This window comes from Scylla paramamosain, chromosome 30 (genome assembly GCF_035594125.1).
Source record: "Scylla paramamosain isolate STU-SP2022 chromosome 30, ASM3559412v1, whole genome shotgun sequence".
Lineage (NCBI taxonomy): Eukaryota > Metazoa > Arthropoda > Malacostraca > Decapoda > Portunidae > Scylla > Scylla paramamosain.
The window spans coordinates 4,901,867-5,046,045 of NC_087180.1; positions in this window are offsets into that span (position 1 = coordinate 4,901,867).

Sequence of the window (144,179 nt, forward strand, 5' to 3'; positions counted from 1 at the left end):
CATTTTTCGTAATATCCACTTAAAATTCATGTTTTTGGTAATGTTATTTTGTTTCTCCATAAAGGGTGTTTTGCATGCATTTTAGCGTTTTGTTATGTAAGGAGTTAAAAACACTTAAAGGCATGTTTTTGGTAAAAGTTGGTTTTATTCCCATGTAATGTGATTGTTCTGGTTTTTAGTGCTTTGTTGCATTATCACGCTCTAAAACACTCAAAAGATACTTTTCTAGTAATGTCATTTTTTCCCACATAAAACTAGTTTTGCTTGTAATTTCGGATTTTCGTAACTAAGAATGTGAAAAACACTCAAAATATTCACATTTGGTAAGATAGTTCTGTTTCTCAATTAAAAGTCTTATTCATGAGTTTCAGCATTTTGGAATGTAAGAAATTTCTTTATATACACGAGTTTTGCGATTTTTGCCTTGTGGTTCTTGTGAAACTATAAAAAACTCATTATACACGTTTTTCGTAATGTCCTTTTGCTTCCCAATATAGAGTGCTTTTCATCCATTTTCGTGTTTTTTGTAGGTAACAATTACAAAAACACTCAAAATATACCTTTTTGGTAATGTTATTCTATTTCTTCATTTTGGTTGGTTTGGATCCGTTTTAGCTTTTTCTACGTAAAACACCGAAAAGACACGTTTTCAGTAATTGTGTTTTGGATTCCCATATAGATTGACTTCCTTGGGTTTTATCGTGTTGGTTCCTAACATGCTGAAAAACACTCATAGGACAGTTTTCTGGCAGAGAGATTTAATTTCCCCATATAGGTGGCTTTGCATGCACTTTAGGAGTTTGGTACATAACATAAATTTAACTTTTTTGATAATGTTCTTATTTCATATAATTTCCTGAACTTTGCCCGATTTTTGGCAGCTCGTTTCCTGTGAATATGAATAAGAATAAAAAAAAAAAATCGTATTTTTTATTTATTTATTTTTTCTCAATAGAGTGTAATTTGTGGCTTTTACCTTTTTAGCACTTAATGAAACTATAAACAATCATAATACACGTTTCTCGTAATGTCGTTTCGTTTCCCAAAAATAGGGTTCTTTGCATGTATTTAAGCATTTTTATTGGTAACATGATAAAAAAACACTCAAAATACATGTTTTTGGTAATGTTATTTTGTTTCACCGTAAAGTGTATTTTGCATGCGTTTTAATGTTTTGATATATAAGGAGATCAAAAACACTTCAAGGCAAGTTCTTATTAAAAATTGGTTTCCAATGTAATGTGATTGCCCTGCTTTTTAGTGCTCTATTGCCTAACACGCTCAAAAACACTCAAAAGACATTTTTCTGGTAATGTCATTTTTTTCCCACATGAAGCTGGTTTCGCATGCAATTTGGGGTTTTGGTAACTAAGAATGTGAAAAGCACTCAAAATACACACATTTAGTAAGATTGTTCTGTTTCTCAATTAAGAGTGTTGTTCATGAGTTTCAGCATTTTGGTATCTACCAAACTTCTTCATATACACTAGTTTTTGCATTTTTTGCCTTGTGGTTCTTTTGAACTATAAAACACTCATTATACACTTTTCTTGCAATGTCCTTTTGTTTCCCATTAGAGAGTGCTTTGCATCAATTTTCGTGTTTTTTATAGGGAACAAGCTCAAAAACACTCAAAATATACCTTTTTGGTAATGTTTTTCTATTTCTTTATATTGCTTTGTTTGCATCCGTTTTAGCGTTTATCCACGTAAAACACTGAGAAGACACGTTTTCAGTAATTTTGTTTTGAATTCCCATATAGATTGTTCCTTATTATTTATTGTTTTGGTGCCTAACATGCTGAATAACACTCAAAAGAGAGATTTCTGATAAGGTCGTTTAATTTCCTCATATAGGAGGCTTTGCATGCACTTTAGGGTTTGGTACATAACAGTCTGAAAAAAAAGCTAAAAAATATTTTTTTTGAAAATATTATTTTATCATAATTATAATTGTCATGAATTTTCCCAAAAATTTGGCATCTCGGTACCTATGAAGATAAATAAAAAAAATATAAAAAAAATCCTATTTTTTTATTTTTTATTTATTTATTTTTTTTTTCTCAATAAAGAGTGTTATTTGTGTGATTTACCTTTTTGGTACTTAAGGAACTTAAAAACACTCATAATACACGTTTCTCGTAATGTCCTTTTGTTACTAAACATAAGGTTCTTTGCATGTATTTAAGCGTTTTTATAGATAACATGATAAAAAAGACTCAAAATACAAGGTTTTGGTAATGTTATTCTGTTTCTCCATAAAGTGTGTTTTGCAAGCGTTTCAGCAGTTTTGTATATAAGGAGCTCAAAAACACTTCAAGGCAAGTTCTTGGTAAAAAATGGTTTTATTACAATGTAATGTGATTGCCCTGCTTTTGAGTGCTTTATTACCTATCACGTTGAAAAACACTCAAAAGACAATTTTCTGGTAAAGTCATTTTTTTCCCTACAAAGCTATTTTCGCATGTAATTTGGGTTTTCTGGTAACTAAGAATGTGAAAAGCACTCAAAATACACGCATTTAGTAAGGTTGTTCTGTTTCTCAATTAAGAGTGTTATTCATGAGTTTCAGCACTTTGGTATATAGTAAATCACTCCATATATACGAGTTTTTGCGTTGTTTGCTTCGTGGTTCTTTTGAACTATAAAACACTCATTATACACTTTTCTTGCAATGTTCTTTTGTTTCCCAATATAGAGTGCTTTGCATCAATTTTATTGTTTTTGTAAGTAAAAAGCTCAAAAACACTCAAAATATACCTATTTGGTAACGTTTTTCTATTTCTTGATATTTGTTGGTTTGCATCCGTTTTAACATTTTTCTATGTAAAACACTGAGAAGACACGTTTTCAGTAACTTTGTTTTGAATTCCCATATAGAGTGAGTTCCTTATTATTTATGGTTTTGGTGCCTAACATGCAAAAAAACATACAACACAAATTTCTGGTAAGGTCGTTTAATTTCCTCATATTGGAGGCTTTGTATGCACTTTAGGGTTTCGTACATAACAGTCCGAAAAAAAAAACCTTAAATTAACTTTTTTGATAATATTGTTTTATCATATGATTGTCCTGAATTTTCCCAGAATTTTGGCATCTCGGTACCTATGGAAATGAATAACAAAAAAAAAAAATATATTTTTTATTTTATTTTTTATTTTCTATTTTCTAAATAAAGAATGTTATTTGTGGGTTTTAGCTTTTTGGTACTTAAGGAAATTATAAAAACACTCATAATACACGTTTTTTCGTAATGTCCTTTTGTTTCTCAAACATAATGTTCTTTGCATGTACTTAAGCGTTTTTATAGATAACATGATCAAAAACATTCAAAATACATGTTTTTGGTAATGTTATTCTGTTTCTCCATAAAGTTTGTTTTGTATGCGTTTTAGCGGTTTGGTATATAAGGGGTTAAAAAACACTTAAAGGCAAATTCTTTGTAAAAGTTGGTTTTATTCCAATGTAATGTGATTGTTCTGCTTTTAAGTGCTTTGTTGCATATCACGCTCAAAAAAAAAACTCAAAAGACACTTTTCTTGTAATGTCATTTTTTTTCCCACATGAAGCTAGTTTCGCATGTAATTTGGCATTTTCGTAACTAAGAATGTGAAAAAACACTCAAAATACACAGTTTGGTAAGGTAGTTCTGTTTATCGATTAAAAGTGTTAATCATGCATTTCATCATTTTGGTATGTAAAAATTTCTCTATATACACGAGATTTTGCGTTTATTGGCTTGTGGTTCTTTCAAAACTATAAAACACTCATTATACACGTTTCTCGTAATGTCCTTTTGTTTCCTAATATAGAGTGCTTTACATCCATTTTTTGCATTTTTTGTAGGTAACAAGCTCAAAAACATTCAAAATATATCTTTTTGGTAATGTTATTCCATTTCTTCATATAGGATGGTTTGCATATGCTTTAGCGTTTTTCTACGTAAAACACTGAAAAGATGCGTTTTCAGTAATTTTGTTTTGGATTCACATATTGACTGATTTTCATATTATTTATCGCATTGGTGCCTAACATGCTGAAAAACACTGAAAAGACAGGTTTCTGGTAAAGTCGTTTAACTTCCCTATATAGGTGGCTTTGCATGCACTTTAGGTTTATGTACATAACAATCAGAAAAAAAAACTATAATTAACTTTCATGATAATGTTCTTTTTTCCAAATAAATTCCCTGAATTTTGGCAGAATTTTGGCAATTCGGTACCTATGAAGATGCAAAAAAAAAAAAATAAATAAATAAATAAATAAAATAAAAATTTCCCATTTTTTAATTTTTTTGTTTATTATTATTTTTTCTAAAAAGGGTTATTTGTGGGTTTTAGCTTTTTGGTACTGAAGGAACTTTAAAAAAACACTCATAATACACGTTTCTCGTAATGTCTTTTCGTTTTCCAAACACAAGGTTCTTTGCATGTATTTAAGTGTTTTTATAGATAACATGATTTAAAAACACTCAAAATACATGTATTTGGTAATGTTATTCTGTTTTTCCATAAAATGTATTTTGCATGCGTTTTAGCGTTTTGGTATGTAAGGAGCTCAAAAACACTGAAAAGACATGCAAAGCCTCCCATATGAGGTAATTAAAGACCTTACCAGAAATCTGTGTTTTGAGTGTTTTTTAGCATGTTAGGCACCAAAACGATAAATAATAAGGAACTCACTCTATTTGGGAATCCAAAAGAAAATTACTGAAAACGTGTCTTCTCGGTGTTTTACGTAGAAAAAACGTTAAAACTGATACAAACCAACCAATATCAAGAAGCAGAAAAACATTATAAAAAATGTGTATTTTGAGTGTTTTTGAGCTTGTTACCTACAAAAAAAAAAAAACATGAAAATGGATACAAAGCACTGTATATTGGGAAACAAAGGGACATTGCGAGAAAAGTGTATAATGAAGGTTTTATAGTTCAAAAAAAAAACAAAAGGCAAAAAAAACGCAAAAACTCGTGTATATGGAGAAGTTTCCTAGTTACTGAAATGCTGAAACTCATGAATTACACTCTTAATTGAGAAACAGCAACCTTACTAAATGCGTGTAAAAATACTAAAAAGCATGTTCTTCGTAAAAGTTGGTTTTATTCCCATGTAAGGTGATTGCCCTGCTTTTTAGTGCATTATTGCCTAACAAGCTCAAAAACACTCAAAAACACTTTTCTGGAAATGTGATTTTTTTCCCTTATAATGCTAGTTTCGCATGGAATTTGGGTTTTGGTAAATAAGAATGTAAGAAAACACTCAAAATACACGTATTTAGTAAGGTTGCTCTGTTTCTTGATTAAGAGTGTTATTCATGAGTTTTAGCATTTTGGTATCTTAGAAGCTTCTCCATACACTCGAGTTTTTGCGTTTTTTTCCTTGTGATTCTGGTGAAACCATAAAACACTCATTATACACATTTCTCGTTATATCCTTTTTTTTTTTCCTTATATAGAGTGTTTTGCATCCTTTTTTGCGTTTTTTTTTTTATGTAACAAGCTTAAAAACAAAAAAAATGTACTTTTTTGGTAATGTTATTCTATTTCTTCATATTGGTTGGTTTGCATCCATTTTAGCGTTTTTCTACGTAAATCTTTTAAAAGACACGTTTTCAGTAATTTTGTTTTGGATTTCCATATAGAGTGACTTTCATATTATTTATCGTTTTGGTGCCTAACATGCAGAAAAACACTCAAAAGACAGGTTTCTTGTAAAGTCGTTAAATTTCATCAGATAGGTGGCTTTCCATACACTTTATGGTTTGGAACATAACTCCGAAAAAAAAGGTAAAATTAACTTTTTCCATAATGTTTTTTCCACATAATTTCCTTGAATTTTGTTAGAATTTTGGCATGTTGGTACCTATGAACATCAATAACAAAAAAAATGCTATTTTTTTTATTTATTTTTTCTCTATAAAGAGTGTTATTTGTAGGTTTTAACTTTTTGGTACTTAAGGAACTCAAAATCTTTCATAATACACATTTCTCGTAATGTCCTTTCGTTTCCCAAATATGGGGATCTTTGCATGTTTTTAAGCGTTTTTATAGGTAACATAATAAAAAACACTCAAAACACTTATTTTTGGTATTGTTATTCTGCTTCTCCATAAAGGAGTGTTTTGCATGCGTTTTAGCGATTTGATATGTAAGGAGCTGAAAAACACTTGAAATCAAGTTTTTTTTGTAAAAGTTGGTTTTATTCAAGTGTAATATGATTGCCCTGCTTTTTAGTGCTTTATTGCTTAACACGCTCAAAAACACTGAAAAAATACTTCTGGTAATGTCATTTTTTTTCCCACATAAAGCTAGTTTCGCATGCTATTTAGGGTTTAGCGAAGAATGTGAAAAAACACTCAAAATACACGCATTTGGTAATGTTTTTCTGTTTCTCAATTGAGATTGTTATTCATGAGTTTCAGCATTTTGGTATCTAAGAAACTTCTTTATATACACGACATTATCGTTTTGGTAAATAACAAGCTCAAAAACACTCTTAATAAACTTTTCTGTTATTTAAAAATATCGGGTAATTTGCATGTATTTTGGCGTTTTGGTACCTTTCAAGCTCGAAAACACTCAAAACACCCGTTTTTGATAATGTTCTGTTCTTTCATAAAGATTGTTTTGGAGCGTTTTAGAGATTTGGTACGTAATAAGCTCAAAAACACACAAAAGACACGTTTTTGATAATGTTTTATTTTCCCATGTATAGTGTTTTCCATTCTTATCAGCGTTTTGATGTAAAAAAAAAAAAAAACACCCAAATGACACGTTTCTGGTAAAATTGTTTTATTACCCCAAATAGGATATTTCGCATGCATTTTGTCGTTTTTGTACCTAACAAGATGGAAAACGCTTAAAACACACAAGTTCGTAATGTTATTCTACTTGCCCATGAATGGCGTTTTGCATGCATTTTAACGTTTTAGTACGTAAGCAGAAAAAATAAAACATTCAAAAGAATGTTCTTTATTTTTCACATATAGCGTGCTTTGCATGCACTTAAGCGTATTGGTACCTAACAAGAACAAAAACACTCATAATATTTTTTTTTTCTAATAAATTTGTTCTGTTTCTTCATGTTGGCTACTTTGTATGCATTTTGGCGTTTTAGTACCTAACATAGGGGAAAACACTCATAATACACGTGTTTGGTAATGTTCTGTTTCCTCGATAGGGTGATTTGTATGCATTTTGGAGTTTTATTATCTAACATTGCGAAAAAAAAACTCATAATACACGTTTTGGTAACGTTGTTCTGTTTCTTTATATAGAATGTTATTCATATATTTTTGAGTTTTGGTGAAAATCTCATAATGCACTTCTCTGTTAATATCGTTTCGTTTCCTAATATCGGGTAATATGCATGTATTTTGGTGTTTTCCGATCTAAAAAAGCTGAAAAACATTCAATACAAATGTTGTTTCTCCATAAAAATGTTATTTTCCACTCGTTTGAGCGTTTTGGTACGTAAGAAGCTAAAAAAAAAAAAAATTCAGCGATATGGTGCTTAATATACCCCAAAACAACCCATATGACAATTTTCTGGTAATGTCGTTCCGTTACTGCATCGAGGGTTCTTTGCATGTATTCTGGCATTTTGGTACTTATGAAGCTCAAAAACACTCAAAATACATGTTTTGGCAATGTTGTCCTGTTTCTCCATTACACGTTATTTCGTATGCGTTTTAACGTGTTTGTACATAAGAAATAGAAAACATTTTTTTTTTTTTTTTCCCATATAGGGTGCTTTGCTTGCAGTTTGTCATTTTGGTACCTAACAAGCTCCAAAATTTTCATAACACACGATATTGGTAATGTTGTTCTGTTTCTTCATTTAGGGTTCTTTGTATGTATTTTGTCGTTTTGGTACTAGTAAAACGGTAAAACGCATGGAAAACAATGTGTGTGGAAAAAAAAAAATACCAACAATGTGTATTATCAGCGTATTAAGAAGTAAAACGCCAAAATGCATGCAGAGCGCCCTATATGAAGTAACGAAACGACATTTCCAAAAACGTGTCATTTATTTATTTTTTTTTTTAGGGTATTAGGCACCAAAACGCTAAAAAGAAAAAAAAAATGGAAAATACCCTATATAGGAAAACGAAACAACAACAAAAACGTGTCCTTTGTGTGCTCTTGAGCTTCTTACGTACCAAAACAACAATTTATGAAAAAAACAACAATATTAGCAAAAAAACGTGTGTTTGAGTGTTTTTGAGCTTGTTAGATAACTAATCGCCAAAATGCATGCAAAGTTTCAGATATGGAGAAAAGAAAAGATATTAACGCTGTTTTTCAGCTTCTTACGTAGCGAAACGCTAAAACACGTAAATAGCATTCTATATGAAGAAACAGAACATCATTACGAAAAACGTGTTTTATGGGTGCTTTTCCCCATGTTAGGGACCAAAACGCCAAAATACATATAAAGCACCCTATGTGAAGAAACAGAACGACATGATCACAAACATGTATTATGAATATTTTTGTGTTTGTTAGTTATCAAAACGCCAAAGTACATGCAAAGCATCCTATAGAAGAAGAGAGAGAAAAAAAAAACATTACCAAAAACATATCTTTTGAGTGTTTTTCAGCTTTGTACGCACCGAAACTGTAAAAGTGATGCAAAACGCACTTTACTGAGAAATAGAACATTAACAAAAACGTGTGTTTTAAGTGTTTTTAAGTTAGTTAGGTACCAAATCGACAGAATGCATGTAGAATACCTTGTCTGGAGTAATTAAAAGATAGTACCTGCAACGTGCCATTTGGGAATTTTCGAGCAAATTAGGCAACAAAAAACTAAAAAGCATGGAAATAGCTCTATATGAGAAAAGAAAACAACATTGTCAAAAACGTTTCTTTTTAGTGTTTTTGAGCGTACAAAACGCCAAAATGTGAGCAAAGAAACATTTATGGGAAACTTTAGCAAAAAATTCTTATTTCAGTGTCTTTTAACTTGTTAGGTACTAGACCCCATATTGCATGCAAAGAACCCTATTTAAGGAAACGAAACGATATTAACAGAAACGTGTATTATGAGTGTTTTTATTTTTATTTTTTTATGTACCAAAACGCTAAAACACGTGAATATTACTCTATATGAGAGAGAAAAAAAAAACATTAACAAAACCAGTAGCAAAACCACTAGAAACTTGTCATTTAGGTGTTTTGAGCGTATTAGGCAGCAAAACGCTAAAAAAGCAAGGAAAACACCCTATATGGGAAAACAAGATAACATTAACAAAATCGAGTGTTTTTGAGCTTCTTACGTACCAAAACGATAAAAGGCGTCCAAAACAATATTAGCAAAAACGTATGTTCTGAGATTTTTTTTTAGCTTGTTAGGTAACAAAACTCCAAAATGTATGCAAATTACCCTATATAGGTAAAAGAAACGATATTAACATAAAGGTGTATTATGTCTTTTTCAGCTTCATAGATACAAAAGTCTAAAACACGTGAATAATACTATATTTGCAGAAACAAAACAACATTACCAAAAGCGTACTTTATGAGTTTTTTTACCCATGATAGGTACCAAAACTCCTAAAAGCATAGTGAACACCATACATAAAAAAAAAAAAAAAAATAGACCAACATTACGAAAAACTTGTATGCTGAGTGTTTTTGAGCTTGTTAGATACAAAAACACCAAAGTGCATGCAAGACAACCTGTATAGGAAAAGCAATCAATATTAACAAAAACTTGTCTTATGAGTGTTTTTTCAGTTTCTTATGTACTAAAATTCTAAAACGCATGAAAAACACCCTTTATGGAGAAAGAGGACAACATTACTATTAACGCGTGTTTTAAGAGTTTTCCCGATCATTAGCTACCAAAACGCCAAAATGCAGACAGCACGCTATTTGATGTAAAGAAATTATATTACCGGAAACGTGTCATTTGAGTGTTTTGACCATATTAGAAACCTACCCCACAAAAAAAAAAAAAAAAAAAAAAAAGAACATGGAAAACACTCTATATAGGATAAAAAAATATATAACATCTAAAACGTGTCTTTTGAATGTTTTTGAGCTTCTTACGTACCGAATTTCTAAAAAAGCGTGCAAAACATCCTTTATGGTGAAATAGAACATTACCAAAAATGTGCGTTTTGAGTGTTTTTGAGCTTGTTGGGTACGAAAACGCCAAAATGCACACAAATTAACGGACATTGAGAAACGAAAAGTTATTAAGAAAAATATTATTATGAGTGTTTTTCAACATCTTATGTACGAAAACACTAAAACACGTGAATATCACTCTATATGGAGAAAAAAGCATTAACCAAACAAATGGGTTTTTTCCTCATGTTAGGTACGACAATCTATACAGAATACCATATATAAAAAACAGAATAACATTACCAAAAACGTATATTATAAGTGTTTTTGAGCTTCTTAGGTAACGAAATACTGAAACACGTGATTAGCACATCCATTTAGGCGTTTTGGTTTCTAAAAAGCTGGAAAACGCTTAAATCATACGTTTTTTGGTAATGTCTCCCGATAAAGGCTATTGTGCACGCGTTTTAGCATTATGGAACATAAGAAGCTCAAAAACACTCAAAAGACACCATTTTGATAATGTTGTTTTGATTTTTATATAGAGTGTCTTCCATGCTCTTTAGAGTTTTGGTGCCTAACGCTGAAAAGCCCCAAAATAACATTTTTTCTGGGAATGTCGTCTCTTTACCCTATAGAGGGTGAAATGGATGAATTTTTTGCGTATTGGTACGTAATAAGCTGAAAACATTCAAAATACACGTTTTTGGCAATATTATTCTGTTTCTCCATGAAGTTTCTTTTCTATGCATTATAGTGTTTTCGTACGTAAAAAGCTGAAAACAATCAAAAGACACGTTTTTGTTTGTTTCTCCAGTATAGCTTACTTTGCATGCACTTTGGCGTTTTCGAAAACACTACTAATACATGTTTTTGTACCCTAAATGAGGAAAGGAAACGCGATTTCCAGAAAAGTGCCTTTTGAATGTTTATTGGCGTGCTAGGCACCAAAACGCTAAAAAGCATGGAAAGCACCCTATAAAGGAAAACAAAACAGCTTAACCAAAAACGTCTGTTTTCAGTGTTTTTGAGTTTCTTACCTACCGAAACGATAAATCGCATGAAAAAAAAAAAAAAAAACATGGAGAAATAATATTATCAAAAACAAATATTTCGAGTGTTTTTGAGTTAGTTAAGTAGAAAAACGCCAAAATGCATATATAGTATCTTAAATGGGAAAATGAAAAGACGTTACTAAAATGTGTACTATTGATGTTTTTTTTTTAACTTATTAGGTACGAAGTCGCTAAAATGCATGAATAACACTCTATATGAAATAACATTACCAAAAACGTATATTTTAAGTGTTTTCACATTGTTATGAACGAAAACGCCATAATGCATGTAAAGCCCCCCTATTTGGGGAAAGGAAACGAGATTTCAGAAACGTGTCTAAAATGTGTTCTTCAGCGTGTTAGGCACAAAAATGTTAAAAAGCATACAAATCACCTGATATGGGAATACAAAACAACATTAAGAAAACGTTTCTTTTGAGTGTCCTACGTACCAAAACGATAAAAAAAAAAACAGAAAACATCCTTTATGGAGAAACAGAATAACATTACCAAAAACAAGTATTTTTAATGTTTTATGAGATTGTTACGTAAAAAAACGCCTAAATGAATCGAAAATACCCTATATGGGAAAAATCAAAAGACATTACGAGAAACGTGTATTTTGAGTGTTTTTGACCTTCTTAGTATCAAAAGGGTAAAACGCATGAATAACGCTCTATATGGAGAAAAAGAACAATATTGCCAAAACAAAAACGTGCATTTTGAGTGTTATGACATTGTTAGTTACCAAAAAGCCAAAATGCATGCAAAGACCCATATATAGATATATGATACGACATTAAAAGCGCATGAAAATACCCTATATGGAGAAACAGAATACATTTACCAAAAACGTGTATTTTGAGTGTCTTTGAGCTTATTATGTACAAAATCGCCTATCATCGAACAAAACACCCTTTATATGGAAATGAAAGGACATTACGAGAAACGTTTGTTATGTTTTTTTTTTAATACTCTCTTAAGTACCAAATCAGTAAAAAGCTTCAATAGTGCTCTGAAGAAAAAGAACAAACTTACCAAAAACGTGTATTTCTTTTACATTGATAATTGCCAAAATGCCAACATGAATGTAAAGCAACCTATATGAAGAAATGAAACGAAATCACTAGAAACTTGTCTTTTGTTATTTTTTGAGCGTGTTAGGCACCAAATCAGTAAGAAGCAACGAAATCACCCTATAGGGGAATACAAAACTAGTAAAACGTCTCTTTAGAGTGTTTTTTAGGTTCTTACGTACTAAAATGTCAAAATACATGCAAACACCCTGTTAGGTACCAAAGCACCAAAAAGAGCCTCTATGAGGAAATGAAAGGACATGACAAAAAACGTGTATTATAAGTATTTTTTTTTTTTCAGCTTCTTAGGTACAAAAACGCTAAAATAAATGAGAAGCACACTGTATGGAGAAAGAGAAAAACATTACCAAAATCGTGTAATTTGAATGTTTTTTTTTTTTTCACATTGTCAGGTAGCAAAATACCATAATGCTTGCTCGCTATACGAGAAAATTAAACAACAATGTAAGAAATGTGTTTTTATGTGTTTTTCAGCGCGTTAGGCACGAAAACGCTAAATAGCATGGAAAGCATTTTATATAGAAATGCAAAATAACATTACTAAAAGCATGTCTTTTAAGTGTTTTAAACTTTTTACGTTCCAAAATGCTAAAACACGTGCAACAAACACGAATAACCCTACCAAATAGAAAAATCTTACCAAAAACGTGTATTTTGAGTCTTTTTCAGTCTGTTACGTACATCAACTTAAAAATGCATATAAAGCACCCTGTATGTGGAAACGATAGGACATTACGAGAAACGTGCATTATCAGTGTTTTAAGTCTCTTAGGTACCAAACACTAAACCGCCTGAATGAAAATTGAATATATCCTACATCTCTTAATGGAGAAACAAAACATCACCAAAAATGTGTTTTTTAGTGTTTTTTTTTTTTTTACCTTGTTATGTACCAAAACGTCAAAAAACATACGAAGCATCCTTTATGGGGAAATAGAAAGACATTAGGAGAAACAAGTTTTGTTAGTGTTTTTGAGCTTCCTAATGCCAAAACGCTAAAACGCATGAATAGCACCCTATATAGAGAAAAGGAACAACATTAGCTAAAACCTTTATTTTGAGCGTTTTTCACATTATGTAGCAAAACATCATAATGCATGCAGATCCCTATATGAAGAAGCAAAACTATATTACAGGAAACGTGTCTTTTGAGTGTTTACTTGAGTGTTAGGAATCAAAATGCTAAAAAGCATTGAAAGCACCCTATTTGGCAATATAAATAACATTACCAAGAAAGTATCTTTAGAGTATTTTTGACGTCCTTACGTCCAAAATCGCTGAAACGCATGCAAAACAATCTTTATGGAGAAATAAAATAACATTACCAAAAACTTGTATTTTGATTATTTTTGTGCTTAAGTACAAAAATGCCAAATTACACGCAAAGCATCCTATATGGAGAAAACAAAGGACATTACGAGAAAAGTGTATTATGAGAGATTTTGAGCTTTTTAGGTACCAAGACTCAAAAACACATGATTAGCACTTTATATGGAAAAACAACTCTACCGAAAACTTTTACTTAAACTCTTTTTCATATTGTTAAGTACCAAAAGACAAAATGCATTGGAAGCCCACGAAACGACATTATCATCAACGTGGCTTTTCAGTGTTTTTCAACGTGTTAGACACCAGAACGCTAAAAAGCATGGAAAGCACTCTATAAAAGAATACAAAACAGCATTACTAAAAACGTGTTTTATAGGTTCTTATGTACAGAAACGCTAAAACCCATGCAAAACACCCTTTATGGAGAAGCGAAATAAATATTTCGTTGATAAATTACATTCAGGACAGTTAGGGAACATCCCTTACAGAAGAAAAAGATCGCAGAAGAATGATCCTAAATGGATGACTGAGGTTAAAACACTACATAGGGCGAAGGAGAAGTATACATGAGATTAAAGACAGGGGAAGTGGTTTTAAGGCCATAATATAATGAATTAGAAAAGTCAGGAGTTTAATAAGGATAGCTAAAAATAGTTATGAATTAAAGGTAGCCAGCCAAGCGAAGATGGACCTGAAAGGATTTTATCAGGCATATAAGACGAAGAATAGAGAAACAATAGTTCCTTAAAGACAGCAGAATGGGACCTGATTAGTTGTTGAGAGGAGATTAGTAAAATTGTGAGCGAGTATTTTTTAATTGTCTTTGCCCAGGAAAACATGCAGGATTTGCCGAATATTGAGAAGATATTTAGAGTAGAAGAGGATGAGAAGCTGACAGATATTACCATAACTAAAAGAGATAGTGGAACAGGAGATAGATAAGTTGAAAAGTTCAAGTCACCAGGACCAGATGAAATATATTCCACAGTATTTAAGGAAAGGAAAAAGGTTATAAGTAATCTGTTAGTTTCTGTCCTTAGGAAATCACTTTAGTCATGTGAGGTATCGGTAATTTGGAGGCAGGCGAATATAGTACCTACCTTTAAGAAAGGAGATAAAACTTTAACGTCTAACCTGTCAGCTTAACTTCTGTTGAATGTAAAATAATGGAGTCAATAATAGCGAAGAACATTTAAGAGCATTTAGACAAACATAACTTGATAACTCAGTTACAGCACGGCTTCTGGAATGGGGAGTCTTACCTGAGAAACTTGGTAAGTTTATACAGTAAGGTTTACAAGGTGGCAGATAATGGTGATAGTTATGGCATCCTATATCAGGACTTTAGTAAAGCGTTTGACAAGGTACCCCATCAGAGGCTACTGAGAAATGTTAGGGGGCACGAGAGAGATGAGGTGTTTAGATTGGATAAGGTCATGGCTAAGCGTCAGGCGACAGAGTGTTGTAATAAACGGCTCTAAATCGGAGTGGGGTCAAGTAATTAGTGTGGTGACAAAGGGATTATTAGTATTAGGGCCGATGTTGTTTGTAATATATGTCAATGGCTTGGATATTGGAATTAATAGTGTTGTTAGTAAATTTGCGGATGACACGAGAATATGTAGATTAATTAGGTCAGAATCGCATACCATCGCCTTGCAGGCAGATTTGAATAGGTTGAACGAATAGACGGACAGATGGCAAATGCAGTTTAATGTCAACAAATGCAAAGCACTTACCGTAAGTAGAAGAAACCCACACAGTAGTTACACAATGAACAACCAAGTTCTGGTAGGTTCAGGGTAAGTAAAAGATTTGAGATTTAAGGTTATATCTAAACTCCGTCTAAGAAAACAATAGAAAGAGGCCAGAAACAAAGCAAATAGTGTATTATGATTCATTTTCAGGAGTGCTAAAAGTAGAACTCCCGAAGTAATATTAAAGTTACATTTGGCGCTGGTCAGACTTCATCTAGACTACGCTGTCCAATTCTGGTCACCACATCACAGGAAGGATAAAGGTCTATTAGAATCAGTACAAAGGAAAATGACTAAAAGGATACAGGGGATGAAGAGTATTCCTTACGAAGCGATATTCAAGCTATTAAATTTACATTCTTTAAAGAGACGTAGGTTATGAGTGGACCTAATAGAAGTCTTTTAGTGGTATATGGGTTATGATAAAGGGAACATAAGGAAAATTCTTAGAATCTATAAATATGATAGAACAAGAAAAACGGGTTGAAGCCAGAAAACTTGATGTTCAAAAAGGAGACAGGAAGGAATTGGTTTTCAAATAGAGTAGTAGATGATTGGAACGGACGTAGTAATCAAGCTGTTAGTGCTGAGGCATTTGGGAACAGTAAGAGAAAATTACACATTTATGGATATGGATGATAGGTGGAAATAGGTAGGCATATTTCATACAAGTACTGCCACTTGTAGGCATGATGCCTTCTTGCAGATTTACTTATTTCTTATGTTCTTATGATCTTATTACCAAAAGCGTGTATTTTCAGTGTTTTTCAGCTATTACGTGAAAAAAAAAAATGACAAAATGCATGTAAAGCACCCTATATGAAGAAAAAGAGTGGCATTACGAGAAACGTGCATTATGAGTGTTTTTGAGATTCTTAGCTTTATATGGAAAAAAAAAAATGACATTACCAGAAGAGTGTCTTTTGAGTGTTTTTGAGCGTGTTAGGCAATAAAGCACTAAAAAGCAGGGCAATCACATTACATGGGAATAAAACCAAATTTTACCAAGAACTTGCCTTTAAGTGTTTTTGAGCTCCTTACATATTGAAACGCTAAAACGCATGCAAAACACCCTTTATGGAGAAATAGAAAAACATTTCCAAAAACATGTATTTTGAGTGTTTTTGATCATGTTACCTATAAAAACGCTTAAATACATGCAAAGAACCCTATATTTGGGAAACGAAAGGACATTATGAGAAACGTGTATTATGAGTGTTTTTAAGTTCCTTGAGTACCAAAAAGCTAAAACCCACAAATAACACTCTTTATAGAGAAGAAAATAAATAAAAAAAATAGCATTTTTTTTGTTTATTTATTATTCATCTTCATAGGTATCAAAATGCCAAAATTCTGGCAAAATTCAAGGAAATTATTTGAAAAAAAGAACATTATCAAAAAAGTTAATTTTAGCTTTTTTTCCGGACTCTTATGTACCAAACCCTAAAGTGCATGCAAAGCCACCTATATATGTAAATTAAACGACTTGATAAGAAACCTGTCTTTTGAGTGTTTTTTAGCATGTTAGGCACCAAAACGATAAATACCATTGAAGTCACTCAATAAGGGAATCCAAAACAAAATTACTGAAAACATGTCTTCTCAGTGTTTTACGTAGAAAAACGCTAAAACGGATGCAAACCAACAAATATGAAGAAATAGAATATTACCAAAAAGGTATATTTTGAGTGTTTTTAATCTTGTTACCTACAAAAAACGCGAAAAAGGATGCAAAGCACTCTATATTGGGAAAGAATAGGACATTACGAGAAACGTGAATAATGAGTGTTTCATAGTTTCACAAGAACCGCAAGGCAAAAAGCGCAAAAAACTCGTGTATATGGAGAAGTTTCTTAGTTACCAAAACGCTGGTACTCATGAATAACACTCTTAAATGAGAAACATAACAACCTTACGAAATGCGTGTATTTTGAGTGTTTTTCACATTCTTATTTACCAAAACCCCAAATTGCATGCAAAACTAGCTTTATGTTGCTATGAAATGACATTACCAGAAAAGTGACTTTGGGTGTTTTTGAGCGTGTTAGGCAATAAAGCACTAAAAAGCAGGGCAATAACATTACATGGGAATGAAACCAACTTTTTACCAAGAACTTGCCTTTAAGTTTTTTGAGCTCCTTACATAACAAAACGTTAAAACGATGCAAAACACCCTTTATGGAGAATTAGAATAACATTACCAAAAACATGTATTTTGAGAGTTTTTGATCATGTTAACTATAAAAACGCGAAAATACATGCAAAGAACCCTATGTTTGGGAAACGAAAGGACATTACGAGAAACGTGTATTATGAGTGTTTTTAAGTTCCTTAAGAACCCAAAAACTAAAACCCACAAATAACACTCTTTATAAAGAAAAAAATAAAAATAAAAAAATGGCAATTTTTTTATTTATTTTTTTTATTCATCTTCATATGTACCGAGATGCCAAAATTCTGGGAAAATTCTGGGAAATTATGTGATAAAAGAATTTTATCAAAAAAGTTAATTTAAGCTTTTTTTCCGAAATGTTATGTACCAAACTCTAAAGTGAATACAAAGCCACCTGCATGAGGATATTAAACGACTTTACGAGAAACCTTACTTTTTAGTGTTTTTCAGTATGTTAGGCACCAAAACGATAATAACATGGAAGTCACTCAATATGGGAATCCAAAACAAAATTACTGAAAACGTGTCTTTTCAGTGGTTTACGTAGAAAAACGCTAAAAAGGATGCAAACCAACCAACATGAAGAAATAGAATAACATTACCAAAAATGTATACTTTGAATGTTTTTGAGCTTGTTACCTAAAAAAAATGCAAAAATGGATGCAAAGTATTGCAAAACAAAAGGTTATTCTGAGAAACGTGTATAATGAGTGTTTTATAGTTCCACAAGAACCAAAAGGCAAAAAACACGAAAACTCGTGTACCTAGAGAAGTTTCTTAGTTACCAAAATGATGAAACTCATGAATAACACTTTTAATTGAGAAACAGAATTACCTTACAAAATGTGTGTATTTTGAGTGTTTTTCACATTCTTAGTTACGAAAATCCCAAATTACATGCGAAACTAGCTTTATGTGGGAAATAAATGACATTACCAGAAACGTGTATTTTGCGTGTTTTTGAGCGTTATATGCAACAAAGCACTAAAAAGAAGAACAATCACATTACATTGGAATAAAACCAAATTTTACGAATAATAAAAAAAAAAAAAAACAAGCTTACCAAATGAGTGTATTTTGGGTGTTTTTCACATTCTTAGTTACCAAAACCCCAAATTGCATGCAAAATATTGTGGGATAAAAATGTGGGGAAAAAATGACATTGAGTGTCTTTGAGCGTGTTAGGAAATATACCACTAAAAAGCAGGGCAATCACATTACATAGGGATAAAACCAAATTTTACCAAGAACTTCCCTTTAAGATTTTTGAGCTCCTTACATACAAAAACGCTAAAACGCATGCAAAACACCCTTTATGGAGAAACAGAATAACATTACCAAAAACACGTATTTTGAGCGTTTTTCAAACATGTTACCTATAAAAACACTTAAATACATATTTAGGAAACGAAAAAAAAACATTACGAGAAACGTGTATTATAAGTGTTTTTAAGTTTCTTAAGTACCAAATACGAGTAGCTAAAAGCCACAAATAACACTCTTTATAGAGAAAAAAAATATAAATAAATAAATAAAAAAATAGCAATTATTTTTTATTTTTTTTTGCTTTTCATATTCATAGGTACTGAGATGCCGAAAATCTGGCAAAATTCAGGGAAATTATGTGGTAAAAAAGAACATTATCAAAAAAGTTTATTTTAGATTTTTTTTTTTCGACTGTTATGTACCAAACCCTAAAGTGCATCCAAAGCCACCTATATGAGGAAATTACACGACTTTACCAGAAACCTTTCTTTTGAGTGTTTTCGTTTTTAGCATGTTAGGCATCAAAAGGATAAATAATATAGAAGTCACTCAATATGGGAATGCAAAACAAAATTACTGAAAACATGTCTTTTCCGTGTTTTACGTAGAAAAACGCTAAAACGGATGCAAACCAACCAATATGAAGAAATAGAATAACATTACCAGAAACGTATATTTTGAGTGCTTTTGAGCCTGTTAACCACAAAAAAGAAACGCGAAAATGGATGCAAAGCACTCTATATTGGGAAACAAAAGGACATTACGAGAAACGTCTATAATGAGTGTTTTATGGTTTCACAAGAACCACAAGGCAAAAAACGCAAAAACTCGTATATATGGATAAGTTTCTTAGATACCAAAATGCTGAAACTCATGTATAATGAGTGTCCTATTATTTTCGTGCAAAATAACTTGTGGTTCACAAGAACCACAAGGCAAAAAACGCAAAAATTCGTGTATATGAAGAAGTTTCTTAGATACCAAAATGCTGAAACTCATGAATAACACTCTTAATTGAGAAACAGAACAACCTTACTATATGCGTGTATTTTGAGAGCTTTTCACATTTTTAGTTACCAAAACCCCAAATTGCATGTGAAACCAGATTTATGTGGGAAAAAATGACATTACCAGAAAAGTGTCTTTTGAGTGTTTTTGAACGTGATAGGATATAAAGCACTAAAAAGCAGGGGAATCACATTAAATTCGAATAAAACCAATTTTTACCAAGAACTTGCCTTTAAGTGTTTTTGAGCTCCTTATATACAAAAACGCTAAAACGCCTGCAAAACACACTTTATGGAGAAACAGAATAACATTACCAAAAACATGCATTTTGAGTGTTTTTGATCATGTTATCTATAAAAACGCCTAAATACATAGAAAGAACCTTATGTTTGGGAAACGAAAGTACATTACGAGAAACGTGTATTATGAATGTTTTTAAGTTCCTTAAGTACCAAAAAGCTGAAATCCACAAATAACACTCTTTATTTAGAAAAAAATAAATAAATAAATAAAAAAAATAGAATTTTTTTTTTCTCATTCATCTTCATAGGTACCGAGATGACAAAAATCTGGGAAAATTCAGGGCAATTATATGATAAAAGAATGTCATCAAAAAAGTTGATTTTAGCTTTTTTTTTTTTCGGACTGTTATGTACCAAACCCTAAAGAGCATGCAAAGCCTCCTATATGAGGAAATTGAATGACTTTACCAGAAATCTGTCTTTTGAGTGTTTTTCAGCATGTTAGGCACCAAAACGATAAATAATAATGAACTCACTTAATATGGGAATCCAAAACAAAATTACTTAAAACGTGTCTTCTCAGTATTTTACGTAGATAAACGCTAAAACGGATGCAAACCAACCAATATCAAGAAATAGAAAAACATTACCAAAAAGGTACATTTTGAGTGTTTTTGAGCTTTTTTACTACAAAAAAAAACGCGAAGATTGATGCAAAGTACTCTATAATGGGAAAGAAAGGAACATTGCGAGAAAAGTGTATAATGAGTGTTTTTTTTAGTTCAAAAGAACCACAAGGCAAAAAACGCAAAAACTCGTGTATATGGAGAAGTTTCCTAGATACCAAAATGCTGAAACTCATGAATAACACTCTTAATTGAGAAACAGAACAACCTTACTAAATGCGTGTATTTTGAGTGCTATTCACATTATTAGTTACCCAAAACCCAAATTGATTGCGAAACCAGCTTTATGTGGTAAAAAAAAATGACATTTTCAGAAAGGTGTTTATTGAGTGTTTTTAGTGTGATTGGCAGTAAAGAACTAAAAAGAAGGGCAATCACATTACATGGGAATAAAACCAATGTTTACGAAGAATTTGCCTTTAAGTGTTTTTGAGCTCCTTATATACCAAAACGCTAAAACGCATGCAAAACGCACTTTATAGAGAAACAGAATAACATTACCAAAAACATGTATTTTGAGTGTTTTTAATAATGTTACCAATAAAACGCTTAAATACATGCTAAGAACCCTATTTGTGGGAAACGGATATTACGAGAAACGTGTATTATGAGTGTTTTTAAATTCATTAAGTAGCAAAAAAGCTAAAAGCCACAAATAACCCTCTATTGAGAAAAAATAAATAAATAAATAAAAAAAATGCGATATTTTTTTTTCTTTCTTATTCATCTTCACAGGTACCGAGATGCCAAAATTCGGGCAAAATTCATTAAATTTTGTGAAATAAGAACATTATCAAAAAAGTTAATTTTAGCTTTTTTTTCGACTGTTATGTAGCAAACCCTAAAGTGCATGCAAAACCTTCTATATGGGGAAATCAAACGTCTTTGCCAGAAAAGTGTCTTATGAGTGTTTTTCAGCATGTTAGGCACCAAAACGATAAATAACATGGAAGTCACTCTATATGGGAATCCAAAACAAAATTACTGAAAACGTGTCTTTTCGGTGTTTTACGTAGAAAAACGCTAAAACGAATGCAAACCAACCAATATGAAAAAAAAATAGAATAACATTACCAAAAAGGTATATTTTGAGTGTTTTTGAGGTTGTTACCTACAAAAAAGGTGAAAATGGATGCAAAGCACTCCCTATTGGGAAAGAAAAGGACATTACGAGAAACGTGTATAATGAGTATCTTATTATTTTCGAGCAAAAAAACTTGTGGTTCACAAGAACCACAAGGCAAAAAACGCAAAAACTCGTGTATATAAAGAAGTTTGTTAGATACCAAAATGCTGAAAATCATGAATAACAATCTTAATTGAGAAACAGAACAACCTAACCAAAAGCGTGTATTTTCAATGTTTTTCACATTCTTAGCAAAATCCCAAATAACATGCGAAACTAGCTTTATGTGGGGAAAAAATGACATTACCAGAAGTGTCTTTTGAGTGTTTTTGAGCGTGTTAGGCAATAAAGCACTAAAAAGCAGGGCAATCACAATACATGGGATTAAAACCATTTTTGACCAAGAACTTGCCATTATGTGTTTTTGAGCTCCTTACATACCAAAACGCTAACACGCATGCAAAACACTCCTTTATGGAGAAGCAGAAAAACATTATCAAAAACATGTGTTTTAAGTGTTTTTGATCATGTTACCTATAAAAACGCTTAAATACATGCAAAGAACCCGATCTTTGGGAAACGAAAGGACATTACGAGAAACGTGTATTATGACTGTTTTTAAGTTCCTTAAGTACCAAAACGTTAAAACCCACAAATAACACTCTTTAAGGAGAAAAAATAAATAAATAAATAAAATATAGCATTTTTTTTTTGTATTGATTTTCATAAAACCGAGATGCCAAAATTCTGCCAAAATTCAGGGAAATTATGTGGAAAAAAGAACATTATCAAAAATGTTAATTATAGCTTTTTTTTCGGATTGTTATTTACCAAACCATCAAGTGCATGCAAAGCCACCTATATGAGGAAATTAAACGACTTTACCAGAAACCTGTCTTTTCAGTGTTTTTCAGCATGTTAGGCACCAAACCGATAAATAATATGGAAGTCAGTCTATATGTGAATCCAAAACAAAATTACTGAAAACGTGTCTTTTCAGTGTTTTACGTAGAAAAAACGCTAAAACGGATGCAAAGCAACGAATATGAAGAAATAGAATAATATTACCAAAAAGTGTTTTTGAGCTTTTTACCTACAAAAAACGCGAAAATGGATGTAAAACCACTCTATATTGGGAAGCAAAAGAACATTTAGATAAACGTGTATAATGACTGTTTTATAGTTTCACAAGAACAACAAGACAAAAAACGAAAAAACTCGTGTATATAGAGAAGTTTCTTACATACCAAAATGGTAAAACAAATGAATAACACTTTTAATTGAGAAAAAACTACCTTACCAAATGTGTGTATTTTGAGAGTTTTCCACAATCTTATTACGAAAATCCCAAATTACATGCGAAACTAGCTTTAGGTGGGAAAAAAATGACATTATCAGAAAAGTTTCTTTTGAGCGTGATATGCAACAAAGCACAGAAAAGCAGAATAATCACATTATATAGGAATAAAACCAACTTTTACGAACAACTTTCTTTTAAGTGTTTTTAACTCCTTACATACCAAAACGCTAAAACGCATGCAAAACACCCTTTATTGAGAAACAGAATAACATTACCAAAAACATGTATTTTGAGTGTTTTTGATCATGGTACCTATAAAAACGCTTAAATACATGCAAAAAACCCTATGTCTGTGAAGCGAAAGGACATTACGAAAATCGTGTATTATGATTGTTTTTAAGTTCCTTAAGTACCAAAAAATTAAAACCCACAAATAGAGAAAAAATAAATTACTAAAAAAATAGAATATTTTTTTTGTTATTCATCTACATAGGTATGAAGATGCCAAAATTCAGGCAAAATTCAGGGAAATTATTTAAAAAAAAAACATTATAAAAAATTTTTTTAGCTTTTTTCCGGAATTATGTACTAAACCCAGAAATGCATGCAAAGCCACCTATATGGGGAAATTACACGACTTTACCAGAAATCTGTCTTTTGAGTTTTTTTTCAGCAATTTCAACAATATTACTGAAAACCTGTCTTTTTAGTAGTTTAAGAAGAAAAACGCTAAATCGGATGCAAACCAACCGATATGAAGAAATAGAATAACATTAACAAAAAGATATATTTTGAGTGTTTTTCAGCTTGTTACCTACAAAAAATGCGAAAATGGATGGAAAGCACTCTATATTGGGAAACAAAAGAACATTACGAGAAACGTATATAATGAGTGTTTTATAGTTTCACACGAACCACAAGGCAAAAAACGCAAAAACGCGTGTATATAGAGAAGTTTTATACATACCAAAATGCTAAAATGCATGAATAACACATTTAATTGAGGAAGAGAACTACCTTACCAAAATGTGTGTATTTTGAGTGTTTTCACATTCTTAGTTACGAAATTACGAAATTACGAAATCCGAAATTACATGCGAAACTAGCTTTATGTGGGGAAAAAAAATGATATTACCAGAAAAGTGTCTTTTGAGTGTTTTTGAGCGTGTTAGGCAATAAAACACTAAAAAGCAGGGCAATCACATTACATGGGAATAAAACCAACTTTTACGAAGAACTTGCCTTTTAGTGTTTTTGACACGCATTTAGTAAGGTTGTTCTAATTCTCAATTAAGAGTGTTATTCACGAGTTTCAGCATTTTGGTATCTAGGAAACTTCTCCATATTCACAAGTTTTTGTGTTTTTTTCCTTGTGGTTTTCTTGAACTATAAAACATTCATTATACATTTTTCTCGCAATGTCCCTTTGTTTCCCAATATAGAGTGCTTTGTATCAATTTTTGCGTTATTTTTTTTTTTGTAGGTAACAAGCTCAAAAACACTCAAAATATACATTTTTGGTAATGTTTTCCTGCTTCTTGATATTGGTTGGTTTGCATCAGTTTTAGCGTTTTTCTACGTAAAACACTGAGAAGACACGTTTTCAGTAATTTTCTTTTGGATTCCCACATAGAGTGAGTTCCTTATTATTTATCGTTTTGGTGCCTAACATGCTGAAAAACACTCAAAACACAGATTTTCTTGTGAGGTCTTTAATTTCCTCATATGCGAGGCCTTGCATGTCTTTTGAGTGTTTTTGAGCGTGTTACGCAATAAAGCACTAAAAGGAAGGGCAATCACATTACATGGGAATAAAACCAAATTTTACCAAGAACTTGCCTTTAAGTGTTTTGAGCTCCTTACATACCAAAACGCTAAAACGCCTGCAAAATACATTTTATGGAGAAACAGAATAACATGTATTTTGAATGTTTTTGATCATGTTATCTATAGAAACGCTTAAATACATGCAAAGAACCTTATGTTTGGGAAACGAAATTACATTCCGAGAAACGTGTATTATGAGTGTTTTTTTTAAGTTCTTTCAGTACCTAAAAACTAAAACCGCAAATAACACTTTTTATTTAGAAAAAAAAAATAATAAAAAAAAGAAGTGATTTTTTTTTTATTCATCCTTATAGGTACCGTGATGCAAATATTCTGCCAAAATTCAGGGAATTTATGTGGAAAAAAGAATATTACCAAAAAAGTTAATTATAGCTTCTTTTTCGGATTATTATGTTTCAAACCCTAAAGTGCATGCAAAGCCACTTATATAGGGAAGTTAAACGACTGTACCAGAAACCTGTCTTTTCAATGTTTTTCAGCATGTTAGGCACCAAAATGATAAATAATATGGAAGTCAGTCAATATGTGAATCCAAAACAAAATTACTGAAAACGTGTCTTTTCAGTGTTTTACGTAGAAAAACGCTAAAGCAGATGCAAACCAACCTACTCGTATATGATGAAATAGAATAACATTAACAAAAATATATATTTTGAGTGTTTTTGATCTTGTTACCTACAAAAAAATGCAATTACCAAAAACATATATTTTGAGTGTTTTTGATCATGTTATCTATAAAAACGCTTAAATACATGCAAAGAACCTTATGTTTTCTAAACGAAAGGACATTACGAGAAATGTGTATTATAGGTGTTTTTAAGTTCCTGAAGTACCAAAAAGTTAAAATCCACACATAACAGTCTTTATTTAGAAAAAAAAGTACGAAAATAAAAAAATAGGTTTTTTTTTTTTTGTTATTCATCTTCATAGGTACCTTGATGCCAAATTCTGGAAAAATTCAGGGCTATTATATGATAAGAGAAAATTATAAAAAAAGTTAGCTTTTTTTCGTATTGTTATGTACCAAACCCTTAAGTGCATCCAAAGACTCCTATATGAGGAAATTAAACGACCTTACAAGAAATCTGTTTTTTGAGTGTTTTTCAGCATGTTAGGCACCAAAACGATAAATAATAAGGAACCCACTCTATATGAAAATCTAAAACAAAATTGCTGAAAACATGTCTTTTCAGTGTTTTACGTAGAAAAACACTAAAACGGATGCAAACCAACCAATATCAAGAAATAGAAAAACATTACCAAAAATTTTGAGTGTTTTTGTGCTTGTTACCTACAAAAAACGCGAAAATTGATGCAAAGCACTCTATATTAGAAAACAAAAGGACTTTGCAAGAAAAGTGTATAATGAGTTTTTTTTATAGTTCAAAAGAACCAAAAGGCAAAAAACGCAAAAACTCGTGTATATGGAGAAGGCTCCTAGATACCAAAATGCTGAAACTCATGAATAACACACTTAATTGAAAAACAGAATAACCTTACTAAATGCGTGCATTTTGAGTGCTTTTCACATTCTTAGTTACCAAAACCCCAAATTCCATGCGAAACCATCTTTATGTGAGAAAAAAAATGACATTACCAGAAAAGTGTCTTTTAAGTCTTTTTAAGCGTGATAGGCAATAAAGCACTAAAAAGCAGGGCAATTCTATTACATTGGAATAACACAAATTTATACCAAAAACTTGCCTTTAAGTGTTTTTGAGCTCATGTACGAAACCGATAAAACGAATGCAAAACAATTTTATGGAGAAACAGAATAACATTACCAAAAACATGTATTTTTAGTGTTTTTGATCATGTTTTCTATAAAAACGCTTAAATACATGCAAAGAACATTATGTTTTGGAAACAAAAGGACATTACGAGAAACGTGTATTATGAATGTTTTTTTTAAGTTCCTTAAGTACCAAAAAGCTAAAACCAACAAATAACACTTTATTTAGAAAATAAAAAATAAAAAAAAATTAAAAAATAGGAATTTTTTTTTTTGTTATTCATCTTCATAGGTACCGAAATGCCAAAATTCTGGGAAAAATCAGGGCAACCATATGATAAAAGAATATTATGAAAAAAGTTAATTTCAGCTTTTTTTTCGGTCTCATATGTACCAAACCCTAAAGTGCATGCAAAGCCTCCTATTTGAGGAAATTAAACGACCTTTCCAGAAATCTGTGTTTTGAGTGTTTTTTAGCATGTTAGGCACCAAAACGATAAATAATAAGGAACTCACTCTATATGGGAATCCAAAACAAAGTTACTGAAAACGTGTCTTTTCAGAGTTTTACGTAGAAAAACGCTAAAACGGATGCAAAGCAACCAATATCAAAAAATAGAAAAATGTTACTAAAAAGGTATATTTTGAGTGTTTTTGAGCTTGTTACCAACAAAAAACGCGAAAATTGATGCAAAACACTCTATATTGGGAAACAAAAGGACATTGCAAGAAAAGTGTATAATGAGTGTTTTATAGTTCAAAAGAACCAAAAGGCAAAAAACGCAAAATCTCGTGTATATGGAGAGGTTTCCTAGATACAAAAATGCTAAAACTCATGTATAACACTCCTAATTGATCAACAGAACAACCTTAATAAATGCGTGTATTTTGAGTGCTTTTCACATTCTTAGTTACCAAAACCCCAAATTGCATGCGAAAATAGATTGTGGAAAAAAAAAAAGACTTTACCAGAAAAGTGTCTTTTGAGTGTTTTTGAGTCATAGGCAATAAAGCACTAAAAAGGAGGGAAATCACATTACATTGGAGTAAAACGAATTTTTACCAAAAACTTGCCTTTAAGTGTTTTTCAGCTCCTTATATACCAAAACACTAAAATGCATGCAAAACACACTTTATGGTGAAACAGAATAACATTACCAAAAACATGTATTGTGAGTGTTTTTGATAATGTTACCAATAAAAACGCTTAAATACATGCAAAGAACACTATTTTTGGGAAACGGCTAAAAGCCAGAAATAACACTCTTTATTGAGAAACAATAAATAAATAAAAAATAATACGATATTTTTTTTCTTTCTTATTCTTCTTCACAGGTATTGATATGCCAAAATTCGGGCAAAATTCAGGAAATTATGTGATATAAGAACTTTATCAAAAAAGTTAAATTTAGCTTTTTTTTTCGATCTGTTATGTACGAAACCCCTAAAGTGCATGCAAAGCCACCTATAAGGGGAAATTAAACGTGTTTGCTAGAAAACGGTCTTATGAGTGCTTTTCAGCATGTTAGGAACCAACACGATAAATAACATGGAAGTCAATCTTTATGGGAATCCAAAACAAAATTACTAAAAACGTGTCTTTTCGGTGTTTTACGTAGAAAAACGCTAAAACAGATGCAAACCAACCATTATGAAGAAATAAGATAACATTACCAGAAAGGTATATTTTGAGTGTTTTTGAAATTGTTACCTACAAAAAACGCGAAAATGGATGGAAAGCACTCTATATTAGGAAGCAAAAAGGACATTACGAGAAACGTGTATAATGAGTGTTTTATAGTTTAACAAGAACTACAAGGCAAAAAACGCAAAAACTCGTGTATATAGAGAAGTTTCTTACATTCTAAAAGGCTGAAACTCTGGAACAACAATCTTAATTGAGAAACAGAACAATCTTACTAAATGCGTGTATTTTGAGTGTTTATCACATTCTTAGTTACCAAAACCCCAAATTACATGCGAAACCAGCTTTATGTGGGAAAAAAACTGACTACTAGAAAAATGTCTTTTGAGTGTTTTTGAGCGTGTTAGGCAATAAACCACTAAAAAGTAGGGCAAACACATTACATTGAAATAAAACTAATTTTTAACAAGAACTTGCATTTAAGTGATTTTGAGCTACTTATATACCAAAACACTAAAACGCATGCAAAATACACTTTATGGTGAAACAGAAGAACATTACCAAAAACATGTATTTTGAGTGTTTTTTATTATGTTACCAATAAAAACGCTTAAATACATGCAACTAACCCTATTTTTGGGAAACGAAAGGATATTACGAGAAACGTGTATTATTAATGTTTTTTAAGTTCCTTTCGTACCAAAAAAGCTAAAACCCACAAATAACACTCTGTAGAGAAATTTTTTTTTTCATCTTTATAGGTACTAAGATGCCAAAATTCTGGCAATATTCTTTGGGAATCGAAAACAAAATTACTGAAAACGTGTCTTTTCGGTGTTTTACGTAGAAAAACGCTAAAACAGATGAAAACCAACCAATATGAAGAAATAGAATAACATTACCAAAGAGGTATATTTTGAGTGTTTTTGAGCTTGTTACCTACAAAAAACGCGAAAATTGATGCAAAGCATCAATCAAAGAAAAGGACATTACGAGAAACAAGTATAATGAGTGTCTTATTATTTTCGGGCAAAAAACGCAAAAATTCGTGTATATAAAGAAGTTTCTTAGATACCAAAATGCTGAAACTCATGAATAACAATCTTAATTGAGAAACAGAACAACATTACCAAATGCGTGTATTTTGAGTGTTTTTTTTCACATTCTTTGCAAAACACTAAATAGTATCCGAAACTAGCTTTATGTGGGAAAAAAAATGACATTATCAAAAGTATCTTTTCAGTGTTTTTGAGCGTGTTAGGCAATAAAGCAATAAAAAGATGGGCAATCATAATACATAAAACCAACTTTTACCAAGAACTTGCCTTGAAGTGTTTTTCAGCTCCTTACATACCAAATCGCTAAACGCATACAAAACACTCCTTTATGGAGAAGCAGAATAACAATACCAAAAACAAGTGTTTTGAGTGTTTTTATCATGTTACCTATAAAAACGAGAAATGTGTATTATGAATGTTTTTAAGTTCCTTAAGTACCAAAACGTTAAAACCTACAAATAACACTCTTTATAGAGGAAAAATAAATAAAAAAATAGAATTTTTAGTTTTTTGGTATTGATGTTCATAGGTACCAACATGCCAAAATTCTGCCAAAATTCAAGGAAATTATGTGGAAAAAAACATTATGGAAAAAGTTAATTTTACCTTATTTTTCGGAGTTATATTCCAAACCATAAAGTGTATGCAAAGCCACCTATCTGATGAAATTTAACAAATTTAAAAGAAACCTGTCTTTTGAGTGTTTTTCTGCATGTTAGGCACCAAAACGATAAATAATATGTAAGTCACTCTATATGGAAATCCAAAACAAAATTACTGAAAACGTGTCTTTTAAAAGATTTACGTAGAAAAACGCTAAAAGGGATGCAAACCAACCAATATGAAGAAATAGAATAACATTACCAAAAAAGTATATTTTGTGTGTTTTTAAGCTTGTTACATAAAAAAAACGCGAAAATGGATGCAAAGCACTCTATATAAGGAAAAAAAAAGGACATAACGAGAAACGTGTATAATGAGTGTCTCATAGTTTCACATGCAAAGGCAAAAAACGCAAAAAAACTCGACTGTATGGAGAAGTTTCTAAGATACCAAAATGCTAAAACACATGAATAACACTCTTAATCAACAAACAGAGACATCTTACTAAATCCGTGTATTTTGAGTGTTTTTCTTTACATTCTTAGTTACCAAAACCACAAATTCCATGCGAAACTAGCTTTATGTGGAAAAAAATGGCATTACCGGAAAAGTGTCTTTGAGTGTTTTTGAGCGTGTTAGGCAATAAAGCACTAAAAGGCAGGGCAATCACATTACATGGGAATAAAACCAACTTTTACGAAGAACTTCTTTTAGTGTTTTTGACACGCATTTAGTAAGGTTGTTCTGTTTCTCAATTAAGAGTGTTCTTCATGAATTTCAGCATTTTGGTATCTAGGAAACTTCTCCATATACACGAGTTTTTGCATTTTTTGCATTGTGGTTTTTTTGAACTATAAAACATTCATTATACACTTTTCTCGCAATGTCCCTTTGTTTCCCAATATAGAGTGCTTTGTATCAATTTTTGAGCTTTTTTTTGTAGGTAACAAGCTCAAAAACACTCAAAATATACATTTTTGGTAATGTTTTTCTGCTTCTTGATATTGGTTGGTTTGCATCAGTTTTAGCGTTTTTTCTATGTAAAACACTGAGGAGACGCGTTTTCAGTATTTTTCTTTTGGATTCCCACATAAAGTGAGTTCCTTATTATTTATCGTTTTAATGCCTAACATGCTGAAAAACACTCAAAAGAAAGATTTCTGGTGAGGTCTTTAATTTCCTCATATGCGAGGCCTTGCATGTCTTTTGAATGTTTTTTGAGTGTGTTACGCAATAAAACACTAAAATTAAGGGCAATCACATTACATGGGAATAAAACCAAATTTTACCAAGAACTTGCCTTTAAGTGTTTTTGAGCTCCTTACATACCAAAACGCTAAAAAGCATGCAAAATACATTTTATAGAGAAAGAAAATAATATTACCAAATACATGTATTTTGAATGCTTTTGATCATGATATCTATAAAAACGCTTAAATACATGCAAAGAACCTTATGTTTGGGAAACGAAAGGACATTACGAGAAACATGTATTATGAGTGTTTTTTTTCAAGTTCTTTCAGTAACTAAAAACTAAAACCCCAAATGACACTCTTTATTTAGAAAAAAATAATAAAAAAAAACGACTTTACTAGAAACCTGTCTTTTCAGTGTTTTTCAGCATGTTAGGCACAAAAACGATAACTAATATGGAAGTCAGTCAATATGTGAATCCAAAACAAGATTACTGAAAACGTGTCTTTTCAGTGTTTTACGTAGAAAAATGTTAAAGCGGATGCAAACCAACCTATATGATGAAATAGAATAACATTACCAAAAAGATATATTTTTAGAGTTTTTGAGCTTGTTACCTAGAAAAAAAATGCAAAAATGGATGTAAAGCACTCTATATTAGGAAATAAAGGGACATTACGAGAAACGTGTATAATGAGTGTTTTATAGTTTTAAAAGAACCACAAGGCAATAAACACAAAAACTCGTGTATACAGAGAAATTTCTTACATACCGAAATGATAAAATGCATGAATAACACTTTTAATCGATAAACAGAGCTACCTTACCAAATTGTGTGTTTTGAGTGTTTTTCACATTCTTAGTTACGAAAATGCCAAATTACATGCGAAACTACCTTCATATGGGAAAAAAAATGACATTACCAATAAAGTGTTTTTTTAGTGTTTTTGAGCGCAATATGCAACAAAGCACTAAAAAGCAGAACAATCACATTACATGGGAATAAAACCAACTTTACGAAGAACTTGCCTTTAAGTGATTTTTAACTCCTTACATACCAAATCGCTAAAACGCAAGCAAAACACCCTTTATGGAGAAACAGAATAACATTACCAAAAACATGTATTTTGAGTGTTTTTGATCATATAACTTATATAAACGCTTAAATACATGTAAAGAACCCTATGTTTGTATAACAAAACGACATAACGAAAATCGCGTATTATGAGTGTTTTTAAGTTCCTTAAGTACCAAAAAGCTAAAACCTACAAATAACACTCTTCATAGAGAGAAAATTTTTTTTTTATTTTTTATTCATCTTCATAGGTACCGAGATGCCAAAATTCTGCCAAAATTCATGGAAATTTTGTAAAAAAAAACATTATAAAAAAATAATTTTAGCTTTTTTCTGGAGTTATGTAGAAATCCTCAAGTGCATGCAAATCCACCTATATGGGGAAATTACACGAATTTACCAGAAACCTGTCTTTTGAGTGTTTTTTCAGCAATTTCAACAATATTACTGAAAATTTGTCTTTTCAGTGATTTACGTAGAAAAACGCAAAAACGGATGTAAACCAACTAATGTGAAGAAATAAAATAAAAAGATATATTTTGATGTGTTTTTCAGCTTGTTACCTTCAAAAAAATGCAAAAACGGATGGAAAGCACTTTATATTGGCAAAGAGAAGGACATTAAGAGAAACGTGTATGAGTGTTTTATAGTTTGACAAGAACCACAAGGTAAAAAACTCAAAAACTCGTGTACATAAAGAAGTTTCTTACATACCAAAAAGCTGAAACTCATGAATAACAATTTTAATTTTGAAACAGAAATACCTTACCAAATGTGTGTATTAGACAAGTTTCTTACATACCAAAATGCTGAAACTCATGAGTAATACTTTTACTTAAGAAATAGAAAAACCTTACTAAATGCCTGTTTTGAGTTTTTTTCACATTCTTAGTTACCAAAACCCCAAATTCCATGCAAAACTAGCTTTATGTGGAAAAAGAAAAGTGTCTTTTGAGTGTTTTTGAGCGTGTTAGGCAATAAAGCAATAAAAAGCAGGGCAATCACATTACATGGAACTAAAAACAACTTTTACCAAAAACTTGCTTTAAGTGTTTTTTGAGCTCATTACATACCAAAACGCTAAAACGCATGCAAAACATCTTTTATGGAGAAACAGAATAAAATTACCAAAAACATATATTTTGAGTGTTTTTGATAATTTTATCTATAAAAACGTTTAAATACATACAAAGAACCTTATGTTTTCGAAACGAAAGAACATTACGAGAAATGTGTATTATAGGTGTTTTTAAGTTCCTGAAGTACCAAAAGGTTAAAACTCACAAATAACAGTCTTTATTTAGAAAAAAAAAGTACGAAAATAAAAATATTAGATTTTTTTTTTTTGTTATTCATCTTCATAGGTACCGAGATGCCAAATTCTATTATATGATAAGAGAAAATTATCAAAAAAGTTAATTTTAGCCTTTTTTTCGGACTGTTATGTACCAAACCCTAAAGTGCATCCAGACTCTTATATGAAGAAATTAAATGACCTTACCAGAAATCTGTTTTTTTTTTTATGTTTTTCAGCATCTTAGGCACCAAAACGATAAATAATAAGGAACTCATTGTATATGAGAATCCAAAACAAAATTGCTGAAAACGTGTCTTTTCAGTGTTTTACGTAGAAAAACGCTAAAACGGATGCAAACCAACCAATATCAAGAAATAGAGAAACATTACCAAAAAGGTATATTTTGAGTGTTTTTGACCTTGTTACCTACAAAAAACGCGAAAATTGATGCAAAGCACTCTATATTAGAAAACAAAAGGACTTTGCAAGAAAAGTGTATAATAAGTTTTTTATAGTTCAAAAGAACCAAAAGGCAAAAAACAAAAAAACTCGTGTATATGGAGAAGGCTCCAAGATACCAAAATGCTGAAACTCATGAATTAATTGAGAAACAGAACAACCTTACTAAATGCGTGTATTTTGAGTGCTTTTCACATTCCTAGTTACCAAAACCCCAAATTGCATGCGAAACCACTTTTATGTGAGAAAAAATGACTTTACCAGAAAAGTTTCTTTTAAGTGTTTTTGAGTGTGGTAGGCAATAAAGCACTAAAAAGCAGGGCAATCATATTACATTGGAATAAGACCAATTTATACCAAAAACTTGCCTTTAAGAGTTTTTTAAGCTCCTTATATACAAAACTGCTAAAACGCATGGAAAACACACTTTATGGAGAAACAGAATAACATTACCAAAAACATGTATATTAAGTGTTTTTGATCATGTTATTTATAAAAACGCTTAAATACATGCAAAGAACATTATGTTGGGGAAACAAAAGGACATTACGAAAGACGTGTATTATGAGTGTTTTTTTAAGTTCCTTAAGTACCAAAAAGCTAAAACTCTCAAATAACACTATTTAGAAAATAAAAAATAAAAAACAAAAAAATAGCAATTTTTTTTTTTTTTTTGTTATTCATTTTCATAGGTAACGAGATGCCAATTTTCTGGGAAAATTCAGGGCAATCATATGATAAAACAATATTATCAAAAAAGTTAATTTCAGCTTTTTTTTTTCGAACTGTTATATTCCAAACCCTTAAGTGCATGCAAAGCCTCCTATATTAGGAAATTAAACGACCTTACCAGAAATCTGTGTTTTGAGTGTTTTTTTAGCATATTAGGCACCAAAACGATAAATAATAAGGATTTCACTCTATATGGGAATCCAAAACAAAGTTACTGAAAACGTGTCTTTTACGTAGAAAAACGCTAAAACAAATGCAAAGCAACCAATATCAAGAAATAGAAAAACGTTACAAAAAAGGTATATTTTGAGTGTTTTTGAGCTTGTTACCTACAAAAAACGCGAAAATTGATGCAAAGCAATCTATATTGGGAAACAAAAGGACATTGCAAGAAAAGTGTATAATGAGTGTTTTATAGTTCAAAAGAACCACAAGGCAAAAAATGCAAAATCTCGTGTATATGGAGAGGTTTTCTAGATACCAAAATGCTAAAACTTAATTGAGAAAACAGAACAACCTTACTAAATGCGTGTATTTTGAGTGTTTTTAACATTCTTAGTTACCAAAACGCCAAATTGCATGCGAAAAAAAAAGACTTTACCAGAAAAATGTCTTTTATATGTTTTGAGCGTGATAGGCAATAAAGCACTAAAAAGGAGGGCAATCACATTACATTGGAGTAAAACGAATTTTTACCAGGAACTTGCCTTTAAGTGTTTTTCAGCTCCTTATATACCAAAACACTAAAATGCATGCAAAACACACATTATGGTGAAACAGAATAGCATTACCAAAAACATGTATTTTGAATGTTTTTGATCATGTTACCAATAAAAACGCTTAAATACATGCAAAGAACAATATTTTTGGGAAACGAAAGGAAATTACGAGAAACGTGTATTATGAGTGTTTTTAAGTTCATTAATTACCAAAAAGCTAAAAGCCACAAATAACACTCTTTATTGAGAAACAATAAATAAATAAAGAAATTCAATATTTTGTTTTTCTTTCTTATTCATCTTCAGAGGTATCGATATGCCAAAATTCGGGCAAAATTCAGGAAATTATGTGATATAAGAACATTATCAAAAAAGTTTAATTTAGCTTTTTTTTCAGACTGTTATGTACCAAACCTCTAAAGTGCATGCAAAGCCACCTATAAGGGGAAATTAAACGTGTTTGCCAGAAAATGGTCTTATATGTGTTTTTCAGCATCTTACGAACCAACACGATAAATAACATGGAAGCCAATCTTTATGGGAATCCAAAAGAAAATTACTAAAAACGTAACTTATCGGTGTTTTACGTAGAAAAACGCTAAAACTTATGCAAACCAACCATTATGAAGAAATAAAATAACATTACCAAAAAGGTATATTTTGAGTGTTTTTGAAATTGTTACAAAAAACGCAAAAATGGATGGAAAGCACTCTATATTGGGAAGCAAATGGACATTACGAGAAACGTATATAATGAGTGTTTTATAGTTTCACAAGAACAACAAGGTAAAAAACACAAAAACTCGTGAATATAGAGAAATTTCTTATGTTCTAAAATGCTGGAAACTCTTAATTGAGAAACAGAACAATCTTACTAAATGCGTGTATTTTGAGTGCTTTTCACATTCCTAGTTACCAAAACCCCAAATTGCATGCGAAACCAGCTTTATGTGGGAAAAAAATGACATCATCAGAAAAATGTCTTTTGAGTGTTTTAGAGCGTGTTAGGCAATAAAGCACAGGGCAAACACATTACATTGGAATAAAACCAATTTTAACAAGAACTTGCTTTTAAGTGTTTTGAGCTCCTTATATACCAAAACACTAAAACGCATACAAAATACACTTGATGGTGAAACAGAAGAACATTACCAAAAACATGTATTTTGAGTGTTTTTGATCATGTTACCAATAAAAATGCAATAAAATATATGCAAATAACCCAATTTTTGGGAAATGAAAGGACATTACGAGAAACGTGTATTATTAATGTTTTAAGTTCCTTAAGTACCAAAAAAGCTAAAACCAACAAATAACACTTTATAGAGAAAAAAAAGAAAATAATAATTATTTTTTTTTTGTTATTCATCTTCATAGGTACTAATATGCCAAAATTCTGGCAATATTGTTTGGGAATCGAAAACAAAATTACTGAAAACGTGTCTTTTCGGTGTTTTACGTAGAAAACGCTAAAACAGATGAAAACCAACCAATATAAAAATAGAATAACATTACGAAAGAGATATGTTTTGAGTGTTTTTGAGCTTGTTGCCTACAAAAAACGCGAAAATTCATGCAAAGCACTTCCTATTGGGAAAGAAAAGGACATTACGAGAAACAAGTATAATGAGTGCCTTATCATTTTCAGGCGAAAAACGCAAAAACTTGTGTATATAAAGAAGTTTCTTAGATACCAAAATGCTGAAACTCATGAATCTTAATTGAGAAACAGAACAACATTACCAAATGCGTGTATTTTGAGTGTTTTTTTCACATTCTTCGCAAAACCCTAAATAGCATGCGAAACTAGCTTTATGTTAGAAAAAAATGACATTACCAGAAGTATCTTTTCAGTGTTTTTCAGGGCGTTAGGCAATAAAGCACTAAAAAGCAGGGCAATCATATTACATTGGAATAAAACCAACTTTTACCAAGAACTTGCCTTGAAGTGTTTTTCGGCTCCTTACATACCAAATCGCTGAAACGCATGCAAAACACTCCTTTATGGAGAAGCAGAATAACAATACCAAAAACAAGTGTTTTGAGTGTTTTTTATCATGTTACCTATAAAAACGTTTAAATACATGCAAAGATCTCCATATTTGGGAAACGAAGGGACATTACGAGAAATGTGTATTATGAATGTTTTTAAGTTCCTTAAGTACCAAAACGTTATAACCTACAAGTAACACTCTTTATAGAGAAAAAAAAAAAAAAAAAAAAAAATCATTTTTATTTTTTTTATTATTGATGTTCATAGGTACCAACATGCCAAAATTCTAAAAGAAAAACATTACTAGTGTATATGAAGAAGTTTCGTAGATACCAAAATGCTGAAACTCATGAAAAACACTCTTAATTGAGAAACAGAACAATCTTACTAAATGTGTGTATTTTGAGTGCTTTTCATATTCTTAGGTACTAAAACCCCAAATTGCATGCGAAACCAGCTTCATGTGGGAAAAAAATGACATTACCAGAAAAATGTCTTTTGAGTGTTTTTGAGCGTGTTAGGCAATAAAGTACTAAAAAGAAGGGCAATCACATTACATTGGAATAAAACCAATTTTTAATAACAACCTGCCTTTTAGTGTTTTTGAGCTCCTTATATACCAAAACATTAAAACGCATGCAAAATACACTTTATGGTAAAACAGAATAACATTACCAAAAACATGTATTTTGAGTGTTTTTGATCATGTTACCAATAAAAACGATTAAATATATGCAAAGAACCCTATTTTTGGGAAACGAAACGACATTACGAGAAACGTGTATTATGAGTGTTTATCAGTTCATTAAGTACGAAAAAGCTAAACGCCACAAATTACACTCTTTATTGAGAAAAAAAAAATAAAAAAAAAATACGATATTTTTTTTTTCATTCTTATTCATATTCACATGTAACGAGGTGCCAAAATTCGGGCAAAGTTCAGGAAATTATATGAAATAAGAACATTATCAAAAAAGTTAAATTTAGTTTTTTCCGGACTGTTATGTACCATACCCGTTAAGTGTATGCAAAGCCACCAATATGGGGAAATCAAACCTCTTTGCCAGAAAACTGTCTTATGTGTGTTTTTCAGATGTTAGGAACCAACATGATAAAACCCAAGAAAGTCAGTCTATAAGGGAATCCAAAACACAATTATTGAAAACGTGACTTTTTGGTGTTTTACGTAGAAAAACGCTAAAACGGATGCAAACCAACCAAAACGGAGAAATAGAATAACATTACCAAAAAGGTATATTTTGAGTGTTTTTGTAATTGTTACCTACAAAAAACGCGAAAATGGATGGAAAGCACTCTATATTGGGAAGCAAAAGGACATTACGAAAAACGTGTATAATAAGTGTTTTATAGTTTCACAAGAACCAAAAGACAAAAATCGAAAAAACTTGTGTATATAAAGAAGTTTCTTACCTTCCAAAATGCTGAAACTCATGAATAAGACTTTTAATTGAGAAACAGAACTATCTTACCAAATGTGAATATTTTGAGGGTTTTTCACATTCTTAGTTACGAAAATCCGAAATTACAAGCAAAACTAGTTTTATGTGGGAAAAAATGACATTACCAGAAAAGTGTCTTTTGAGTGTTTTAGGGCGTGATATGCAACAAAGCACTAAAAAGCAGAACAATCACATTACATGGGAATAAAACCAACTTTTACCAAAAACATTCCTTTAATTGTTTTTAACTCCTTACATAACAAAACGCTAAAATGCATGCAAAACACCCTTTATGGAGAAACAAAATAACATTACCAAAAACATGAATTTTAAGTGGATATTACGAAAATTGTGTATTATGAGAGCTTTTAGGTTCCTTAAGTACCAGAAAGCTAAAACACACAAATAACACTCTTTATAGAGAAAAAAATATACAATACAATTTTTTTTTTTTTATTATTCATCTTCATAGGTACCGAGATGCCAAAATTCTTGCAAAATTCAGGGAAATTAGGTAAAGAAAAAAAATTATTAAAAAAATTATTTTAGCTTTTTTCCGGACTTATGTACCAAACCCTTAAGTGCATGCAAAGCCACCTATATGGGAAAATTACACGACTTTTTGAAACCTCTACCAGAAGCAATTTCAACAATATTACTGAAAACGAGTCAACGAGCTTGCGTGTATATGGAGAAGTTTCCTAGATACCAAAATGCTGAAAATCATGAATAACACTCTTAATTGAGAAACAGAACTACTTTACTAAATGCGTGTATTTTGAGTGCTTTTCACATTCTTAGTTACCAAAATCCCAAATTGCATGCGAAACCAGCTTTATGTGGGAAAAAAATGACATTACCAGAAAAGTGTCTTTTGAGTGTTTTTGAGCGTGATAGGCAATATAGCACTAAAAAGTAGGGGAATCACTTTACATGGCAATAAAATAAATTTTTACGAAGAACTTACCTTTAAGTGTTTTGAGCTCCTTATATAACAAAACGCTAAAACGCATGCAAAACACACTTTACGGAGAAAGAGAATAACATTACCAAAACCATATATTTTGAGTTGTTTTCATCATGTTACCAATAAAAACGCAAAAATACATGCAAAGAAACCTGTTTTTGGGAAACGAAAGGACATTACGAGAAACGTGTATTATGAGTGTTTTTAAGATCATTATTTACCAAAAAGCTAAAAGCCACAAATGACACTCTTTATTAAGAAAAAATAAATAAATAAACAAAAAATACGATATTTTTTTCTTTCTTTTTCATCTTCACAGGTACCGAGATTGCAAAATTTGGGCAAAATTCAGGAAATTATGAGTCAATTATCAAAAAAGTTAATTTTAGCTTTTTTTATCGAACTGTTATTTACCAAACCCTAAAGTGCATGCAAAGCCACCTATATGGGGATATTAAACGTCTTTGCCAGAAAACTGTCTTATGAGTGTTTTTCAGCTTGTTAGGCACCTTAATGGTAAATAACATCCAAGTCACTCTATATAGGAATCTAAAACAAAATTACTGAAAACGTGTCTTTTCGGTGTTTTACTTAGAAAAATGCTAAAACGGATGCAAATAACGAATAAAAAGAAATAAAATAACATTACCAAAAAGGTACATTTTGAGTGTTTTTGAACTGTTACCTACAAAAAACGCGAAAATAGATGCAAAACACTCCCTATTGGGAAACAAAAGGACATTACGAGAAACGTGTATAATGAGTGTATTATTATTTTTGAGCAAACGAACTTGTGGTTCACAAGAACCACAAGACAAAAAACGCAAAAACTCGTGTATATAAAGAAGTTTCTTAGATACCGAAATGCTGAAACTCATGAATAACAATATTATTTGAGAAACAGAACAACATTACCAAATGCGTGTATTTTGAGTGTTATTCACATTCTTAGCAAAACCCTAAATAGCACGCGAAACTATGTTGGAAAAAATGACATTACCAGAAGTGTCTTTTGAGTGTTTTTGAGCGTGTTAGGCAATAAATCACAAAAAAATCTCATTACATATGAATAAAACCAACTTTTACAAAGAACTTGCCTTGAAGTGTTTTTGACCTCCTTACAAACGAAAACGCTAAAACGCATGCAAAAAACTCCTTTATGGAGATGCAGAATAACATTAGTAAAAACGTGTTTTAAGTGTTTTTTGATCATGTTACCTATAAAAAACGTTTAAATACATGCAAAGAACCCTATGTTTGGGAAACGAAAGGACATTACGAGAAACATGTATTAGGACCGTTTTTAAGTTCCTTAAGTACCAAAACGTTAAAAGCCACAATTAACACTCTTTATAGAGAAAAAAATATATAAATTGAAAAAATAGCATTTTTTTTATATTGATTTTCATAGGTACCAAGATGTCAAAATTCTGCCGAAATTAAGGGAATTTATGTGGAAAAAAGAACATTATCAAAAAAGTTAATTACAGCTCTTTTTCGGATTTTTATATACCAAACTCTAAAGTGCATGCCACCTATATAAGGAAGTTAAACGACTTTACCAGAAACCTGTCTTTTCAGTGTTTTTCAGCATGTTAGGCACCAAAACGATAAATAATATGAAAGTCAGTCAATATGTGAATCCAAAACAAAATTACTGAAAACGTGTCTTCTCAGTGTTTTACGTAGAAAAACGCTGAAACAGATGCAAACCAACAAATATGAAGAAATAGAATAACATTACCAAAATTGTTTTTGAGCTTTTTACCTACAAAACACGCACAAATGGATGGAAAGCACTCGATATTGTAAAGGAAAAGGACATTACGAGAAACGTGTATAATGAGTGTTTTATAGTTTCACAAGAACCACAAGTCAAAAAACGCAAAAACTCGTGTATATAGAGAAGTTTCTTACATACCAAACGCTAAAACTCATGAATAACACTTTTAATTGAAAAACAGAACTACCTTACCAAATGTGTGTATTTTGAGTGTTTTTCCCATTCTTAGTTACGAAAATCCCAAATTACATGCGAAACTAGCTTTATGTGGGGAAAAAATGACATTACCAGAAAAGTGTCTTTTGAGTGTTTTTGAGCGTTATATGCAAAAAAGCAGAATAATCACATTACATTGAATAAAACCAAATTTTAGGAAGAACTTGCCTTTAAGTGTTTTTTAACTCCTTACATACCAAAACGCTAAACGCTTGCAAAACGACCTTTATGGAGAAACAGAATAACATTACCAAAAACGTATTTTGAGTGTTTTTGATCATGTTACCTATAAAATCGCTTAAATACATGCACAGAACCCAATGTTTGTGAAACGAAAGGACATTACGAGAAACGTGTATTATGCGTGTTTTTAAGTTCCATAAGTACCAAAAAGCTAAAACCTCTTTACAGAGAAAAAATAAATAAAGAAATAATTAAAAATAGGATCTTTTTTTTTATTTTTCTTTATAGGTACTGAGATGCCAACATTCTAGAAAAATTCAGGGAAATTATGTGTAAAAAGAAAATTAACAAAAAAGTTAATTTTTTGCTTTTTTTCGGACTGTTATGTACCAAACCATGAAGTGTATGCAAAGCCAACTATATGGGGAAATTAAACGACTTTACGAGGAACCTGTGTTTCTAGTGTTGTTCAGCATGTTAGTCACCAAAACAATAAATAATATTGAAGTCATTCTATGTGGAAATCCAAAGCAAAATTATTTTAAACGTGTCTTTTTCGTGTTTTACATAGAAAAACGCTGAAACGGATGCAAACCAACCAATATGAAGAAATAGAATAAGATTACCAAAAAGGTATAATTTGAGTGTTTTTTTTAGCTTTTTACTTACAAAAAATACGAAAATGGATGCAAAGCTCGCTGTATTGATTAACAAAAAGACATTACAAGAAACGTGTATAATGAGTGTTTTATAGATTCTCAAGAATCACAAGGGAAAAAACGCAAAAACTCATATATATGGACAAGTTTCTTAGATACCAACATGCTGAAACTCATGAATAACACTCTTAATTGAGAAACAGAACAACCTTACCAAATGCGTGTATTTTGGGTGTTTTTCACATTCTTAGCTACCAAAACCCCAAATTTTATGTGAAAGTAGCTTTATGTGGGAAAAAAATGACATTACCAGAAAAGTGTCTTTTAAGTGTTTTTTTTTTTTTTTTTTAGCATGATAGGCAATAAAGCACTAAAAAGCAGGGCAATCACATTACATGGGAATAAAACTAACTTTTTTGAGCTCCTTATATACAAAAACGCTAAAACGAATGCAAAACACTCTTTATGGAGAAACAGAATAATATTACCAAAAACATGTGTTTTGAGTGTTTTTGATCATGTTATCTATAAAAACGCTTAAATACATGCAAAGAACCTTATGTCTGGGAAATTACAGGACATTTCGAGAAACATGTATTGCGAGTGTTTTTAAGTTCTTTAAGTACCATTTAGCTAAAACCCATAAATAACACTGTTTATAGAAAAAAATAAATAAAATCAATAAAAAGATAGGAATTGATCATTTTTTTTGTTATTCATCTTCATAGGTACCAAGATGCCAAAATTCTGGCAAAATTCAGGAAAATTGTGAAAAAAGAATATTATGAAAAAAATTTAATTTTTGCTTTTTTTTCGGACTGTTATGTACCAAACCCTAAAGTGCATGCAAAGCATCCTATATGGGGAAATAAACGACTTTACCAGAAACCTGTCTTTTGAGTGTTTTTCAGCATGTTAGGCACCAAAACGATATATAATATGGAAGTCACTCAATATGGGAATCCATCACAAAATTACTGAAAAAGTGTCTTTTCAGTGTTTTACGTAGAAAAACGCTAAAACGGTTGCAAACCAACGAATATGAGGAAATAGAATAACATTACCAAAAAAGGTATATTTTCAATGTTTTTGAGCTTCTTACCTACAAAAAAAAACAAAAATGGATAGAAAGCACTCTATATTGAGATACAAAAGGACATTACGAGAAACTTGTAAAATTAGTATTTTATAGTTGCACAAGAACCACAAGGCAAAAAACGCAAAAACTCGTCTATATGGATAATTTTCTTAGATACCAAAATACTGAAATTCAGGAATAATACTCTTAATTGAGAATACAGAACAACCTTACGATATGCGTGTATTTTGACTGTTTTTCACATTCTTAGTTACCAAAATCCCAAATTGCATGCAAAACTAGCTTTATGTGGTAAAAAAATGACATTACCAGAAAAGTGTCTTTTGAGTGTTTTTGAGCGTGTTAGGCAATAAAGCACTAAAAAGGAGGGCAATCACATTACATGGGAATAAAACCATCTTTTACCAAGAACTTGCTTTGTAGTGTTTTTGAGCTCCTTATATACCAAAACGCTAAAACGCATGCAAAAAACCCTTTATGAAGAAACAGATTAACATAACCAAAAACATGTATTTTGAGTGTTTTTGATCATGTTACCTCTAAAAACGCTTAAATACATGCAAAGAACCCTATGTCTGGGAAACGAAAGGAAATTACGAGAAACGTGTATTATGAGTTTTTTTTTAAGTTCCATAAGTACCAAAAAGCTAAAACCTCTTCAGTAAATAAATAAATAGGATTTGTTTTTTGTTATTCTTTTTCGTAGGTACCGAGATCCCAAAATTCTGGCAAAATTCTGGGAAATTATATGAAAAAAGAACATTATCAAAAAAGTTAATTTTAGCTTTTTTTTTCGGACTGTTATGCACAAAACACTAAAGTGCATGCATAGCCACCTATATGGGGAAATTAAATGACTTTACGAGAAACCTGTGTTTCTAGTGTTTTCAGCATGTTAGTCACCAAAACAATAAATAATATGGAAGTCATTCTATATGGGAATCCAAAACAAATTACTGAAAATGTGTCTTTTCGGTGTTTTAAGTAGAAAAATGCTAAAACATATGCAAACCAACCAACAAGAAAAAATAGAATAAGATTAACAAAAAGATATATTTTGAGTATTTTTGAGCTTTTTACAAAAAACGCGAAAATGGATGGAAAGCTCTCTATATTGGTTAACAAAAGGACATTATGAGAAACGTGTACTCATGAATAACATTCCTAATTGAGAAACAGAACAACCTTACTAAATGCGTGTATTTTGAGAGCTTTTCACATTCTTAGTTACTAAAACCCCAAATTGCATGCGAAACCAGCTTTATATGAGAAAAAAAATAAAAATTACCAGAAAAATATCTTTTGAGTGTTTTTGACCTGATAGGCAATAAAGCACTAAAAAGGAGGGCAATCAAATTATATTTGAATAAAACAAATTTTTATCAAGAACTTCTCTGTAAGTGTTTTTGAGCTCCTTATATACTAAACCGCTAAAACGCATGCAAAACAAACTTTATGGAGAAACAGAATATAATTACCATAAACATTTATTTTCAGTGTTTTTGATCATGTTATCTATAAAAACGCTTAAATACATGCAAAGAACCTTATATTTGGGAAGCCAAAGGACATTACGAGAAACGTATATTATGAGTGTCTTTTTTAAGTTTGTTAAGTGCCAAAAACCTAAAACCCACTTTTTATTTAGAAAAAATAAATAAATAAAAAAATAAAAAATTAGGAATTTTTTTTTTTTGTCATTCATCTTCATAGGTACCGAAATGCCAAAATTCTGGGAAAATTCAAGGCAAATATATGATAAAAAATATTATCAAAAGAGTTGATTTTAGCTTTTTTTTCGGAGTGTTATGTACCAAACCCTAAAATGCATGCAAAGCCTCCTATATGAGGAAATTAAACGACCTTTCCAGAAATCTGTCTTTTGAAAGTTTTTCAGCATGTTGGCACGAAAATGATAAATAATAAGGAACTGACTCTATATGGGAATCCAAACCAAAATTACTGAAAACGTGTCTTCCCAGTGTTTTACGTAGAAAAATGCTAAAATGGATGTAAACCAACCAATATCAGGAAATAGAAAAAAACATTACCAAAAAGGTATATTTTGAGTGTTTTTGAGCTTGTTAGCTACATGTTAAATACATGCAAAGAACCCTATGTTTGTGAAACGAAAGGACATTACGAAAATCGTGTATTATGGGTATTTTTAAGTTCCTTAAGTATTAAAAATCTAAAACCCACAAATTTTCTCTTTATAGAGAAAAAAAAATTATTTAAAAAAAATAATATTTTTTTAGTTTTTGTTATTCATCTTCATAGGTACCGAGATGCCAAAATTCTGAGAAAATTCAGGGAAATTATGTGAAAAAAACATAAAAAAAAATAATTTTAGCTTTTTCCGGAGTTATGTACGAAACCCGGAAGTGCATGCAAAGCCACCTATATATGGAAATACACGACTTTACAAGAAACGTGTCTTTGGGTGTTTTCAGCAATTTCAACAATATTACTGAAAACATGTCTTTTCAGTTTTAGCGTAGGACGCTAAAACGGGTGCAAACCAACCAATATGAAAAAATAGAATAACATTACAAAAAAGTTGAGTGTTTTTGAGCTTGTTACCTACAAAAACGCAAAAATCAATGCAAAGCAGTCTATATTGGGAAACAAAAGGATATTACAAGAGAATTGTATAATGAATGTTTTAATAGTTTTTAAGAACCATAAGGCAAAAAACGCAAAAACTCGTATATATGGAGAAGTTTCTTAGATACCAAAATGCTAAAACTCATGAATAACACTCTTAATTGAGAAACATAACAATCATAGAAAATGAGTGTATTTTGAGTGTTTTTTTTTCACATTATTAGTGGTCCAACCCCAAATTACATGCGAAACTGTGGAAAAAAAAATGAAATTAGTAGAAAAGTGTCTTTTTAGTGTTTTCAGCGTGTTAGGCATTAAAGCACCAAAAAGCAGGGCAATCACATTACATGGGAATATAACCAACTTTTATCAAGAACTTGCCTTTAAGTTTTTTTTAAGCTCCTTACATACCAAAACGCTAAAACCCATGCAAAACATCCTTTATGGAAAAACTAAATAACATTATCAAAAACATGTATTATGAGTGTTTTTGAGCTTATTACCAATAAAAACGCTTTAATACATGCAAAGAACCCTATGTTTGGGAATGAAAGGACATTACGAGGAATGTGTATTATGAGTGTTTATAAGTTCCTTAAGTACCAAAAAGCTAAAACCCACAAATAACACTCTCTATAGAGAAAAATAAATAAATAAATAAATAAATAGCATTCTTTTTTATTGATCTTCATAGGTACCGAGATGCCAAAATTCTGGCAAAATTCAGGAAAATTACTTTAAAAAAGAATATTATTAAAAAGGTTAATTTTAGCTTTTTTTCGGACTGTTATGTACCAAACCCTAAAGATTATGCAAACCCACCTATATGGGGAAATTAAACGACTTTACAATAAACCTGTCTTTTGAGTGTTTTTCAGCATATTAGGCATCAAAACGACAAATAACATGGAAGTCACTCTATATGGGAATCCAAAACAAAATTACTGAAAACGTGTCTTTTCTGTGTTTTACGTAGAAAAACGCTAAAACGAATGCAAATCAACCAATATCATCAAATAGAATAATATTACCAAAAAGGTATTTTTTTTTGTGTTTTGAACGAAAATGGATGCAAATCTCTCTATATTGGGAAACAAAAGGACATTACGAGAAACGTTTATAATGAGTGTTTTATAGTTTCACAAGAACCACAAGACAAAACAAGCAAAAACTCGTGTATATGAAGATGTTTCTTAGATACCAAATTTTGAAATTCATCAATAACACTCTTAATTGAGAAACAAAACAACCTTACCAAATACGTGTATTTTGAGTGTTTTTCACATTCTTAGCTACCAAAACCCGAAATTACATGCGAAACTAGCTTTATGTATGAAATAAACGACATTACCAGAAAAAAAGTCTTTTGAGTGTGTTTGAGTGTGTTTGAGCGTGTTAAACAATAAAGCACAAAAAAACAGGGCAATGACATTACATGGGAATAAAACGAACATTTACCAAGAACTTGTTTTTAAGTGTTTTTCAGCTCCTTACATACCAAAACGGTAAAATGCATGCAAAACACCCTTTATGGAGAAACAAAATAAAATTACGAAAAACATGAAATTTTTTTAGTGTTTTTTATCTGTTACGTATAAAAACGCTTAAATACATGCAAAGAACCCTATCTTTGGGAAACGAAAGGGTATTACGAGAAACGTGTATTTTCACTATTTTTAAGTTCCTTAAGTACCAAAACGTTAAAACCCACAAATAACACTCTTTAAAGAGAAAAAAAATAAAAAAATAAATAAATAAATAGCATTCTTTTTTATTGATTTACCGAGATGCCAAAATTCTGCCAAAATTCAGGAAATTTATATGGAAAAAGGAACATTATCAAAAAAGTTAATTATAGCTTTTTTTCGGATTGTTATTTACAAAACCTTAAAGTGCATGCAAAGCCACCTATATGAGGAAATTAAACGACTTTACCAGAAACCTGTCTTTTCAGTGTTTTTCAGCATGTTAGGCACCAAACCGATAAATAATATGGAAGTCAGTCAATATGTGAATCCAAAACAAAATTACTGAAAACGTGTCTTTTTAGTGTTTTACGTAGAAAAAACGCTAAAGCGGATGCAAACCAACGTATATGAAGAAATAAAATAACATTACCAAAAAGATATATTTTGAGTGTTTTTGACCGTGTTACCTACAAAAAAAATGCAAAAATGGATGTAAGGCACTGTATATTAGGAAACAAAGGGACATTAAGAGAAACGTGTATAATGAGTGTTTTATAGTTTTAAAAGAACCACAAGGCAAAATTCAGGGAAATTATGTGGAAAAAAGAACATTATCGAAAAAGTTAATTTTACCTTTTTTTTCGGAGTTATGTACCAAATCATAAAGTGTAGGCAAAACCATCTATTTGGGAAAATTTAACGACTTTACAAGAAACCTGTCTTTTGAGTGTTTTTCCGCATGTTAGGAACCAAAACGATAGATAATATGAAAGTCACTCTATATGGAAATCCAAAACAAAATTACTGAAAAGTGTCTTTTAAAATATTTACGTAGAAAAACGCTAAAACGGATGCAAACCAACCAATATGAAAAAAAAAATAAAATAATATTACCAGAAAAGAATATTTTGTGTTTTTGAGCTTGTTACATGAAAAAAAAAACGCAAAAATGGATGCAAAGCACTGTATATTAGGGAAAAAAAGGACATAACGAGAAACATGTATAAAGAGTGTTTTATAGTTTCACCAGAATCACAAGGCAAAAAACGCAAAAACTCGTCTGTGTGGAGAAGTTTCTAAGATACCAAAATGCTGAAACTCATGAATAACACTCTTAATCAAGAAACAGAGCAACCTTACGAAATGCGTGTATTTTGAGTGTTTTTTTACATTCTTAGTTACCAAAACCCCTAATTCCATGCGAAACTAGCTTTATGTGGGAAAAAAATGACATTACCAGAAAGGTGTCTTTGAGTGTTTTTGAACGTGTTAGGCAATAAAGCACTAAAAAGCAGGGCAATCACATTACATTGGAATAAAACCAACTTTTACGAAGAACTTGCCTTTTAGTGTTTTTGACACACATTGAGTAAGGTTGTTCTGTTTCTCAATTTAAGAGTGTTATTCATGAGTTTCAGCATTTTGGTATCTAGGAAACTTCTCCATATACACGAGTTTTTGCGTTTTTTCTCTTGTGTTTTTTTTTTGAACTATAAAACATTCATTATACAATTTTCTCGCAATGTCCCTTTGTTATCCAATAGATAGTGCTTTGTATTAATTTTTGCGTTTTTTTTTTGTAGGTAACAAGCTCATAAACAATCAAAATATACATTTTTGGTAATGATTTTCTGCTTCTTGATATTGGTTGGTTTGCATCAGTTTTAGCGTTTTTCTACGTAAAACACTGAGAAGACACGTTTTCAGCAATTTTCTTTTGTATTCCCACATAGAGTGAGTTCCTTATTATTGATCGTTTTGGTGCCTAACATGCTGAGAAACACTCAAAAGACAGATTTCTGGTACATGATTTCTCGTACATACCAAAACGCTAAAACGCAGGCAAAATACATTTTATGGTGAAACAGAATAATATTACCAAATACATGTATTTTGAGTGTTTTTGATCATGTTATCTATAAAAACGCTTAAATTCATGCAAAGAACCTTATGTTTGGGAAACGAAAGGACATTACGAGAAACGTGTATTATGAGTGTTTTTTTTAAGTTCCTTCATAGCTAAAAGCTAAAACCCACAAATAACAATGTTTATTTAGAAAAAAAAATAAACAAAAAAATAAAAAATAGGATTTTTTTTTTGTTATTCATCCTTATAGGTACCGAGATGCCCAAATTCTGCCGAAATTCAGAGAATTTATGTGGAAAAAAGAACATTACCCAAAAAGTTAATTATAGCTTTTTTTTCGGATTGTTATGTACCAAACCCTAAAGAGCATGTAAAGCCACCTATATAGGGAAGTTAAACGACTTTACAAGAAACCTATCTTTTTAGTGTTTTTCAGCATGTTAGGCACCAAAACGATAAATAATATGGAAGTCAATCAATATGTGAATCCAAAACAAAATTACTGAAAACGTGTCTTTTCATTGTTTACGTAGAAAAACGCTAGAGCGGATGCAAACCAACCTATATGAAGAAATAGAATAACATTACCAAAAAGATATATTTTGAGTGTTTTTGAGCTTGTTACCTAGAAAATAATGCAAAAATGGATGTCAAGCACTCTATAATAGGAAACAAAAGGACATTACAAGAAACGTGTATAATGAGTGTTTTATAGTTTTAAAAGAACCACAAGGCAATAAACGCAAAAACTCGTGTATATAGATAAATTTCTTACATACCGAAATGATGAAATGCATGAATAACACTTTTAATCGATAAGCAGAACTACCTTACCAAATTATGTATTTTGAGTGTTTTTCACATTCTTAGTTACGAAAATGCCAAATTACATGGGAAAGTAGCTTCATGTGGGAAAAAAAAAATGACATTACCAAAAAAGTGTCTTTTTAGTGTTCTTGAGCGTGATATGCAACAAAGCAATAAAAAGCAGAACACTCACATTACATGGGAATAAAACCAACTTTTACGAAGAACTTGCCTTTAAGTGTTTTTTTAACTCCTTACATACCAAATCGCTAAAACGCATGCAAAACACCCTTTATGGAGAAACAGAATAACATTACCAAAAACATGTATTTTGAGTGTTTTTGATCATGTAACCTATAAAAACGCTTAAATACATGTAAAGAACCCTATGTTTCTATAACAGAAGGATATTACGAAAATCGTGTATTATGAGTGGTTTTTAAGTTCCCTAAGTACCAAAAAGCTAAAACCCACAAATAACACTCTTTATAATGAGAAATGTTTTTTTTTGTTATTCATCTTCATACGTACCGAGATGCCAAAATTCTGGCAAAATTCATGGAAATTTTGTAAAAAAATTCATTATAAAAAAAAATAGTTTTAGCTTTTTTCTGGAGTTATGTACAAACCCTGAGGAGCATGCAAAGCCACCTATATGGGGAAATTCCACGACTTTATCATAAACCTGTCTTTTGAGTGTTTTTCAGCAATTTCAACAATATTACTGAAAACGTGTCTTTTCAGTGATTTACTTAGTAAAACGCTAAAACGGATGTAAACCAACCAATATGAGGAAATAGAATAACATTACCAAAAACATATTTTTATGTGTTTTTGAGCTTGTTACCTACAAAAATGCAAAAATGGATGGAAAGCACTTTATATTGGCAAAGAAAAGGACATTACGAGAAACGTGTATGAGTCTTTTATAGTTTGACAAGAACCACAAGGTAAAAAACTCAAAAACTCGTTTACATAAAGAAGTTTCTTACATACCAAAAGCTAAAACTCATGAATAACACTTTTAATTTTGAAACAGAAATACCTTACCAAATGTGTGTATTAGAAAAGTTTCTTACATATCAAAATGCTGAAACTCATGAATAACACTTTTAATTAAGAAATAGAACTACCTTACTAAATGCCTGTGTTTTGAGTTTTTATCACATTCTAAGTTACCAAAACCCCAAATTCCATGAAAAAGTAGCTTTATGTGGGAAAAAAAAAATGATATTACAAGAAAAGTGTCTTTTGAGTGTTTTTGAGCGTGTTAGGCAATAAAACACTAAAAAGCAGGGCAATCACATTACATGGGAATAAAAATAACTTTTACCAAGAACTTGCCTTTAAGTGTTTTTGAGCTCATTACATACCAAAACGCTAAAACGCATGCAAAACACCTTTTATGGAGAAACAGAATCAAATTACCAAAAACATATATTTTGAGTGTTTTTGATCATTTTATCTATAAAAACGCTTTAAATACATGCAAAGAATCTTATGTTTGCGAAACGAAAGAACATTACGAGAAATGAGTATTATAAGTGTTTTTAAGTTCCTTAAGTACCAAAAAGATAAACCCACAAATAACACTCTCTATTTAGAAAAAAAAGTAAGAAAATAAAAAAATAGGATTCTTTTTTTTTTTTGTTATTCATCTTCATAGGTACCGAGATGCCAAAATTCTGGGAAAATTCAGGGTTATTATATGATAAAAGAAAATTATCAAAAAAATTAATTTTAGCTTTTTTATTCGGACTGTTATGTACCAAACCGTAAAGTGCATCCAAAGACTCCTATATGAGAAAATTAAACGACCTTACCAGAAATCTGTTTTTTGAGTGTTTTTCAGCATGTTAGGCACCAAAACGATAAATAATAAGGAACTCACTCTATATGAGAATCCAAAACAAAATTGCTGAAAACGTGTTTTTTCAGTGTTTTACGTAGAAAACGCTAAAACGGATGCAAACCAACCAATATAAAGAAATAGAAAAACGTTACCAAAAAGGAATATTTTGAGTGTTTTTGAGGTTGTTACCTACAAAAAAAAACGGAAAAAATTGATGCAAAGCACTCTATATTAGAAAACAAAAGGACTTTTCAAGAAAAGTGTATAATGAGATTTTTATAGTTCAAAAGAACCAAAAGGCAAAAAACACAAAAACTCATGTATATGGAGAAGGTTCCTAGATACCAAAATGCTGAAACTCATGAATAACACTCTTAATTGAGAAAAAGAACAACCTTACCTAATGCGTGTATTTTGAGTGCTTTTCACATTCTTAGTTACCAAAACCACAAATTGCATGCTAAACCACCTTTATGTTAGAAAAAAATGACATTACCAGAAAAGTGTCTTTTAAGTGTTTTTGAGCTTGATAGGCAATAAAGCACTTAAAAGCAGAACAATGATATTACATATTACATATTACAGACTTCATCAAGACTACGCTGTCATATTCTGGTCACCACATCACAGGAAGGATAAAGGTATATTAGAATCAGTACAAAGGAGAATGACTAAAAGGATACAGGGGTTGAGGAGTATTACTTACGAAGCGATATTCAAGCTGTTAAATTTACATTCTTTAGAGAGACGTAGGTTAAGAGTTGGAGCTGATAGAAGTCTTTAAGTGGTACATGGGTTATAACAAAGGGAACATAAGGAAAATTCTTAGAATCTGTAACCATGATAGAACAAGAAAAACGGGTTCAAGCCTGAAAACTTGATGTTCAAAAAGGAGACAGGAAGGAATTGGTTCTCAAATAGAGTAGTAGATGATTGGAACGGACGTATTAATCAAGTTGTTAGTGCTGAGGGATTTGGGAACTGTAAGAAAAAATTACACATTGGGATGATAGGTGGAAATAGGTAGGCATATTTCATACAAGTACTGCCACGTGTAGGCCTGATGCTTTCTTGCAGATTTACTTATTTCTTATGTTCTTATTAACAAAAGTGTGTATTTTCAAGTGTTTTTTTTCAGCTATTACGTGAAAAAAAATGCCAAAATGCAGGCAAAGCACCCCATATGAGGAAAAAAAGGGATATTACGAGAAACTTGCATTATGAGAGATTTTGAGATTCTTAGATACCAAAACACTAAAACTCATGAATAACACTCTTAATTGAGAAACAGAACAACCTTATCAAATGCGTGTATTTTGAGTGTTTTTCACATTCTTGGTTACCAAAACCCCAAATTTCATACAAAAATAGCTTTATATGGGAAAAAAAAATGACATTACCTTAAAAGTGTCTTTTGAGTGTTTTTGAACGTGTTAGGCAATAAAGCACTAAAAAGAAGGGCAATCACATTACATGTGAATAAAACCAACTTTTACCAAGAACTTGCCTCTAAGTGTTTTTGAGCTCCTTACATACCAAAACGCTAAAACGCATGTAAAACATCCTTTATGGAGAAACAGAAAAACATTACCAAAAACATGTATTTTGAGTGTTTTTTTTCTCATGTAACCTTCAATATTACTTCGGGTGTTCTACTTTTAGCATTCCTGAAAATGAATCATAATACACTATTTGCTTTGTTTCTGGCCTCTGCATTGCTTTCTTTGACGGAGTTCAGAGCTAACTTTATATCTCAAATCTTTTTTTTACCCTGAACCTACCAGAACTTGGTTGTTCATTGTGTAACTACCGTTTGGGTTTCTTCTACTTACGCTAAGTGCTTTGCATTTGTTGATATTAAACTGCATTTACCATTTGTCTGTCCATTCGTTCATCCTATCCAAATCTGCCTGCAAGGAGATGGCACGCGATTCTGACCTAATTAATCTACATATTCTCGTGTCTTACGCACATTTACTAACAACACTAATAATTCCACTATCCAAGTCATTGACATATAATACAAACTGCAAAAACTGATGAAAAACACTCTATATTAGGAAACAAAAGAACATTACGAAAAACGTGTATAATGAGTGTTTTATAGTTTCACAAGAACCACAAGGCAATAAACGCAAAAACTCGTGTATATAGAGAAGTTTCTTACATACCAAAATGATGAAATGCATGAATAACACTTTTAATCTAGAAACAGAACTACCCTACCAAATTGTGTATTTTGAGAGTTTTTCATATTCTTAGTTACGAAATTGCCAAATTACATGCAAAACTAGCTTTATGTGGGAAAAAAATGACATTATCAGAAAAATGTCTTTTGAGTGTTTCTGAGCGTGATATACAACAAAGCACTAAAAAGCAGAACAATCACATTACTTGGGAATAAAACCAACTTTTACGAAGAACTTGCCTTTAAGTGTTTTTTATCTCCTTACATACCAAAACGCTAAAACGCATGTAAAACATACTTTATGGAGAAACAGAATAACATTACCAAAAATATGTATTTTCAGTGTTTTTGACCATGTTACCTATAAAAACGCTTTAATACATGTAAAGAAACCTATGTTTGTATAATAAAAAGACATTACGAAAATCGTGTATTATGAGTGTTTTTAAGTTCCTTAAGTACCAAAAAGCTAAAACTCACAAATAACACTTTATAGAGAAAAAAAAAATTTTGTTATTCATCTTCATAGGTACCGAGATACCAAAATTATGGAAAAATTCAGGGAAATTTTATAAAAGAAATCATTATAAAAAAAAATAATTTTAGCTTTTTTCCGGAGTTATGTACCAATCCCTGAAGTTCAGGCAAAGCCACCTATATGGAGAAATTACTCGACTTTACCAGAAACCTGTCTTTTGAGTGTTTTTTTCAGCAATTTCAACAATATTACTGAAAACGTCTCTTTTCAGTGATTTACGTAGAAAAACACAGAAACAGATGCAAAACAACCAATATGAAGAAATAGAATAACATTACCAAAATTATATACGAGTATTTTGATGTGTTTTTGGCTTGTTACCTACAAAAAAATGCGAAAATGGATGAAATGCACTCTATATTAGGAAAGAAAAGGACATTACGAGAAACGTGTATAATGAGTGTTTTATAGTTTCACAAGAACCACAAGGCAAAAAAACTCAAAAACTTGTGTACATAAAAAAGTTTCTTACATACTAAAATGCTAAAACTCATGAATAACACTTTTAATTGAGAAACAGAACTACCTTACCAAATGTGTGTATTAGAGAATTTTGTTCCATACCAAAATGCTGAAACTCATGAATAACACTTTTAATTAAGAAACAGAACGACCTTACAAAATGCCTGTATTTTGAGTGTTTTTCACATTCTTAGTTACCAAAACCCCAAATTCCATGCGAAACTAGCTTTATGTGTGAAAAAAATAATATTACCAGAAAATATCTTTCGAGTGCTTTTGAGCGTGTTAGGCAATAAACCACTAAAAAGAAGGGCAATCATGGGAATAAAACCAACTTTTACCAAGAACTTGCCTTTAGGTGTTTTTGAGGTCATTACATACCAAAATGCTAAAAAGCATGCAAAACACCTTTTATGGACAAACAGAATAACATTACCAAAAACATGTATTTTGAGTGTTTTTGATCATGTTATCTATAAAAACGCTTAAATACATGCAAAGAACCTTATGTTTGGGAAACTAAAAGACATTAAGAGAAATATGTATTATGAGTGTTTTTTAGTTCCTTAAGTACCAAAAAGCTGAAACCCACAAATAACACTCTTTATTTATAAAAATAAATAAATAAAAAATAAAAAAATAAGATTTTTTTTTTTTACTTATTTTTCTTCATAGGTACCGAGATGCTAAAAATCTGGGAAAATTCCGGGCTATTATATGATACAAGAAAGTTATCAAAAAAGTTAATTTTATTTTTTTTTTCGGACTGTTATATACCAAACCCTAAAGTGCATGCAAAGCCTCCTATATGAAAAAAATAAACGACCTTAAAAAGAAATCTGTCTTTTAAGTGTTTTTCAGAATGTTAGGCCCCAAAACGATAAATAAATAAGGAACTCACTCTATATGGGAATCCAAAACAAAATTACTGAAAACATGTCTTCTCAGTGTTTTATTTAGAAAAAACGCTAAAACGGATGCAAACCAACCAATATAAAAAAATTGAAAAAACATTATCAAAAAGGTATTTTTTGAGTGTTTTTCAGCTTGTTACCTACAAAAAAAAAAACGCGAAAACTGATGCGAAGCACTCTATATTAAGAAATAAAAGGACATTGCAAGAAAAGTGTATAATGAGTATTTTATAGTTCAAAAGAACCAAAAGGCAAAAAAACGCAAAAACTTGTGGATATGGAGAAGCTTCCTCGATACCAAAATGCTGAAACTCATAAATAACATTCCTAATTGAGAAACAGAACAACCTTACTAAATGCGTGTATTTTGAGAGCATTTCACATTCTTAGTTACCAAAACCCCAAATTGCATGGGAAACCAACTTTATGTGAGAGAAAAATGACATTACCAGAAAAATGTCTTTGAGTGTTTTTCAGCCTGATAGGCAATAAAGCACTAAAAAGGCAGAGCAATCACATTACATTTGAATAAAACGAATTTTTATCAAGAACTTGCCTTTAAGTGTTTTTTAGCTCCTTATATACTAAACCGCTCAAACGCATGCAAAACAAATTTTATGGAGAAAAAGAATAAAATTACCAAAAACATGTATTTTGAGTGTTTTTGATCATGTTATCTATAAAAACGCTTAAATACAAGCAAAGAACCTTAAGTTTGGGAAACAAAAGGACATTACGAGAAACGTATATTATGAGTGTTTTTTTAAGTTTAAGTACCAAAAACCTAAAACCCAATCTTTATTAAAAAAAATAAGATAAAATAAAAAATAAAAAGTAGGATCTTTTTTTTGTTATTTATCTTCATAGTACCAAAAAGCTAAAACCCTCAAATAACACAATTTTTTTTTTTTAAATAGAAATTTTTTTTTTCATCTTCATAGGTACCGAGATGCCAAAATTCTGGAAAAATTCAGGAAAATTATATGAACAAAAGAATATTATCAAAAAAAGTTAATTTTAGCTTTTTTTTCGGACTGCTATGTACCAAACCCTAAAGTACATGCAAAGCCTCCATATGAGGAAATTAAACTACCTTACCAGAAATCTGTGTTTTGCGTGTTTTTCAGCATGTTAGGCACCAAAACGATAAATAATAAGGAACTCACTCTATATGGGAATCCAAAACAAAATTAGTGAAAATGTATCTTCTCAGTGTTTTACGTAGAAAAACGCAAAAACTCATGTATATAAATAAGTTTTTTAGATACCAAAATGCTGAAACTCGTGAATAACGATCTTAATTGAGAAACAGAACAACCTTAGCAAATGCCTGTATTTTGTGTGTTTTTCATATTCCTAGTTAGCAATACCCAAAATAGCATGCGAAACTAGCTTTATGAGGGAAAAAAATGACATTACCAGAAGTGTATTTTAATTGTTTTTTTTTTTTTAACGTGTTAGGCAATGGAGTACTAAAAAGCAGGGTAATCACATTACATGGGAATAAAACCAAATTTTACCAAGAACTTGCCAATATGTGTTTTTGAGCTCCTTACATACCAAACCGCTAAAACGCATGGAAATCAAGCTTTATGGAGAAACAGAATAACATTACCAAAAACATGTATTTTGAGTGTTTTTTATAATGTTATCTATAAAAACGCTTTAATACTTGCAAAGAACCTTATGTTTGGGAAACGTAAGGACATTACGGAGAAACGTTTACTATGAGTGTTTTTAAGCTTCTTAACTACCAAAAACCTAAAACCCACAAATAACACTCGTTATTAAAAAAAATAAATAAAATAAAAAATAAAAATAAATAAATAAAATGATTTACTTTTTTTTTTGTTTTGTTGTTCACCTTCATAGGTACCGAGATGCCAAAATTCTGGGAAAAATTAGGGCAATTATATGAAAAGAAAATATTATCAAAAAAGTTGATGTTAGCTTTTTTCGGACTGTTATGTACCAAACACTAGAGTGCATGCAAAGGCTCCCATATGAGGAAATTAAACGACCTTACCAGAAATCTGTGTTTTGAGTGTTTTTCAGCATGTTAGGCACCAAAACGATAAATAATGATTAACTCACTATATATGGCAAACCAAAACAAAATTACTGAAAACGTGTCTTCTCAGTGTTTTACGTAGAAAAACGCTAAAACGGATACAAACCAACCAATATCAAGAAGTAGAAGAACATTACCAAAAAGGTAGATTTTGAGTGTTTTTTGAGCTTGTTACCTACAAAAAAACGCGAAAATTGATACAAAGCACTCTATATTGGAAAACAAAGGGACATTGCGAGAAAAGTGTATAATGAATGTTTTATAGTTTAAAAGAACCACAAGGGAAAAAACGCAAAAACACGTGTATATGGAGAAGTTTCCTAGATACCGAAATGCTGAAACTCATGAATAACACTCTTAATTGAGAAACAGAACAACTTTACTAAATGCGTGCATTTGAGTGCTTTTCACATTCTAAGTTACCAAAAACCCAAATTTCATGCAAAACCAGCTTTATGTGGGAAAAAAAATGACATTACCAGAAAAGTGTCTTTTGAGTGTTTTTGAGTGTGATAGGCAAGAAAGCACTAAAAAGCAGGAGAATCACTTTACATGGCAATAGAATAAATTTTTACAAAGAAATTGCCTTTAAGTGTTTTGAGCTCCTTATATACCAAAACGCTAAAACGAATGCAAAACACACTTTATGGAGAAAGAGGATAACATTACCAAAAACATATATTTTGAGTGTTTTTGATCATGTTACCAATAAAAACGCTTAAATACATGCAAAGAACCCTATTTTTTTTGGAAACGAAAGGACATTACGAGAAACGTGTATTATGAGTGTTTTTAGGATCATTATTTACCAAAAAGCTAAAAGCCACAAATAACACTCTTTATTGAGAAAAAAATAAATAAATAAATGAAAAAAATACAATATTTTTTTTCTTTCTTTTTAGTCTTCACAGGTACCGAGATGCCAAAATTTCGGCAAAATTTAGTTTTTTGACATTTCATTAACTTTTTTGATAACTTTCTTGTATCATATAATAGCCCGGAATTTTCCCAGAATTTTAGCATCTCGGTACCTATGAAGAAAAATAACAAAAAAAAAATCCTATTTTCTTATTTTTTATTTATTTATTTTTATAAATAAAGAGTGTTTTTTGTGGGTTTTAGCTTTTTGGTACTTAAGGAACTAAAAAACACTCATAATACATATTTCCCTTAATGTCTTTTAGTTTCCCAAACATAAGGTTCTTTGCATGTATTTAAGCGTTTTTATAGATAACATGATCAAAAACACTCAAAATACATGTTTTTGGTAATGTTATTCTGTTTGTCCATAAAAGGTGTTTTGCATGCTTTTTAGCGTTTTGGTATGTAATGACCTCAAAAACACCTAAAGGCAAGTTCTTGGTAAAAGTTGGTTTCATTCCCATGTAATGTGATTGCCCTGCTTTTTAGTGGTTTATTGCCTAACACGCTCAAAAACACTCGAAAGATATTTTCTGGTAATATTATTTTTTTCACACATAAAGCTAGTTTCGCATGGAATTTGGGGTTTTGGTAACTAAGAATGTGAAAAACACTCAAAGTACAGGCATTTTGTAAGGTCGTTCTGTTTCTTAATTAAAAGTGTTATTCAAGAGTTTCAGCATTTTGGTATGGAACAAACTTCTCTAATACACACATTTGAGTTTTAGCATTTTGGTATGTAAGAAACTTTTTTATGTACACAAGTTTTTGAGTTTTTTTGCCTTGTGGTTCTTGTGAAACTATAAAACACTCGTTATACACGTTTCTCGTAATGTTCTTTTCTTTCCTAATATAGAGTGCGTTTCATCCATTTTCGCATTTTTTTTTGTAGGTAACAAGCTAAAAACACATCAAAATATATAATTTTGGTAATGTTATTCTATTTCTTCATATTGGTTGTTTTGCATCTGTTTTTGCGTTTTTCTACGTAAATCACTGAAAAGAGACGTTTTCAGTAATATTGTTGAAATTGCTGAAAAAATTACTCAAAAGACAGGTTTCTGGTAAAGTCGAGTAATTTCTCCATATAGGTGGCTTTGCCTGAACTTCAGGGATTGGTACATAACTCCGGAAAAAAGCTAAAATTATTTTTTTTTATAATGATTTCTTTTACAAAATTTCCCTGAATTTTTCCATAATTTTGGTATCTCGGTACCTATGAAGATGAATAACAAAATTTTTTTTTTCTCTATAAAGTGTTATTTGTGAGTTTTAGCTTTTTGGTACTTAAGGAACTTAAAAACACTCATAATACACGATTTTCGTAATGTCTTTTTATTATACAAACATAGGTTTCTTTACATGTATTAAAGCGTTTTTATAGGTAACATGGTCAAAAACACTGAAAATACATATTTTTGGTAATGTTATTCTGTTTCTCCATAAAGTATGATTTACATGCGTTTTAGCGTTTTGGTATGTAAGGAGATAAAAAACACTTAAAGGCAAGTTCTTCGTAAAAGTTGGTTTTATTCCCAAGTAATGTGATTGTTCTGCTTTGTTGTATATCACGCTCAAAAACACTCAAAAGACATTTTTCTGATAATGTCATTTTTTTCCCACATAAAGCTAGTTTTGCATGTAATTTGGCAATTTCGTAACTAAGAATATGAAAAACTCTCAAAATACACAATTTGGTAGGGTAGTTCTGTTTCTAGATTAAAAGTGTTATTCATGCATTTCATCATTTTGATATGTAAGAAACTTCTCTATATACACGAGTTTTTGCGTTTATTGCCTTGTGGTTCTTGTGAAACTATAAAACACTCATTATACACGTTTTTCGTAATGTTCTTTTGTTTCCTAATATAGAGTGTTTTCCATCAGTTTTTGCAGTTTGTATTATATGTCAATGACTTGGATAGTGGAATTAGTAGTGTTGTTAGTAAATGTGCGTATGACACGAGAATATGTAGATTAATTAGGTCAGAATCGCGTGCCATCGCCTTGCAGGCAGATTTGGATAGGATGAACGAATGGACAGACAAATGGCAAATGCAGTTTAATATCAACAAATGCAAAGCACTTAGCGTAAGTAGAAGAAACCCAAACAGTAGTTACACAATGAACAACCAAGTTCTGGTAGGTTCAGGGTAAGAAAAAGATTTGAGATATAAAGTTAGCTCTGAACTCCGTCTAAGAAAGAAATGCAGAGGCCAGAAACAAAGCAAATAGTGTATTATGATTCATTTTCAGGAATGCTAAAAGTAGAACACCCGAAGTAATATTGAAGGTTACATGATAAAAAAAACACTCAAAATACATGTTTTTGGTAATGTTTTTCTGTTTCTCCATAAAGGATGTTTTACATGCGTTTTAGCGTTTTGGTATGTAAGGAGCTCAAAAACACTTAGAGGCAAGTTCTTGGTAAAAGTTGGTTTTATTCACATGTAATGTGATTGCCCTTCTTTTTAGTGCTTTATTGCCTAACACGTTCAAAAACACTCAAAAGACACTTTTAAGGTAATGTCTTTTTTTTTCCCATATAAAGCTATTTTTGCATGAAATTTGGGGTTTTGGTAACCAAGAATGTGAAAAACACTCAAAATACACGCATTTGATAAGGTTGTTCTGTTTCTCAATTAAGAGTGTTATTCATGAGTTTTAGTGTTTTGGTATCTAAGAATCTCAAAATCTCTCATAATGCAAGTTTCTCGTAATATCCCTTTTTTTCCTCATATGGGGTGCTTTGCCTGCATTTTGGCATTTTTTTCACGTAATAGCTGAAAAAAAACACTTGAAAATACACACTTTTGGTAATAAGAACATAAGAAATAAGTAAATCTGCAAGAAAGCATCAGGCCTACACGTGGCAGTACTTGTATGAAATATGCCTACCTATTTCCACCTATCATCCCAATGTGTAATTTTTTCTTACAGTTCCCAAATCCCTCAGCACTAACAACTTGATTAATACGTCCGTTCCAATCATCTACTACTCTATTTGAGAACCAATTCCTTCCTGTCTCCTTTTTGAACATCAAGTTTTCAGGCTTGAACCCGTTTTTCTTGTTCTATCATGGTTACAGATTCTAAGAATTTTCCTTATGTTCCCTTTGTTATAACCCATGTACCACTTAAAGACTTCTATCAGCTCCAACTCTTAACCTACGTCTCTCTAAAGAATGTAAATTTAACAGCTTGAATATCGCTTCGTAAGGAATACTCCTCAACCCCTGTATCCTTTTAGTCATTCTCCTTTGTACTGATTCTAATATACCTTTATCCTTCCTGTGATGTGGTGACCAGAATTGGACAGCGTAGTCTTGATGAAGTCTGTAATATGTAATATGTAATATGATTGTTCTGCTTTTAAGTGCTTTATTGCCTATCAAGCTCAAAAACACTTAAAAGACACTTTTCTGGTAATGTCATTTTTTTCTAACATAAAGGTGGTTTCACATGCAATTTGTGGTTTTGGTAACTAAGAATGTGAAAAGCACTCAAAATACACGCATTAGGTAAGGTTGTTCTTTTTCTCAATTAAGAGTGTTATTCATGAGTTTCAGCATTTTGGTATCTAGGAACCTTCTCCATATACATGAGTTTTTGTGTTTTTTGCCTTTTGGTTCTTTTGAGCTATAAAAATCTCATTATACACTTTTCTTGAAAAGTCCTTTTGTTTTCTAATATAGAGTGCTTTGCATCAATTTTTTCCGTTTTTTTTGTAGGTAACAACCTCAAAAACACTCAAAATATTCCTTTTTGGTAACGTTTTTCTATTTCTTTATATTGGTTGGTTTGCATCCGTTTTAGCGTTTTTCTACGTAAAACACTGAAAAAACACGTTTTCAGCAATTTTGTTTTGGATTCTCATATAGAGTGAGTTCCTTATTATTTATCGTTTTGGTGCCTAACATGCCGAAAAACATTCAAAAAACAGATTTCTGGTAAGGTCGTTTAATTTTCTCATATAGGAGTCTTTGGATGCACTCTACGGTTTGGTACATAACAGTCCGAATAAAAAAGCTAAAATTAATTTTTTTGATAATTTTCTTTTATCATATAATAACCCTGAAATTTCCCAGAATTTTGGCATCTCGGTACCTATGAAGATGAATAACAAAAAAAAAAAAAAGAATCCTATTTTTTTATATTCTTACTTTTTTTTTTTCTAAATAGAGTGTTATTTGTGGGTTTATCTTTTTGGTACTTAAGGAACTTAAAAACACTTATAATACACATTTCTCGTAATGTTCTTTCGTTTCGCAAACATAAGATTCTTTGTATTTAAAAGCGTTTTTGTATTTGTATTTAAAGCGTTTTTATAGATAAAATGATCAAAAACACTCAAAATATATGATTTTGGTAATTTGATTCTGTTTCTCCATAAAAGGTGTTTTGCATGCGTTTTAGCGTTTTGGTATGTAATGAGCTCAAAAACACTTAAAGGCAAGTTCTTGGTAAAAGTTATTTTTATTCCCATGTAATGTGATTGCCCTGCTTTTTAGTGTTTTATTGCCTAACACGCTCAAAAACACTCAAAAGACTCTTTTCTGGTAATATCATTTTTTTTCCCACATAAAGCTAGTTTTTCATGGAATTTGGGGTTTTGGTAACTAAGAATGTGAAAAAAACTCAAAACACAGGCATTTGGTAAGGTATTTCTGTTTCAAAATTAAAAGTGTTATTCATGAGTTTTAGCTTTTGGTATGTAAGAAACTTCTTTATGTAAACGAGTTTTTGAGTTTTTTACCTTGTGGTTCTTGTCAAACTATAAAAGACTCATACACGTTTCTCGTAATGTCCTTTTCTTTGCCAATATAAAGTGCTTTCCATCCATTTTATAGAGAAAAAAAATATAAATAAATAAATAAAAAAATAGCAATTATTTTTTTTTTTTTTTGCTTTTCATATTCATAGGTACTGAGATGTCGAAAGTCTGGCAAAATTCAGGGAAATTATGTGGTAAAAAAAAACATTATCAAAAAAGTTAATTTCAGATTTTTTTTTTTTCGACTGTTATGTACCAAACCCTAAAGTGCATCCAAAGCCACCTATATGAGGAAATTACACGACTTTACCAGAAACCTTTCTTTTGAGTGTTTTCGTTTTTAGCATGTTAGGCATCAAAAGGATAAATAATATAGTAGTCACTCAATATGGGAATGCAAAACAAAATTACTGAAAACATGTCTTTTCCGTGTTTTACGTAGAAAAACGCTAAAACGGATGCAAACCAACCAATATGAAGAAATAGAATAACATTACCAGAAACGTATATTTTGAGTGCTTTTGAGCCTGTTAACCACAAAAAAGAAACGCGAAAATGGATGCAAAGCACTCTATATTGGGAAACAAAAGGACATTACGAGAAACGTCTATAATGAGTGTTTTATGGTTTCACAGGAACCACAAGGCAAAAAACGCAAAAACTCGTATATATGGATAAGTTTCTTAGATACCAAAATGCTGAAACTCATGTATAATGAGTGTCCTATTATTTTCGTGCAAAAGAACTTGTGGTTCACAAGAACCACAAGGCAAAAAACGCAAAAACTCGTGTATATAAAGAAGTTTCTTAGATACCAAAATGCTGAAACTCATGAATAACACTCTTAATTGAGAAACAGAACAACCTTACTATATGCGTGTATTTTGAGAGCTTTTCACATTTTTAGTTACCAAAACCCCAAATTGCATGTGAAACCAGATTTATGTGGGAAAAAATGACATTACCAGAAAAGTGTCTTTTGAGTGTTTTTGAACGTGATAGAATATAAAGCACTAAAAAGCAGGGGAATCACATTAAATTCGAATAAAACCAATTTTTACCAAGAACTTGCCTTTAAGTGTTTTTGAGCTCCTTATATACAAAAACGCTAAAACGCCTGCAAAACACACTTTATGGAGAAACAGAATAACATTACCAAAAACATGTATTTTGAGTGTTTTTGATCATGTTATCTATAAAAACGCCTAAATACATAGAAAGAACCTTATGTTTGGGAAACGAAAGTACATTACGAGAAACGTGTATTATGAATGTTTTTAAGTTCCTTAAGTACCAAAAAGCTGAAATCCACAAATAACACTCTTTATTTAGAAAAAAAATAAATAAATAAATAAAAAAATATATAATTTTTTTTTTCTTATTCATCTTCATAGGTACCGAGATGACAAAAATCTGGGAAAATTCAGGGCAATTATATGATAAAAGAATGTTATCAAAAAAGTTGATTTTAGCTTTTTTTTCGGACTGTTATGTACCAAACCCTAAAGAGCATGCAAAGCCTCCTATATGAGGAAATTGAATGACTTTACCAGAAATCTGTCTTTTGAATGTTTTTCAGCATGTTAGGCACAAAAACGATAAATAATAATGAACTCACTTAACATGGGAATCCAAAACAAAATTACTTAAAACGTGTCTTCTCAGTATTTTACGTAGATAAACGCTAAAACGGATGCAAACCAACCAATATCAAGAAATAGAAAAACATTACCAAAAAGGTACATTTTGAGTGTTTTTGAGCTTTTTTACAAAAAAAAAAACGCGAAGATTGATGCAAAGTACTCTATAATGGGAAAGAAAGGAACATTGCGAGAAAAGTGTATAATGAGTGTTTTTTTAGTTCAAAAGAACCACAAGGCAAAAAACGCAAAAACTCGTGTATATGGAGAAGTTTCCTAGATACCAAAATGCTGAAACTCATGAATAACACTCTTAATTGAGAAACAGAACAACCTTACTAAATGCGTGTATTTTGAGTGCTATTCACATTATTAGTTACCCAAAACCCAAATTGATTGCGAAACCAGCTTTATGTGGTAAAAAAAAATGACATTTTCAGAAAGGTGTTTATTGAGTGTTTTTAGTGTGATTGGCAGTAAAGAACTAAAAAGAAGGGCAATCACATTACATGGGAATAAAACCAATGTTTACGAAGAATTTGCCTTTAAGTGTTTTTGAGCTCCTTATATACCAAAACGCTAAAATGCATGCAAAACGCACTTTATAGAGAAACAGAATAACATTACCAAAAACATGTATTTTGAGTGTTTTTAATAATGTTACCAATAAAACGCTTAAATACATGCTAAGAACCCTATTTGTGGGAAACGGATATTACGAGAAACGTGTATTATGAGTGTTTTTAAATTCATTAATTAGCAAAAAAGCTAAAAGCCACAAATAACCCTCTATTGAGAAAAAATAAATAAATAAATAAAAAAAATGCGATATTTTTTTTTCTTTCTTATTCATCTTCACAGGTACCGAGATGCCAAAATACGGGCAAAATTCATTAAATTTTGTGAAATAAGAACATTATCAAAAAAGTTAATTTTAGCTTTTTTTTTCGACTGTTATGTAGCAAACCCTAAAGTCCATGCAAAACCTTCTATATGGAGAAATCAAACGTCTTTGCCAGAAAAGTGTCTTATGAGTGTTTTTCAGCATGTTAGGCACCAAAACGATAAATAACATGGAAGTCACTCTATATGGGAATCCAAAACAAAATTACTGAAAACGTGTCTTTTCGGTGTTTTACGTAGAAAAACGCTAAAACGAATGCAAACCAACCAATATGAAAAAAAAATAGAATAACATTACCAAAAAGGTATATTTTGAGTGTTTTTGAGGTTGTTACCTACAAAAAAGGTGAAAATGGATGCAAAGCACTCCCTATTGGGAAAGAAAAGGACATTACGAGAAACGTGTATAATGAGTATCTTATTATTTTCGAGCAAAAGAACTTGTGGTTCACAAGAACCACAAGACAAAAAACGCAAAAACTCGTGTATATAAAGAAGTTTGTTAGATACCAAAATGCTGAAAATCATGAATAACAATCTTAATTGAGAAACAGAACAACCTAACCAAAAGCGTGTATTTTCAATGTTTTTCACATTCTTAGCAAAATCCCAAATAGCATGCGAAACTAGCTTTATGTGGGGAAAAAATGACATTACCAGAAGTGTCTTTTGAGTGTTTTTGAGCGTGTTAGGCAATAAAGCACTAAAAAGCAGGGCAATCACATTACATGGGATTAAAACCATTTTTGACCAAGAACTTGCCATTATGTGTTTTTGAGCTCCTTACATACCAAAACGCCAACACGCATACAAAACACTCCTTTATGGAGAAGCAGAAAAACATTATCAAAAACATGTGTTTTAAGTGTTTTTGATCATGTTACCTATAAAAACGCTTAAATACATGCAAAGAACCCGATCTTTGGGAAACGAAAGGACATTACGAGAAACGTGTATTATGACTGTTTTTAAGTTCCTTAAGTACCAAAACGTTAAAACCCACAAATAACATTCTTTAAGGAGAAAAAATAAATAAATAAATAAAAAATAGCATTTTTTTTTGTATTGATTTTCATAAAACCGAGATGCCAAAATTCTGCCAAATTCAGGGAATTTATGTGGAAAAAAGAACATTATCAAAAACGTTAATTATAGCTTTTTTTTTCAAATTGTTATTTACCAAACCATCAAGTGCATGCAAAGCCACCTATATGAGGAAATTAAACGACTTTACCAGAAACCTGTCTTTTCAGTGTTTTTCAGCATGTTAGGCACCAAACCGATAAATAATATGGAAGTCAGTCTATATGTGAATCCAAAACAAAATTACTGAAAACGTGTCTTTTCAGTGTTTTACGTAGAAAAAACGCTAAAACGGATGCAAAGCAACGAATATGAAGAAATAGAATAATACTACCAAAAAGTGTTTTTTGAGCTTTTTACCTACAAAAAACGCGAAAATGGATGTAAAAGCACTCTATATTGGGAAGCAAAAGAACATTTAGATAAACGTGTATAATGACTGTTTTATAGTTTCACAAGAACAACAAGACAAAAAACGAAAAAAACTCGTGTATATAGAGAAGTTTCTTACATACCAAAATGGTAAAACAAATGAATAACACTTTTAATTGAGAAAAAACTACCTTACCAAATGTGTGTATTTTGAGTGTTTTCCACAATCTTATTACGAAAATCCCAAATTACATGCGAAACTAGCTTTAGGTGGGAAAAAAATGACATTATCAGAAAAGTGTCTTTTGAGCGTGATATGCAACAAAGCACAAAAAAGCGGAATAATCACATTATATAGGAATAAAACCAACTTTTACGAACAACTTTCTTTTAAGTGTTTTTAACTCCTTACATACCAAAACGCTAAAACGCATGCAAAACACCCTTTATTGAGAAACAGAATAACATTACCAAAAACATGTATTTTGAGTGTTTTTGATCATGGTACCTAAAAAAACGCTTAAATACATGCAAAAAACCCTATGTCTGTGAAGCGAAAGGACATTACGAAAATCGTGTATTATGATTGTACCTTAAGTACCAAAAAATTAAAACCCACAAATAGAGAAAAAATAAATTACTAAAAAAATAGAAAATTTTTTTTGTTATTCATCTACATAGGTATGAAGATGCCAAAATTCAGGCAAAATTCAGGGAAATTATGTAAAAAAAAACATTATAAAAAATTTTTTTAGCTTTTTCCGGAATTATGTACCAAACCCAGAAATGCATGCAAAGCCACCTATATGGGGAAATTACACGACTTTACCAGAAATCTGTCTTTTGAGTTTTTTTTCAGCAATTTCAACAATATTACTGAAAACCTGTCTTTTTAGTAATTTAAGAAGAAAAACGCTAAATCGGATGCAAACCAACCAATATGAAGAAATAGAATAACATTAACAAAAAGATATATTTTGAGTGTTTTTCAGCTTGTTACCTACAAAAAATGCGAAAATGAATGGAAAGCACTCTATATTGGGAAACAAAAGAACATTACGAGAAACGTATATAATGAGTGTTTTATAGTTTCACACGAACCACAAGGCAAAAAACGCAAAAACGCGTGTATATAGTGAAGTTTTATACATACCAAAATGCTAAAATGCATGAATAACACATTTAATTGAGGAACAGAACTACCTTACCAAAATGTGTGTATTTTGAGTGTTTTCACATTCTTAGTTACGAAATTGCGAAATTATGAAATCCAAAATTACATGCGAAACTAGCTTTATGTGGGAAAGAAAAAAAAAATGATATAACCAGAAAAGTGTCTTTTGAGTGTTTTTGAGCGTGTTAGGCAATAAAACACTAAAAAGCAGGGCAATCACATTACATGGGAATAAAACCAACTTTTACTTGCCTTTTAGTGTTTTTGACACGCATTTAGTAAGGTTGTTCTAATTCTCAATTAAGAGTGTTATTCACGAGTTTCAGCATTTTGGTATCTAGGAAACTTCTCCATATTCACAAGTTTTTGCGTTTTTTTCCTTGTGGTTTTCTTGAACTATAAAACATTCATTATACACTTTTCTCGCAATGTCCCTTTGTTTCCCAATATAGAGTGCTTTGTATCAATTTTTGCGTTTTTTTTTTTGTAGGTAACAAGCTCAAAAACACTCAAAATATACATTTTTGGTAATGTTTTCCTGCTTCTTGATATTGGTTGGTTTGCATCAGTTTTAGCGTTTTTCTACGTAAAACACTGAGAAAACACGTTTTCAGTCATTTTCGTTTGGATTCCCACATAGAGTGATTTCCTTATTATTTATCGTTTTGGTGCCTAACATGCTGAAAAACACTCAAAAGACAGATTTTCTGGTGAGGTCTTTAATTTCCTCATATGCGAGGCCTTGCATGTCTTTTGAGTGTTTTTGAGCGTGTTACGCAATAAAGCACTAAAAGGAAGGGCAATCACATTACATGGGAATAAAACCAAATTTTACCAAGAACTTGCCTTTAAGTGTTTTCAGCTCCTTACATACCAAAACGCTAAAACGCATGCAAAATACATTTTATGGAGAAACAGAATAATATTACCAAATACATGTATTTTGAATGTTTTTGATCATGTTATCTATAGAAACGCTTAAATACATGCAAAGAACCTTATGTTTGGGAAACGAAAGGACATTCCGAGAAACGTGTATTATGAGTGTTTTTTTTTAAGTTCTTTCAGTACCTAAAAACTAAAACCGCAAATAACACTATTTAGAAAAAAATAATAATAAACAAAAAAAAAAGAAGTGATTTTTTTTTATTCATCCTTATAGGTACCGTGATGCAAATATTCTGCCAAAATTCAGGGAATTTATGTGGAAAAAAGAATATTACCAAAAAAGTTAATTATAGCTTCTTTTTCAGATTATTATGTTTCAAACCCTAAAGTGCATGCAAAGCCACTTATATAGGGAAGTTAAACGACTGTACCAGAAACCTGTCTTTTCAATGTTTTTCAGCATGTTAGGCACCAAAATGATAAATAATATGGAAGTCAGTCAATATGTGAATCCAAAACAAAATTACTGAAAACGTGTCTTTTCAGTGTTTTACGTAGAAAAACGCTAAACCAGATGCAAACCAACCTATATGATGAAATAGAATAACATTAACAAAAAGATATATTTTGAGTGTTTTTGATCTTGTTACCTACAAAAAAATGCAAAAATTGATGTAAAGCACTCTATATTAGGAAACAAAAGGACATTACGAGAAACGTGTATAATGAGTGTTTTATAGTTTTAAAAGAACCACAAGGCAATGAACGCAAAACTCGTCTATAAAGAAAAATTTCTTACATACCGAAATGATGAAATGTATGAATAACACTTTTAATCGATAAACATTATCAAATTGTGTATTTTGAGTGTTTTTCACATTCTTAGTTACGAAAATGCCAAATTACATGCGAAACTACCTTCATGTGGGAAAAAAAATGACATTACCAAAAAAGTGTCTTTTTAGTGTTTTTGAGCGCAATATGCAACAAAGCAATAAAAAGCAGAACAATCACATTACATGGGAATTAAACTAACTCCTTACTCCTTAACTTAACTCCTTACATACCAAATCACTAAAACGCTTGCAAAACACCCTTTATGGAGAAACAAAATAACATTACAAAAAAACATGTATTTTGAGTGTTTTTGATCAAGTAACCTATATAAACGCTTAAATGTAAAGAAACCTATGTTTGTATAACAAAAGGACATTACAAAAATCGTGTATTATGAGTGTTTTTAAGTTCCTTAAGTACCAAAAAGCTAAAACCCACAAATAACACTCTTTATAGAGAGAAAAAAAAATTTTCTTTTGTTATTCATCTTCATAGGTACCGAGATGCCAAAATTCTGGCAAAATTCATGGAAATTTTGTAAAAAAAAATAATTTTAGCTTTTTTCTGGAGTTATTTACAAATCCTGAAGTGCATGCAAATCCACCTATATGGGGAAATTACAAGACTTTACCAGAAACATGTCTTTTGAGTGTTTTTCAGCAATTTCAACAATATTACTGAAAACGTGTCTTTTCAGTGATTTACGTAGAAAAACGCTAAAACGGAACAACCAATATGAACCAATATAAAGAAATAGAATAACATTACCAAAATTATATATTTTGATGTGTTTTTGAGCTTGTTACCTTCAAAAAATGTAAAAATGGATGGAAAGCACTTAATACTGGCAAAGAAAAGGACATTACGAGAAACGTGTATGAGTGTTTTATAGTTTGACAAGAACCACAAGGTAAAAAACTCTAAAACTCGTGTATATAAAAAAGTTTCTTACATACCAAAAAAGATGAAACTCATGAATAACAATTTTAATTTTGAAACAGAAATACCTTACCAAATGTGTGTATTAGACAAGTTTCTTACATACCAAAATGCTGAAACTCATGAATAACACTTTTAATTAAGAAATAGAACTACCTTACTAAATGCCTGTGTTTTGAGTTTTTATCACATTCTTAGTTACCAAAACCCCAAATTCCATGAAAAACTAGCTTTATGTGGGAAAAAAAAAATGATATTACCAGAAAAGTGTCTTTTGAGTGTTTTTGAGCGTGTTAGGCAATAAAGCACTAAAAAGCAGGGCAATCACATTACATGGGACTAAAAACAACTTTTAACAAAAACTTACCTTTAAGTGTTTTTGAGCTCATTACATACCAAAACGCTAAAACGCATGCAAAACACCTTTCATGGAGAAACAGAATAAAATTACCAAAAACATATATTTTGAATGTTTTTGATCATGTTATCTATAAAAACGCTTAAATACATGCAAAGAACCTTATGTTTTCTAAACGAAAGGACATTACGAGAAATGTGTATTATAGGTGTTTTTAAGTTCCTGAAGTACCAAAAAGTTAAAACCCACACATAACACTCTTTATTTAGAAAAAAAGTACGAAAATAAAAAAATAGGTTTTTTTTTGTTATTCATCTCCATAGGTACCTTGATGCCAAATTCTGGAAAAATTCAGGGCTATTATATGGTAAGAGAAAATTATAAAAAAAGTTAGCTTTTTTTCGGATTGTTATGTACCAAACCCTTAAGTGCATCCAAAGACTCCTATATGAGGAAATTAAACGACCTTACAAGAAATCTGTTTTTTGAGTGTTTTTCAGGATGTTAGGCACCAAAACGATAAATAATAAGGAACCCACTCTATATGAAAATCTAAAACAAAATTGCTGAAAATATGTCTTTTCAGTGTTTTACGTAGAAAAACACTAAAACGGATGCAAACCAACCAATATGAAGAAATAGAAAAACATTACCAAAAATTTTGAGTGTTTTTGTGCTTGTTACCTACAAAAAACGCGAAAATTGATGCAAAGCACTCTATATTAGAAAACAAAAGGACTTTGCAAGAAAAGTGTATAATGAGTTTTTTTATAGTTCAAAAGAACCAAAAGGCAAAAAACACAAAAACGCGTGTATATGGAGAAGGTTCCTAGATACCAAAATCCTGAAACTCATGAATAACACACTTAATTGAAAAACAGAATAACCTTACTAAATGCGTGCATTTTGAGTGCTTTTCACATTCTTAGTTACCAAAACCCCAAATTGCATGCGAAACCATCTTTATGTGAGAAAAAAAATGACATTACCAGAAAAGTGTCTTTTAAGTGTTTTTAAGCGTGATAGGCAATAAAGCATTAAAAAGCAGGGCAATTCTATTACATTGGAATAACACAAATTTATACCAAAAACTTGCCTTTAAGTTTTTTTTGAGCTCATATACGAAACCGATAAAACGAATGCAAAACAATTTTATGGAGAAACAGAATAACATTACCAAAAACATGTATTTTTAGTGTTTTTGATCATGTTTTCTATAAAAACGCTTAAATACATGCAAAGAACATTATGTTTTGGAAACAAAAGGACATTACGAGAAACGTGTATTATGAATGTTTTTTTTTTAAGTTCCTTAAGTACCAAAAAGCTAAAACCAACAAATAACACTTTATTTAGAAAATAAAAAATAAAAAAAATAAAAAAATAGGAATTTTTTTTTTTTTGTTATTCATCTTCATAGGTACCGAAATGCCAAAATTCTGGGAAAAATCAGGGCAACCATATGATAAAAGAATATTATGAAAAAAGTTAATTTCAGCCTTTTTTTCGGTCTCATATGTACCAAACCCTAAAGTGCATGCAAAGCCTCCTATATTATGAAATTAAACGACCTTTCCAGAAATCTGTGTTTTGAGTGTTTTTTTAGCATGTTAGGCACCAAAACGATAAATAATAAGGAACTCACTCTATATGGGAATCCAAAACAAAGTTACTGAAAACGTGTCTTTTCAGAGTTTTACGTAGAAAAACGCTAAAACGGATGCAAAGCAACCAATATAAAAAAATAGAAAAAACGTTACTAAAAAGGTATATTTTGAGTGTTTTTGAGCTTGTTACCAAAAAAAACGCGAAAATTGATGCAAAACACTCTATATTGGGAAACAAAAGGACATTGCAAGAAAAGTGTATAATGAGTGTTTTATAGTTCAAAAGAACCAAAAAAAAAAAAAAAAAACGCAAAATCTCGTGTATATGGAGAGGTTTCCTAGATACAAAAATGCTAAAACTCATGTATAATATTCCTAATTGATCAACAGAACAACCTTAATAAATGCGTGTATTTTGAGTGCTTTTCACATTCTTAGTTACCAAAACCCCAAATTGCATGCGAAAATAGATTGTGGAAAAAAAAATGACTTTACCAGAAAAGTGTCTTTTGAGTGTTTTTGAGAGTCATAGGCAATAAAGCACTAAAAAGGAGGGAAATCACATTACATTGGAGTAAAACGAATTTTTACCAAAAACTTGCCTTTAAGTGTTTTTCAGCTTCTTATATACCAAAACACTAAAATGCATGCAAAACAAACTTTATGGTGAAACAGAATAACATTACCAAAAACATGTATTGTGAGTGTTTTTGATAATGTTACCAATAAAAACGCTTAAATACATGCAAAGAACACTATTTTTGGGAAACGAAAGGAGTTTACGAGAAACGTGTATTATGAGAATTTTTAAATTCATTAATTACCAAAAAGCTAAAAGCCAGAAATAACACTCTTTATTGAGAAACGATAAATAAATAAAAAATAATACGATATTTTTTTTCTTTCTTATTCTTCTTCACAGGTATCGATATGCCAAAATTCGGGCAAAATTCAGAAAATTATGTGATATAAGAACTTTATCAAAAAAGTTAAATTTAGCTTTTTTTTCGATCTGTTATGTACGAAACCCCTAAAGTGCATGCAAAGCCACCTATAAGGGGAAATTAAACGTGTTTGCCAGAAAACGGTCTTATGACTGCTTTTCAGCATCTTAGGAACCAACACGATAAATAACATGGAAGTCAATCTTTATGGGAATCCAAAAGAAAATTACTTAAAACGTGTCTTTTCGGTGTTTTACGTAGAAAAACGCTAAAACAGATGCAAACCAACCATTATGAAAAAATAAGATAACATTACCAGAAAGGTATATTTTGAGTGTTTTTGAAATTGTTACCTACAAAAAACGCGAAAATGGATGGAAAGCACTCTATATTAGGAAGCAAAAAGGACATTACGAGAAACGTGTATAATGAGTGTTTTATAGTTTAACAAGAACTACAAGGCAAAAAACGCAAAAACTCGTGTATATAGAGAAGTTTCTGACATTCTAAAAGGCTGAAAATCTTGAACAACACTCTTAATTGAGAAACAGAACAATCTTACTAAATGCGTGTATTTTGAGTGTTTATCACATTCTTAGTTACCAAAACCCCAAATTACATGCGAAACCAGCTTTATGTGGGAAAAAAACTGACTACCAGAAAATGTCTTTTGAGTGTTTTTGAGCGTGTTAGGCAATAAACCACTAAAAAGTAGGGCAAACACATTACATTGAAATAAAACTAATTTTTAACAAGAACATGCATTTAAATGATTTTGAGCTACTTATATACCAAAACACTAAAACGCATGCAAAATACACTTTATGGTGAAACAGAAGAACATTACCAAAAACATGTATTTTGAGTGTTTTTGATCATGTTACCAATAAAAACGCTTAAATACATGCAACTAACCCTATTTTTGGGAAACAAAAGGATATTACGAGAAACGTGTATTATTAATGTTTTTTAAGTTCCTTACGTACCAAAAAAGCTTAAACCCACAAATAACACTCTGTAGAGAAATTTTTTTTTTTCATCTTTATAGGTACTAAGATGCCAAAATTCTGGCAATATTCTTTGGGAATCGAAAACAAAATTACTGAAAACGTGTCTTTTCGGTGTTTTACGTAGAAAAATGCTAAAACAGACGAAAACCAACCAATATGAAGAAATAGAATAACATTACCAAAGAGGTATATTTTGAGTGTTTTTGAGCTTGTTACCTACAAAAAATCGCGAAAATTGATGCAAAGCATCAATTTTCCCTATTGGGAAAGAAAAGGACATTACGAGAAACAAGTATAATGAGTGTCTTATTATTTTCGGGCAAAAAACGCAAAAATTCGTGTATATAAAGAAGTTTCTTAGATACCAAAATGCTGAAACTCATGAATAACAATCTTAATTGAGAAACAGAACAACATTACCAAATGCGTTTATTTTGAGTGTTTTTTTTTTTCACATTCTTTGCAAAACACTAAATAGTATGCGAAACTAGCTTTATGTAGGAAAAAAATGGTATTACCAAAAGTATCTTTTCAGTGTTTTTGAGCGTGTTAGGCAATAAAGCAATAAAGAGCTGGGCAATCATAATACATAAAACCAACTTTTGCGAAGAACTTGCCTTGAAGTGTTTTTCAGCTCCTTACATACCAAATCGCTAAACGCATGCAAAACACTCCTTTATGGAGAAGCAGAATAACAATACCAAAAACAAGTGTTTTGAGTGTTTTTATCATGTTACCTATAAAAACGCTTGAATACATGCAAAGATCCCTATATTTGGGAAACGAAAGGACATTTCGAGAAATGTGTATTATGAATGTTTTTAAGTTCCTTAAGTACCAAAACGTTAAAACCTACAAATAACACTCTTTATAGAGGAAAAATAAATAAAAAAAAATAGCATTTTTAGTTTTTTTGGTATTGATGTTCATAGGTACCAACATGCCAAAATTCTGCCAAAATTCAAGGAAATTATGTGGAAAAAAACATTATGGAAAAAGTTAATTTTATCTTTTTTTTCGGAGTTATATTCCAAACCATAAAGTGTATGCAAAGCCACCTATCTGATGAAATTTAACAAATTTACAAGAAACCTGTCTTTTGAGTGTTTTTCTGCATGTTAGGCACCAAAACGATAAATAATATGTAAGTCACTCTATATGGAAATCCAAAACAAAATTACTGAAAACGTGTCTTTTAAAAGATTTACGTAGAAAAACGCTAAAAGGGATGCAAACCAACCAATATAAAGAAATAGAATAACATTACCAAAAAAGTATATTTTGTGTGTTTTTAAGCTTGTTACATAAAAAAAACGCGAAAATGGATGCAAAGCACTCTATATAAGGAAAAAAAAGGACATAACGAGAAACGTGTATAATGAGTGTCTCATAGTTTCACATGCAAAGGCAAAAAACGCAAAAAAACTCGACTGTATGGAGAAGTTTCTAAGATACCAAAATGCTAAAACACATGAATAACACTCTTAATCAAGAAACAGAGACATCTTACTAAATGCGTGTATTTTGAGTGTTTTTCTTTACATTCTTAGTTACCAAAACCACAAATTCCATGCGAAACTAGCTTTATGTGGAAAAAAATAGCATTACCGGCAAAGTGTCTTTGAGTGTTTTTGAGCGTGTTAGGCAATAAAGCACTAAAAGGCAGGGCAATCACATTACATGGGAATAAAACCAACTTTTACGAAGAACTTCTTTTAGTGTTTTTGAAACGCATTTAGTAAGGTTGTTCTGTTTCTCAATTAAGAGTGTTCTTCATGAATTTCAGTATTTTGGTATCTAGGAAACTTCTCCATATACACGAGTTTTTGCGTTTTTTGCCTTGTGTTTTTTTTCAACTATAAAACATTCATTATACACTTTTCTCGCAATGTCCCTTTATTTCCCAATATAGAGTGCTTTGTATCAATTTTTGCGCTTTTTTTTTGTAGGTAACAAGCTCAAAAACACTCAAAATATACATTTTTGGTAATGTTTTTCTGCTTCTTGATATTGGTTGGTTTGCATCAGTTTTAGCGTTTTTTCTATGTAAAACACTGAGAAGACGCGTTTTCAGTATTTTTCTTTTGGATTCCCACATAAAGTGAGTTCCTTATTATTTATCGTTTTAATGCCTAACATGCTGAAAAACACTCAAAAGAAAGATTTCTGGTGAGGTCTTTAATTTCCTCATATGCGAGGCCTTGCGTGTCTTTTGAATGTTTTTTGAGAGTGTTACGCAATAAAACACTAAAAGGAAGGGCAATCACATTACATGGGAATAAAACCAAATTTTACCAAGAACTTGCCTTTAAGTGTTTTTGAGCTCCTTACATACCAAAACGCTAAAAAGCATGCAAAAGACATTTTATGGAAAAAGAAAATAATATTACCAAATACATGTATTTTGAATGCTTTTGATCATGATATCTATAAAAACGCTTAAATACATGCAAAGAACCTGATGTTTGGGAAACGAAAGGACATTACGAGAAACATGTATTATGAGTGTTTTTTTCAAGTTCTTTCAGTAACTAAAAACTAAAACCCCAAATAACATCTTTATTTAGAAAAAAATAATAAAAAAAATGACTTTACCAGAAACCTGTCTTTTCAGTGTTTTTTAGCAGTTAGGCACAAAAACGATAACTAATATGGAAGTCAGTCAATATGTGAATCCAAAACAAGATTACTGAAAACGTGTCTTTTCAGTGTTTTACGTAGAAAAAATGTTAAAACGGATGCAAACCAACCTATATGATGAAATAAAATAACATTACCAAAAAGATATATTTTGAGAGTTTTTGAGCTTGTTACCTAGAAAAAAAATGCAAAAATGGATGTAAAGCACTCTATATTAGGAAATAAAAGGACATTACGAGAAACGTGTATAATGAGTGTTTTATAGTTTTAAAAGAACCACAAGGCAATAAACACAAAAACTCGTGTATACAGAGAAATTTCTTACATACCAAAATGATGAAATGCATGAATAACACTTTTAATCGATAAACAGAGCTACCTTACCAAATTGTGTGTTTTGAGTGTTTTTCACATTCTTAGTTACGAAAATGCCAAATTACATGCGAAACTACCTTCATATGGGAAAAAAAATGACATTACCAAAAAAGTGTCTTTTTAGTGTTTTTTGAGCGCAATATGCAACAAAGCACTAAAAAGCAGAACAATCACATTACATGGGAATAAAACCAACTTTACGAAGAACTTGCCTTTAAGTGATTTTTAACTCCTTACCTACCAAATCGCTAAAACGCAAGCAAAACACCCTTTATGGAGAAACAGAATAACATTACCAAAAACATGTATTTTGAGTGTTTTTGATCATATAACTTATATAAACGCTTAAATACATGTAAAGAACCCTATGTTTGTATAACAAAACGACATAACGAAAATCGCGTATTATGAGTGTTTTTAAGTTCCTTAAGTACCAAAAAGCTAAAACCTACAAATAACACTCTTCATAGGGAGAAAATTTTTTTTTTTTTTTTTTTCATCTTCATAGGTACCGAGATGCCAAAATTCTGGCAAAATTCATGGAAATTTTGTAAAAAAAAAAACATTATAATAAACGACATAACGAAAATCGCGTATTATGAGTGTTTTTAAGTTCCTTAAGTACCAAAAAGCTAAAACCTACAAATAACACTCTTCATAGAGAGAAATTTTTTTTTCTTTTTTTTTTTTTTTATTCATCTTCATAGGTACCGAGATGCCAAAATTCTGGCAAAATTCATGGAGTTTTTGTAAAAAAAAACATTATAAAAAAATAATTTTAGCTTTTTTCTGGAGTTATGTACAAATCCTGAAGTGCATGCAAATCCACCTATATGGGGAAATTACACGAATTTACCAGAAACCTGTCTTTTGAGTGTTTTTCAGCAATTTCAACAATATTACTGAGAACTTGTCTTTTCAGTGATTTACGTAGAAAAACGCAAAAACGGATGTAAACCAACTAATGTGAAGAAATAGAATAAAAAGATATATTTTGATGTGTTTTTCAGCTTGTTACCTTCAAAAAAAATGCAAAAACGGATGGAAAGCACTTTATATTGGCAAAGAGAAGGACATTAAGAGAAACGTGTATGAGTGTTTTATAGTTTGACAAGAACCACAAGGTAAAAAACTCAAAAACTCGTGTACATAAAGAAGTTTCTTACATACCAAAAAGCTGAAACTCATGAATAACAATTTTAATTTTGAAACAGAAATACCTTACCAAATGTGTGTATTAGACAAGTTTCTTACATACCAAAATGCTGAAACTCATGAGTAATACTTTTACTTAAGAAATAGAACAACCTTACTAAATGCCTGTTTTGAGTTTTTTTTCACATTCTTACTTACCAAAACCCCAAATTCCATGCAAAACTAGCTTTATGTGGAAAAAGAAAAGTGTCTTTTGAGTGTTTTTGAGCGTGTTAGGCAATAAAGCAATAAAAAGCAGGGCAATCACATTACATGGGACTAAAAACAACTTTTACCAAAAACTTGCTTCAAGTGTTTTTTGAGCTCATTACATACCAAAACGCTAAAACGCATGCAAAACACCTTTTATGGAGAAACAGAATAAAATTACCAAAAACATATATTTTATAAAAAATTTTATAAAAACGCTTAAATACATACAAAGAACCTTATGTTTTCGAAACGAAAGAACATTACGAGAAATGTGTATTATAGGTGTTTTTAAGTTAGGTTAGGTTAGGTTAGTACCAAAAGGTTAAAACTCACAAATAACAGTCTTTATTTAGAAAAAAAGTACGAAAATAAAAATATTGGATTTTTTTTTTTTTTTGTTATTCATCTTCATAGGTACCGAGATGCCAAATTCTGGGAAAATTCATGGCTATTATATGATAAGAGAAAATTATCAAAAAAGTTAATTTTAGCCTTTTTTTTCGGACTGTTAGTAGCAAACCCTAAAGTGCATCCAAAGACTCTTATATGAAGAAATTAAATGACCTTACCAAAAATCTGTTTTTTTTTTTTGTTTTTCAGCATCTTAGGCACCAAAACGATAAATAATAAGGAACTCATTGTATATGAGAATCCAAAACAAAATTGCTGAAAACGTGTCTTTTCAGTGTTTTACGTAGAAAAACGCTAAAACGGATGCAAACCAACCAATATCAATAGAAAAACATTACCAAAAAGGTATATTTTGAGTGTTTTTGACCTTGTTACCTAAAAAAAAACGCGAAAATTGATGCAAAGCACTCTATATTAGAAAACAAAAGGACTTTGCAAGAAAAGTGTATAATAAGTTTTTTATAGTTCAAAAGAACCAAAAGGCAAAAAACAAAAAAACTCGTGTATATGGAGAAGGTTCCAAGATACCAAAATGCTGAAACTCATGAATTAATTGAGAAACAGAACAACCTTACTAAATGCGTGTATTTTGAGTGCTTTTCACATTCCTAGTTACCAAAACCCCAAATTGCATGCGAAACCACTTTTATGTAAGAAAAAATGACTTTACCAGAAAAGTTTCTTTTAAGTGTTTTTGAGTGTTGTAGGCAATAAAGCACTAAAAAGCAGGGCAATCATATTACATTGGAATAAGACCAATTTATACCAAAAACTTGCCTTTAAGTGTTTTTTAAGCTCCTTATATACAAAACTGCTAAAACGCATGGAAAACACACTTTATGGAGAAACAGAATAACATTACCAAAAACATGTATTTTAAGTGTTTTTGATCATGTTATTTATAAAAACGCTTATATACATGCAAAGAACATTATGTTGGGGAAACAAAAGGACATTACGAAAGACGTGTATTATGAGTGTTTTTTTAAGTTCCTTAAGTACCAAAAAGCTAAAACTCTCAAATAACACTATTTAGAAAATAAAAAATAAAAAACAAAAAAATAGCAATTTTTTTTTTTTTTTTTGTTATTCATTTTCATAGGTACCGCGATGCCAATTTTCTGGGAAAATTCAGGGCAATCATATGATAAAACAATATTATCAAAAAAGTTAATTTCAGCTTTTTTTTTTCGAACTGTTATATACCAAACCCTTAAGTGCATGCAAAGCCTCCTATATTAGGAAATCAAACGACCTTACCAGAAATCTGTGTTTTGAGTGTTTTTAGCATATTAGGCACCAAAACGATAAATAATAAGGATTTCACTCTATATGGGAATCCAAAACAAAGTTACTGAAAACTTCTCACTGTTTTACGTAGAAAAACGCTAAAACAAATGCAAAGCAACCAATATCAAAAAATAGAAAAACGTTACAAAAAAGGTATATTTTGAGTGTTTTTGAGCTTGTTACCTACAAAAAACGCGAAAATTGATGCAAAGCAATCTATATTGGGAAACAAAAGGACATTGCAAGAAAAGTGTATAATGAGTGTTTTATAGTTCAAAAGAACCACAAGGCAAAAAATGCAAAATCTCGTGTATATGGAGAGGTTTTCTAGATACCAAAATGCTAAAACTTAATTGAGAAAACAGAACAACCTTACTAAATGCGTATATTTTGAGTGTTTTTAACATTCTTAGTTACCAAAACGCCAAATTGCATGCGAAAAAAAAAGACTTTACCAGAAAAGTGTCTTTTATGTGTTTTTGAGCGTGATAGGCAATAAAGCGCTAAAAAGGAGGGCAATCACATTACATTGGAGTAAAACGAATTTTTACCAGGAACTTGCCTTTAAGTGTTTTTCAGCTCCTTATATACCAAAACACTAAAATGCATGCAAAACACACATTATGGTGAAACAGAATAGCATTACCAAAAACATGTATTTTGAATGTTTTTGATCATGTTACCAATAAAAACGCTTAAATACATGCAAAGAACAATATTTTTGGGAAACGAAAGGAAATTGCGAGAAACGTGTATTATGAGTGTTTTTAAGTTCATTAATTACCAAAAAGCTAAAAGCCACAAATAACACTCTTTATTGAGAAACAATAAATAAATAAAGAAATACAATATTTTGTTTTTCTTTCTTATTCATTCTCAGAGGTATCGATATGCCAAAATTCGGGCAAAATTCAGGAAATTATGTGATATAAGAACATTATCAAAAAAGTTTAATTTAGCTTTTTTTTCAGACTGTTATGTACCAAACCTCTAAAGTGCATGCAAAGCCACCTATAAGGGGAAATTAAACGTGTTTGCCAGAAAATGGTCTTATATGTGTTTTTCAGCATCTTAGGAACCAACACGATAAATAACATGGAAGCCAATCTTTATGGGAATCCAAAAGAAAATTACTAAAAACGTAACTTTTCGGTGTTTTACGTAGAAAAACGCTAAAACTTATGCAAACCAAAAAGGTATATTTTGAGTGTTTTTGAAATTGTTACAAAAAACGCAAAAATGGATGGAAAGCACTCTATATTGGGAAGCAAATGGACATTATAGTTTCACAAGAACAACAAGGCAAAAAACACAAAAACTCGTGTATATAGAGAAATTTCTTACATTCTAAAATGCTGGAAGCTCTTAATTGAGAAACAGAACAATCTTACTAAATGCGTGTATTTTGAGTGCTTTTCACATTCCTAGTTACCAAAACCCCAAATTGCATGCGAAACAAGCTTTATGTGGGAAAAAAATGACATTATCAGAAAAATGTCTTTTGAGTGTTTTAGAGCGTGTTAGGCAATAAAGCACAGGGCAAACACATTACATTGGAATAAAACCAATTTTAACAAGAACTTGCTTTTAAGTGTTTTGAGCTCCTTATATACCAAAACACTAAAAGGCATACAAAATACACTTGATGGTGAAACAGAAGAACATTACCAAAAACATGAATTTTGAGTGTTTTTGATCATGTTACCAATAAAAATGCAAAAAAATATATGCAAATAACCCAATTTTTGGGAAATGAAAGGACATTACGAGAAACGTGTATTATTAATGTTTTAAGTTCCTTAAGTACCAAAAAAGCTAAAACTAACAAATAACACTTTATAGAGAAAATTTTTTTTTTTTTTTTTTTTGTTATTCATCTTCATAGGTACTAATATGCCAAAATTCTGGCAATATTGTTTGGGAATCGAAAACAAAATTACTGAAAACGTGTCTTTTCGGTGTTTTACGTAGAAAAACGCTAAAACAGATGAAAACCAATCAATATAAAAATAGAATAACATTACGAAAGAGATATGTTTTGAGTGTTTTTGAGCTTGTTGCCTACAAAAAACGCGAAAATTCATGCAAAGCACTTCCTATTGGGAAAGAAAAGGACATTACGAGAAACAAGTTTAATGAGTGCCTTATCATTTTCAGGCAAAAAACGCAAAAACTTGTGTATATAAAGAAGTTTCTTAGATACCAAAATGCTGAAACTCATGAATAACAATCTTAATTGAGAAACAGAACAACATTACCAAATGCGTGTATTTTGAGTGTTTTTTTTTTCACATTCTTCGCAAAACCCTAAATAGCATGCGAAACTAGCTTTATGTTAGAAAAAAATGACATTACCAGAAGTATCTTTTCAGTGTTTTTCAGGGCGTTAGGCAATAAAGCACTAAAAAGCAGGGCAATCATATTACATTGGAATAAAACCAACTTTTTCCAAGAACTTGGCTTGAAGTGTTTTTCAGCTCCTTACATACCAAATCGCTGAAACGCATGCAAAACACTCCTTTATGGAAAAGCAGAATAACAATACCAAAAACAAGTGTTTTGAGTGTTTTTTATCATGTTATCTATAAAAACGTTTAAATACATGCAAAGATCTCCATATTTGGGAAACGAAGGGACATTACGAGAAATGTGTATTATGAATGTTTTTAAGTTCCTTAAGTACCAAAACGTTAAAACCTACAAGTAACACTCTATATAGAGAAAAAATAAATAAAAAAAATAGCATTTTTATTTTTTTTATTATTGATGTTCATAGGTACCAATATGCCAAAATTCTAAAAGAAAAACATTACTAGTGTATATGAAGAAGTTTCGTAGATACCAAAATGCTGAAACTCATGAACAACACTCTTAATTGAGAAACAGAACAATCTTACTAAATGTGTGTATTTTGAGTGCTTTTCATATTCTTAGGTACTAAAATCCCAAATTGCATGCAAAACCAGCTTCATGTGGGAAAAAAATGACATTACCAGTAAAATGTCTTTTGAGTGTTTTTGAGCGTGTTAGGCAATAAAGTACTAAAAAGAAGGGCAATCACATTACATTGGAATAAAACCAATTTTTAATAACAACCTGCCTTTAAGTGTTTTTGAGCTCCTTATATACCAAAACATTAAAACGCATGCAAAATACACTTTATGGTAAAACAGAATAACATTACCAAAAACATGTATTTTGAGTGTTTTTGATCATGTTACCAATAAAAACGCTTAAATATATGCAAAGAACCCTATTTTTGGGAAACGAAACGACATTACGAGAAACGTGTATTATGAGTGTTTATAAGTTCATTAAGTACAAAAAAGCTAAACGCCACAAATTACACTCTTTATTGAGAAAAAATAAATAAAAAAAAATACGATATTTTTTTTTTCATTCTTATTCATATTCACAGGTAACGAGGTGCCAAAATTCGGGCAAAGTTTAGGAAATTATATGAAATAAGAACATTATCAAAAAAGTTAAATTTAGTTTTTTTCCGGACTGTTATGTACCAAACCCGTTAAGTGCATGCAAACCCGTTAAGTGCATGCAAATATGGGGAAATCAAACCTCTTTGCCAGAAAACTGTCTTATGTGTGTTTTTCAGATGTTAGGAACCAACATGATAAAACCCAAGAAAGTCAGTCTATATGGGAATCCAAAACACAATTATTGAAAACGTGACTTTTTGGTGTTTTACGTAGAAAAACGCTAAAACGGATGCAAACCAACCAAAACGGAGAAATAGAATAACATTACCAAAAAGGTATATTTTGAGTGTTTTTGTAATTGTTACCTACAAAAAACGCGAAAATGGATGGAAAGCACTCTATATTGGGAAGCAAAAGGACATTACGAAAAACGAGTATAATAAGTGTTTTATATAGTTTCACAAGAACCAAAAGACAAAAAACGAAAAAACTTGTGTATATAAAGAAGTTTCTTACATTCCAAAATGCTGAAACTCATGAATAACACTTTTAATTGAGAAACAGAACTATCTTACCAAATGTGAATATTTTGAGTGTTTTTCACATTCTTAGTTACGAAAATCCGAAATTACAAGCAAAACTAGTTTTATGTGGGAAAAAATGACATTACCAGAAAAGTGTCTTTTGAGTGTTTTAGGGCGTGATATGCAACAAAGCACTAAAAAGCAGAACAATCACATTACATGGGAATAAAACCAACTTTTACCAAAAACATTCCTTTAATTGTTTTTAACTCCTTACATAACAAAACGCTAAAATGCATGCAAAACACCCTTTATGGAGAAACAAAATAACATTACCAAAAACATGAATTTTAAGTGGATATTACGAAAATTGTGTATTATGAGAGCTTTTAGGTTCTTTAAGTACCAAAAAGCTAAAACACACAAATAACACTCTTTATAGAGAAAAAAATATACAATACAATTTTTTTTTTTTATTATTCATCTTCATAGGTACCGAGATGCCAAAATTCTGGCAAAATTCAGGGAAATTAGGTAAAGAAAAAAAAAATTATTAAAAAAATCCTTTTAGCTTTTTTTCCGGACTTATGTACCAAACGGGTGGACTGATTGTTTTCGATTTTTTTAGTCTGAACGTTTTCGACAGACTAACATGTTTAAGAATGAATATTTTCGACAATGATTTGGCAACTTAGACTGATTATTTTCGATGGTTCTGCAATATATTTTTCAATCATGATTATTTTCGACACATTAAAAACATTGGTTGGAATGTTTTCGAAACTAAATAAACTTCACTATGAATGTTTCCGACAGTAAAAAAATATTGAACTGAATGTTTTCGACACTAAGAAATGGTAAATTCTGAATGTTTTCGACACTGGATAAAATGAACTGTCACATCACGTCACGTTTAGACTTAAACAAAAGACTATAAAAACTAACCTAACCTAACCTAACCTAACCTAACCTAACCTAACAAGATAATAATCAAAGAAGGTCTAAAATGGCTGAATGAAGTGTCGAAAATATTCCAAAAAATATTGATTTAGGTCAATGATGTGTCGAAAATAATCCAAACTGTAAATAGCTAGGTAATTGTTGTGTCGAAAATAATCCAAAACGGACACTAAATGTGTAAGAGTTGTGTCGAAAACAGTCCAAAAAAACATAAAATGGGTTGTCGAAAATAATACTTCTTGGCAAGAATCGAAAACATTGAGTTTAGATTACTTTTGTAGAAAATCGAAAACATTCAGACTAAAAAAATCGAAAATAATCAGCGACCTCGTACCAAACCCTGAAGTGCATGCAAATCCACCTATATGGGAAAATTACACGACTTTTTGAAACCTCTAACAGAAGCAATTTCAACAATATTACTGAAAACGAGTCAACGAGCTTGCGTGTATATGGAGAAGTTTCCTAGATATCTAAATGCTGAAAATCATGAATAACACTCTTAATTGAGAAACAGAACTACTTTACTAAATGCGTGTATTTTGAGTGCTTTTCACATTCTTAGTTACCAAAATCCCAAATTGCATGCGAAACCAGCTTTATGTGGGAAAAAAATAACATTACCAGAAAAGTGTCTTTTGAGTGTTTTTGAGCGTGATAGGCAATATAGCACTAAAAAGTAGGGGAATCACTTTACATTGCAATAAAATAAATTTTTACCAAGAACTTACCTTTAAGTGTTTTGAGCTTCTTATATAACAAAACGCTAAAACGCATGCAAAACACACTTTACGGAGAAAGAGAATAACATTACCAAAACCATATATTTTGAGTTGTTTTCATCATGTTACCAATAAAAACGCATAAATACATGCAAAGAACCCTGTTTTTGGGAAACGAAAGGACATTACGAGAAACGTGTATTATGAGTGTTTTTAAGATCATTATTTACCAAAAAGCTAAAAGCCACAAATGACACTCTTTATTAAGAAAAAAAATAAATAAATAAACAAAAAATACGATATTTTTTTCTTTCTTTTTCATCTTCACATGTACCGAGATTGCAAAATTTGGGCAAAATTCAGGAAATTATGAGTCAATTATCAAAAAAGTTAATCTTAGCTTTTTTTATCGAACTGTTATTTACCAAACCCTAAAGTGCATGCAAAGCCACCTATATGGGGATATTAAACGTCTTTGCCAGAAAACTGTCTTATGAGTGTTTTTCAGCTTGTTAGGCACCTTAATGGTAAATAACATCCAAGTTACTCTATATAGGAATCTAAAACAAAATTACTGAAAACATGTTTTTTCGGTGTTTTACGTAGAAAAACGCTAAAACGTATGCAAATAACGAATAAAAAGAAATAAAATAACATTACCAAAAAGGTACATTTTGAGTGTTTTTGAACTGTTACCTACAAAAAACGCGAAAATAGATGCAAAACACTCCCTATTGGGAAACAAAAGGACATTACGAGAAACGTGTATAATGAGTGTCTTATTATTTTTGAGCAAACGAACTTGTGGTTCACAAGAACCACAAGACAAAAAACGCAAAAACTCGTGTATATAAAGAAGTTTCTTAGATACCGAAATGCTGAAACTCATGAATAACAATATTATTTGAGAAACAGAACAACATTACCAAATGCGTGTATTTTGAGTGTTATTCACATTCTTAGCAAAACCCCAAATAGCACGCGAAACTATGTTGGAAAAAATGACTTTACCAGAAGTGTCTTTTGAGTGTTTTTGAGCGTGTTAGGCAATAAATCACAAAAAAATCTCATTACATATGAATAAAACCAACATTTACAAAGAACTTGCCTTGAAGTGTTTTTGACCTCCTTACAAAACAAAACGCTAAAACGCATGCAAAAAACTCCTTTATGGAGAAGCAGAATAACATTAGTAAAAACGTGTTTTAAGTGTTTTTTGATCATGTTACCTATAAAAACGTTTAAATACATGCAAAGAACCCTATGTTTGGGAAACGAAAGGACATTACGAGAAACATGTATTAGGACCGTTTTTAAGTTCCTTAAGTACCAAAACGTTAAAAGCCACAATTAACACTCTTTATAGAGAAAAAAAAAATAAATTGAAAAAATAGCATTTTTTTTTATATTGATTTTCATAGGTACCAAGATGTCAAAATTCTGCCGAAATTAAGGGAATTTATGTGGAAAAAAGAACATTATCAAAAAAGTTAATTACAGCTCTTTTTCGGATTTTTATATACCAAACTCTAAAGTGCATGCCACCTATATAAGGAAGTTAAACGACTTTACCAGAAACCTGTCTTTTCAGTGTTTTTCAGCATGTTAGGCACCAAAACGATAAATAATATGAAAGTCAGTCAATATGTGAATCCAAAACAAAATTACTGAAAACGTGTCTTCTCAGTGTTTTACGTAGAAAAACGCTGAAACAGATGCAAACCAACAAATATGAAGAAATAGAATAACATTACCAAAATTGTTTTTGAGCTTTTTACCTACAAAAAACGCACAAATGGATGGAAAGCACTCGATATTGTAAAGGAAAAGGACATTACGAGAAACGTGTATAATGAGTGTTTTATAGTTTCACAAGAACCACAAGTCAAAAAACGTAAAAACTCGTGTATATAGAGAAGATTCTTACATACCAAACGCTAAAACTCATGAATAACACTTTTAATTGAAAAACAGAACTACCTTACCAAATGTGTGTATTTTGAGTGTTTTTCCCATTCTTAGTTACGAAAATCCCAAATTACATGCGAAACTAGCTTTATGTGGGGAAAAAATGACATTACCAGAAAAGTGTCTTTTGAGTGTTTTTGAGCGTTATATGCAAAAAAGCAGAATAATCACATTGCATTGAATAAAACCAAATTTTAGGAAGAACTTGCCTTTAAGTGTTTTTTAACTCCTTACATACCAAAACGCTAAACGCTTGCAAAACGACCTTTATGGAGAAACAGAATAACATTACCAAAAACATATTTTGAGTGTTTTTGATCATGTTACCTATAAAATCGCTTAAATACATGCAAAGAACCCAATGTTTGTGAAACGAAAGGACATTACGAGAAACATGTATTATGCGTGTTTTTAAGTTCCATAAGTACCAAAAAGCTAAAACCTCTTTATAGAGAAAAAATAAATAAAGAAATAATTAAAAATAGGATCTTTTTTTTTATTCTTCTTTATAGGTACTGAGATGCCAACATTCTGGAAAAAATCAGGGAAATTATGTGTAAAAAGAAAATTAACAAAAAAGTTAATTTTTTGCTTTTTTTCGGACTGTTATGTACCAAACCATGAAGTGTATGCAAAGCCAACTATATGGGGAAATTAAACGACTTTACGAGGAACCTGTGTTTCTAGTGTTGTTCAGCATGTTAGTCACCAAAACAATAAATAATATTGAAGTCATTCTATGTGGAAATCCAAAACAAAATTATTTTAAACGTGTCTTTTTCGTGTTTTACATAGAAACACGTTGAAACGGATGCAAACCAACCAATATGAAGAAATAGAATAAGATTACCAAAAAGGTATAATTTGAGTGTTTTTTTGAGCTTTTTACTTACAAAAAACACGAAAATGGATGCAAAGCTCGCTGTATTGATTAACAAAAAGACATTACAAGAAACGTGTATAATGAGTGTTTTATAGATTCTCAAGAATCACAAGGGAAAAAACGCAAAAACTCATATATATGGAGAAGTTTCTTAGATACCAACATGCTGAAACTCCTGAATAACACTCTTAATTGAGAAACAGAACAACCTTACCAAATGCGTGTATTTTGAGTGTTTTTAACATTCTTAGTTACCAAAACCCCAAATTTTATGTGAAAGCTTTATGTGGGAAAAAAAATGACATTACCAGAAAAGTGTCTTTTAAGTGTTTTTTTTTTTTTTTTAGCATGATAGGCAATAAAGCACTAAAAAGCAGGGCAATCACATTACATGAGAATAAAACTAACTTTTTTGAGCTCCTTATATACAAAAACGCTAAAACTAATGCAAAACACTCTTTATGGAGAAACAGAATAACATTACCAAAAACATGTATTTTGAGTGTTTTTGATTATGTTATCTATAAAAACGCTTAAATACATGCAAAGAACCTTATGTCTGGGAAATTATAGGACATTTCGAGAAACATGTATTACGAGTGTTTTTAAGTTCTTTAAGTACCATTTAGCTAAAACCCATAAATAACACTGTTTATAGAAAAAAATAAATAAAATCAATAAAAAGATAGGAATTTTTTTGTTATTCATCTTCATAGGTACCAAGATGCCAAAATTCTGGCAAAATTCAGGAAAATTGTGAAAAATGAATATTATGAAAAAAATTTAATTTTTGCTTTTTTTTCGGACTGTTATGTACCAAACCCTAAAGTGCATGCAAAGCAACCTATATGGGGAAATAAACGACTTTACCAGAAACCTGTCTTTTGAGTGTTTTTCAGCATGTTAGGCACCAAAACGATATATACTCGTAATATGGAAGTCACTCAATATGGGAATCCATCACAAAATTACTGAAAAAGTGTCTTTTCAGTGTTTTACGTAGAAAAACGCTAAAACGGATGGAAACCAACGAATATGAGGAAATTGAATAACATTACCAAAAAAGGTATATTTTCAATGTTTTTGAGCTTCTTACGTACAAAAAAAAACCAAAAATGGATAGAAAGCACTCTATATTGAGATACAAAAGGACATTACGAGAAACTTGTAAAATGAGTATTTTATAGTTGCACAAGAACCACAAGGCAAAAAACGCAAAAACTCGTGTATATGGATAATTTTCTTAGATACCAAAATACTGAAATTCAGGAATAATACTCTTAATTGAGAATACAGAACAACCTTACGATATGCGTGTATTTTGACTGTTTTTCACATTCTTAGTTACCAAAACCCCAAATTGCATGCAAAACTAGCTTTATGTGGTAAAAAAATGACATTACCAGAAAAGTGTCTTTTGAGTATTTTTGAGCGTGTTAGGCAATAAAGCACTAAAAAGGAGGGCAATAACATTACATGGGAATAAAACCATCTTTTACCAAGAACTTGCCTTGTAGTGTTTTTGAGCTCCTTATATACCAAAACGCTAAAACGCATGCAAAAAACCCTTTATGGAGAAACAGATTAACATAACCAAAAACATGTATTTTGAGTGTTTTTGATCATGTTACCTCTAAAAACGCTTAAATACATGCAAAGAACCCTATGTCTGGGAAACGAAAGGAAATTACGAGAAACGTGTATTATGAGTTTTTTTTAAGTTCCATAAGTACCAAAAAGCTAAAACCTCTTCATAGAGAAAAAAAAAAGTAAATAAATAAATAGGATTTGTTTTTTGTTATTCTTTTTCGTAGGTACCGAGATCCCAAAATTCTGGCAAAATTCAGGGAAATTATATGAAAAAAGAACATTATCAAAAAAGTTAATTTTAGCTTTTTTTTCGGACTGTTATGCACAAAACACTAAAGTGCATGCATAGCCACCTATATGGGGAAATTAAATGACTTTACGAGAAACCTGTGTTTCTAGTGTTTTCAGCATGTTAGTCACCAAAACAATAAATAATATGGAAGTCATTCTATATGGGAATCCAAAACAAATTACTGAAAATGTATCTTTTCGGTGTTTTAAGTAGAAAAATGCTAAAACGGATGCAAACCAACCAACAAGAAAAAATAGAATAAGATTAACAAAAAGATATATTTTGAGTATTTTTGAGCTTTTAACAAAAAACGCGAAAATGGATGGAAAGCTCTCTATATTGGTTAACAAAAGGACATTACGAGAAACGTGTACTCATCAATAACATTCCTAATTGAGAAACAGAACAACCTTACTAAATGCGTGTATTTTGAGAGCTTTTCACATTCTTAGTTACTAAAACCCCAAATTGCATGCGAAAGCAGCTTTATATGAGAAAAAAATTAAAAATTACCAGAAAAATATCTTTTGAGTGTTTTTTGACCTGATAGGCAATAAAGCACTAAAAAGGAGGGCAATCAAATTATATTTGAATAAAACAAATTTTTATCAAGAACTTGCCTGTAAGTGTTTTTGAGCTCCTTATATACTAAACCGCTAAAACGCATGCAAAACAAACTTTATGGAGAAACAGAATATAATTACCATAACAATTTATTTTCAGTGTTTTTGATCATGTTATCTATAAAAACGCTTAAATATTTCGGAAGCCAAAGGACATTACGAGAAACGTATATTATGAGTGTTTTTTTTAAGTTTGTTAATTGCCAAAAACCTAAAACCCACTTTTTATTTAGAAAAAATAAATAAATAAAAAAATAAAAAATTAGGAATTTTTTTTTTTTTTTGTCATTCATCTTCATAGGTAGGAGTGTTATGTACCAAACCCTAAAATGCATGCAAAGCCTCCTATATGAGGAAATTAAACGACCTTTCCAGAAATCTGTCTTTTGAAAGTTTTTCAGCATGTTAGGCACCAAAATGATAAATAATAAGGAACTGACTCTATATGGGAATCCAAAACAAAATTACTGAAAACGTGTCTTCCCAGTGTTTTACGTAGAAAAATGCTAAAATGGATGTAAACCAACCAATATCAGGAAATAGAAAAAAACATTACCAAAAAGGTATATTTTGAGTGTTTTTGAGCTTGTTAGCTAATTGTTAAATACATGCAAAGAACCCTATGTTTGTGAAACGAAAGGACATTACGAAAATCGTGTATTATGGGTATTTTTAAGTTCCTTAATTATTAAAAATCTAAAACCCACAAATTTTCTCTTTATAGAGAAAAAAATTATTTAAAAAAAGTAATATTTTTTTAGTTTTTGTTATTCATCTTCATAGGTACCGAGATGCCAAAATTCTGAGAAAATTCAGGGAAATTATGTGGAAAAAAAACATAAAAAAAAAATAATTTTAGCTTTTTCCGGAGTTATGTACGAAACCCGGAAGTGCATGCAAAGCCACCTATATATGGAAATTACACGACTTTACAAGAAACGTGTCTTTGGGTGTTTTCAGCAATTTCAACAATATTACTGAAAACATGTCTTTTCAGTTTTAGCGTAGGACGCTAAAACGGATGCAAACCAACCAATATGAAAAAATAGAATAACATTACAAAAAAGTTGAGTGTTTTTGAGCTTGTTACCTACAAAAAACGCAAAAATCAATGCAAAGCAGTCTATATTGGGAAACAAAAGGATATTACAAGAGAATTGTATAATGAATGTTTTAATAGTTTTTAAGAACCATAAGGCAAAAAACGCAAAAACTCGAATATATGGAGAAGTTTCTTAGATACCAAAATGCTAAAACTCATGAATAACACTCTTAATTGAGAAACATAACAATCATAGAAAATGAGTGTATTTTGAGTGTTTTTTTTTTACATTCTTAGTGGTCCAACCCCAAATTACATGCGAAACTGTGGAAAAAAAAAAAGAAATTAGTAGAAAAGTGTCTTTTTAGTGTTTTCAGCGTGTTAGGCAATAAAGCACCAAAAAGCAGGGCAATCACATTACATGGGAATATAACCAACTTTTATCAAGAACTTGCCTTTAATTTTTTTTAAGCTCCTTACATACCAAAACGCTAAAACCCATGCAAAACATCCTTTATGGAAAAACTAAATAACATTATCAAAAACATGTATTATGAGTGTTTTTGAGCTTATTACCAATAAAAACGCTTTAATACATGCAAAGAACCCTATGTTTGGGAATGAAAGGACATTACGAGGAATGTGTATTATGAGTGTTTATAAGTTCCTTAAGTACCAAAAAGCTAAAACCCACAAATAACACTCTCTATAGAGAAAAATAAATAAATAAATAAATAAATAGCATTCTTTTTTATTGATCTTCATAGGTACCGAGATGCCAAAATTCTGGCAAAATTCAGGAAAATTACTTTAAAAAAGAATATTATGAAAAAGGTTAATTTTAGCTTTTTTTCGGACTGTTATGTACCAAACCCTAAAGATTATGCAAAGCCACCTATATGGGGAAATTAAACGGCTTTACAATAAACCTGTCTTTTGAGTGTTTTTCAGCTTATTAGGCATCAAAACGACAAATAACATAGAAGTCACTCTATATGGGAATCCAAAACAAAATTACTGAAAACGTGTCTTTTCTGTGTTTTACGTAGAAAAACGCTAAAACGAATCCAAATCAACCAATATCATCAAATAGAATAATATTACCAAAAAGGTATGTTTTTTGTGTTTTTGAGCGAAAATGGATGCAAATCTCTCTATATTGGGAAACAAAAGGACATTACGAGAAACGTTTATAATGAGTGTTTTATAGTTTCACAAGAACCACAAGACAAAACAAGCAAAAACTCGTGTATATGGAGATGTTTCTTAGATACCAAATTTTGAAATTCATCAATAACACTCTTAATTGAGAAACAAAACAACCTTACCAAATACGTGTATTTTGAGTGTTTTTCACATTCTTAGCTACCAAAACCCGAAATTACATGCGAAACTAGCTTTATGTATGAAATAAACGACATTACCAGAAAAAAAGTCTTTTGAGTGTGTTAGAGTGTGTTTGAGCGTGTTAAACAATAAAGCACAAAAAAACAGGGCAATGACATTACATGGGAATAAAACGAACATTTACCAAGAACTTGTTTTTAAGTGTTTTTCAGCTCCTTACATACCAAAACACTAAAATGCATGCAAAACACCCTTTATGGAGAAACAAAATAAAATTACGAAAAACATGAATTTTCAGTGTTTTTGATCTGTTACGTATAAAAACGCTTAAATACATGCAAAGAACCCTATCTTTGGGAAACGAAAGGGTATTACGAGAAACGTGTATTTTGACTATTTTTAAGTTCCTTAAGTACCAAAACGTTAAAACCCACAAATAACACTCTTTAAAGAGAAAAAAAAATAAAAAAAAAAATAAAAAAATAGCATTTTTTTTTATTGATTTTCATAAGTACCGAGATGCCAAAATTCTGCCAAAATTCAGGAAATTTATGTGGAAAAAGGAACATTATCAAAAAAGTTAATTATAGTTTTTTTTCGGATTGTTATTTACAAAACCTTAAAGTGCATGCAAAGCCACCTATATGAGGAAATTAAACGACTTTACCAGAAACCTGTCTTTTCAGTGTTTTTCAGCATGTTAGGCACCAAACCGATAAATAATATAGAAGTCAGTCAATATGTGAATCCAAAACAAAATTACTGAAAACGTGTCTTTTCAGTGTTTTACGTAGAAAAAACGCTAAAGCGGATGCAAACCAACGTATATGAAGAAATAAAATAACATTACCAAAAAGATATATTTTGAGTGTTTTTGACCGTGTTACCTACAAAAAAATGCAAAAATGGATGTAAGGCACTCTATATTAGGAAACAAAGGGACATTAAGAGAAACGTGTATAATGAGTGTTTTATAGTTTTAAAAGAACCACAAGGCAAAATTCAGGGAAATTATGTGGAAAAAAGAACATTATCGAAAAAGTTAATTTTACCTTTTTTTTCGGAGTTATGTACCAAATCATAAAGTGTAGGCAAAACCATCTATTTGGGAAAATTTAACGACTTTACAAGAAACCTGTCTTTTGAGTGTTTTTCCGCATGTTAGGAACCAAAACGATAGATAATATGAAAGTCACTCTATATGGAAATCCAAAACAAAATTACTGAAAAGTGTCTTTTAAAATATTTACGTAGGAAAACGCTAAAACGGATGCAAACCAACCAATATGAAAAAAATAGAATAATATTACCAGAAAAAGAATATTTTGTGTTTTTGAGCTTGTTACATGAAAAAAAAAAAACGCAAAAATGGATGCAAAGCACTGTATATTAGGGAAAAAAAGGACATAACGAGAAACATGTATAAAGAGTGTTTTATAGTTTCACCAGAATCACAAGGCAAAAAACGCAAAAACTCGTCTGTGTGGAGAAGTTTCTAAGATACCAAAATGCTGAAACTCATGAATAACACTCTTAATCAAGAAACAGAGCAACCTTACGAAATGCGTGTATTTTGAGTGTTTTTTTTACATTCTTAGTTACCAAAACCCCTAATTCCATGCGAAACTAGCTTTATGTGGGAAAAAAATGACATTACCAGAAAGGTGTCTTTCAGTGTTATTGAACGTGTTAGGCAATAAAGCACTAAAAAGCAGGGCAATCACATTACATTGGAATAAAACCAACTTTTACGAAGAACTTGCCTTTTAGTGTTTTTGACACACATTTAGTAAGGTTGTTCTGTTTCTCAATTAGGAGTGTTATTCATGAGTTTCAGCATTTTGGTATCTAGGAAACTTCTCCATATACACGAGTTTTTGAGTTTTTTATCTTGTTTTTTTTTTTTTGAACTATAAAACATTCATTATACAATTTTCTCGCAATGTCCCTTTGTTATCCAATATATAGTGCTTTGTATTAGTTTTTGCGTTTTTTTTTTTTTTGTAGGTAACAAGCTCAAAAACACTCAAAATATACATTTTTGGTAATGATTTTCTGCTTCTTGATATTGGTTGGTTTGCATCAGTTTTAGCGTTTTTCTACGTAAAACACTGAGAAGACACGTTTTCAGTAATTTTCTTTTGTATTCCCACATAGAGTGAGTTCCTTATTATTGATCGTTTTGGTGCCTAACATGCTGAGAAACACTCAAAAGACAGATTTCTGGTACATGATTTCTCGTACATACCAAAACGCTAAAACGCAGGCAAAATACATTTTATGGTGAAACAGAATAATATTACCAAATACATGTATTTTGAGTGTTTTTGATCATGTTATCTATAAAAACGCTTAAATTCATGCAAAGAACCTTATGTTTGGGAAACGAAAGGACATTACGAGAAACGTGTATTATGAGTGTTTTTTTAAGTTCCTTCAGTACCTAAAAGCTAAAACCCACAAATAACACTGTTTATTTAGAAAAAAAAATAAACAAAAAAATAAAAAATAGGATTTTTTTTTTTTGTTATTCATCTTTATAGGTACCGAGATGCCCAAATTCTGCCAAAATTCAGAGAATTTATGTGGAAAAAAGAACATTACCCAAAAATTTAATTATAGCTTTTTTTTCGGATTGTTATGTACCAAACCCTAAAGAGGATGCAAAGCCACCTATATAGGGAAGTTAAACGACTTTACAAGAAACCTGTCTTTTTAGTGTTTTTCAGCATGTTAGGCACCAAAACGATAAATAATATGGATGTCAGTCAATATGTGAATCCAAAACAAAATTACTGAAAACGTGTCTTTTCATTGTTTACGTAGAAAAACGCTAGAGCGGATGCAAACCAACCTATATGAAGAAATAGAATAACATTACCAAAAAGATATATTTTGAGTGTTTTTGTGCTTGTTACCTACAAAAAAATGCAAAAATGGATGTCAAGCACTCTATAATAGGAAACAAAAGGACATTACAAGAAACGTGTATAATGAGTGTTTTATAGTTTTAAAAGAACCACAAGGCAATAAACGCAAAAACTCGTGTATATAGAGAAATTTCTTACATACCGAAATGATGAAATGCATGAATAACACTTTTAATCGATAAACAGAACTACCTTACCAAATTATGTATTTTGAGTGTTTTTCACATTCTTAGTTACGAAAATGCCAAATTACATGCGAAAGTAGCTTCATGTGGGAAAAAGAAAATGACATTACCAAAAAAGTGTCTTTTTAGTGTTCTTGAGCGTGATATGCAACAAAACAATAAAAAGCAGAACACTCACATTACATGGGAATAAAACCAACTTTTACGAAGAACTTGCCTTTAAGTGTTTTTTTAACTCCTTACATACCAAATCGCTAAAACGCATGCAAAACACCCTTTATGGAGAAACAGAATAACATTACCAAAAACATGTATTTTGAGTGTTTTTGATCATGTAACCTATAAAAACGCTTAAATACATGTAAAGAACCCTATGTTTCTATAACAGAAGGATATTACGAAAATTGTGTATTATGAGTGTTTTTTTAAGTTCCCTAAGTACCAAAAAGCTAAAACCCACAAATAACACTCTTTACAAAGATAAATTTTTTTTTTGTTATTCATCTTCATACGTACCGAGATCCCAAAATTCTGGCAAAATTCATGGAAATTTTGTAAAAAAAATTCATTATAAAAAAAAATAGTTTTAGCTTTTTTCCGGAGTTATGTACAAACCCTGAAGAGCATGCAAAGCCACCTATATGGGGAAATTCCACGACTTTATCATAAACCTGTCTTTTGAGTGTTTTTCAGCAATTTCAACAATATTACTGAAAACGTGTCTTTTCAGTGATTTACTTAGTAAAACGCTAAAACGGATGTAAACCAACCAATATGAGGAAATAGAATAACTTTACCAAAAACATATATTTTTATGTGTTTTTGAGCTTGTTACCTACAAAAATGCAAAAATGGATGGAAAGCACTTTATATTGGCAAAGAAAAGGACATTACGAGAAACGTGTATAAGTCTTTTATAGTTTGACAAGAACCACAAGGTAAAAAACTCAAAAACTCGTTTACATAAAGAAGTTTCTTACATACCAAAAGCTAAAACTCATGAATAACACTTTTAATTTTGAAACAGAAATACCTTACCAAATGTGTGTATTAGAAAAGTTTGTTACATACCAAAATGCTGAAGGTCATGAATAACACTTTTAATTAAGAAATAGAACTACCTTACTAAATGCCTGTGTTTTGAGTTTTTTTCACATTCTTAGTTACCAAAACCCCAAATTCCATGAAAAACTAGCTTTATGTGGGAAAAAAAATGATATTACCAGAAGTGTCTTTTGAGTGTTTTTGAGCGTGTTAGGCAATAAAACACTAAAAAGCAGGGCAATCACATTACATGGGAATAAAAATAACTTTTACCAAGAACTTGCCTTTAAGTGTTTTTGAGCTCATTACATACCAAAACGCTAAAACGCATGCAAAACACCTTTTATGGAGAAACAGAATCAAATTACCAAAAACATATATTTTGAGTGTTTTTGATCATTTTATCTATAAAAACGCTTTAAATACATGCAAAGAATCTTATGTTTGCGAAACGAAAGAACATTACGAGAAATGAGTATTATAAGTGTTTTTAAGTTCCTTAAGTACCAAAAAGATAAACTCACAAATAACACTCTCTATTTAGAAAAAAAAAGTAAGAAAATATAAAAATAGGATTCTCTTTTTTTTTGTTATTCATCTTCATAGGTACCGAGATGCCAAAATTCTGGGAAAATTCAGGGTTATTATATGATAAAAGAAAATTATAAAAAAAAAAATTTTAGCTTTTTTATTCGGACTGTTATGTACCAAACCGTAAAGTGCATCCAAAGACTCCTATATGAAAAAAATTAAACGACCTTTCCAGAAATATGTTTTTTGAGTGTTTTTCAGCATGTTAGGCACCAAAACGATAAATAATAAGGAACTCACTCTATATGAAAATCCAAAACAAAATTGCTGAAAACGTGTTTTTTCAGTGTTTTACGTAGAAAACGCTAAAACGGATGCAAACCAACCAATATAAAGAAATAGAAAAACGTTACCAAAAAGGAAGTGTTTTTGAGGTTGTTACCTACAAAAAAACGGAAAAAATTGATGCAAAGCACTCTCTATTAGAAAACAAAAGGACTTTTCAAGAAAAGTGTATAATGAGATTTTTATAGTTCAAAAGAACCAAAAGGCAAAAAACACAAAAACTCATGTATATGGAGAAGGTTCCTAGATACCAAAATGCTGAAACTCATGAATAACACTCTTAATTGAGAAAAAGAACAACCTTACCTAATGCGTGTATTTTGAGTGCTTTTCACATTCTTAGTTACCAAAACCACAAATTGCATGCGAAACCACCTTTATGTTAGAAAAAAATGACATTACCAGAAAAGTGTCTTTTAAGTGTTTTTGAGCTTGATAGGCAATAAAGCACTTAAAAGCAGAACAATCATATTACATATTACATATTACAGACTTCATCAAGACTACGCTGTCCAATTCTGGTCACCACATCACAGGAAGGATAAAGGTATATTAGAATCAGTACAAAGGAGAATGACTAAAAGGATACAAGGGTTGAGGAGTATTCCTTACGAAGCGATATTCAAGCTGTTAAATTTACATTCTTTAGAGAGACGTAGGTTAAGAGTTGGAGCTGATAGAAGTCTTTAAGTGGTACATGGGTTATAACAAAGGGAACATAAGGAAAATTCTTAGAATCTGTAACCATGATAGAACAAGAAAAACGAGTTCAAGCCTGAAAACTTGATGTTCAAAAAGGAGACAGGAAGGAATTGGTTCTCAAATAGAGTAGTAGATGATTGGAACGGACGTATTAATCAAGTTGTTAGTGCTGAGGGATTTGGGAACTGTAAGAAAAAATTACACATTGGGATGATAGATGGAAATAGGTAGGCATATTTCATACAAGTACTGCCACGTGTAGGCCTTGTGCTTTCTTGCAGATTTACTTATTTCTTATGTTCTTATTACCAAAAGTGTGTATTTTCAAGTGTTTTTTTTTCAGCTATTACGTGAAAAAAAATGCCAAAATGCAGGCAAAGCACCCCATATGAGGAAAAAAAGGGATATTACGAGAAACTTGCATTATGAGAGATTTTGAGATTCTTAGATACTAAAACACTAAAACTCATGAATAACACTCTTAATTGAGAAACAAAACAACCTTATCAAATGCGTGTATTTTGAGTGTTTTTCACATTCTTGGTTACCAAAACCCTAAATTTCATGCAAAAATAGCTTTATATGGGGAAAAAAAATGACATTATCTTAAAAGTGTCTTTTGAGTGTTTTTGAACGTGTTAGGCAATAAAGCACTAAAAAGAAGGGCAATCACATTACATGTGAATAAAACCAACTTTTACCAAGAACTTGCCTCTAAGTGTTTTTGAGCTCCTTACATACCAAAACGCTAAAACGCATGTAAAACATCCTTTATGGAGAAACAGAAAAACATTACCAAAAACATGTATTTTGAGTGTTTTTTTTATCATGTAACCTTCAATATTACTTCGGGTGTTCTACTTTTAGCATTCCTGAAAATGAATCATAATACACTATTTGCTTTGTTTCTGGCCTCTGCATTGCTTTCTTTGACGGAGTTCAGAGCTAACTTTATATCTCAAATCTTTTTCTTACCCTGAACCTACCAGAACTTGGTTGTTCATTGTGTAACTACTGTTTTGGTTTCTTCTACTTACGCTAAGTACTTTGCATTTGTTGATATTAAACTGCATTTACCATTTGTCTGTCCATTCGTTCATCCTATCCAAATCTGCCTGTGAGGCGATGCCACGCGATTCTGACCTAATTAATTTACATATTCTCGTGTCATACGCACATTTACTAACAACACTACTAATTCCACTATCCAAGTCATTGACATATAATACAAACTGCAAAAACTGATGGAAAACACTCTATATTAGGAAACAAAAGAACATTACGAAAAACGTGTATAATGAGTGTTTTATAGTTTCACAAGAACCACAAGGCAATAAACGCAAAAACTCGTGTATATAGAGAAGTTTCTTACATACCAAAATGATGAAATGCATGAATAACACTTTTAATCGAGAAACAGAACTATCCTACCAAATTGTGTATTTTGAGAGTTTTTCATATTCTTAGTTACGAAATTGCCAAATTACATGCAAAACTAGCTTTATGTGGGAAAAAAATGATATTATCAGAAAAATGTCTTTTGAGTGTTTTTGAGCGTGATATACAACAAAGCCCTAAAAAGCAGAACAATCACATTACTTGGGAATAAAACCAACTTTTACGAAGAACTTGCCTTTAAGTGTTTTTTTATCTCCTTACATACCAAAACGCTAAAACGCATGTAAAACATACTTTATGGAGAAACAGAATAACATTACCAAAAATATGTATTTTCAGTGTTTTTGACCATGTTACCTATAAAAACGCTTTAATACATGTAAAGAAACCTATGTTTGTATAATAAAAAGACATTACGAAAATCATGTATTATGAGTGTTTTTGAGTTCCTTAAGTACCAAAAAGCTAAAACTCACAAATAACACTTTATAGAGAAAAAAAAAATTTTGTTATTCATCTTCATAGGTACCGAGATACCAAAATTATGGAAATATTCAGGGAAATTTTGTAAAAGAAATCATTATAAAAAAATAATAATTTTAGCTTTTTTCCGGAGTTATGTACCAATCCCTGAAGTTCAGGCAAAGCCACAAATATGGAGAAATTACTCGACTTTACCAGAAACCTGTCTTTTTGAGTGTTTTTTTCAGCAATTTCAACAATATTACTGAAAACGTCTCTTTTCAGTGATTTACGTAGAAAAACGCAAAAACAGATGCAAAACAACCAATATGAAGAAATAGAATAACATTACCAAAATTAAATATTTTGATGTGTTTTTCGCTTGCTACCTACAAAAAAATGCGAAAATGCATGAAACGCACTCTATATTAGGAAAGAAAAGGACATTACGAGAAACGTGTATAATGAGTGTTTTATAGTTTCACAAGAACCACAAGGCAAAAAAACTCAAAAACTTGTGTACATAAAAAAGTTTCTTACATACTAAAATGCTAAAACTCATGAATAACACTATTAATTGAGAAACAGAACTACCTTACCAAATGTGTGTATTAGAGAAGTTTGTTCCATACCAAAATGCTGAAACTCATGAATAACACTTTTAATTAAGAAACAGAACGACCTTACAAAATGCCTGTATTTTGAGTGTTTTTCACATTCTTAGTTACCAAAACCCCAAATTCCATGCGAAACTAGCTTTATGTGTGAAAAAAATAATATTACCAGAAAATATCTTTCGAGTGTTTTTGAGCGTGTTAGGCAATAAACCACTAAAAAGCAGGGCAATCACATTACATGGGAATGAAACCAACTTTTACCAAGAACTTGCCTTTAGGTGTTTTTGAGGTCATTACATACCAAAATGCTAAAAAGAATGCAAAACACCTTGTATGGACAAACAGAATAACATTACCAAAAACATGTATTTTTGAGTGTTTTTGATCATGTTATCTATAAAAACGCTTAAATACATGCAAAGAACCTTATGTTTGGGAAACTAAAAGACATTAAGAGAAATATGTATTATGAGTGTTTTTTAGTTCCTTAAGTACCAAAAAGCTAAAACCCACAAATAACACTCTTTATTTATAAAAATAAATAAATAAAAAATAAGAAAATAGGATTTTTTTTTTGTTATTTTTCTTCATAGGTACCGAGACGCTAAAATTCTGGGAAAATTCCGGGCTATTATATGATACAAGAAAGTTATCAAAAAAGTTAATCAAATGTCAAAAAACTAAATTTTGCCAATATTTTGGCATCTCGGTACCTGTGAAGACTAAAAAGAAAGAAAAAAAATATTGTATTTTTTTCATTTATTTATTTATTTTTTCTCAATAAAGAGTGTTATTTGTGGCTTTTAGCTTTTTGGTAAATAATGATCCTAAAAACACTCATAATACACGTTTCTCGTAATGTCCTTCCGTTTCCAAAAAAAAATAGGGTTCTTTGCATGTATTTAAGCGTTTTTATTGGTAACATGATCAAAAGACTCAAAATATATGTTTTTCGTAATGTTATCCTCTTTCTCCATAAAGTGTGTTTTGCATGCGTTTTAGCGTTTTGGTATATAAGGAGCTCAAAACACTTAAAGGCAATTTCTTGGTAAAAATTTATTCTATTGTCATGTAAAGTGATTCTCCTGCTTTTTAGTGCTTTATTGCCTATCACGCTCAAAAACACTCAAAAGACACTTTTCTGGTAATGTCATTTTTTTTCCCACATAAAGCTGGTTTTGCATGAAATTTGGGTTCTTGTGAAACTATAAAACACTCATTATACACGTTTTTCGTAATGTTCTTTTGTTTCCTAATATAGAGTGTTTTCCATCAGTTTTTGCAGTTTGTATTATATGTCAATGACTTGGATAGTGGAATCAGTAGTGTTGTTAGTAAATGTGCGTATGACACGAGAATATGTAGATTAATTAGGTCAGAATCGCGTGCCATCGCCTTGCAGGCAGATTTGGATAGGATGAACGAATGGACAGACAAATGGGAAATGCAGTTTAATATCAACAAATGCAAAGCACTTAGCGTAAGTAGAAGAAACCCAAACAGTAGTTACACAATGAACAACCAAGTTCTGGTAGGTTCAGGGTAAGAAAAAGATTTGAGATATAAAGTTGGCTCTGAACTCCGTCTAAAAAAGCAATGCAGAGGCCAGAAACAAAGCAAATAGTGTATTATGATTCATTTTCAGGAATGCTAAAAGTAGAACACCCGAAGTAATATTGAAGGTTACATGATAAAAAAAAACACTCAAAATACATGTTTTTGGTAATGTTTTTCTGTTTCTCCATAAAAGATGTTTTACATGCGTTTTAGCGTTTTGGTATGTAAGGAGCTCAAAAACACTTAGAGGCAAGTTCTTGGTAAAAGTTGGTTTTATTCACATGTAATGTGATTGCCCTTCTTTTTAGTGCTTTATTGCCTAACACGTTCAAAAACACTCAAAAGACACTTTTAAGGTAATGTCATTTTTTTTTTCCCATATAAAGCTATTTTTGCATGAAATTTGGGGTTTTGGTAACCAAGAATGTGAAAAACACTCAAAATACACGCATTTGATAAGGTTGTTCTGTTTCTCAATTAAGAGTGTTATTCATGAGTTTTAGTGTTTTGGTATCTAAGAATCTCAAAATCTCTCATAATGCAAGTTTCTCGTAATATCCCTTTTTTTCCTCATATGGGGTGCTTTGCCTGCATTTTGGCATTTTTTTTCACGTAATAGCTGAAAAAAAAAACACTTGAAAATACACACTTTTTGTAATAAGAACATAAGAAATAAGTAAATCTGCAAGAAAGCATCAGGCCTACACGTGGCAGTACTTGTATGAAATATGCCTACCTATTTCCACCTATCATCCCAATGTGTAATTTTTTCTTACAGTTCCCAAATCCCTCAGCACTAACAACTTGATTAATACGTCCGTTCCAATCATCTACTACTCTATTTGAGAACCAATTCCTTCCTGTCTCCTTTTTGAACATCAAGTTTTCAGGCTTGAACCCGTTTTTCTTGTTCTATCATGGTTACAGATTCTAAGAATTTTCCTTATGTTCCCTTTGTTATAACCCATGTACCACTTAAAGACTTCTATCAGCTCCAACTCTTAACCTACGTCTCTCTAAAGAATGTAAATTTAACAGCTTGAATATCGCTTCGTAAGGAATACTCCTCAACCCCTGTATCCTTTTAGTCATTCTCCTTTGTACTGATTCTAATATACCTTTATCCTTCCTGTGATGTGGTGACCAGAATATGACAGCGTAGTCTTGATGAAGTCTGTAATATGTAATATGTAATATGATTGTTCTGCTTTTAAGTGCTTTATTGCCTATCAAGCTCAAAAACACTTAAAAGACACTTTTCTGGTAATGTCATTTTTTTCTAACATAAAGGTGGTTTCACATGCAATTTGTGGTTTTGGTAACTAAGAATGTGAAAAGCACTCAAAATACACGCATTAGGTAAGGTTGTTCTTTTTCTCAATTAAGAGTGTTATTCATGAGTTTCAGCATTTTGGTATCTAGGAACCTTCTCCTTATACATGAGTTTTTGTGTTTTTTGCCTTTTGGTTCTTTTGAACTATAAAAATCTCATTATACACTTTTCTTGAAAAGTCCTTTTGTTTTCTAATAGAAAGTGCTTTGCATCAATTTTTTCGTTTTTTTGTAGGTAACAACCTCAAAAACACTCAAAATATTCCTTTTTGGTAACGTTTTTTTATTTCTTTATATTGGTTGGTTTGCATCCGTTTTAGCGTTTTTCTACGTAAAACACTGAAAAAACACGTTTTCAGCAATTTTGTTTTGGATTCTCATATAGAGTGAGTTCCTTATTATTTATCGTTTTGGTGCCTAACATGCTGAAAAACACTCAAAAAACAGATTTCTGGTAAGGTCGTTTAATTTTCTCTTATAGGAGTCTTTGGATGCACTTTACGGTTTGGTACATAACAGTCCGAATAAAAAAGCTGAAATTAATTTTTTTGATAATTTTCTTTTATCATATAATAACCCTGAATTTTCCCAGAATTTTGGCATCTCGGTACCTATGAAGATGAATAACAAAAAAAAAAAAAAGAATCCTATTTTTTTATTTTCTTACTTTTTTTTTCTAAATAGAGAGTGTTATTTGTGGGTTTATCTTTTTGGTACTTAAGGAACTTAAAAACACTTATAATACACATTTCTCGTAATGTTCTTTCGTTTCACAAACATAAGATTCTTTGCATGTATTTAATGTTTTTATAGATGTTTTTATAGATAAAATGATCAAAAACACTCAAAATATATGTTTTTGGTAATTTGATTCTGTTTCTCCATAAAAGGTGTTTTGCATGCGTTTTAGCGTTTTGGTATGTAATGAGCTCAAAAACACTTAAAGGCAAGTTCTTGGTAAAAGTTATTTTTATTCCCATGTAATGTAATTGCCCTGCTTTTTAGTGTTTTATTGCCTAACACGCTCAAAAACACTCAAAAGACACTTTTCTGGTAATATCATTTTTTTTCCCACATAAAGCTAGTTTTTCATGGAATTTGGGGTTTTGGTAACTAAGAATGTGAAAAAAACTCAAAACACAGGCATTTGGTAAGGTATTTCTGTTTCAAAATTAAAAGTGTTATTCATGAGTTTTAGCTTTTGGTATGTAACAAACTTCTTTATGTAAACGAGTTTTTGAGTTTTTTACCTTGTGGTTCTTGTCAAACTATAAAAGACTTATACACGTTTCTCGTAATGTCCTTTTCTTTGCCAATATAAAGTGCTTTCCATCCATTTTTGCATTTTTGTAGGTAACAAGCTCAAAAACACATAAAAATATATGTTTTTGGTAATGTTATTCTATTTCCTCATATTGGTTGGTTTACATCCGTTTTAGCGTTTTACTAAGTAAATCACTAAGAAGACACGTTTTCAGTAATATTGTTGAAATTGCTGAAAAACACTCATAAGACAGGTTTATGATAAAGTCGTGGAATTTCCCCATATAGGTGGCTTTGCATGCTCTTCAGGGTTTGTACATAACTCCGGAAAAAGGCTAAAACTATTTTTTTTTATAATGAATTTTTTTGCAAAATTTCCATGAATTTTGCCAGAATTTTGGCATCTCGGTACCTATGAAGATGAATAACAAAAAAAAAAATATTTTCTCTCTATGAAGAGTGTTATTTGTAGGTTTTAGCTTTTTGGTACTTAAGGAACTTAAAAAACACTCATAATACACGATTTTCGTAATGTCCTTCTGTTATAGAAACATAGGGTTCTTTACATGTATTTAAGCGTTTTTATAGGTTACATGATCAAAAACACTCAAAATACATGTTTTTGGTAATGTTATTCTGTTTCTCCATAAAAGAGTGTTTTGCATGCGTTTTAGCGATTTGATATGTAAGGAGATAAAAATACACTTAAAGGCAAATTCTTCGTAAAAGTTGGTTTTATTCCCATGTAATGTGAGTGTTCTGCTTTTTATTGCTTTGTTGCATATCACGCTCAAGAACACTAAAAAGACACTTTTTTGGTAATGTCATTTTTTTTTCCCCACATGAAGCTACTTTCGCATGTAATTTGGCATTTTCGTAACTAAGAATGTGAAAAACACTCAAAATACATAATTTGGTAAGGTAGTTCTGTTTATCGATTAAAAGTGTTATTCATGCATTTCATCATTTCGGTATGTAAGAAATTTCTCTATATACACGAGTTTTTACGTTTATTGCCTTGTGGTTCTTTTAAAACTATAAAACACTCATTATACACGTTTCTTGTAATGTCCTTTTGTTTCCTATTATAGAGTGCTTGACATCCATTTTTGCATTTTTTTGTAGGTAACAAGCTCAAAAACACTCAAAATATATCTTTTTGGTAATGTTATTCTATTTCTTCATATAGGTTGGTTTCCATCCGCTCTAGCGTTTTTCTACGTAAACAATGAAAAGACACGTTTTCAGTAATTTTGTTTTGGATTCACATATTGACTGACATCCATATTATTTATCGTTTTGGTGCCTAACATGCTGAAAAACACTAAAAAGACAGGTTTCTTGTAAAGTCGTTTAACTTCCCTTTATAGGTGGCTTTGCATGCACTTTAGGGTTTGATACATAACAATCCGAAAAAAAAGCTATAATTAACTTTTTGGGTAATGTTCTTTTTTCCACATAAATTCTCTGAATTTTGGCAGAATTCCGGCATCTCGGTACCTATAAGGATGAATAACAAAAAAAAAAAAATCCCATTTTTTATTTTTTTGTTTATTTTTTTTTCTAAATAAACAGTGTTATTTGTGGGTTTTAGCTTTTAGGTACTGAAGGAACTTAAAAAAACACTCATAATACACGTTTCTCGTAATGTCCTTTCGTTTCCCAAACATAAGGTTCTTTGCATGAATTTAAGCGTTTTTATAGATAACATGATCAAAAACACTCAAAATACATGTATTTGGTAATATTATTCTGTTTCACCATAAAATGTATTTTGCATGCGTTTTAGCGTTTTGGTATGTACGGAGCTCAAAAACACTCAAAGGCAAGTTCTTGGTATAATTTGGTTTTATTCCCATGTAAAGTGATTGCCCTTCCTTTTAGTGTTTTATTGCGTAACACGCTTAAAAACACTCAAAAGACATGCAAGGCCTCGCATATGAGAAAATTAACGATCTTACCAGAAATCTGTCTTTTGAGTGTTTTTCAGCATGTTAGGCACCAAAACGATCAATAATAAGGAACTCATTCTATGTGGGAATACAAAAGAAAATTACTGAAAACGTGTCTTCTCAGTGTTTTACGTAGAAAAACGCTAAAACTGATGCAAACCAACCAATATCAAAAAGCAGAAAATCATTACCAAAAATGTATATTTTGAGTGTTTTTGAGCTTGTTACCAACAAAAAAAACGCAAAAATTAATACAAAGCACTATATATTGGATAACAAAGGGACATTGCGAGAAAATTGTATAATGAATGTTTTATAGTTCAAAAAAAAAAAAACAAGAGAAAAAACGCAAAAACTCGTGTATATGGAGAAGTTTCCTAGATACCAAAATGCTGAAACTCATGAATAACACTTAATTGAGAAACAGAACAACCTTACTAAATGTGTGTCTAAAACACTAAAAGGCAAGTTCTTCGTAAAAGTTGGTTTTATTCCAATGTAATGTGATTGCCCTGCTTTTTAGTGCTTTATTGCCTAACACGTTCAAAAACACTCAAAGACACCTTTCTGGTAATGTCATTTTTTTCCCACATAAAGCTAGTTTCGCATGGAATTAGGGGTTTTGGTAACTAAGAATGTAAAAAAAACACTCAAAATACACGCATTTCGTAAGGTTGCTCTGTTTCTTAATTAAGAGTGTTATTCATGAGCTTCAGCATTTTGGTATCTTAGAAACTTCTCCACACAGACGAGTTTTTGCGTTTTTTGCCTTGTGATTCTGGTGAAACTATAAAACACTCTTTATACATGTTTCTCGTTATGTCCTTTTTTTTCCCTAATATACAGTGCTTTGCATCCATTTTTGCGTTTTTTTTTTTTTCATGTAACAAGCTCAAAAACACAAAATATTCTTTTCTGGTAATATTATTCTATTTTTTCATATTGGTTGGTTTGCATCCGTTTTAGCGTTTTTCTACGTAAATATTTTAAAAGACACTTTTCAGTAATTTTGTTTTGGATTTCCATATAGAGTGACTTTCATATTATCTATCGTTTTGGTTCCTAACATGCGGAAAAACACTCAAAAGACAGGTTTCTTGTAAAGTCGTTAAATTTTCCCAAATAGATGGATTTGCCTACACTTTATGATTTGATACATAACTCCGAAAAAGAAAGGTAAAATTAACTTTTTCGATAATGTTCTTTTTTCCACATAATTTCCCTGAATTTTGCCTTGTGGTCCTTTTAAAGCTATAAAACACTCATTATACACGTTTCTCTTAATGTCCCTTTGTTTCGTAATATAGAGTGCCTTACATCCATTTTTGCATTTTTTTGTAGGTAACACGGTCAAAAACACTCAAAATATATCTTTTTGGTAATGTTATTTGATTTCTTCATATACGTTGGGTTGCATCCGCTTTAGCGTTTTTTCTACGTAAAACACTGAAAAGACACGTTTTCAGTAATTTTGTTTTGGATTCACATATTGACTGACTTCCATATTATTTATCGGTTTGGTGCCTAACATGCTGAAAAACACTGAAAAGAAAGGTTTCTGGTAAAGTCGTTTAATTTCCTCATATAGGTGGCTTTGCATGCACTTTAAGGTTTTGTAAATAACAATCCGAAAAAAGCTATAATTAACTTTTTTGATAATGTTCTTTTTTCCACATAAATTTCCTGAATTTTGGCAGAATTTTGGCATCTCGGTACTTATGAAAATCAATAAAAAAAAATGCTATTTTTTTATTTTTTTTTATTTTTTTTTTCTCTTTAAAGAGTTATATTTGTGGGTTTTAACGTTTTGGTACTTAAGGAACTTAAAAATAGTCAAAATACACATTTCTCGTAATACCCTTTCGTTTCCCAAAGATAGGGTTCTTTGCATGTATTTAAGCGTTTTTATACGTAACAGATAAAAAACACTGAAAATTCATGTTTTTCGTAATTTTATTTTGTTTCTCCATAAAGGGTGTTTTGCATGCATTTTAGCGTTTTGGTATGTAAGGAGCTGAAAAACACTTAAAAACAAGTTCTTGGTAAATGTTCGTTTTATTCCCATGTAATGTCATTGCCCTGTTTTTTTTGTGCTTTATTGTCTAATACGCTCAAACACACTCAAACACACTCAAAAAACTTTTTTTCTGGTAATGTAGTTTATTTCATACATAAAGCTAGTTTCGCATGTAATTTCGGGTTTTGGTAGCTAAGAATGTGAAAAACATGCAAAATACATGTATTTGGTAAGGTTGTTTTGTTTTTCAATTAAGAGTGTTATTGATGAATTTCAAAATTTGGTATCTAAGAAACATCTCCATATACACGAGTTTTTGCATGTTTTGCCTTGTGGTTCTTGTGAAACTATAAAACACTCATTATAAACGTTTCTCGTAATGTCCTTTTGTTTCCCAATATAGAGAGATTTGCATCCATTTTCGCTCAAAAACACACAAAAAAAATACCTTTTTGGTAATATTATTTTATTTGTTGATATTGGTTGATTTGCATTCGTTTTAGCGTTTTTCTACGTAAAACACAGAAAAGACACGTTTTCAGTAATTTTGTTTTGGATTCCCATATAGAGTGACTTCCATGTTATTTGTCGTTTTGATGCCTAATATGCTGAAAAACACTCAAAAGACAGGTTTATTGTAAAGTCGTTTAATTTCCCCATATAGGTGGCTTTGCATAATCTTTAGGGTTTGGTACATAACAGTTCGAAAAAAGCTAAGATTCACCTTTTTCATAATATTCTTTTTTAATGTAATTTTCCTGAATTTTGCCAGAATTTTGGCATCTCGGTACCTATGAAGATCAATAAAAAAAAATGTTATTTATTTATTTATTCATTTATTTTTCTCTATAGAGAGTGTTATTTGTGGGTTTTAGCTTCTTGGTACTTAAGGAACTTATAAACACTCATAATACACATTCCTCGTAATGTCCTTTCATTCCCAAACATAGGGTTCTTTGCATGTATTAAATCGTTTTTATTGGTAATAAGCTTAAAAACACTCATAATATATGTTTTTGATAATGTTATTTAGTTTTTCCATAAATGATGTTTTGCATGGGTTTTAGCGTTTTGGTATGTAAGGAGCTTAAAAAAACTTAAAGGCAAGTTCTTCATAAAAGTTGGTTATATTCCCATGTAATGTGATTGCCCTGCTTTTTGGTGCTTTATTGCCTAACACGCTGAAAACACTAAAAAGACACTTTTCTACTAATTTCATTTTTTTTCCACAGTTTCGCATGTAATTTGGGGTTGGACCACTAAGAATGTGAAAAAAAAAACACTCAAAATGCACTCATTTTCTATGATTGTTATTTTTCTCATGAGTTTTAGCATTTTGGTATCTAAGAAACTTCTCCATATATACGAGTTTTTGCGTTTTTTACCTTATGGTTCTTAAAAACTATTAGAACATTCATTATACAATTTTCTTGTAATATCCTTTTGTTTCCCAATATAGACTGCTTTGCATTGATTTTTGCGTTTTTTTTTTAGGTAACAAGCTCAAAAACACTCAACTTTTTTGTAATGTTATTCTGTTTTTTCATATTGGTTGGTTTGCATCCGTTTTAGCGTCCTACGCTAAAACTGAAAAGATATGTTTTCAGTAATATTGTTGAAATTGCTGAAAACACACAAAGACACGTTTCTTGTAAAGTCGTGTAATTTCCATATATAGGTGGCTTTGCATGCCCTTTCGGGTTTCGTACATAACACCGGAAAAAAGCTAAAATTATTTTTTTTTATGTTTTTTTCACATAATTTCCCTGAATTTTCTCAGAATTTTGGCATCTCGGTACCTATGAAGATGAATAACAAAAACTAAAAAAATATTATTTTTTTAAATAATTTTTTTCTCTATAAAGAGAAAATTTGTGGGTTTTAGATTTTTAATACTTAAGGAACATAAAAATACCCATAATACACGATTTTCGTAATGTCCTTTCGTTTCACAAACATAGGGTTCTTTGCATGTATTTAACATGTAGCTAACAAGCTCAAAAACACTCAAAATATACCTTTTTGGTAATGTTTTTTTTCTATTTCTTGATATTGGTTGGTTTACATCCATTTTAGCATTTTTCTACGTAAAACACTGGGAAGACACGTTTTCAGTAATTTTGTTTTGGATTCCCATATAGAGTCAGTTCCTTATTATTTATCATTTTGGTGCCTAACATGCTGAAAAACTTTCAAAAGACAGATTTCTGGTAAGGTCGTTTAATTTCCTCATATAGGAGGCTTTGCATGCATTTTAGGGTTTGGTACATAACACTCCGAAAAAAAAAGCTAAAATCAACTCTTTTGATAATATTTTTTATCATATATTTGCCTTGAATTTTCCCAGAATTTTGGCATTTCGGTACCTATGAAGATGAATGACAAAAAAAAAAAAATTCCTAATTTTTTATCTTTTTATTTATTTTAATTTTTTCTAAATAAAAAGTGGGTTTTAGGTTTTTGGCAATTAACAAACTTAAAAAAAACACTCATAATATACGTTTCTCGTAATGTCCTTTTGCTTCCCAAATATAAGGTTCTTTGCATGTATTTAAGCGTTTTTATAGATAACATGATCAGAAACACTCAAAATAAATGTTTATGGTAATTATATTCTGTTTCTCCATAAAGTTTCTTTTGCATGCGTTTTAGCGGTTTAGGATATAAGGAGCTCAAAAACACTTACAGGCAAGTTCTTGATAAAAATTTGTTTTATTCAAATATAATTTGATTGCCCTCCTTTTTAGTGCTTTATTGCCTATCAGGTCAAAAATCACTCAAAAGATATTTTTCTGGTAATTTTTAATTTTTTTCTCATATAAAGCTGGTTTCGCATGCAATTTGGGGTTTTAGTAACTAAGAATGTGAAAAGCTCTCAAAATACACGCATTTAGTAAGGTTGTTCTGTTTCTCAATTAGGAATGTTATTCATGAGTACACGTTTCTCGTAATGTCCTTTTGTTAACCAATATAGAGAGCTTTCCATCCGTTTTCGCGTTTTTTTGTAAAAAGCTCAAAAATACTCAAAATATATCTTTTTGTTAATCTTATTCTATTTTTTCTTGTTGGTTGGTTTGCATCCGTTTTAGCATTTTTCTACTTAAAACACCGAAAAGACACATTTTCAGTAATTTGTTTTGGATTCCCATATAGAATGACTTCCATATTATTTATTGTTTTGATGACTAACATGCTGAAAACACTAGAAACACAGGTTTCTCGTAAAGTCATTTAATTTCCCCATATAGGTGGCTATGCATGCACTTTAGTGTTTTGTGCATAACAGTCCGAAAAAAAAGCTAAAATTAACTTTTTTGATAATGTTCTTTTTTCATATAATTTCCCTGAATTTTGCCAGAATTTTGGGATCTCGGTACCTACGAAGAAGAATAACAAAAAAACAAATCCTATTTATTTATTTACTTTTTTTTTTCTCTATGAAGAGGTTTTAGCTTTTTGGTACTTATGGAACTTAAAAAAACTCATAATACACGTTTCTCGTAATTTCCTTTCGTTTCCCAGACATAGGGTTCTTTGCATGTATTTAAGCGTTTTTAGAGGTAACATGATCAAAAACACTCAAAATACACGTTTTTGGTTATGTTAATCTGTTTCTCCATTAAGGGTTTTTTGCATGCGTTTTAGCGTTTTGGTATATAAGGAGCTCAAAAACACTACAAGGCAAGTTCTTGGTAAAAGATGGTTTTATTCCCATGTAATGTTATTGCCTTCCTTTTTAGTGCTTTATTGCCTAACACGCTCAAAAACACTCAAAAGACACTTTTCTGGTAATGTCATTTTTTTACCACATAAAGCTAGTTTTGCATGCAATTTGGAGTTTTCGTAACTAAGAATGTGAAAAACAGTCAAAATACACGCATATCGTAAGATTGTTCTGTATTCTCAATTAAGAGTATTATTCCTGAATTTCAGTATTTTGGTATCTAAGAAAATTATCCATATACACGAGTTTTTGCGTTTTTTGCCTTGTGGTTCTTGTGCAACTATAAAATATTCATTTTACAAGTTTCTCGTAATGTCCTTTTGTATCTCAATATAGAGTGCTTTCTATCTATTTTTGCGTTTTTTTGTAGGTAAGAAGCTCAAAAACATTGAAAATATACCTTTTTTGGTAATGTTATTCTATTTCCTCATATTCGTTGGTTTGCATCCGTTTTAGCGTTTTTCTACGTAAAACACTGAAAAGACACTTTTTCAGTAATTTTGTTATGGATTTCCATATTGAGTGACTTCCATATTATATATCGTTTTGGTGCCTAACATGCTGAAAAACACTCAAAAGACAGGTTTCTGGTAAAGTCGTTTATTTCCCCATATAGGTGGCTTTGCATGCACTTTAGGGTTTGGTACATAACAGTCCGAAAAAAAAGCAAAAATTAAATTTTTTTCATAATATTCTTTTTTCAAAATTTTCCTGAATTTTGCCCAAATTTTGCAATCTCGGTACCTGTGAAGATGAAAAAGAAAGAAAAAAATATCGTATTTTTTGTTTATTTATTTATTTTTTCTTAATAAAGAGTGTCATTTCTGGCTTTTAGCTTTTTGGTAAATAATGATCTTAAAAACACTCATAATACACGTTTCTCGTAATGTCCTTTCGTTTCCCAAAAACAGGGTTCTTTGCATGTATTTATGCGTTTTTATTGGTAACATGATGAAAACAACTCAAAATTTATGTTTTTGGTAATGTTATTCTCTTTCTCCGTAAAGTGTGTTTTGCATGCGTTTTAGCGTTTTGTTATATAAGGAGCTCAAAACACTTAAAGGTAAGTTCTTGGTAAAAATTTATTTTATTGCCATGTAAAGTGATTCCCCTACTTTTTAGTGCTATATTGCCTATCACGCTCAAAAACACTCAAAAGACACTTTTCTGGTAATGTCATTTTTTTCCCACATAAAGCTGGTTTCGAATGCAATTTGGGATTTTGGTAACTAAGAATGTGAAAAGCACTCAAAATACGCTCATTTAGTAAAGTAGTTCTGTTTCTCAATTAAGAGTGTTATTCATGATTTTCAGCATTTTGGTATCTAGGAAACTTCTCCATATACACGCATGCTCGTTGACTCGTTTTCAGTAATATTGTTGAAATTGCTTCTGGTAGAGGTTTCAAAAAGTCGTGTAATTTTCCCATATAGGTGGCTTTGCATGCACTTCAGGGTTTGGTACATAAGTCCGGAAAAAAGCTAAAATGATTTTTTTATATTTTTTTTTCTTTACCTAATTTCCCTGAATTTTGCCAGAATTTTGGCATCTCGGTACCTATGAAGATGAATAATAAAAAAAAAAAAAATTGTATTGTATATTTTTTTCTCTATAAAGAGTGTTATTTGTGTGTTTTAGCTTTTTGGTACTTAAGGAACCTAAAAGCTCTCATAATACACAATTTTCGTAATATCCACTTAAAATTCATGTTTTTGGTAATGTTATTTTGTTTCTCCATAAAGGGTGTTTTGCAAGCATTTTAGCGTTTTGTTATGTAAGGAGTTAAAAACAATTAAAGGAATGTTTTTGGTAAAAGTTGGTTTTATTCCCATGTAATGTGATTGTTCTGCTTTTTAGTGCTTTGTTGCATATCACGCTCTAAAACACTCAAAAGACACTTTTCTGATAATGTCATTTTTTCCCACATAAAACTAGTTTTGCTTGTAATTTCGGATTTTCGTAACTAAGAATGTGAAAAACACTCAAAATATTCACATTTGGTAAGATAGTTCTGTTTCTCAATTAAAAGTCTTATTCATGAGTTTCAGCATTTTGGAATGTAAGAAACTTCTTTATATACACAAGTTTTTTCGTTTTTTTGTCTTTTGGTTCTTGTGAAACTATAAAACACTTATTATACACGTTTTTCGTAATGTCCTTTTGCTTCCCAATATAGAGTGCTTTCCATCCATTTTCGCGTTTTTTTTTTCAAAATATACCTTTTTGGTAATGTTATTCTATTTCTCCGTTTTGGTTGGTTTGCATCCGTTTTAGCGTTTTTCTACGTAAAACACCAAAAAGTCACGTTTTCAATAATTGTGTTTTGGATTCCCATATAGACTGACTTTCTTGGGTTTTATCGTGTTGGTTCCTAACATGCTGAAAAACACACATAAGACAGTTTTCTGGCAAAGAGGTTTGATTTCCCCATATTGGTGGCTTTTCATGCACTTAACGGGTTTGGTACATAACAGTCCGGAAAAGAACTAAATTTAACTTTTTTGATAATGTTCTTATTTCATATAATTTCCTGAACTTTGCCCGAATTTTGGCACCTCGTTACCTGTGAATATGAATAAGAATAAAAAAAAAAATATCGTATTTTTTTTTATTTATTTTTTCTCAATAAAGAGTGTAATTTGAGGCGTTTAGCTTTTTCGTACTTAATGAACTTATAAACACTCATAATACACGTTTCTCGTAATGTCGTTTCGTTTCCCAAAAATAGGGTTCTTTGCATATATTTAAGCGTTTTTATTGGTAACATGATCAAAAACACTCAAAATACATGTTTTTGGTAATGTTATTCTGTTTCACCATAAAGTGTATTTTGCATGCGTTTTAATGTTTTGGTATATAAGGAGCTCAAAAACACTTAAAGGCAGGTTGTTATTAAAAATTGGTTTTATTCCAATGTAATGTGATTGCCCTTCTTTTTAGTACTTTATTGCCTAACATGCTCAAAAACACTCAAAACACATTTTTCTGGTAATGTCATTTTTTTCCCACATGAAGCTGGTTTCGCATGCAATTTGGGGTTTTAGTAACTAAGAATATGAAAAGCACTCAAAATACACACATTTAGTAAGATTGTTCTGTTTCTCAATTAAGAGTGTTGTTCATGAGTTTCAGCATTTTGGTATCTACGAAACTTCTTCATATACACTAGTAATGTTTTTCTTTTAGAATTTTGGCATGTTGGTACCTATGAACATCAATAATAAAAAAAATAAAATTGCTATTTTTTTATTATTTTTCTCTATAAAGAGTGTTACTTGTAGGTTTTAACGTTTTGGTACTTAAGGAACTTAAAAACATTCATAATACACATTTCTCGTAATGTCCCTTCGTTTCCCAAATATGGAGATCTTTGCATGTATTTAAACGTTTTTATAGGTAACATGATAAAAAACACTCAAAACACTTGTTTTTGGTATTGTTATTCTGCTTCTCCATAAAGGAGTGTTTTGCATGCGTTTCAGCGATTTGGTATGTAAGGAGCTGAAAAACACTTCAAGGCAAGTTCTTGGTAAAAGTTGGTTTTATTCCAATGTAATATGATTGCCCTGCTTTTTAGTGCTTTATTGCCTAACGCCCTGAAAAACACTGAAAAGATACTTCTGGTAATGTCATTTTTTCTAACATAAAGCTAGTTTCGCATGCTATTTAGGGTTTTGCGAAGAATGTGAAAAAAAAACACTCAAAATACACGCATTTGGTAATGTTGTTCTGTTTCTCAATTAAGATTGTTATTCATGAGTTTCAGCATTTTGGTATCTAAGAAACTTCTTTATATACACAAGTTTTTGCGTTTTTTGCCTGAAAATGATAAGGCACTCATTATACTTGTTTCTCGTAATGTCCTTTTCTTTCCCAATAGGAAGTGCTTTGCATGAATTTTCGCGTTTTTTGTAGGCAACAAGCTCAAAAACACTCAAAACATATCTCTTTGGTAATGTTATTCTAGTTTTATATTGGTTGGTTTTCATCTGTTTTAGCGTTTTTCTACGTAAAACACCGAAAAGACACGTTTTCAGTAATTTTGTTTTCGATTCCCAAAGAATATTGCCAGAATTTTGGCATATTAGTACCTATGAAGATGAATAACAAAAAAAAAAAAAAATTTTCTTTTTTTTCTCTATAGTGTTATTTGTGGGTTTTAGCTTTTTAGGTACTTAAGGAACTTAAAACATTAATAATACACGTTTCTCGTAATGTCCTTTCATTTCCCAAAAATTGGGTTATTTGCATGTATTTTATTGCATTTATATTGGTAACATGATCAAAAACACTCAAAAATACATGTTTTGGTAATGTTCTTCTGTTTCACCATCAAGTGTATTTTGTATGCGTTTTAATGTTTTGGTATATAAGGAGCTCAAAACACTTAAAAGCAAGTTCTTGTTAAAATTGGTTTTATTCCAATGTAATGTGTTTGCCCTGCTTTATAGTGCTTTATTGCCTAACACGCTCTAAAACACTCAAAAGACATTTTTCTGGTAATGTCATTTTTTTCCCACATAAAAGCTGGTTTCGCATGCAATTTGGGGTTTTGGTAACTAGGAATGTGAAAAGCACTCAAAATACACGCATTTAGTAAGATTGTTCTGTTTCTCAATTAAGAGTTTCCAGCATTTTAGAATGTAAGAAATTTCTCTATATACACGAGTTTTTGTGTTTTTTGCCTTGTTGTTCTTGTGAAACTATAAAACACTCATTATATACGTTTCTCGTAATGTCCATTTCCTTCTCAATATAGAGTGCTTTCCATCCATTTTTGCGTTTTTTGTAACAATTTCATAAACACTCAAAATATACCTTTTTGGTAATGTTATTCTATTTCTTCATAATGGTTGGTTTGCTTAAGTTATAGTGTTTTTCTACGTAAAACACCGAAAAGTTACGTTTTTAGTAATTTTCTTTTGGATTCCCATAAAGATTGGCTTCCATGTTATTTATCGTGTTGGTTCCTAAGATGCTGAAAAACACATATAAGACCATTTTCTGGCAAACACGTTTAATTTCCCCTTATAGGTGGCTTTGCATGCACTTTAGGGGTTTGGTACATAACAGTCTGAAAAAAAAGCTAAATTAAACTTTTTTGATAATGTTCTTATATCACATAATTTCCTGAATTTTGCCCGAATTTTGGCATATCGATACCTCTGAAGATGAATAAGAAAGAAAAACAAAATATTGTATTTATTTATTTATTGTTTCTCAATAAAGAATGTTATTTGTGGCTTTTAGCTTTTTGATAATTAATGAACTTAAAAACACTCATAATATACGTTTCTCGTAATTTCCTTTCGTTTCCCAAAAATATTGTTCTTTGCATGTATTTAAGCGTTTTTATTGGTAACATGATCAAAAACATTCAAAATACATGTTTTTGGTAATGCTATTCTGTTTCACCATAAAGTGTGTTTTGCATGCATTTTAGTGTTTTGGTATATAAGGAGCTGAAAAACACTTAAAGGCAAGTTCCTGGTAAAAATTAGTTTTACTCCAATGTAATGTGATTGCCCTCCTTTTTAGCGCTTTATTGCCTATCACGCTCAAAAACACATAAAAGACACTTTTCTGGTAAAGTCTTTTTTTTTGCATGCAATTTGGCGTTTTGGTAACTAAGAATGTTAAAAACACTCAAAATACACGCATTTAGTAAGGTTGTTCTGTTTCTGAATTAAGTTTTAGCATTTTGGTATCTAGAAAACCTCTCCATATACACGAGATTTTGCATTTTTTGCCTTGTGGTTCTTTTGAACTATAAAACACTCATTATACACTTTTCTTGCAATGTACTTTTGTTCCCAATATAGATTGCTTTGCATCAATTTTCGCGTTTTTTTGTAGGTGACAAGCTCAAAAACACTCAAAATATACCTTTTTTGTAACGTTTTTCTATTTCTTGATATTGGTTGCTTTGCATTTGTTTTAGCGTTTTTCTACGTAAAACAGTGAGAAGACAAGTTTTCAGTAACTTTGTTTTGCATTCCCATATAGAGTGAGATCCTTATTATCTATCGTTTTGGTGCCTAATATGCTAAAAAAAAAAAACACTCAAAACACAGATTTCTGGTAAGGTCGTTTAATTTCCTAATATCGGAGGCTTTGCATGCACTTTAGGGTTTGGTATATAACAGTTCGAAAAAAAAAGCTGAAATTAACTTTTTTGATAATATTGTTTTATCATAGATTGCCCTGAATTTTCCCAGAAAATTGGCATCTCGGTACCTATGAAAATGAATAACAAAAAAACAAAACAAAAAAAAAAAAAATTGCTATTTTTTTAGTTTATATTTTTTTATTTTCTAAAAGTGTTATTTGAGGGTTTTAGCTTTTTGGTACTTAAGGAACTTAAAAAAACACTCATAATACACGTCTTTCGTAATGTCCTTTTGTGTCCCTAACAAAATGTTCTTTGCATGTATTTAAGCGTTTTTATAAATAACATGATCAAAAACACTTAAAATACATGTTTTTGGTAATGTTATTCTGTTTCTCCATAAAGTGTGTTTTCCATGCGTTTTAGCAGTTTTGTATATAAGGAGCTTAAAAAACACTTAAAGGCAAGTTTTTGGTATAAATTGGTGTCATTCCAATGTAATATGATTGCCCTGCTTTTTAGTGCTTTATTGCCTACCACACTCAAAAACACTTAAAAGAAACTTTTCTGGTAAAGTCATTTTTTCTCACATAAAGGTGGTTTCGCATGCAATTTGGGGTTTTGGTAACTAGGAATGTGAATAGCACTCAAAATACACGCTTTTAGTAAGGTTGTTATGTTTCTCAATTAATTCATGAGTTTCAGCATTTTGGTATCTTGGAACCTTCTCCATATACACGAGTTTTTTTGTTTTTTGCCTTTTGGTTGTTTTGAACTATAAAAAACTTATTATACACTTTTCTTGCAAAGTCCTTTTGTTTTCTAATATAGAGTGCTTTGCATCAAATTTCGCGTTTTTTGTAGGTAACAAGCTCAAAAACACTCAAAATATACCTTTTTTGGTAATATTTTTCTATTTCTTGATATTGGTTGGTTTGCATCCCTTTTAGCGTTTTGGCATCTCGGTACCTATGAAGATGAATAACAAAAAAAAAAAAAAAAAAAAAAACAATATTTTTATTTTCGTACTTTTTTTTTCCTAAATAAAGACTGTTATTTGTGGGTTTTAACTTTTTGGTACTTCAGGAACTTAAAAACACCTATAATACACATTTCTCGTAATGTTCTTTCGTTTCGAAAACATAAGGTTCTTTGTATATATTTAAGCGTTTTTATAGATAAAATGATCAAAAACACTCAAAATATATGTTTTATTCTGTTTCTCCATAAAAGGTGTTTTGCATGCGTTTTAGCGTTTTGGTATGTAATGAGCTCAAAAAACACTTACAGCAAGTTTTTGGTAAAAGTTGTTTTTAGTCCCATGTAATGTGATTGCCCTGCTTTTTATTCCTTTATTGCCTAACACGCTCAAAAACACTCAAAAGACACTTTTCTGGTAATATCATTTTTTTTCCACATAAAGCTAGTTTTGCATGGAATTTGGGGTTTTGATAACTAAGAATGTGAAAAAATAACTCAAAACAGGCATTTAGTAAGGTTGTTCTATTTCTTAAGTAAAAGTGTTACTCATGAGTTTCAGCATTTTGGTATGTAAGAAACTTGTCTAATACACACATTTGGTAAGGTATTTCTGTTTCAAAATTAAAATTGTTATTCATGTGTTTCAGCTTTTTGGTATGTAAGAAACTTCTTTATGTACACGAGTTTTTGAGTTTTTTACCTTGTGGTTCTTGTCAAACTATAAAACACTCATACACGTTTCTCTTAATGTCCTTCTCTTTGCCAATATGAAGTGCTTTCCATCCGTTTTTGCATTTTTTTGAAGGTAACAAGCTCAAAAACACATCAAAATATATCTTTTTATTTTATTTCTTCATATTAGTTGGTTTACATTCGTTTTTGCGTTTTTCTATGTAAATCACTGAAAAGACAAGTTTTCAGTAATATTGTTGAAATTGCTGAAAAACACTCAAAAGACAGGTTTCTGGTAAATTCGTGTAATTTCCCCATATAGGTGGATTTGCATGCACTTCAGGATTTGTACATAACTCCAGAAAAAGCTAAAATTATTTTTTTTTATAATGTTTTTTTTTTACAAAATTTCCATGAATTTTGCCAGAATTTTGGCATCTCGGTACCTATGAAGATGAATAACAAAAAAAAAAAATATTTTTTTTCTCTATGAACAGTGTTATTTGTAGGTTTTAGCCTTTTGGTACTTAAGGAACTTAAAAACACTCATAATACGCGATTTTCGTAATGTCCTTTTGTTATACAAACGTAGGGTTCTTTACATGTATTTAAGCGTTTATATAAGTTATATGATCAAAAACACTTAAAATACATGTTTTTGATAATGTTATTCTGTTTCTCTATAAAGGGCGTTTTGCTTGCGTTTTTTCGATTTGGTATGTAAGGAGTTAAAAATCACTTAAAGGCAAGTTCTTCGTAAAGTTGGTTTTATTCCCATGTAATGTGATTGTTCTGCTTTTTAGTGCTTTGTTGCATATCACGCTCAAAAACACTAAAAAGACACTTTTTTGGTAATGTCATTTTTTTACCATATGAAGGTAGTTTTGCATGTAATTTGGCATTTTCGTAACTAAGAATGTTAAAAACACTCAAAAAACACAATTTGGTAAGGTAGCTCTGTTTTTTATCATTTCGGTATGTAAGAAATTTCTCTGTATACACGAGTTTTTGTGTTTATTGCCTTGTGGTTTTTTTTAAAACTATAAAACACTCATTATACACGTTTCTCGTAATGTCCTTTTATTTCCTAATATAGAGTGTTTTAGATCCATTCTTGCATTTTTTTGTAGGTAACAAGCTCAAAAACACTCAAAATATATTTTTTTGGTAATGTTATTCTATTTCATCATATAGGTTGGTTTGCATCCGCTTTAGCGTTTTTCTACGTAAAACACTGAAAAGACACGTTTTCAGTAATCTTGTTTTGGATTCACATATTGACTGACTTCCATATTATTTATCGTTTTTGTGCCTAACATGCTGAAAAACACTGAAAAGACAGGTTTCTGGTAAAGTCGTTTAACTTCCCTATATAGGTGGCTTTGCATGCACTTTAGGGTTTGGTACATAATGATCCGAAAAAAAGCTATAATTAACTTTTCTGGTAATATTCTTTTTTCCACATAAATTCTCTGAATTTTAGCAGAATATTGGCATCATGGTTCCTGTAAGAATGAATTGTTTATTATTTTTTCTAAATAAATAGTGTTATTTGGGGTTTTAGTTTTTATTTACTGAAAGAACTTGAAAAAAACACTCATAATACACGTTTTTCGTAATGTCCTTTCGTTTCCCAAACATAAGGTTCTTTGCATGTATTTAAGCGTTTTTATAGATATCATGATCAAAAGCATTCAAAATACATGTATTTGGTAATATTATTTTCTTTCTCCATAAAATGTATTTTGCATGCTTTTTTGGTATGTAAGGAGCTCAAAAACACTTAAAGGCAAGTTCTTGGTAAAATTTGGTTTTATTCCCATGTAATGTGATTGCCCTTCCTTTTAGTGCTTTATTGCGTAACACGCTCAAAAAACACTCAAAAGACATGCAAGTCCTCGCATATGAGGAAATTAAAGACCTCACCAGAAATCTTTCTTTTGAGTGTTTTTCAGCATGTTAGACATTCAAACGATAAATATTAAGGAACTCACTCTATGTGGGAATCCAAAAGAAAAATACTGAAAACGTGTCTTCTCAGTGTTTTACATAGAAAAAACGCTAAAACTGATGCAAACCAACTAATATCAAGAAGCAGAAAAACATTACCAAAAATGTATATTTTGAGTGTTTTTGAGCTTGTTACCTACAAAAAAAAAAAGCGCAAAAATTGATACAAAGTACTCTATATTGGGAAACAAAGGGACATTGCGAGAAAAGTGTATAATGAATGTTTTATAGTTCAAAAAAAACACAAGGCAAAAAACGCAAAAACTCGTGTATATGGAGAATTTCCTAGTTACCAAAATGCTGAAATTCATGAACACTCTTAATTGAGAAACAGAACAACCTTACTAAATGCGTGTCAAAAACACTAAAAGGCAAGTTCTTCGTAAAAGTTGGTTTTATTCCCATGTAATGTGATTGCCCTGCCTTTTAGTGCTTTATTGCCTAACACGCTCAAAAACACTCAAAGACACTTTTCCGGTAATATCATTTTTTTTCCACATAAAGCTAGTTTCACATGGAATTTGGAATTTCATGTGTTTTAGCATTTTGGTATCTCAGAAACTTCTCCATACAATCGAGTTTTTTTGCGTTTTTTGCCTTGTGATTCATGTGAAACTATGAAACACGTTTCTCGTTATGTCCTTTTTTTTCCTTATATAGAGTGCTTTGCATCCATTTTCGCGTTTTTTTTTATGTAACAAGCTTAAAAACACACAAAATATACTTTTTTGGTAATGTTATTCTATTATGCAAAGCACTCTATAATATAGAGTGCTTTGCATCAATTTTCGCGTTTTTTGTAGCTAACAAGCTCAAAAACACTAAAAAAATACCTTTTTGGTAATTTTTTTTCTATTTTTTTTATATTGGTTGGTTTGCATCCGTTTTAGCGTTTTTCTTCGTAAAACATAGAGAAACACGTTTTCAGTAATTTTGTTTTAGATTCCCATATAGAGTGAGTTCCTTATTTATTTATCGTTTTGGTGCCTAACATTCTGGAAAACACTCAAAAGACAGATTTCTTTTAAGGTCGTTTACTTTCCTTATATAGGAGGCTTTGCATGCACTTTAGGGTTTGGTATATAACAGTCCGAAAAAAAGCTAAAATTAACTTTATTGATAATTTCCTTTTATCATATAAAAGCCTAGAATTTTTTCAGAATTTTGGCATCTCGGTACCTATGAAGTAAAAAAAAAAACAAAAAAAAAAATCCTATTTTTTTATTTTTTATTTATTTAGTTTTCTAAATAAAGAGTGTTGTTTGTGGGTTTTAGCTTTTTGGTACTTAAGGAACTAAAAAAAACACTCATAATACATATTTCTCGTAATGTCCTTTCGTTTCCCAAACATAAGGTTCTTTGCATGTATTTAAGCGTTTTTATAGATAACATGATCAAAAACACTCAAAATACATGTTTTTGGTAATGTTATTCAGTTTGTCCATAAAATGTGTTTTGCATACGTTTTAGCGTTTTGGTATGTAATGACCTCAAAAACACCTAAAGGCAAGTTCTTGGTAAAAGATGGTTTTATTCCCATGTAAGGTGATTGCCCTGCTTTTTAGTGGTTTTTTCCTAACACGCTCAAAAACACTCGAAAGACATTTTCTGGTAATATTATTTTTTTCCCACATAAAGCTAGTTTCGCAAGATATTTGGGGTTTTGGTAACTAAGAATGTGAAAAACACTCAAAATTCAAGCATTTAGTAAGATCGTTCTGTTTCATAATTAAAAGTGTTATTCATGAGTTTCAGCATTTTGGTATGGAAGAAACTTCTTTAATACACACATTTGGTAAGGTAGTTCTGTTTCTCAGTTAAAAGTGTTATTCATGAGTTTCAGCATTTTGGTATGTAAGAAACTATATGTACACGAGTTTTTGCGTTTTTTGCCTTGTGGTTCTTGTGAAACTATAAAACACTTATTATACACGTTTCTTATAATGTCCTTTTCTTTACTAATATAGAGTGTGTTTCATCCATTTTAGCAATTTTTTTGTAGGTAACAAGCTCAAAAACACATCAAAATATATAATTTTGGTAATGTTATTCTATTTTTTCATATTGGTTGGTTTGCATCCGTTTTAGCGTTTTTCTACGTAAATCAATGAAGAGACACGTTTTCAGTAATATTGTTGAAATTGCTGAAAAAAAGCAATCAAAAGACAGGTTTCTGGTAAAGTCGAGTAATTTCTCCATATATGTGGCTTTGCACGAACTTCAGGGTTTTATACATAACTCCGGAAAAAACTAAAATTATTTTTTATAATGATTTTTTTTTACAAAATTTCCCTGAATTTTTCCAGAATTTTGGTATCTCGATACCTATAAAGATGAATAACAAAAATTTGTGAGTTTTAGCTTTTTGGTACTTAAGGAACTTAAAAACACTCATAATACACGATTTTCGTAATGTCCTTTTCTTATACAAACATAGGGTTCTTTACATGTATTAAAGCGTTTTTATAGGTAACATGATCAAAAACACTCAAAATACATATTTTGGTAATGTTATTCTGTTTCTCCATAAAGGGTGTTTTACATGCGTTTTAGCGTTTTGGTATGTAAGGAGATAAAAAAGACTTAAAGGCAAGTTCTTCGTAAAAGTTTTTTTTTTCCCAAGTAATGTGAGTGTTCTGCTTTTTAGTGCTTTGTTGCATATCACGCTCAAAAACACTCAAAAGGCATTTTTCTGGTAATGTCATTTTTTTCCACATAAAGCTAGTTTCGCATGTAATTTGGCAATTTTGTAACTAAGAATGTAAAAAACACTCAAAATACACAATTTGGTAGGGTAGTTCTGTTTCTCGATTAAAAGTTTTATTCATGCATTTCATCATTTTGGTATGTAAGAAACTTCTCTATATACACGAGTTTTTGCGTTTATTGCCTTGTGGTTCTTGTGAAACTATAAAACACTCATTATACAAGTCTCTCGTAATGTTCTTTTGTTTCCTAATATAGAGTGTTTTTCATACATTTTTGCATTTTTTTGTAGATAACAAGCACTCAAAATATATCTTTTTGGTAATGTTATTCTATTTTCTTATATTGGTTGGTTTGCATCCATTTTAGCGTTTTTCTTCGTAGATCTCTGAAAAGACTCGTTTTCAGTAATGTTGAAATTCCCATGTAATGTGATTGTTCTGCTTTTTAGTGCTTTGTTGCATATCACGCTCTAAAACACTCAAAAGACACTTTTCTGGTAATGTCATTTTTTCCCACATAAAACTAGTTTTGCTTGTAATTTCGGATTTTCGTAACTAAGAATGTGATAAACACTCAAAATATTCACATTTGGTAAGATAGTTCTGTTTCTCAATTAAAAGTCTTATTCATGAGTTTCAGCATTTTGGAATGTAAGAAACTTCTTTATATACACAAGTTTTTTTCGTTTTTTGCCTTGTGGTTCTTGTGAAACTATAAAACACTTATTTTGCTTTTTTTTTTTATTTTTACGTTTTTCGTAATGTCCTTTTGCTTCCCAATATAGAGTGCTTTCCATATATTTTCGCGTTTTTTGTAGGTAACAATTACAAAAACACTCAAAATATACCTTTTTGGTAATGTTATTCTATTTCTCCGTTTTGGTTGGTTTGCATCCGTATTAGCGTTTTTCTACATAAAACACCAAAAAGTCACGTTTTCAATAATTGTGTTTTGGATTCCCATATAGACTGACTTTCTTGGGTTTTATCATGTCGGTTCCTAACATGCTGAAAAACACTCATAAGACAGTTTTCTGGCAAAGAGGTTTTGGTACATAAGGTTTTGGTACATAAAGAGGAGTTTGGTACATAACAGTCCGGAAAAAAACTAAATTTAACTTTTTTGATAATGTTCTTATTTCATATAATTTCCTGAACTTTGCCCGAATTTTGGAACCTCGTTACCTGTGAATATAAATAAGAATGAAAAAAAAAATATCGTATTTTTTTTAATTTTTTTTTTCTCAATAAAGAGTGTAATTTGTGGCGTTTAGCTTCTTCGTACTTAATGAACTTATAAACACTCATAATACACGTTTCTCGTAATGTCGTTTCGTTTCCCAAAAATAGGGTTCTTTGCATATATTTAAGCGTTTTTATTGGTAACATAATCAAAAACACTCAAAATACATGTTTTTGGTAATGTTATTCTGTTTCACCATAAAGTGTATTTTGCATGCGTTTTAATGTTTTGGTATATAAGGAGCTCAAAAACACTTAAAGGCAGGTTGTTATTAAAAATTGGTTTTATTCCAATGTAATGTGATTGCCCTTCTTTTTAGTACTTTATTGCCTATCACGCTCAAAAACACTCAAAAGACATTTTTCTGGTAATGTCATTTTTTTCCCACATGAAGCTGGTTTCGCATGCAATTTGGGGTTTTAGTAACTAAGAATATGAAAAGCACTCAAAATACACACATTTAGTAAGATTGTTCTGTTTCTCAATTAAGAGTGTTGTTCATGAGTTTCAGCATTTTGGTATCTACGAAACTTCTTCATATACACTAGTAATGTTTTTCTTTTAGAATTTTGGCATGTTGGTACCTATGAACATCAATAATAAAAAAAATAAAATTGCTATTTTTTTATTATTTTTCTCTATAAAGAGTGTTACTTGTAGGTTTTAACGTTTTGGTACTTAAGGAACTTAAAAACATTCATAATACACATTTCTCGTAATGTCCCTTCGTTTCCCAAATATGGAGATCTTTGCATGTATTTAAACGTTTTTATAGGTAACATGATAAAAAACACTCAAAACACTTGTTTTTGGTATTGTTATTCTGCTTCTCCATAAAGGAGTGTTTTGCATGCGTTTCAGCGATTTGGTATGTAAGGAGCTGAAAAACACTTCAAGGCAAGTTCTTGGTAAAAGTTGGTTTTATTCCAATGTAATATGATTGCTCTGCTTTTTAGTGCTTTATTGCCTAACGCCCTGAAAAACACTGAAAAGATACTTCTGGTAATGTCATTTTTTTCTAACATAAAGCTAGTTTAGCATGCTATTTAAGGTTTTGCGAAGAATGTGAAAAAAAACACTCAAAATACACGCATTTGGTAATGTTGTTCTGTTTCTCAATTAAGATTGTTATTCATGAGTTTCAGTCAAAGTTGAGGTGGTATGGACACTTGAGAAGAAGAGTTGGCGAAGACCACGTAGGAAGGGAGATCATGGAAATGGAGGTGGAGGGAGTTAGAAGAAGAGGACGGCCCAAAAGAAAATGGATTGACTGCATAAACGGAGATCTTGGGGAGAAGAATATAAATCCAGAGATGGCAAACAATAGAAATACGTGGAGAAGGCTCATTCACAACGGCGACCCCGAAATAGGGAAAAGCTGGGAAGAAGAAGAATTCATGAGTTTCAGCATTTTGGTATCTAAGAACCTTCTTTATATACACAAGTTTTTGCGTTTTTTGCCCGAAAATGATAAGGCACTCATTATACTTGTTTCTCGTAATATCCTTTTCTTTCCCAATAGGAATTGCATGAATTTTCGCGTTTTTTGTAGGCAACAAGCTCAAAAACACTCAAAACATATCTCTTTGGTAATGTTATTCTATTTCTTCATATTGGTTGGTTTTCATCTGTTTTAGCGTTTTTCTACGTAAAACACCGAAAAGTTACGTTTTTAGTAATTTTCTTTTGGATTCCCATAAAGATTGGCTTCCATGTTATTTATCTTGTTGGTTCCTAAGATGCTGAAAAACACATATAAGACCATTTTCTGGCAAACACGTTTAATTTCCCCTTATAGGTGGCTTTGGATGCACTTTAGAGGTTTGGTACATAAAAGTCTGAAAAAAAAGCTAAATTAAACTTTTTTGATAATGTTCTTATATCACATAATTTCCTGAATTTTTGCCCGAATTTTGGCATATCGATACCTCTGAAGATGAATAAGAAAGAAAAACTAAATATTGTATTTTTTTATTTATTTATTGTTATTTGTGGCTTTTACCTTTTTGGTAATTATTGAACTTAAAAACACTCATAATACACGTTTCTCGTAATTTCCTTTCGTTTCCCAAAAATATTGTTCTTTGCATGTATTTAAGCGTTTTTATTGGTAACATGATCAAAAACATTCAAAATACATGTTTTTGGTAAAGCTATTCTGTTTCACCATAAAGTGTGTTTTGCATGCATTTTAGTGTTTTGGTATATAAGGAGCTGAAAAACACTTAAAGGCAAGTTCCTGGTAAAAATTCGTTTTACTCCAATGTAATGTGATTGCCCTCCTTTTTAGCGCTTTATTGCCTATCACGCTCAAAAACACATAAAAGACACTTTTCTGGTAAAGTCATTTTTTTTTTTCGCATGCAATTTGGCGTTTTGGTAACTAAGAATGTTAAAAACACTCAAAATACACGCATTTAGTAAGGTTGTTCTGTTTTCTCAATTAAGTTTTAGCATTTTGGTATCTAGAAAACCTCCCCATATACACGAGATTTTGCATTATTTGCCTTGTGGTTCTTTTGAACTACAAAACACTCATTATACACTTTTCTTGCAATGTCTTTTTGTTTCCCAATATAAATTGCTTTGCATCAATTTTCGCGTTTTTTGTAGGTAAAAAGCTCAAAAACACTCAAAATATACCTTTTTTGTAACGTTTTTCTATTTCTTGATATTGGTTGCTTTGCATTTGTTTTAGCGTTTTTCTACGTAAAACAGTGAGAAGACACGTTTTCAGTAACTTTGTTTTGGATTCCCATATAGAGTGAGATCCTTATTATTTATCGTTTTGGTGCCTAATATGCTAAAAAACACTCAAAACACAGATTTCTGGTAAGGTCGTTTAATTTCCTAATATAGGAGGCTTTGCCTGCACTTAAGGGTTTGGTATATAACAGTTCGAAAAAAAAAAGCTGAAATTAATTTTTTTGATAATATTGTTTTATCATATGATTGCCCTGAATTTTCCCAGAAAATTGGCATCTCGGTACCTGTGAAAATGAATAACAAAAAAAAAAAAAATTGCTATTTTTTTGTTTTTTATTTTTTATTTTCTAAATAGTGTTATTTGAGAGTTTTAGCTTTTTGGTACTTAAGGAACTTAAAAAAACACTCATAATACACGTCTTTCGTAATGTGCTTTTGTTTCCCCAACATAATGTTCTTTGCATGTATTTAAGCGTTTTTATAAATAACATGATCAAAAACACTTAAAATACATGTTTTTGGTAATGTTATTCTGTTTCTCCATAAAGTGTGTTTTCCATGCGTTTTAGCAGTTTTGTATATAAGGAGCTTAAAAAACACTTAAAGGCAAGTTTTTGGTATAAATTTGTCTTATTCCAATGTAATATGATTGCCCTGCTTTTTAGTGCTTTATTGCCTACCACACTCAAAAACACTTAAAAGAAACTTTTCTGGTAAAGTCATTTTTTCTCACATAAAAGTGGTTTCGCATGCAATTTGGGGTTTTGGTAACTAGGAATGTGAAAAGCGCTCAAAATACACGCATTTAGTAAGGTTGTTCTGTTTCTCAATTAATTCATGAGTTTCAGCATTTTGGTATCTTGGAACCTTCTCCATATATACGAGTTTTTTATGTTTTTTGCCTTTTGGTTCTTTTGAACTATAAAAAACTTATACACTTTTCTTGCAAAGTCCTTTTGTTTTCTAATATAGAGTGCTTTGCATCAATTTTCGCGTTTTTTGTAGGTAACAAGGTCAAAAACACTCAAAATATACCTTTTTGGTAATGTTTTTCTATTTCTTGATATTGGTTGGTTTGCATCCGTTTTAGCGTTTTTCTACGTAAAACACTGAAAAGACACGTTTTCAGCAATTTTGTTTTGGATTCTCATATACAATGAGTTCCTTATTATTTATCGTTTTGGTGCCTAAGATGCTGAAAAGCATAAAAAAAAAAACAGATTTCTGGTAAGGTCATTTAATTTCTTCATATAAGAGTCTTTGGATGCACTTTAGGGTTTGGTACATAACAGTCCGAAAAAAAAGCTAAAATTAACTTTTTTGATAATTTTCTCTTATCATATAATAGCCATGAATTTTCCCAGAATTTGGCATCTCGGTACCTATCAAGATGAATAACAAAAAAAAAAAAAAAAATCCAATATTTTTATTTTCATACTTTTTTTTTCTAAATAAAGACTGTTATTTGTAAGTTTTAACCTTTTGGTACTTCAGGAACTTAAAAACACCTATAATACACATTTCTCGTAATGTTCTTTCGTTTCGAAAACATAAGGTTCTTTGTATGTGTTTAAGCGTTTTTATAGATAAAATGATCAAAAACACTCAAAATATATGTTTTTGGTAATTTTATTCTGTTTCTCCATAAAAGGTGTTTTGCATGCGTTTTAGCGTTTTGGTATGTAATGAGCTCAAAAAACACTTAAAGCAAGTTTTTGGTAAAAGTTGTTTTTAGTCCCATGTAATGTGATTGCCCTGCTTTTTATTGCTTTATTGCCTAACACGCTCAAAAACACTCAAAAGACACTTTTCTGGTAATATCATTTTTTTCCACATAAAGCTAGTTTTGCATGGAATTTGGGGTTTTGGTAACTAAGAATGTGAAAAAAAAAACTCAAAACAGGCATTTAGTAAGGTTGTTCTATTTCTTAAGTAAAAGTGTTACTCATGAGTTTCAGCATTTTGGTATGTAAGAAACTTGTCTAATACACACATTTGGTAAGGTATTTCTGTTTCAAAATTAAAATTGTTATTCATGAGTTTCAGCTTTTTTGGTATGTAAGAAACTCCTTTATGTACACGAGTTTTTAAGTTTTTTACCTTGTGGTTCTTGTCAAACTATAAAACACTCATACACGTTTCTCTTAATGTCCTTCTCTTTGCCAATATAAAGTGCTTTCCATCCGTTTTTGCATTTTTTTTAAGGTAACAAGCTGAAAAACACATCAAAATATATCTTTTTATTCTATTTCTTCACATTAGTTGGTTTACATCCGTTTTAGCGTTTTTCTACGTAAATCACTGAAAAGACAAGTTTTCAGTAATATTGTTGAAATTGCTGAAAAACACTCAAAAGACAGGTTTCTGGTAAATTCGTGTAATTTCCCCATATAGGTGGATTTGCATGCACTTCAGGATTTGTACATAACTCCAGAAAAAAGCTAAAATTATTTTTTTATAATGTTTTTTTTTTACAAAATTTCCATGAATTTTGCCAGAATTTTGGCATCTCGGTACCTATGAAGATGAATAACAAAAAAAAAAAAAAATTTTCTCTCTATGAAGAGTGTTATTTGTAGGTTTTAGCTTTTTGGTACTTAAGGAACTTAAAAACACTCATAATACGCGATTTTCGTTATGTCGTTTTGTTATACAAACATAGGGTTCTTTACATGTATTTAAGCGTTTATATGTTATATGATCAAAAATACTCAAAATACATGTTTTTGGTAATGTTATTCTGTTTCTCCATAAAGGGTGTTTTGCTTGCGTTTTAGCGATTTGGTATGTAAGGAGTTAAAAATCACTTAAAGGCAAGTTCTTCGTAAAGTTGGTTTTATTCCCATGTAATGTGATTGTTCTGCTTTTTAGTGCTTTGTTGCATATCGCGCTCAAAAACACTAAAAAGACACTTTTTTGGTAATGTCATTTTTTTTCCCATATGAAGGTAGTTTCGCATGTAATTTGGCATTTTCGTAACTAAGAATGTTAAAAACACTCAAAAAACACAATTTGGTAAGGTAGCTCTGTTTATCGATTAAAAGTGTTATTCATGCATTTCATCATTTCGGTATGTAAGAAATTTCTCTGTATACACGAGTTTTTGTGTTTATTGCCTTGTGGTTCTTTTAAAACTATAAAACACTCATTATACACGTTTCTCGTAATGTCCTTTTATTTCCTAATATAGAGTGCTTTACATCCATTTTTGCATTTTTTTCTAGGTAACAAGCTCAAAAACTCTCAAAATATATCTTTTTGGTAATGTTATTCTATTTCATCATATAGGTTGGTTTGCATCGGCTTTAGCATTTTTCTACGTAAAACACTGAAAAGACACGTTTTCAGTAATCTTGTTTAGGATTCACATATTGACTGACTTCCATATTAGTTATCGTTTTTGTGCCTAACATGCTGAAAACACTGAAAAGACAGGTTTCTGGTAAAGTCGTTTTTTTTTATTTATTTTTTTCTAAATAAAGAGTGTTATTTGGGGTTTTAGTTTTTAGTTACTGAAAGAACTTGAAAAAAACACTCATAATACACGTTTCTCGTAATGTCCTTTCGTTTCCCAAACATAAGGTTCTTTGCATGTATTTAAGCGTTTTTATAGATATCATGATCAAAAGCATTGAAAATACATGTATTTGGTAATATTATTTTCTTTCTCATAAAATGTATTTTGCATGCTTTTTAGGGTTTGGTATGTAAGGAACTCAAAAACACTTAAAGGCAAGTTCTTGGTAAAATTTGGTTTTATTCCCATGTAATGTGATTGCCCTTCCTTTTAGTGTTTTATTGCGTAACACGCTCAAAAAACATTCAAAAGACATGCAAGGCCTCGCATATGAGGAAATTAAAGACCTCACCAGAAATCTTTCTTTTGAGTGTTTTTCAGCATGTTAGGCATTAAAACGATAAATAATAAGGAACTCACTTTATGTGGGAATCCAAAAGAAAAATACTGAAAACGCGTCTTCTCAGTGTTTTACATAGAAAAAACGCTAAAACTGATGCAAACCAACCAATATCAAGAAGCAGAAAAACATTACCAAAAAATATATTTTGAGTGTTTTTGAGCTTGTTACAAACAAAAAAAAAGCGCAAAAATTGATACAAAGCACTCTATATTGGGAAACAAAGGGACATTGCGAGAAAAGTGTATAATGAATGTTTTATAGTTCAAAAAAACCACAAGGCAAAAAACGCAAAAACTCGTGTATATGGAGAAGTTTCCTAGATACCAAAATGCTGAAATTCATGAAGAACACTCTTAATTCAGAAACAGAACAACCTTACTAAATGCGTGTCAAAAACACTAAAAGAAGTTCTTCGTAAAAGTTGGTTTTATTCCCATGTAATGTGATTGCCCTGCCTTTTAGTGCTTTATTGCCTAACACGCTCAAAAACACTCAAAGACACTTTTCCGGTAATGCCATTTTTTTCCACATAAAGCTAGTTTCGCATGGAATTTGGGGTTTTGGTAACTAAGAATGTAAAGAAAAACACTCAAAATACACGCATTTAGTAAGATGTCTCTGTTTCTTGATTAAGAGTGTTATTCATGTGTTTTAGCATTTTGGTATCTTAGAAACATCTCCATACAGTCGAGTTTTTTTGCGTTTTTTGCCTTGTGATTCATGTGAAACTATGAGACACTATACACGTTTCTCGTTATGTCCTTTTTTTTCCTTATATAGAGTGCTTTGCATCCATTTTCGCGTTTTTTTTATGTAACAAGCTTAAAAACACACAAAATATACTTTTTTGGTAATGTTATTCTATTTCTTCATATTGGTTGGTTTGCATCCCTTTTAGCGTTTTTCTACGTAAATCTTTTAAAAGACACGTTTTCAGTAATTTTGTTTTGGATTTCCATATAGAGTGACTTACATATTATTTATCGTTTTGGTGCCTAACATGCAGAAAAACACTCAAAAGACAGGTTTCTTGTAAATTTGTTAAATTTCATCAGATAGGTGGCTTTGCATACACTTTATGGTTTGGAATATAACTCCGAAAAAAAAGGTTAAATTAACTTTTTCCATAATGTTTTTTTCCACATAATTTCCTTGAATTTTGGCAGAATTTTGGCATGTTGGTACCTATGAACATCAATACCAAAAAACTAAAAATGCTATATTTTTATTTATTTTTCCTCTATAAAGAGTGTTATTTGTAGGTTTTAACGTTTTGGTACTTAAGGAACTTAAAAACATTCATAATACACATTTCTCGAAATGTCCTTTCGTTTCCCAAATATAGGGATCTTTGCATGTATTCAAGCGTTTTTATAGGTAACATGATAAAAACACTCAAAACACTTGTTTTTGGTATTGTTATTCTGCTTCTCCATAAAGGAGTGTTTTGCATGCGTTTAGCGATTTGGTATGTAAGGAGCTGAAAAACACTTCAAGGCAAGTTCTTCGCAAAAGTTGGTTTTATGTATTATGATTGCCCAGCTTTTTATTGCTTTATTGCCTAACACGCTCAAAAACACTGAAAAGATACTTTTGGTAATGTCATTTTTTTCCTACATAAAGCTAGTTTCGCATACTATTTAGTGTTTTGCAAAGAATGTGAAAAAAAAACACTCAAAATACACGCATTTGGTAATGTTGTTCTGTTTCTCAATTAAGATTGTTATTCATGAGTTTCAGCATTTTGGTATCTAAGAAACTTCTTTATATACACGAATGTTTGCGTTTTTTGCCCGAAAATAATAAGACACTCATTATACTTGTTTCTCGTAATGTCCTTTTCTTTCCCAATAGGGAGCGCTTTGCATCAATTTTCGCGTTTTTTGTAGGTAACAAGCTCAAAAATGCTCAAAATATACCTCTTTGGTAATGTTATTCTATTTCTTCATATTGGTTGGTTTTCATCTGTTTTAGCGTTTTTCTACGTAAAACACCGAAAAGACACGTTTTCAGTAATTTTGTTTTCGATTCCCAAAGAATATTGCCAGAATTTTGGCATCTTAGTACCTATAAAGATGAAAAAAAAAAAATTCTCTACAGAGTGTTATTTGTGGGTTTTAGCTTTTTTGGTACGTAAGGAACTTAAAAAACATTAATAATACACGTTTCTCGTAATATCCTTTCGTTTCCCAAAAATAGGGTTAGTTGCATGTATTTAAGCGTTTTTATTGGTAACATGATCAAAAACACTCAAAATACATGATTTTGGTAATGTTCTTCTGTTTCACCATAAAGTGTATTTTGCATGCGTTTTAGTGTTTTGGTATATAAGTAGCTCAAAATCACTTAAATGCAAGTTCTTGTTAAAAATTAGTTTTATTTCAATGTAATGTGTTTGCCCTGCTTTTTAGTGGTTTATTGCCTAACACGCTCAAAAACACTCAAAAGACATTTTTCTAGTAGTCAGTTTTTTTCCCACATAAAGCTGGTTTCGCATGTAATTTAGGGTTTTGGTAACTAAGAATGTGATAAACACTCAAAATACACGCATTTAGTAAGATTGTTCTGTTTCTCAATTAAGAGTGTTGTTCCCGAGTTTCAGCCTTTTAGAATGTAAGAAACTTCTCTATATACACGAGTTTTTGCGTTTTTTGCCTTGTAGTTCTTGTTAAACTATAAAACACTCATTATACACGTTTCTCGTAATGTCCTTTTTGCTTCCTAATATAGAATGCTTTCCATCCATTTTCGCGTTTTTTGTAGGTAACAATTTCAAAAACACTCAAAATATACCTTTCTGGTAATGTTATCTTATTTCTTCATAATGGTTGGTTTGCATCAGTTTTAGCGTTTTTCTATGTAAAACACCGAAAAGACACGTTTTTAGTAATTTTCTTTTGGATTCCCATAAAGATTGACTTCCATGTTATTTATCGTGTTGGTTCCTAAGATGCTGAAAAGCACTCATAAGACCGTTTTCTGGCAAACACGTTTAATTTCCCCTTATAGGTGGCTTTGCATGCACTTTAGGGTTTTCGTACATAACAGATCGAAAAAATAGCTAAATTTAACTTTTTTGATAAAGTTCTTATATCACATAATTTCCTGAATTTTGCCCGAATTTTGGCATATCGATACCTGTGAAGAAGAATAAGAAAGAAAAAAAATATCGTATTATTTTTTATTTATTTATTGTTTCTCAATAAAGAGTGTTATTTCTGGCTTTTAGCTTTTTGGTAATTAATGAATTTAAAAATTCTCATAATACACGTTTCTCGTAATCTCCTTTCGTTTCCCAAAAATAGTGTTCTTTGCATGTATTTAAGCGTTTTTATTGGTAACATTATCAAAAACACTCACAATACATGTTTTTGGTAATGTTATTCTGTTTCACCATAAAGTGTGTTTTGCATGCATTTTAGTGTTTTGGTATATAAGGAGCTGAAAAACACTTAAAGGCAAGTTTTTGGTAAAAATTCGTTTTACTCCAATGTAATGTGATTTCCCTCCTTTTTAGTGCTTTATTGCCTATGACTCTCAAAAACACTCAAAAGACACTTTTCTGGTAAAGTCTTTTTTTTTTCCACAATCTATTTTCGCATGCAATTTGGGGTTTTGGTAACTAAGAATGTGAAAAGCACTCAAAATACACGCATTTATTAAGGTTGTTCTGTTGATCAATTAGGAGTGTTATACATGAGTTTTAGCATTTTTGTATCTAGGAAACCTCTCCATATACACGAGATTTTGCGTTTTTTGCCTTTTGGTTCTTTTGAACTATAAAACACTCATTATACACTTTTCTTGCAATGTCCTTTTGTTTCCCAATATAGAGTGTTTTGCATCAATTTTCGCGTTTTTTGTTGGTAACAAGCTCAAAAACACTCAAAATATACCTTTTTAGTAACGTTTTTCTATTTTTTGATATTGGTTGCTTTGCATTACGAGAGGACATTACGAGAAATGTGTATTATAGGTGTTTTTAAGTTCCTTAAGTACCAAAAAGTTAAAACCCACACATAACACTCTTTATTTAGAAAAAAAAGTACGAAATTAAAAAAATAGGTTTTTTTTTTTTGTTATTCATCTTCATAGGTACCTCGATGCCAAATTCTGGAAAAATTCAGGGCTATTATATGATAAGAGAAAATTATCAAAAAAGTTAGCTTTTTTTCGGATTGTTATGTACCAAACCCTTAAGTGCATCCAAAGACTCCTATATGAGGAAATTAAACGACCTTACAAGAAATCTGTTTTTTGAGTGTTTTTCAGCATGTTAGGCACCAAAACGATAAATAATAAGGAACCCACTCTATATGAAAATCTAAAACAAGATTGCTGAAAACATGTCTTTTCAGTGTTTTACGTAGAAAAACACTAAAACGGATGCAAACCAACCAATATCAAGAAATAGAAAAACATTACCAAAAATTTTGAGTGTTTTTGTGCTTGTTACCTACAAAAAACGCGAAAATTGATGCAAAGCACTCTATATTAGAAAACAAAAGGACTTTGCAAGAAAAGTGTATAATGAGTTTTTTTATAGTTCAAAAGAACCAAAAGGCAAAAAACACAAAAACTCGTGTATATGGAGAAGGTTTCTAGATACCAAAATGCTGAAACTCATGAATAACACACTTAATTGAAAAACAGAATAACCTTACTAAATGCGTGCATTTTGAGTGCTTTTCACATTCTTAGTTACCAAAACCCCAAATTGCATGCGAAACCATCTTTATGTGAGAAAAAAAATGACATTACCAGAAAAGTGTCTTTTAAGTGTTTTTAAGCGTGATAGGCAATAAAGCACTAAAAAGCAGGGCAATTCCATTACATTGGAATAACAAATTTATACCAAAAACTTGCTTTTAAGTGTTTTTGAGCTCATATACGAAACCGATAAAACGAATGCAAAACAATTTTATGGAGAAACAGAATAACATTACCAAAAACATGTATTTTTAGTGTTTTTGATCATGTTTTGTATAAAAACGCTTAAATACATGCAAAGAACATTATGTTTTGGAAACAAAAAGGACATTACGAGAAACGTGTATTATGAATGTTTTTTTTTAAGTTCCTTAAGTACCAAAAAGCTAAAACCAAGAAATAACACTTTATTTAGAAAATAAAAAATAAAAAAAATAAAAAAATAGGAATTTTTTTTTTTTTTTGTTATTCATCTTCATAGGTACCGAAATGCCAAAATTCTGGGAAAAATCAGGGCAACCATATGATAAAAGAATATTATGAAAAAAGTTAATTTCAGCCTTTTTTTCGGTCTCATATGAACCAAACCCTAAAGTGCATGCAAAGCCTCCTATATGAGGAAATTAAACGAACTTTCCAGAAATCTGTGTTTTGAGTGTTTTTTAGCATGTTAGGCACCAAAACGATAAATAATAAGGAACTCACTCTATATGGGAATCCAAAACAAAGTTACTGAAAACGTGTCTTTTTCAGAGTTTTACGTAGAAAAACGCTAAAACTGATGCAAACCAACCAATATCAAGAAGCAGGAAAACATTACCAAAAATGTATATTTTGAGTGTTTTTGAGCTTGTTACCTACAAAAAAAAAAATAACGCAAAAATTGATACAAAGCACTCTATATTGGGAAACAAAGGGACATTGCGAGAAAAGTGTATAATGAATGTTTTATAGTTCAAGAAAACCACAAGGAAAAAAACGCAAAAACTTGTGAATATGGAGAAGTTTCCTAGATCCCAAAATGCTGAAACTCGTGAATAACACTCTTAATTGAGAATTAGAACAACCTTACTAAATGCGTGTCAAAAACACTAAAAGGCAAGTTCTTCGTAAAAGTTGGTTTTATTCCCATGTAATGTGATTCCCCTGCTTTTTAGTGCTTTATTGCCTAACACGCTCAAAAACACTCAAAAGACACTTTTCTGGTAATATCATTTTTTTTTCCCACATGAAGCTAGTTTCGCATGTAATTTCGGATTTCGTAATTTCGTAATTTCGTAACTAAGAATGTAAAAACACTCAAAATACACACATTTTGGTAAGGTAGTTCTGTTCCTCAATTAAATGTGTTATTCATGCATTTTAGCATTTTGGTATGTATAAAACTTCTCTATATACACGCGTTTTTGCGTTTTTTGCCTTGTGGTTCGTGTGAAACTATAAAACACTCATTATATACGTTTCTCGTAATGTTCTTTTGTTTCCCAAATATAGAGTGCTTTCCATCCATTTTCGCATTTTTTGTAGGTAACAAGCTGAAAAACACTCAAAATATATCTTTTTGTTAATGTTATTCTATTTCTTCATATTGGTTGGTTTGCATCCGATTTAGCGTTTTTCTTCTTAAATTACTAAAAAGACAGGTTTTCAGTAATATTGTTGAAATTGCTGAAAAAAACTCAAAAGACAGATTTCTGGTAAAGTCGTGTAATTTCCCCATATAGGTGGCTTTGCATGCATTTCTGGGTTTGGTACATAATTCCGGAAAAAAGCTAAAAAAAATTTTTATAATGTTTTTTTTACATAATTTCCCTGAATTTTGCCTGAATTTTGGCATCTTCATACCTATGTAGATGAATAACAAAAAAAATATTCTATTTTTTTAGTAATTTATTTTTTCTCTATTTGTGGGTTTTAATTTTTTGGTACTTAAGGAACTTAAAAACAATCATAATACACGATTTTCGTAATGTCCTTTCGCTTCACAGACATAGGGTTTTTTGCATGTATTTAAGCGTTTTTATAGGTACCATGATCAAAAACACTCAAAATACATGTTTTTGGTAATGTTATTCTGTTTCTCAATAAAGGGTGTTTTGCATGCGTTTTAGCGTTTTGGTATGTAAGGAGTTAAAAACACTTAAAAGAAAGTTGTTTGTAAAAGTTGGTTTTATTCCTATATAATGTGATTATTCTGCTTTTTTGTGCTTTGTTGCATATCACGCTGAAAAGACACTTTTCTGATAATGTCATTTTTTTCCCAGCTAAAGCTAGTTTCGCATGTAATTTGGGATTTTCGTAATAAGATTGTGGAAAACACTCAAAATACACACATTTGGTAAGGTAGTTTTTTCTCAATTAAAAGTGTTATTCATTTGTTTTACCATTTTGGTATGTAAGAAACTTCTCTATATACACGAGTTTTTTCGTTTTTTGTCTTGTTGTTCTTGTGAAACTATAAAACAGTCATTATACACGTTTATCTAAATGTTCTTTTGCTTCCCAATATAGAGTGCTTTTACATCCATTTTCGCGTTTTTTGTAGGTAAAAAGCTCAAAAACACTTTTTGGTAATGTTATTCTATTTCTTCATATTCGTTGCTTTGCATCCGTTTTAGCGTTTTTTCTACGTAAAACACTGAAAAGACACGTTTTCAGTAATTTTGTTTTGGATTCACATATAGACTGACTTCCATATTATTTATCGGTTTGGTGCCTAACATGCTGAAAAACACTGAAAAGACAGGTTTCTGGTAAAGTCGTTTAATTTCCTCATATAGGTGGTTTTGCATGCACTTGATGGTTTGGTAAATAACAATCCGAAAAAAAAACTATAATTAACGTTTTTGATAATGTTCTTTTTTCCACATAAATTCCCTGAATTTTGGCAGAATTTTGGCATCTCGGTTTTATGAAAATCAATACAAAAAAAAAATGCTATTTTTTATTTATTTATTTATTTTTTCTCCTTAAAGAGTGTTATTTGTGGGTTTTAACGTTTTGGTACTTAAGGAACTTAAAAACAGTCATAATACACGTTTCTCGTAATGTCCTTTCGTTTCCCAAAGATCGGGTTCTTTGCATGTATTTAAGCGTTTTTATAGGTAACATGATCAAAAACACTTAAAACACATGTTTTTGATAATGTTTTTCTGCTTCTCCATAAAGGAGTGTTTTGCATGCGTGTTAGCGTTTTGGTATGTAAGGAGCTCAAAAACACATAATGGCAAGTTCTTGGTCAAAAATGGTTTTAATCCCATGTAATGTGAT